Below are 121,896 nucleotides of genomic sequence, written 5' to 3' on the forward strand. Positions count from 1 at the left end.
GCACCTGAGATGACGCTCACATGATTAGTAAGGAGAGGCACCGAAGTCACAGGCGTCATGAGACCCTCTTCCCAGCCACAAGGATGCCCGAGTACGGAAGCCAGAGGATGCCTCGTGTTGGCAAGGTGGCGGAAGGGTGGGTCGCCAGCCGCCGCTGGTGGGAACGCAGCCTGGGCAGCTCCTTTGGGAAAGGTTGGCCTCAAGGAGGAAACAAGGACCCGGCCGTTCAGCCCCGGGATGTGTCCCCGAGAGCGCTGAGGACAGGCCCACACGGACACCTGTCCACGGTGTTCAGAGCAGCACTGTCCATGATCGCCAGAGACTGACGAGTGCACGAGTCAGATGTGGTCTGTCCATACCCTGGAATGTCACTCGACTATAAAAGGGATGAGACACTGACCCATCCGACACAGTAAGTGGAAGGGGCCAGGCACAGCGGGGGCCGGACTGCTGGCCCTGCCGGGCGGCCTCAGCTCTGCCGCGTGGCCCTTGCTCAGACCCCCCAGGCTGCTTGTGGTCCTGCTGCCTCGGAGACTTTCGAGGACTTCTCACCTGGACGGTCGAAGCGGGAGGTGTTAACAAGGGTCTGCACTCCCAGCGAGCCTCCCAGGGCCGCCGAGGGAAGAACGCGGGGAGCACACAGCAGGGGAGGCCGGGAGGGCAGGGGCCAGGTGCTCCAGTCTGCGCAGACCTCGGGCTCGTCACCGAGCCGTCAGGGACTTGCCCGCTCACCTGGCCGCCGAGACCCAGCTACCTGCAGACGGAGACGGTCTTGTACAGGAGGCGACTCGGACTGCGGTCTCTCGCCTCCCAAAGCAGCTGTTCGCGTGAGAAGGGGTCCCAGACGCGCCTGACCCTCCCCGGTGGGTGGTATCAGAGGAGAACAGGAAGGAGCGGCCGAGGGATGGGCTGGCCGCTGCTCTGTGAGCCAGGGCTTAGAGACCGAGGGGGCACTGAGTGTTTTGTGACCCGTGTGTCTGTGCCCCCCTCTTCCCCAGCTCCACTCTGCGATCAGAGGCCGAGGGGAGTTGTAGACCCTCTGCTGTGTTCCAGGGACATCAAGAAAGGGAGGAATGTGAACACTGGCCATCTGATTTTGTCAACACGTTCTGTTAGAAATTTTTAAATCTTCATCGTCCCCTTGGCCAGTTTGGCTCAGCAGTTAGAACGTTGGCCCGCAGACCAGAGAGTTTCGGGTTCGATTCTGGTCCAGGGCACGGACCTCGGTTGCGGTTCGTCCCCGCCCTGGTCGGGCTCGTACAGAAGGCAGCCAGTCGATGTGTCTCATTCACATCGATGTCGTCATCCTGGTTCACAGCGGCTTTTTCAGAGACAGACTCGCACACTTGAGAATCCAGCTGCTCATCCTCCTACACGGTGGTTGGATCGTGCTCACCAGGGCTGGACACCGTGTATAACCCACGTGCAAACAGGAGCCAGTGTGCTATTCTCTGTGCGGGTGGAAGGCCTGCAGGGCCCCAGCCGGCACCCCTGTGTGGCAGGGGCAGGTGCAGGTGCGGCCCCACCTGGACAACAGGAAAGACCGAGGGCCCTGGGTAGAGAGAGAACGAAGAAGAAAGCCGACGGCCTCACCATGGCTCAACACAAAAGAAGACACCGGAGTAGGCGCGAGGCACCAGGAATGACGTCACAAGGTCCTGGGGCGAGTGCCGCTGGGCCTGGTCCCCGCTGGAGGCACAGGCTGCGCAGGGCGGGCACAGGCGGGCACAGGGATGATTCGAGCAAGAAATAATGAACAAATACTACAAGAATCACCTCCTTTGTGTACTCACAACTGTAAACCTGCAGAAGTCTATTCTCCCCTGACGTCACCCCCCGCTCCTCAGCGTCACCACACCCTGATTTTTGTTCATCCACATACTTCCCTTTATAATTTGCCTCCTGTCACGGTGCATCCGTAATCATGTATTGCTGAGTCCTGCATATTTTTGAAGTCTTGTAAGTGGCGTACATTCACGCACCCCCTGTTCGTACAGGTGTATGTGTGGAATGTGATCCACGGAGGCTGATGTGCGGAGCTCCGTGCCACTCCTCTTCGAACGCACCCTGATTTATTCACCCACGGAGGATATTATTTTGCTCTTTTTGTGGCTCTATTATATTTAAACACTTTTCATATAGTGCACACATAACAGTCCCGATCCATTATTATTCATTGGCTGTGAGCATTCCCTGAATATCGGTTCTGATAAAAGACTGCACTGTGAGTTGGTTAATTTCCTACACGGTTTCTTTGGAAACCAAAGATTTGACAGCCGGAGTTATTGCCCGTCTCCTTCGTGATCCTCTCCGGGCTCCCCTTAAACACAGTCACCTGGTTCCCCAACCAGTATTTCCTCCCGACTGAGGCACCCACTTGGGTCAAAGGCCCAGCGACATCCAACGATGTCCTTTGACGTCAGAACATCAATTTGTGTCAAACGTGATTTGACCAAAGCCGACCTCCTCCGCGACAACAACGTCATTCATCACGCGCCTTTCTTCACCTCCCAGATTTTCATTATTAGAACGACACCCCATGTCGTGCTCGTTTGTCACACGGCAGAGCCGCTCCTCGGGTGGGTCTGTGCCGGGCGGACACTTTATAAACGGGTATTGGAAATAATCAAGACATTCATGGTCCATGTAGGCCGCAGGAATGCCATAGCAACAAATGAACAGTAATTGCGGCGTGGCAGGCTGGCTGGCTCCTCAGCTACGCTCCCCTGCCATCAGCACACACACCGTGTCCTGGGCGGGGCCCAGGGCGTCTGGCTGCCTCCGCCCAGGAGACCAGGGGACGGTGCAGACCCAGACCAGTGGGCTTGGTGCCTCCGCCCAGGAGACCAGGGGACGGGTGCAGACCCAGACCAGCGGGCTTGGTGCCTCCGCCCAGGAGACCAGGGGACGGGTGCAGACCCAGACCAGCGGGCTTGGTGCCTCCGCCCAGGAGACCGGGGGACGGGTGCAGACCCAGACCAGCGGGCTTGGTGCCTCCGCCCAGGAGACCGGGGGACGGGTGCAGACCCAGACCAGTGGGCTTGCCTGCCTCCGCCCAGGAGACCAGGGGACGGGTGCAGACCCAGACCAGCGGGCTTGGTGCCTCCGCCCAGGAGACCAGGGGACGGGTGCAGACCCAGACCAGCGGGCTTGGCGTCCACTCTCAATTCCTTCCTGTCTGCTTCCCCCTCTTACTCCCGGACCCCTCAGCACCAACAGAGATGTTGCGGTTCTGGGCACCTCACAGCCCGAACCAGTTCAGCCGAGTCTCCCGGTGAGAATGTGCTGTGGAGAGACCACCTGTGGCCCCGGAGCCCTCACCTGGCTGAACACACAGCCGAGGCCGGTGCACGGGAGGCTGTGAGCAGACAGGACAGGGTCGGTCTCTGCAGGCCCAGGCCGAGCGCAGCAGTGAGGGCCACGGCTCCCCTGGCCTTGGGGTGTCCGAAAAAGCTCAAACAAAATGGGCTGCATTGTCGGCTGTTTTTGGAAGTGGACACAGCCCCATGCCCCTCTGGCAGAGGTGAGAAAGGACGCACAGGGTTTGTGGGGTCCCATCGTGAGGGGAGGCATCACTCTCAACAATCGTCTCAGGAAGGTGCCAACATGAGAAGGGGAAACCCCGTTTTCTAAGAAATCTGTAGAGATGCCCAGGGTGGGGGCATCAGTGCTGGGAGGCCGTGAGGATGGGGGTTCTTTCCCACGGACTGTCGAGTGGTGTGTCCCTTCTGGGAAGAGAGACAGATGAAAGCGAGGGGTGGGGGGCCCAAGCAGGCGAGCCCCTCCCTGCTGCCCCGGCTCCCTGAGGGTGTCCCGAAGCCCCATGTCTGGGAGCACGGCCCTGCACCCCGCCAGCCAGCACCGTCCCTCCTTGGCGTCTTCGAAGGGGGATCTGGAGGCTGAAGCTTGACTGTCAGTCATCTCAAACTCACTTTGTCTCCATGGTTACAGAACACGGTGCTCCCCCTGACCCACAATGCACCAGGGGCACGCCGGCTGCCTGGTGATAACGAGACGGTTTTCGGATGTGCAGACCTCCTGACCCACCCGAGCCTGGGACAGCCGGGCCTCCTGGCGTGGTGCTCACTGGCAATCCTGGTTTCGAGTTGAGAATTTTGCAGGGAGCAATGTAGAGGATGTCCGCACTATAAGTTACTAATACTGAGGCGCCCTCCCCCAGGAAGTGGGGTGTCAAGGGAAAAGGTTGGCATGGGGCCAGTGTCAGCCACTGCCCTGGGCCCGGGTGCTCCCTGCTGCCCGGCTGTCACCTGGAGGGAGGAAACCCTAGGGACGCCCTTGCTGTGCCCTTGGTCACAGATCGGGTGGCTCTGGGTGCAAGCGTGTTCCTTGCAGGCCGTGGATGACTGACTTCCTCTAGCTGCCGTTCCCGTGTCTGTGCAGGAAGTAACTTGCATGGGTTTGTCCAGAGGGTTCAGTGAGACCCGTGGTGGGTTTGGGGCAGTGCGTGTCCTGCTCTTGGCACAGCGATGCCGAGGCGGCGGCGTTCCCGGGATGCGAGTGTGGGCGTGCTGGAATCCAGCGTGTGTCTGGTGGGTTAGGGTTCGTGACGACTGTGGCAGGGGCCGCGATGGTGGTGACATGGCTCGGGTGTGGACCACGGAGACCCTTTCCTGTAGCTTTGCCCGCACCTGCTCCGCACGAGGAAGGCTCTGCTGACGAGTGGTGGCCCCGGGGCAGGGTGAGCGCCTCCACCCTGGACGGTGCCTCATCACCGCCGCGAGGCCCGGTGGCTGAGCCTTCCCGTGTCTGGTGAGGAGGAGATGAAGGAACCCCCTGCTGAGAGCTCCCAGTGCACCGATACTGTGCCGGGCGCAGCCTGGTGCCTGGTCTCTGAGAACCTGTAGAGCACACACAGGGTAGGGTGCCCAGGGCACAGCAGAAAATGCCCGCGTTCTCTGCCTACCCCCTCCGCCCACCCCCTCCCTCCCCCTCCCGCCTCCTCACCTGCCTGTGAGTCGATACTTCCTGCCACCTTGCAGGAGACTGAGCTCCGGCCCTCAGAACGTCCCCAGTCACTCGTGAGTCAATCGCTTCGTGAAGTGATAACAGCCTATTGCAGAAGCTCCAGCGCCCAGTGCCGCCTGATGACGTACCAGCCTCACTGAAGGCGAAAGCGTCTCTCTTCCCCCTTTATTCTCAGTGCGTGTGTGGTTTGCTGCTGTACCCTGCGCAGCCTCCCTTTTAATTAAGCGTTTGACTCCGAGTCACTGTCGATTCGGATGCAGTCATGGGAAATACAGACTCCAGGCCCTCTTTACGCAGGCTCTCCCGTGGTCACGTCTCGCAAAGCCATCGCAGCCTCAGTGCCAGGACACTGACCTTGGTGAGGGCACCAGCACCATCCTGATTCACCCAGTTTGGCTGCACCGACACCTCGTAGAAACTGAACAGATAGTTGTTGAGCGAACGAGTGAATGGCCAGCCTCACCCACGGCTCGTCACAACCACCTGTGACCCTGCACGAGTACTGACTCGGTGGGCCCTTGAGGTGGGGGCGGCGCTCCAGGGCGGGGCTCATTAAACTCGAGATGTGCTGCTTTAGTGAGCGAGCAAATGAATGGGCAGAGCGCCCTCCACATCCCAAACGTTTCCTTTCCGAAACGACCCTAAGGGAGGTGTTCCTTTCATGTGTGTCCTTACTCAAGGGGGTCCTCCCACATTCTGCTCATATCGATGTTGTTATATCTTATTTAATTGTCCCGAAAGGCAGTGACCTTGTCTGCCAGGGTCAAGTCGCTCTTTGTTGAGTCCCGTGGCAGTGTCCGGGAAATTCCCGATGGGTGGAGAGGTGCAGAGAGCAGAACGGGCCTCGTCCCTTCCATGAGGAGCTTGTGGTCAAGAAGACGGCCTCTGGTCTCCCAGGGCCCACTCACTGCGACCTCAGGCAAGTCACTCGCCTCTTGGTTCCTCATGTTCTTGTCTATGACACGGAGGACGATGACCACCTGGAGCCAAAGTCAGGCGTGAGAGACGTCAGTCCGTGCCTGCTCAGAGACAGTGTCCAGCCAATGACCGTCACTGTTTCTGTTCTGCTTGTCGGCATCTCCCCGGACGGGTCAGCTTCTCCTCTCGGTCCACTTGATCTCTGGTGAGTCAGGCTACACAGTCTCGTAATTTGCCGGTTGTCCACGAACTACAAGTTGGTGGGATGAAGCTGGCAGAGGAAGAGGAGCGGTTGGCGTCTGGGTGGACACTGTCTCCAAGGGCGCGTGTGTGGCTGGAGCTCTCTCCCTGGGGCCATTTCTTCCGGGACCCAGGTTCTCCCTCCGTCCTCTCTCACGTTGTTGTGAAGGACGCAGGTCTGGGCTGCTGGGAGCCGCCCAGTTAGTGGAGAAGGTTGGACTCTACTCAACACTAAATCTACTTTGTAACTTTTTGATGTCTTTCATCTGGTGTCTCAAACTTTTTTTTTTTATTCTCACCCAAGGACATTTTTCCATTTTTTTGTTCAGATAGAGCGGGAGGGAGAGAGAGGAAGAGAGAGAGAGAGAAACATCGAAGTGAAAGGGACACATCGAGTGGCTGCTACCCGCACGACCAACCAGGGCCGGGGACAAACTGCAACCAAGGTACATGCCCTTAGCGGGAACCGAACCCGGGTCTCTCTGTACTGCAGGCCGACGCTCCAGCCGCTGAGCCAAACCGGCCAGGGCATCAAACTTCTTTAAAAGGAAAAGAATGTCCGCCCTGACCAATGGCATCAGTAACTTCCAAAGACTGTTCCTTGAGGAGACACAATCCCTTCCTTTCCATAAATTACTTGTCCCAAGACCCCTGCCCGTAGTCCACTCTGCCAGTTGCAAAATCTCTTGAGGACAAACGATTCACAACAGGGAGCGAAGGGATTTTAGACACCCCTGCACCTGCTTCTGTTCCAGATGATGGCAGAGGTGTCTTTACTTTTTGAAACAAAGGAGCTACAGCCGTCGGGCCCCACCCAACAGGAAGGACCCCACCGTCGTGACTGGATGAGCAGATGAGCAGGTCAGTGCTTCCCCTTAAGTAGGAATGACAGCCGGTTGCCGTTGTAACTGAGCTTACCCACGGTCACTCGCCGAATCCTCAGCCACCCATCGGGGAGGGACGATGCTGACCTGCGTCTAGGATTAAACTTCAAGACAGAACCTGTGTCATGGGCCCCGGTGACGTGACCACAGGAAGGTGGGGGAGGGTTCGCACTGAGGGACCTTGTGGGAGTCCGCTCTGTCCTTGTGACATTCTGCCTGGGGTCAGTCCCAGGCTGGTCCGGAGGAAGTCTCAGTGAGAAATGAGCGGTGCCGTCTGGAGTAAAAGTTGGGGTAAGTTGAACATTCAGTATTCCCTTGTCAACAAGACAACTACCTATGTTTCAAAACAGAAGAGGAAAGTTTGGATACGGAAAAGGTCTTGCTTTTACTTGAATAGATCTATACCCAGCAGTACAGGAGGAAACATCCCCAGTATGACAGCAGTTCCTCCAGGAAAGTCGCCGTCATCACGGTGGACGGACGTCCCTCCCAAACGCAGTCGGTCCTGTTACAGCCCTTTGGAGAAAAGAAACACCCCTCATCTGCTTACTTACGATGCATTTTCAGAAGCAAATGATTCTGTCTGAGGCCCGAAAGTGAAATATTTACTAAATCTGACTGTGACTGCTCCCCAAACAAGGGGAAGTTGGGGGGGCAGTTGGGAGGGTATTTTTAGGATGGCTGTTTTGTAAGCACCTTAGGCTCCGATTGGATTTCCTGACTGTGTAACATTCCGGATGAGCTAAGAAGCGGGGGTCTGCTAATGTTACGGATTAGTCGGCCTGTCCCACATGGGCAGGGCCGGAGCCTGTCCCCAGCCCCCGACAGTGGGTGAGGCTGGCACAGGGAGCCCGTGCCCTTCGGCGGCCTTCTTCTCACTTCTCCTCTTGCTCCTCCGAAAAGCACTCGGTTCTCACTTTTCAAATCAAGCGTGTGGTGGTCTAACAATGTTAGGATTGGATGGAGCACCAATAAATATAACAGGATCGTACAAATCACTGGGCTTGTCCGCTGCTCTTTTGCATACATTCCAAATTTCAGCAATAGAGGGAATGTTTACTTTTTGGTTCCAAACGATGAAAAGCCTTTCTCTTATTGCGCCTGTCTTTCCAGAGCTCTGGGATTATTTATAGTTTTTTTTTTTTTTTGGTCCCCAAAATTTAGCTGCCATTTACTGTCATCGGGGTCAGGCGGAACGCTCTGTTCCACGTCGTCACTTCGCCACAGCCTTCACGGGTGCTCACAGGAGCGGCTGTGCCAGAGGCTTGGAGAAGACGGGGCTGAAGTATGGTGACCAAAGCCTCCGAGGAGCCCTTCGCGAACAGGAGGGCTCGTGACCCTGCGCAGGCCTCGCGAGGCTGCAGCCTGCGAGAACACCTAACACCCGGACCACAGCTCAACGTATGGCGAGCCCTCGGGGCGGACAGCAGCCCCCGTTGGTTCGCAGCGCTGCGTGGTACTGACACTTCAGCTTTTATATCAAAGAAAGAAATGGTGAGATAGTCCCCATTTCAGAGAGAAGGGCTTTCTATCGCATATCGAAAGAGCAACTGACATCAACTAACCACATCAAGTGTGTGGCACATGATGGCCGATAAAAGTGTAATTGTTATAAAACCGAGTCAGTTGGTTTTTAAAGAACAAAATGCAAAGGTTCCCACTAGACCGTGATGTGCCTTTGGCCCTTTTCTGAACTTATAGCATGACGCTGAGTGCCGTCCACGCCCAGCAGCAAACTGTCCTGTTTCAAAGTGTATCTGCCGGCAATTATGCCTAGATCGCCGGATTGTGTAAAATGCGTTCAGTGGAGACACCGCTGTGTCTGTCAATGGGGGCAGTCGAAACGTGTCTTTGTATAGATCACGAAAGTGATCAGATTTTGTGCTCAAATGAATGCTAGTGCAATCTTTAATGGCATACCGGTCAAAAGATATCTTTTGAACTTGAAATTGGTTCTCCATTTTACTTTTACAAGCATTTTTGAACCAATTTTTTAGAGAGAGAAGAAGGGGGAGGAAGAGAGAGAGAAACATCGATGAGAGAGAGAAGCATGAACATCTATGAGCTGCCTCCTGCAAGCTCCTTCCAGGGGATCGGGCCCACCCCCTGGGCAGGTGCCCTGACTGGGAATCGAACTGGTGACCTCTTGGTGCATAGGTTGACGCTCAACCACGGAGCCACACCAGCCGGGCTGGTTCTCCATTTAAAACTGGTTGTCAGAATAAAAGGATCTCCCAGGGTTCTTGAGATGAGAGGTCACCGATGAGCTTTAGGTGGAGCGGGGCTGGGCCCTGAGCTGGCCTGTGGGTGGCGGGCCCTTTTCCCAACCACCAGTGTGCTTCCGCTCATTCCGCTGTGCGGCGGAGGGAGGCTGCTCGCCCAGAAAGCTCTCTAAGTGAATGAAATGTTCTCTTTGGATTCCAGCCCAACTCCCTTTGTAGCCCGGTTTTCGTACAATTTGAGGAAACACACTTTCACCCCAGCCTGGTGAGGATGAGCGACAGGGTTGGGGCAGAGGCAGTGAGGAGGGTGACGGCGCACCGGTGGGGGTCCCCCCCACGGTACCAGCTTCGCCTGAGGAAGTAAACTTCGCTCGAATTTAGAGAAACATGGACGTATCCAGGCCAAACATTTGTACAAACCCAGACGGGGGTCGATGCGGGCCCAGAAGGTCCTGGCCGCACCAGGGTGGCCTGAGGTCCTGGGGCTGCTGACCGCTGCAGGTTCACACCTGGCTGGTGTCCCGCTGTGCCACCCTGCATCGGCACAGGTGTTTCGTTCCAGTGCCCATCCACTCGGGGAGGGCAGAGCAGAGTGGAGCAGACTTGCCGTCATCTGGTCCACTTCCTGGCAGTGGTCCTGGAACACCCGCATTTCCTGTCTGAGCCCCGGTTCCTCGCCTGCGCGGGGGCAGGACCAGCGCTCACCTTTGTCATAGAGCAGAACTGCGTTCGTAGCTGTGAAGTACTGAGTGGTGCTGTCACATGTCACCCGGTGCAGAGTGTCCATCACACAATGTAAACATACCACACAGACCCCGTCATCTCCTGCAGCACCAGGCTCGTCAGGGGCAGGGAATCGGGCCCGTGTGCTCCTCCAAAGGGTTTCCTGGAGACGTAGGCTTGTCCTGCTCCACCTCGGACCTCCGTTACCCTCCCTGGGGCAGCCTGAGTCAGCACTGCAAGCTGCGTCCACCTCGGACCTCCGTTACCCTCCCTGGGGCAGCCTGAGTCAGCACTGCGAGCTGAGTGTCCTGGGGAAAGGAACCGATCCAGAGGCAAAGCAGCCCCCGACTGGGGTGCACGCTCGGAAAGGCACTTGGATGTGGTCTGGTTACAGGCTGCTGGGAAACACAGGCAACCCCCTGGCTCGGGGGATGGGCCTCCAGGGTCTCCTGCCTGCCTGACAGGTGGGGGAGCCCACGACGCCGTCTGTCCACCGGGTGGATGGAATGACTGACAACCCTGGCCCTAACAACCCCCTTCCTTCCTCAGCCTCTCTCCTCTCCAGACCAAACCATCTTCCTCTGTGTTTTCTCAGCCACTCTTCTCTAAGCTCGGATAAAACAGGAACACAACAGCCCCTCACGGGCCTCTCGTGCCCCGCTCGAAGTTTCAGCTTCAGAACTTCTGTTCATCATCAGAATTTCCGATGACCGAAAGGGCGATGCTAGAAGCAGGGTGGGGTGGGAACGGGGCCCCGCCCTCTGCAGAAACCTTTCCACTGGCATCGCGGGAATTCCCGTGATGCTGGGGCCGCTTCCGGGGACTTGGAAGGACTCCGGCGCTGAAACGGGTTTCCAGTTTTCCACCCCGTCCCCCGGGCATCCGTGGCCTTGGAACTGCGTGTTTGTGCAGCTGAGCTCTACACCGAAATGTAAAATCTGTTTATTAACTTTGAAAAATATGCTCCTTACATTTTTGAAACATATCGCAGTAATCCAAGTTGAAAGGAAAGCCCTCATCCCGCGGACGGCAGCAATAGAACCGTGCCCACCGCGTCTCCAGCACGTTCTGCCTCCCGTTTGAACCTGCAGTGGAACAGAAGTTCAGCTAGCCCTGGGGCACGTGCCCGTGGGAGGGATACATGCCCATGTGCAGGACGTGCACCCGTATGCGGGACACACGCCCGTTTGCCAGATGCGCGCCCGTGTGCAGGATACACGCCCGTGTGCGGGATACACGCCCGTGTGCCACATGCGCGCCCATGTGCGGGTACGCGGCCAAGCTGGGAGCTGCGGGTCTTCCGCACAGCTGGCCCTCCCGCGGGGGTGGGTCCATCAAAAGCCCGGGCACACTTGGTGACTGCCCAGAGAGAGTGAAGGCTAAAGAGCCTCTGTTTTTACTGTTACAGGTGAACACACTCCTGGTGCTGTGTGGCCCCCTCCGTGGCCCGCTGCCCATGACGTGTGGCTTTGCGAATCTCCGTGTGCAGAGAACCTTCGTGCGCTGCCCATGCCTCACCTTCCACCCGGGGAGGCTGACGCAGCCGCCCCTGGTCGTCTGCGGCAGGGAAGAGCCGGGCCTGGAGAAGACCTGATGCACACGGTTGGCGAGGAGCGCCCAGGCGGGCAGACAGCTCTGGGCGGTTCCTTCTCCCCCAAAGCCTCACGTGGTTGCTGGTTTCCTTGCTGTTAAGAGAGTTATTCCCTCAGATCCTGTTTGACTTGAAGCCAAGCTGCGCCTCCATGTATCTAGAGAGGGCACATCTCCCAGACCTCTGTAGCACGGTGCCCTCTGTGCCCGCGTCAGGGCGGGCACTGCGTTTTCACAGGTGAGCCTTCACCCACGTTCGACTGACTTTCTGAGGAGCAACTGCTTTTCTCTTCAAACAGGATCCGTGATGATGGAGAAACATTTACTTTTCATAAAAAAAACAAATAGCACACAAGCCTGCAAACCCAGGAGTGTTTTGTTACCGTTTTGTGTTTTATCTTTTAATCCTGGGCAGCGACTTACTTCGCTTTCTCTCGTGGTCACCTGTCAAAGCCGCCTGTCCCCTCCTCGCAGCCGGCAGAGTGAGGCCATGAACGGCAGGGGACAAGGACGGGCCGCCTCTGGCCAGGACCGGGGCCAGACGTTCAAGGTGCAGGTGCAGCAGGAAGGGTCGGCCTGGGCTCTTCCGGCTGCTCGGGTGGCTGGCAGCCCTGCTCACCCTCGGCTCCCGTCTCGCCTCTGTGGCCACGTGGCATTTGCTCCGTGTCTTTGTCCACATTTCCCTTCTGAACTCTGCCCCCGGTCCCTGGCCCCCACCCTCTACCTCCTGTCTCTATGCATCTGGCTGTCTGGATCCCTCGTGTAGGTGGGCTCAGGCAGTGTCTGTCGGGTTGTGACTGGCTCACTACACGGAGCATCGTGTCCTCACGGCCCATCCTTGCTGTCGGAACGTCCTCCCTTTGAGGCTGGGTGATGCTCTGCTGTCCAAGCGACAATCAGACACCAGGCTCTGCATGTCACCGGTGCTGCTGCAGAGCTGTGTCTGCGGCCCTGGGTGGGCGGCCGGGCTCCGGGCTGCAGGTGGACAAGGGCACCGTTCGCTTTCCATCCTCACGATTCCTCCTGAGGGGCCCGCTGGTCTGCGTCGGCATCTGACGAGAGAGGAGACACACTGGAAAGGTCCCGTGGTTTCCCCACAGTGAGGTAGGTGGTCAGTGTCTATCTGAGTGCCCTGCTGCATGGGGGCCCTGGAGGGCAGACCCAGCCCCCAGCTCCACCTCAAGGTGCCCGCGATGAGCCACTTGGGAGAGGTTCCAGAAGGTGTACGGACCACAGGCTGTGGGTCATCCAGATAGAGGTGCAAACCTGCCCAGCTGTCACCTGGCCTGGCACCTGGATCAGGATGGCGTCTTCATCTCTAGTATTGGTAAAACAATAGTATGCATTCCATAGAATGATGTGAGAATTAAAATCAGATCACCTATATGTGCAGTGAAACACAGTGTCTAGACATAGAAAGGGCTCAGCAAGGAGGAGCCAGTATTAATAGTACTAGAATCCTAATTTATGAGGGAAAACCGAAGTGGGGTCCATCCATCCATTGCAGTTTTATGCAGCCATTAACAACTGGGTTCACATTTGGTGTTCACAGACTTGTTTAATGCACGTGGACATTTTTATGCTACTTGACATTTTTTAAGCTTCCAAAATTATATACACTGTATGATTTCAATTATGCTTTTTAATTTTTTATTAAAATTTTTTATTAAAATTTTTTTATTGCTTTTACAGAGAAAGGAAGGAGAGGGAGAGAGAGAGAAACACTGATGAAAGAGAACATTGATTGGCCGCCTCCTGCATGCCCTCCACCGGGGGTCAGGCCTACAACCTGGGCACGTGTCCTGACTGGAACTTGAACAGGGGACCTCTTGGTGCAGGGTTGATGCTCAACCACTGAGCCACACCGGCCAGGCCAATTATGTTTACTTTTTTTAAAAAAAAGCAATAAAGACCTGGGAGGAAATAGGACCAAATGCTAATCGCGGTGTATCTGGGTTGCGGTGTAATGGGATCGTGCAGAACTATTTTTCTGCTTTGATACTATTTCCTGTGATGCAGCAACTATCTTTACAATTATAGTAAATAAAAGACGTAAGGGAAGTGAGTACGCACCAGTCCATCTCCTCCCCATCTCACAGGGTGCCCAGTGCGGGCTGCAGCGGCAGCACCAGGGTCGCCACCAGGGTCCGGGCCACGTGCCTGTCCAGTTCGTCTCCGTGGCGGCCAAGGCTGCAACCCCGCCCTGGTTCTGACAGTAAATACAACTGTGGCTTTTTATCAGGAACTTCAAGTGGCTCCCTGGTGTTGTCTGCGGGCCAAGACTGTCACTCTTATTTTAAGTCCCAAGCACAGATTAAGCTCCAGGATTAGAGTTTATTGGTTGAGCCCTTTGTTGATATGAATAGCAGGACCCGGGTACATGGGAGGCGTCTGCATAATCATGTATCTCAGTGCTGGTCACTCCTGCATCCAGTTGTAACCTGTCTCGTCATTTCTCATCACTGCCACATCCTGGCTCTTTCTCACAAGCAGGGGAGGGTAAGGAAGAGCCCGGAGGAGATGGAGGGCCCGAGGGAGCTCTCTGCCTGGAGGGCTTGGGGACTGGCTCTGGGTGCCCGAGGAGCAGTCGGGCCTCCTGACCCACAGGGAGGGAGCCAGCCTTCCAGAGATGGTCTCGCTGTAAACCTGCCACTGTCCGTGAGCCTGGTCAGGATCTCCAAGGCTGCCCCAGGGGAAGGCCCGATGGGATGATGCGTGTGTGTCCCCTGCCAGCAGGACGGTGCTCCCGAGGGTGGTGGGGTCCCATCCTCTCCTTTTCCTGCCCTCCCCCTACAGCTGCTCTCCTGACTGGAACCTCATGAGAAACGACTATAACTGGTGACTGCGGAGAACTGGTCGACGTTACTGCTTTCCTGGGAAAGTCCCTAAAACACTTCTGTGTGACTCTTCACTGAAGGGTGTGCAGGTGCTTCTCCTGGCCATGCTCTGTCCATCCCGGCTCCGATCTGTCCAGCTGCATCCTGAGGGTGATGGCGGGCCTGCCAGGGGGCTCCATGCCAGTGGGTCTGCTAGGAAGGGGAGCCCAGCAGAGCCCCGAGGACCCACGTCGAGGATGAGTCCCCGGATCCTGAGACCTCAGGCATACGCACCTCGTCCCCACCCTGCAGGCCCAACCCTTGGCCTCCCCACTCCCAGCGGGCACCGAGCTCCCAAGGAGGGTGCGGGGTGTGCAGGATGGGCTCGGGGGTCGAGGCAGGACTGGCAGGTGTTTCAGGCTTTGGTGGTATCAGACGCCCTGCTCCCCCTTTCTCTCCTGTTTCGTCCAGACCATCCTCCATCCAGGACAGGAGACCAAGGACAGGGCGAACTTTCCTGGAGTCTGTCTCTTCTAAGCCGTCCACTTGGAGGCTGGTAATTGCTTGTCGGTCGGTTGGCTAAGTGCAGTGATCTTCACTACTCCCCTCGAGTTCTGGGGGCCACGGAGCTCTGCTTCCCTCCTGGGGACACAGGAGGGCTTTCCAGGGTTTCACACCCACCCTCCCTGCACCCCACAAGGTAAGTGAGGTGCGTCCAAGTGGCGGCAACTCCGTTGTTCAGCAGGGCCCGCCAGACGTGGGGTCCCCAAGCCTCTTCTCTCTGCCTAGTGATGGGGCACCCTCCCACGGCCCTCGCGCACCCCCACGGAGGTCTGAGAAGGGAACGAGACGGCCTCTGTGCTTGCAGGCAGACGGAAACCTCCGTTTTTAAGCTCTGGAGGCCAAGTCAGGGCGTTAGCTGGTCACTGCACTGAGGGGGAGCATTTGCCCTGTGTCAACTCAACGGCAATTTGCAGAGTAGCTGGAACTCCTTCTAATGTTGTTCTTCTAAAAATAATTTACCCAGGAGTAAATTACGGAATTGTGCTGAATTGGCAGGCTTTCGTTTTTCTAAGTCAGTGGTTTTTGCCAAAGCTGTCCCCAACCACTCAGAATAAATGAACATTAGCTGTACTGCCCGTGCACGCCCGTGAGGCCACGCCATGGGCCCTGCCACACTGGGCTCCGTGGCCCCTTCACTCTGCACCCCCCGGCCCCGTGCGACCACCAGACGAAGGGCACAGTGGCTTTGCACTACTGTGCGACCCACCTGGAACCACACTGACCAGGATGCCCCGGGGGGGTGAGCAAGGCCTTCGAAGGGCAGCCCAGCCTGGGTTCGGGGTCAGGCCAGGCTATGGTTCTGAGACCCCAACAGTTGCTGACTTGACATTCAATAGTGGGTGGTGGTCTCTATTTGAAATAAAACTGGGGAAAGTGGGGACTCGAACTCCTTATGACTTCGCTAATTTCCCCAAAGGTTTGGTTGGGAAAGCAGATGCCGGGCCATGGAGACGAGAGCCGCCACTTCAAGGACAGACACAGGCGACCCGAGGAGGTGCTCTGAGCACGGCTGGGGGCCAGCGCCCACACGGGGGCCACACCCTGCATTAACCTGGGACCCTCGCAGCCCACGGTGAAACGGGGGACACCTTCCACACAGTCTTCATGACGTCGACTGAGCACGGGGACGTGTGTGGGCCTGTGAGCACCCGGCCCGTGGACCTGCGCCCTCACCACCTCCCAGGCTGGCTCGGTGCACAGCCGCTTCACAAACTGCCAGGCACCGGACCCCTGCGGCCACTTTCTTTTGGCCTGTGTTTCTGAAGCCTGGTCCTTTGGGTGGTTGGCTTTGTGTTGCTCTTGAGATGCGAGGGTGAGGTGGTGTTTCAGGTTCAGATGGGGCTCCCAAGGGCTTGATCTCACGCAGCGTGGGGGGCCCCACACAGCACAGGGTAATCTGTGACGCGCACGGTTCTCGGCCAGCCTGCTGCCCTGCCCGGGCCATCACACCTCGGGGGCCCTGAGCCCCAGGCTGCTTCCCTGAAAGGAGCAAGGTGAACCCGCACATTTCCGACTCTGCACTTCCTGCTTCCCACAGGTTGCTCTGTGCAGAGGAGGCTGGAGCAGCCTGGGGACTGTTTTCCGAAAAGTGGCCGCCACCTGCTGGGAGCCTGTGGAACTGCATGACAGGAGCTGACCCTGCGTCACCGCGGTTTCTTCCTGTTCCCAAAGGGCAGGTAATTCCGGGGCCTCCAGTCAGCTGGAAGGTCAGACTGACCCAGACTCCAGACTCTCAGAACAATAACGCAGGTGCGGGTCCCCTCTTGCCAACAAATAAGAGTAATAAAAGGGATTGACGTCAACAGATCTCTGCCCGATAAGCCATTGTTCAGGGATGTCCACTTCACCCGCCACAGACTGTTGCCGTGGCTCTGGGTGCTGCAACTGTGAGTTCATTGTCCCGAAGAAAAGGAAGTCCCGGAAAAGATACTTCTAAAAGCTTTAGGTCAAGTTCATTAAAATACAGCTTTTTGTGCAAGGCCCCACGCAGGTGGGGCTCCTACCACACTTGACACTCTGGTTGACCTCTCCCTTCCCCCACCCCCCACATACCATGTAGGAAAGGGGCAGGAATGGGTGGGGGTGGCTCACTGCTCATCCGAACAGACCCTTTTCAGAAATGTGGGTCCTGTTTGGAGAGTAAGTCCCTGGAATGAAAGTAGACAGCAGGCTTCCCTTCTAAACACCCGGGATTCCCGGAAGCAGTGACTTCAGTGGGAGAGTAGTTAACAGGGGCCAGAGAAGGCAAAGTGGGGGAGGGGGCCAGGGACCTGCTTCTGAATTCCAGAGGCGAACCATGACCACCAGCACACATGCACACAAGCACACACATATGCACACACAGGCAAAGCACTGATGGCATCACGGCCTTTGCAATCCACCAGAACAGGGGCCTGTTACTTCCATCACAGTGTGCCCTTACCTGAGGGACGAAGGTCCAGGGACTGTTCAGTTCCTGACTCCTCAATGAGGAAGAAGACAGCAGCCAACTTCCTGAGGATACCTGGGGAAACATCCGGTCCCAGAGGAAACTCAGCCGGGTCGTGTCCCTGAACTGGCAGGCATGCAGGGAAGGAGCTGTGGGGACCAGGAGTGACTCGGCTGGACCTCGTTGCGCGGTGTCAGGTGGAAGTGCTTGGTCCAGGCAGGGAGCTGGGGCTCTGCAGTTTGGAGAGCAGGGAACCCCTCGCTGTGCCGGGCGGCACTGCGCCCAGCTCACCTGCCCAAGTTCCTGGAGTCCCACAGCGAATCCCCAGAAAGCAGGGGGGTTCTCACTGACAATGTGGCACAGAGCCTGTCACTGGCCTCGCCTCCCGTTCTCTCAGCACCAACGTGCCCGTCCCAGTTTGTCCACGTGGAGTCATGGTGCCCAGCGGGCAGTGCAGAGCACCTGGGAAGTGGGCTCAGGCATGTCCTCCCTGTGTCCACCTGGACCAGGGCCCATGGGGAGAAGTGTGAGCCAGGAACCTCAGGTCTCAGACTCAGCCCTCCTGCCCATGCCCCAAGGAGGGTCTACTGGGGGAGGTGGCGGGATGGCATCAGTGTCTGGGAGGACTGCTTTGGCCAAATATGCGTGCGGGTCACAGGCCTCGGGAGAGAGGACGAAGACGGGAGGTAGCAGCCTTTGGAGGTCGGTAACCCCAGGAGCTGCTGGCTCTGAGGTCCCATCACCACCTGCTTCCTTCCTGCCTGCTCCAGCTCCAAGCGGGTGTGTGCGCCCACAGTGTGGGCCCCAGGCCTGGGCCTGCCTGGTGCTGATGCACTGGGGTGGTGTGTTTGTGGCTGTGGGGGTGCAGCAAGTTGTCCTCAGCTCCCCACCTCTCCAACGTCCCCCTCATGGTTCTCCCACGGAGCCCAGCCCACCTGGGACAGGCTGGAAAAGGCCTTCCCACTGCCGTTTTCAGGAAGCCCGTCCCAGCCCTCCCTGCTTGGGGGCTCCTGCTCCCACTCGGAGCGCCTTCTCTGAGCCATGTCTCGGGGGACACCACCTGCACTTCTGACATCTCTGAAGACCTGGTTGAGGACAGGAGCACTGCTGCTTTGCACCCACGCGATGAGCTGGCCTGCGTTACACTCACCAAGAACGTGCCACGGAGCAAAGGGAGGAGACGAGTGTGTGCGACCTGGGGGGGGCGCTGTTGTTTGCAGATGTGCGTGTTGTCACCACAGGCCTCTGCTGGTGTGCTGAAACCTCCTCAGGCCTCTGGAGTAGACAGGACACCCGTGGAGAGCTGGGAGAAGCCGTGCAGTCACACCTGACATGCTGTAAAGAGCTCACTGAGGTGTTGGACTTCCGCATCTCTCGTGGGTCACACTTCAGTGACGCAAAGGTGCTGATTCGGTGGAAGAGGGGCCGCCTGCCCAGCCTAGGGTCCTGGGGGCTCTGGACGCGAGGTAAAGGCTGCATCAGCACTCGCCCATCGTGGGCGCCCCCTGCTGCCTCCACCTGGGAGCACCTGGGAGTGGGAAGCCTGGTGGAAACACAGGTTGGAGGAAAAAAATAAAACTGGAAGGGCAGAGGGACAGGGCTCTGGGTGCCACTTCTGGAGTCCCAGCGCGAGCTCCCCAGTGCCAGGAACTCTGGGTTGAGCGGGCTGCTTTGGGAGGCTCCTGGGTGCCTGCCAGGGGCCCGTGGCAGATGCTGTCTGTAAACGGGCTCTGTGCAGGCGGAGTCCAAGGCAGCCGGATGCCGTGTCCCCTGCCAGTAGTGCCGCCAGCAGGCCTGTGACACAGGAAAATGCAAACGGGACCCCCATGTCTCAGTTCGCCTGGAATTACACCTGGCCGGCCCGCGGGCAATACTCCACAGGAAACTGAGCACAAGCGGCGGATGGACCGAACGTCGCCTCCAACAAGGAGGGTGGACGGACAGGGCGAGTCCGTGTGGGCAAGGGGTCCCACGACAATGGCATGTCTCTGCTCATGTCACTGACCAGAGGGCCCCAAGGACTCGGTCCCTTTTTCACAGCGCCCCCGCTTCCCCGCCCGCACCCAGCACACATTCCCAGAGCGGAGTCTGATGGTCCACACCGGAGACATCCACCTCCCCCCTGGCTGCCCGGCTCCCGGAGGCCGAATGTGGTCCGGCGTCCCCTCACTGTCCACACAACACGGCACGCGGGGCTCCCCCCGAGACCCTCCTGGGTGATGGGCTCAGGCCGCGTCGGACAAGCCACGCTGTGTCCTTCCGCCCTACTTCCCAGCCCTGATGACGGTATTCTGACCTTCAGATTGAAACGTTTGCTCAGCAAGTTTCTTTTAGTACTTTACCTCAAAATAGGCTGTTTCTTCTGCTTCTAACCTGACCTTGGCTTTGTATGTCTGAGTCACGGGTTGGCCGCAGGCAGCTGTGTCCCGGCAGCTGTCACAGCCTCTGGGCACAGAGTTTCCATGAGTGATGTGGACAGTAATTTCCTCACTTGTGCTGAGACTCTGACTTCTTCAAAAGTGTCCTTTTTGCTCACACTGCTCGTATCAAAACATGACACAGCGCATTCCACGAGGTCATTGCTCTCACTCGGTAGCTGCTTTTTGCAGATGGCGACCCTAGCGGCTTGGAGACCTGCCCGTTCTCCAGCTTGCCTCCCTGCAGGGGCTGTGCCCCCGGATACGGAACGGCCTCTGACGACGTGCAGGGCCGGCACTGGTGTCTCCTGCGACCAGACTTACACGCAGAAAAGCCCTCGTGAGATCAGGGCAGCACTTCTCAGCCCGGATGGTTCCCATGCTTCTGGAACGTGATTTCTGGGGGAGATGTTTAATCCTGGCCGCAAACCGCCCCCCGAACCACCTCGGTTTTTAGGGAGTGCGGTTTTAATAAGAAAGTTTGGGGGCATTATCCTCAGGGCAGGGCCGTTCCTCTCTGCAGACGGCCGCGCTGCCCCACGCTCCCATCCATGAGACCTGCGTGTACACTGGGAAAGTGAGAGCCGGGCCAAGGACTCCAGGGGACCGAGCAGCGAGTTCCACATGGGGACACAGGCAGCAGCTCACGCCAAGGAGGGAAGGTGCTGCCGCTGCCGAGAAAGGCACGTGGGTGACCCTTGAGGAGTTGCAGGGTGGGTCACTGTTTCAGCCAGGGCATCGAGGAAGGGAGTCCTCAGACTCGATCCAAGGGCTGTGTGTCCTGAGATGACCGGTTTGCAGTCGGAATGTTTTCAATGTGCTAAGACTCGTGATGAGTTCTAAGTGGAAGAAATGATGGCTTTTTCTTTTCCCAGAATGAAATGCAGTGACGGCAGGGCACTGAGCTAGACTGGTGCGTACAGGCCCTGCACTGACCCAACCTTCCAGGGTCCACCAGGGCTGCGGACGGCTGAGATGTCGCACAGGGAAGGCCACATGGGTCTCCCCAGCAGTGCTCGTGGGGCAGTGGACTCCAGCCGAGCGCCACGCTCTGGAGGAGGGCCTGGCAGTGGGACAGGACACCGGTGAGTTGGAGCCCTGGTGGACACAGCGCATGCCCTGTCCGTCCACCCCTGCACATCGACCTCAGCCACTTCCATTCTCGACCTGTGTGGATGTCTTACCCTTCGGTACAGATGCCTCCGGTGTCGGGGTCTCTTCAATGTGGGAAAGAGAGTTGATGCAAGGCTGGTGTTGGTGAAAAGCATCGATTCAAATACAAACGTAATCTCAGAAGTAAAAACATGGAGTTGTTTCAGTTAGAATGCTGACAGTGAAGAGGGATGTAACGTCTTTCCCTGACCAAGGTTTTCTTGTTTGAAGAAGCAAAGACCACACTTAGTCGCTGGGAGAGAAGCTTGTCGAGGGGGCACACAAAGAGGTTGCTTGGGGTCCACCCGAGAGAAGACTGAGGACTGAGCTAAGACACCATCATCTCATACAACAGCTTCTTCTGCAGGATATTAAAGTACTTTATAAATATTAATGACCTCATTCCTTCTCCTCACCTTGTATGAACCAAAGACATTCTAGGTGGCTCGTCACCCACCTCCCTGGGCTATAACTAGTCAAGACGCCTGCTTTTCATGACCGTCATTTCTGATTGAAAACGCTCTCCCCTCCCTGTCGCTCAGAAATGGTACTGAGATCATGAATGATCTAGCCCCTTTGGTGCGGTGTTTTACTCACTACCTCGGAATTGCTGAACATTTCTGCTGCTGCCCAACCTCCTCCCCTTTTATACGTCAATTTAGCAAAATTAGGAAACACAGTTACATTAAAGAAAAGGGTAAGCCCCTCATAAGTTCATGATCATTACAAATTAGTGTGGATCTTTGACGTGTATTCACCCTGAAGATTTTCTAAATGCATGGACCATGCATTTCTATTTCCTTCAATACTGTTTCCTGTTCGTTAATATCATTCTTTTTAATATATTATATGTAATTATCTTCAGGTATTATATATCTTTATTTTTGACAGCTGAATATTACTTCGCCATTTGAATATATCATAATTAAAGTTACCAAACCCTCGTCCCTAAGCACAGAGGTGGATTCCAGTTTTTGCTGTTATAAACCTTTGCCTCCACCCAGCAATCAGCCAGGTCTGTGTCTTCCTGAACCATTCTTGGTGGCCAAACAATTATATAAAAAACTCTCTTCTCGTCTAAGTGTTTTATTTCTTTTACCAAAAAATGGCATCATTCCCTAAAATCCACTTCTGTCACTTAAAAAATGTTATGCAAGTTCTTCTAGAGAATTTTTTAAATAGCTGTGTGCTATTTCATAGTTTGAAGACACCACTCATTGTCCAACCATTTGCCTTGATGGGCGTTGAGGCCATCGCTTGGAGTTTGCCGTGACAACCCTGCTCCTGACATCCCAAACACAACGTGTTTTCTTCCACAGCGTCAGCGCAAAGCAGGGGTTTGCCGAGTCCAACGGCAAATCTGCAGTGTGAATAGATTCCTTAGACGCACCTCTTAGCATTCGAGCTGCTCGGTTTCTGTCATGCCCACCTCTTGCAATAAATATCTTGTGTTAAACATGTACCAAAGGAAGCTGACACTCAGAAAAGTAATGGGACTTGTTCAAAGCTACACCGCTAAATATTTCAGCGTCAGGCCTAGGGCCTAGGTCTCCTGGTTCTTTGTCCAGAACAGTTTGCATAAAAATGAGCTTTGGGAGGAGGTGCAAGGGAGTGTTAAAGTGAGAAAGAAAAGATGTATCTGTTAGCTACTGGTGTGTAACAAACGACCACAAGGCTTAGTAACTTAGAGACAAGAGCCATGTATTTAGTTATGATTCTATGGGTCAGCACTTAGGCTGGCTCTGCTAGGATGATCTTCTGAGTTGGGTCCCCATGTCTGTGTGGTCAGCTGTGTGTCAGCCGGGATGGCACAGTCCTTCTCTTCCTCCAGCATGCTACTGCAGGCTGCTGTCCAGGCAGTGGCCCAGAGAGAGTGTGAGTGTGCAAGACCTCCCAAAGCTCAGGCTCAGAGCTGGGCATTTCCACTGCTGCTCCACCGGATGGTCAGAGAGTGACGGTCCAGCCTAGATTTGAAGGGTGATGACATGGCCTCACCTCTTAGCAGGAGAAGCTGTGACGTCCCACAGCAGAGGGCATGCAGATAGGCAGACTGGCAGGGCGGGAGCCACGCTGTCAAACCCACCACATCGTAAGGCTCGTTACATTTTCTCTACTTTCCAAACAGTCACTTTTGTATCTTGACATGCCGTTTGGAAAATCACGGCTCTGTAAGACAATAATGTAAGTAACATTTGTAGTGAAGTGTTATAAAAGTTCTCCCCAGAAACCTGAGGCACATTTGGGACACCACATTAGGCCAGACTTCTCTCCGATTTTAAAAGTAGAGTTGTCAGACACACGTTCATCTCCACAGTCACTTCACTCTGGTCACAGTAGTGCGTTCTATGTAGAGTCACCTCCTGTGGATCGGTCTGTGGCCCTGAAGAGCGTTGTTTGGGGTTGTGTCTTACTGTGTGTGGAGGCCTTTAAAAAATACATCTCTGTAATCCTCCATCTCACACAACAAGCAAGGCTGTGGGCTTTACTGGTCTAAATGAAAGGCAGTACGTGCCGTTAAGTACAGTAAGCTTCCTTCTGGTATTTCAGCAGGAGTGTGTCCTGGGAGATGAGGGAGGGACATGGGACAGGCCAACGGGCCACCTTGGCTGTGACACAGGGCTCAGGTGAAGGCAGCGCATGGGTGCACAGGCAGCCCCGCAGGGTGACTGTGAGAGCCCGGGAGAGTACAACCTCTACCTTTAGAAACTTCTGGCTCCAACCAGATACAAAGTGGACTTAGGATGTGGGCTGAGGACAAGGGAGGGAGCACGCATCTTAGATTCCTTCTGTCCTTCCTGCATGGGCAGCTCCGTGTGGAAAACATCCTTGTCACATTCCTGTTTGTTGGTGATTACAGATCAGCGTGAAACTCTGCTGACTTTTTACACTGGGCGCCTTGTGACGTGTTGGAGCACTGGGCAGCCCGGCCTCTGTGTGGGGCCACCTGGTCCTGCAGCTCTGAGCAGGGCCAGTGACGCCTGCTGAAAGCCTGGGTTCTGGGGTGGAGCGGAGTGCTCAGCACCCTTCACGGTGGGATCGGTGAGGCCGGGAGGGTTAGGGCACCTAAAATAAGCATGTCAGCAAGAACTACAGGTTTCAATAAAAAGTGCTTTTGAGATGTTCTGTACCAGAAAATCCTGTCCAGAGGAAACAGGAGACGCGGAAAAGTGAAGACCCTGTTGTTTACTTGGAGGTATGAAAAGAAATAGGTCAGCAATGTGTTTCCATAGCAACTCATTGAAATCAGACAAACTGACACCAATACTGATTGATTCTCCTATTCATGCCCTTTAAAAAATCTCTTTAATCTGAGTTGGTTCTTGAATATAAACGAGTTGTCTTTCTCAATAGTTATATTCTGCCACTTGCAAATGAGACTCTTTTAAAAATAACAGAATTAGCCCTGGCCAGTTTGACTCAGCGGTTAGAGCATCAGCCTGTGGTCCAGAGAGGCCTGGGTTCGGTTCCCGCTAAGGGCACGTACCTTGGTTGCAGTTTGTCCCCGGCCCTGGTTGGTCGTGCGGGTGGCAGCCACTCGATATGTCTCTTTCACGTCGATGTTTCTCTCCCTCTCTTCCTCTTCCTCCCACTCTATCTGAACAAAAAATGGAAAAATGTCCTCGGGTGAGGATAAAAACAATAAAAATAAAAAATAAAAAAAAATAAAAATAACAGAATTAAAATGATCCAGATTTATGCCATACCAGTTTGTGGGGTAAAGATAACGTGTGGATGCCCAGGGATCATGTTCTGGGCATTTCCAACTCTAGTTCTTAAGGTCATATTTGTTCTTGCTTTACCCCAAACTACAGGATAGGTATCGGCTGCTGACCTCTGTGGCCACATGATTAGGGTTTGGGTTACAAATGTGGGCACATCAGATGCACTCCTGGGTGGCCTGTTTGAATTTGATCTTTACATCCAAGAGCAGGACAAGGTGGGGGTGAGGGGTGTGGAACGCAGCTGTACACCAGGGAGTCCATTCCTTTTGTCCATTTTAGCCATCATGATGAATCACAGCTGAACTGTCCCAATCCCCCTCGGACGGCCGGGGTCAGTGGGCACGTGTGGACCCAGCTCCCCAGCTGAGGTGGAATGAAGGAACAGCCCACCGCGGGCCCGGCTGCCTCGGAATGTGGGTCAGCAAGATCCCGTTCCGTGCGGTCGCTTTCTCCTGTCTGGGCCATTTCCTTGGCTCAGCTCTTGACCTTTGCAAAACAGAGTAAGTGGGTCAGTTCTGAACCGTGGACGTGGAGATCGAGTCTTATTTGTTCTAGACTCGTGTGACAGAGCTAGAGCAGGCTGCGCTGTGTGTGGGAGTGTGCACGTGTGTACGAGTGTGAGTGCACATGTGTGAGAATGTGTGTGTACAGAAATGTGGCTGTGTCTGAGTGAGTGTGAGGACTGTGCCCATGCTCTCAGAATGCAGCAGGGAAGGGGCACAGTACAAATGGGCACCGGGATGATTCCCTCATTCCGGGTTAACCCGTGGTTACCTGGGTCTTGACCTCCCCAGTGAGCAAGGTGCCCCAGGGCCGTTCTTCCCCTGCTTTACTAGCCTTGCAGCAAGTCTCTATCTTCACAGGTACGTTAATGGGAGGAAAAGGGGGAAATAACTTCTGGAGTAAGGAGGAGGGGGTGGGAGCTGAACCTTTTGGCTAAAATTAGGTGAGGAGATTATCATGGATCAGCACAAAAGTAAGGAGCTTAAGTGACTGGCCTCCCTTCTGCACTGGGTCAAGGATCCTTTGTGTCTCGTTTCTCCAGCACAAATATTTGTCAAATAAACGTATTTCCGTGTATTTAAGCAATTCTTTTCTCGCACACGGACAAAGCCAGTCCAGAGCTGGGGGCGATGAGATGGAAGTAATGCAACAGCAGCGACAAGGCGGGACCTGGGCCTGCTGCCCAGAAGGCTGCTCTTCTGTTTTCAAAAACATGAACTGTCCACTCACGGGCAGAGGAGCTCAGCCCCCTCGCCCGCCCCGATGTGTCCTGGCCTTGCTCAGTCTCCTGGGCAGGGTCCAGCCCCCTCCAACCTGTACATGGTTAGGAAACTGGAGACACAGTTCGGATTATGGAAAAATTGCAAGGCACTGCACTTCATCTGTTTTCTCAAACTGCTGATCCTGAAAAAAGGAAATCAAACATAACCCAGTAGAGCCATAGGGGAGATTCTTTTTACCTGCTGTCTTCTAGGAGCACCTGCCAAGGTAGAAATCTACATAAGTGAAATTTAAATTACCAGTCACTTCAAGTGCTAGACAAATCCAAAAAGTAACGCTGAGTGAGAAAATGACAGCTGTGCTGTCTCCACATTATCTCTAAGTTCTGTTTTAAAGCCTCCTGTTAAAAAAAAAAAAGGAAAAGGAAGGGCAGGCTTTCTCTGAGAATGTGAATTCATGAACTGGTGAGAGCGTCTCATTTCTACTCACAGAAGAACCTGTGGTGTTCCTGCCCAGCACAGGTCTTGTTGATAAACACAAAGCTAAAATCTAAAAGCCAAAGACCAGATGGGAAAACTATGTACTAAAACTGTCAGTATTAATATCAAATTTTAAGAATTCCTTGCAAATGAAGAATGATAAACATTCTAACAGAAAAACAAATAACACAACAGTATATAGAAGAAAAAGTCAATACATGAGAAGTTTTGAATTCTCCGATAAAAGAAATGCATGTTAAGATAATGAGACTCCAGCCCGGCTGGTGTGGCTCTGGTTGAACATCGACCCATGCACCAAGAAGTTGCCGGTTTGATTCCTGGTCAGGGCACATGCCCAGGTTGTGGGCCAAATCCCCAGTGGGGGTCATGCAAGAGGCAGCTAGTTGATGTTCTCTCTCACTGATGTTTTTCTCTCTTTCTCCCTCTCTCTAAAATCAATAAAGAAAAAAATACTAATAATGAGACCCCGGTAGCAATGAAGCAGCCCACCCAGCACCCAGATCTCAGGTTCTGATGTCCATCTCCAGGGAAAGGGACCAAGGCTCCTGGAACGTGGGACTTTTTAGTGCAAACAAACCAAACAAATCTAGGTGGTCCCAAAGAAGAAGGAAGAAAAAGTGTGCTGCACGTTTAAAACAGCATCCGGAGGAGGAATACACGACCAAATGTGACACAGACGACACTTCTCTGTGTACTGCTCAAGTTACGTGAGATGGCAAATTTAAAAAATAATCACACCTAAATAAACAGGACACTTGAAGCAACAGACCAGGGCTTGGGCCCTATTTTAAAGTCAGGGCGTCTATTTTCAAAGGGCTGATGTATTCGGGAGGGTGGACCCAAGCAGCCTCACAAGGAACCCAGCTGAGAGCCAGGGCTGATGCTGAGGTGATCCCACCGCAGGGAGGGCCGCGGCTCAGCTGACCTCTTCTACAGCGATTGAAAAGCTCCATTTCCTTTTAGGTGCAGCAACTTATAAAACAGCCCTGGCTTAAAGGGCCGACTGTGGATAAATCTGTCTTTTAGTCCAAAGTCTTTAAATATGGGCAACCTAAAAACCTGGGGAAACTAAAAGGTTTTATGTTCCTGCTTCTCAGGAAAGAATGGGGATCAGATTTTCTTACAATGAGATTCTCCAACACACATATACAGGCCTGTGTACCCTAAGCTGCTTTTTAGGGCCAGGACTATATGCAATTAGGTCACGATTTGGGCCAAAGAGCGGGAGAGGTAGAGTTACTCTGTGCTAACGTGTGTGTGGCACATGGGGCAACCGTCTGCATGTGGGTTATCTCGACTAACACGTAGTATAATCTTGACACAGGGGCCTTCAGAGAAACTCCGAAGACCCGGGGCAGGGGGGCAGCAGGATGACGTGGGAACGGCAATCACAGCCACGCCCCAGGCCGGCCCTTCCTCCCTGCAGTCTTTCTGACCCACTCTCCAAGCCCATTCCAGGAACGCTTGTGCCTTCACCAACTGCCTCTCTGGCTCCAGCATCTGCAGCTCTCTGATTCGGGATCAGTCATCAGAAGCTCCAACACTCCCACTTGAAGAGCGGTCCTATTTCCAAACTTCCCGAGTGTTCATCCACCTCGAGGAGGAAGCCCAAGAACGGACATTTCCAGGGCACTTTGCTTATGGAGAGAACTGAACAACATTATACAATGGACTCCCAGGTCGTCTGGGGTGCAGGGTGGGTGGGTGAGTACAGCATGGGCGTCAAGGAAAGTTAGGAAGAGACCTGGTCTTTAGAGCTCACTCGCCATCATCTCCGTCTTCGATTCTTTTCTCCTGTGGCACCACGCACATCTCCCTTGAGGCCAGCATCCGCCACACTGTCAGATCAAGTCCCCACCGTCCAAAATTAGTATCTTTTGGTTCCTTTTCTTTCACTCCTCTCAATTTCATTTCTGTAGTGCCTGACTGCTGCTGGCAGACAAGGTGATTGGAATAACTTACACTAAGGTGTGAATGTTCTACCGGGGGCCCATTTATTCGGTGATCCCTGTCTCAGGCCACTTTGCATTCCAAGGAGCAGCCGGGAGATCCAAAGGGAACGTGCAGGTCTGAGTTACGTTCACGTCAGTAATTATATTACTGAAGCACGGCTATGGGCAAGGTGGACGCCCACAGTCCCCGGCTTCTGCATGGAGGCGATATTGCTAATATTACACTTTTGAAGCTATGATTTCCAAACTTTGGACGGTGTACCGGCGCTCAGATAAAAGAAAAATGAGCACCTACCCAAATGATCGCTTGATTTAAAATATATAAAGATATAGATATATATATGCACAATCACTGAGCTAAAATGCCTTGTTTACTTAAGCATGCATGTTTTAAAGACTGTGAGAAAAATACAGTATTTTAAAACTAATTTAAAGCTATTTTATCTTAATTTTAAAAAGATATTTTTTTCCTCTTTCTACCACTTGTGTTTGAGACAAACTGTTAGAATGAAATGCTTCTCACGTGAAAACACCCGCCCCCAAGGCTGAAAGAGAACCAGCAAGTGCCTCCTGCCTCTGTTCAGGGCCCCATCCCTAGGACAGGCACATGGAGGAAGGGGGAAGGGATCAGTCTGTACAGTGTAAGTAATATGATTTTTTTATTTGATTAACAAAAGAAAGATAAAGTTCTAGTGTCTTCCTCCTAGCCCGTTCATGACCTCCAGGGTTCGTTCCCGGAGCTGTGTGACTTACTTAAAACACAGGCGGGCTTGGATCCAGGTTTTGTGGACCTTGGGACTGTTATAGTTTCTGAGGAAAGGAAACTCTTTAAAGAAAAACAACACACACACAAAAAAACCTTACTTTTGCAACTTTTACAAACTCTGTGACCCTAGGAACACGTGACTAGGCCCCTCTCCAGGCAATGGTAGGGGCCCCCCTGGGGCTCTCCTGGCTGGGAGACGGCCATGAGCAGATGTGGGGAGGCTGCCCCTGAAAACGAGCAAGCTGGGAGAGCGCTCGGTGCCAAAGGCTGCTGAGTGGGCTGAAATCTAGATTTCCTGCCCTGGCCGGGCCCTCTTCAACGCGCTTCCCTCTTAGAAAATCCTGCTTCAGTGCTAAATGTTCAAGCGCAGCGAACTCTGAGGTCTGGTGCTGATAAGAGCGGGCGCAAATGTTTAGACAGCATCACAGCCGTTCCCCCTGGCTGTCTGCCGCCCCCCAAACAAAACACAACACACAACTACTTTGAGCTGCGGTCTCAGGGTCGCCGTGCTCCTGGCTGGAGGAGGAGGGTGCTCAGCCTTCTGCCCAGAACCGCCTGGACTTCCTGAAGTCAGTCCCACTGTCAGCTCCTGCCCATTCAGGGGGCCCCATTTCCCCCTACTGCTTCCTCGCGGGCGAGAAATTTGAGATGAAACTGGTCTTGCAGACATCGCCGCGGCCTCCCTTTTAAGGCATTGTGTTCCAATGCAAGATGGCAAAGGAAAGTCGGAGGACAGGCCGGGCTCGTGGAGGACGCTCACAGCCCCCGCACAGCGAAGCACAGGAGGGGTGGGGCCGTGCACCGGAAGCCCCGGCCGGTAAAGGGTTCGAGAAAGGGTTCGCGCACCGACTTCAACGTGGAAGAAGCTGGCCGCGCCCACGGGGAAGTGAATCTTTGGAAATGACAAATCCATGCCTTCCCTCCACTCCTTACTCCATCTTGCCCGCCCGTGGGGAGTGTGGGCCTCCACGGCCCTTTCCTTAGGCTCCGACGTTTCCTCCGGCGCCTGCGTTCCGAGTGCTGGAGCCGGGCCTGGAGACGCAGCGCGGGGGCGGCCGGCCGGCTGCCGGGGCCGCAGTGCGCGCCTGCGCTCTGAGGCCGGAGCGCTGGCCCCAGGAGCCCGCGTGCGCGAAGGGACCGGACCCGGCTCCCGGGCCACCCGAGACGTACTGTGTCTGGACCGGCAGGCGCACCCTGGACGCCCCGACTACCCGGCTTACCCTTCCTCTGCCGGGGCCTGTCCTGCGCCCGTCCCCGGGGGCTGCGGGTGCTGCCCCAGGCGGTGTTCCGGCCCAGGGCCTTCTGGCCGCCGAGGCCCATCGCCGGCCCGCAGGCAGCTGCCGACTCCGCCGCCCTGCGCCCGCACCGTGGCTCGACCCCGGCTCCTCCCGCACCGGTTTCTGGGCGGTCCGCGGGAGCCTCCCCGCCCGAGCAGGACTGGCACCCAGCGCGCCCCAGGGCAGCAGCCCCGCGTCCTCCGCGCGCGCGTGCGCACGAGCGCTGCCCAGCTCCGAGGCGGGGCGACTATTACCCGTCGTGCTCTGGGCAGCCACGTGCTGGCGACGTGCGTCCGCGTGCCAGAGACGTGCAGCCCTGTGATTGGTCTCTTCCATGGCACCAGTGACGTACAAGCAGGGCACTGGCTGGCTCACGTCACATGACTGTCTACGCCCTCCAATCAGGAGGCTCACCGGGAGGGGGCCCGCAGCGAGAAACCGCAGGTGTGCACACGGCCTTGTTGCGCCGGGGAGGCGCCGCGGGGGTAGGAGCGCAGCCTCGTGCGGGGCGGGCAGCCACGCAGACCCCGGCCCCCGCCCCCGCCCCCGACGCGGAGCCACGGCCGGGCCCTCCCGCCCGAGCCTCGGCGGCCTCCGAGGCAGCCCGAGGGTGAGTACCGCCCGTGTTGGAAGGCCCGGATGTGGCGGGCCGCGTGCCGGGGAGCGTCGGTGCGCCCCCTGCTGGAGTGGGGGTGTAAGAGGCGCCCCGAGCGGGTTCATCCATTAATGATCCGTCCGGACCCCGGGACTGTGCCTGGGGCTTGATCGAACGTAAAACCGCCCCGAGGAAGGAGCGCCTCGCCCGAAACCTGCGCCTGGGCATCGCCGCGGGTCAGGCGGCTGGGCAGGAGCCGGTTTCCGCAGACGGGTCCCCGCATGTTGACCAGTCCGGGAGAGCGCCGTGGGGTGCGCGGCGGGGCGGCGGGGCGGCTGTGCGCCTGCGGCCCAGCCCCGTGCCCGCCGCGGGACGTTTCCACAGAGACTCGCGTGAAGTCTGCGCGTCTGCGGGTGAGCTCAGGCTGCCTGCAGCTGGGCCTGTGGTTTAGGCTGCACCCCCACCTGGTGGCCGCTCGCCCGAATGACAGCTCCAGGCCTTGCTTTTCTGCGTGTTTCTTTTTCTTTCCTTCTTTTCTTTTTTTTTTTTTGAAGCGTGAAGGAAATGCCCTCTACACGTTGAAAATGTAAGCTTGCGGTTACGAAGCTTTTCCAAAACACGTGCCAGGGGAATGGAAGCCGTGTGTGTCTGGGCAGGATGGGGAACCTGGACAGCTTCCAGGGCCGCCCGGTTCTGGGCTTCCCAGGACTGCATTCACGTTGAAATGTATTGCATTCCTGCAACGTCAGATGTCCCCCGAAATGAAAGAGCCGCAACACGTGACAGAGACGAGATAGCGGTTATCTGCATGGCCGCTCATTTGGGGTTGTCTGTGGACTTTCTGTCCATACGGCTGGCATGTTGCATTCAGTGAGTCCATTTATGAGGTCTGCACCAGATGCAGACAGGCTGACCTGATCCCACGCTTCCCCCCTTGAACTCTGGCTCTGGCCTCGCACAGGTCTGTAGAGAGCCCGACTCCAGTCAGAAAGAACTCAGAAGAGTAAAATACTTTCTCTTCCTCCAGAAAACAATAGGCTTCCACACAGGCCCATCTGTGCTTCTTAAACCAGGTCAGACAGCAAAGCTGAAGAGCACAGGTATCTCTAAAGAAGTGTCTCCTTGCTCTTCTGAGCCCTGCACTCCCCCCATTTATACTTATTTATTTAATGTTTGTTAACCCTTACCCAAAGAGATTTTCCCATTGATTTTTAGATAGAGTGGAAGGAAGGAGGGAGGGAGGGAGAGAGAGAGAGAAAGAAAGACAACATTAACATGAGAGAGAGAGACATTGATGGGTTGCCTCCTGCACGACCCCAACCAGGGCCAGGGATCAAACCTGCACCCCAAGTACCTGCCCTTGATGGGGAATTGAACCTGGGACCCTTTGGTCCTTGGGCCGACACTCTAACTGCTGAGCCAAACTGGTCAGGGCTCCCAGGTTATACTTTTTAACTTTAGGTCCCTCCAGGCTCTTGGCCTTACACTTTGCTAAGCTAGTTTAGGGGGAGGGCAGAGGTGAGGAGGGAGGGACCCAGTCTGTGTTAGGTTTGGCCGGTGCTCTGCAGTTGCCCAGACCTCTTTCATTCAGTGCTGGGTAGTGAGAAACAGAGGCGGAGAGATGCTAGAGGGGCCCACACTGCACAGTAAGTAGATGGTAAGGAAGAAACATGACCCTGACTAGGTCCCCCGCATGAGTGCAAGGGGCAGGCTCTTGTCAGCGTGCCGCAGCCTGGCGTGGCGCTGGCTGCTGACAGGAGGCCTGACCTCTTCCCTGCTCCTTGGCAGGCGGTTGCATGATAGCTTCCCAGGGAGCTGGAACGTCCACTTCACCTCAGGAGTTAAGGATGAGAAAGGTTCTCAGATGAGAAGGCGTTCGGTTCATTCTGTCCTTTCTTTCCACATTGTGCATAGTGAGCTTGGTGCAGAAGGAAAGCTGAGCCAGGCCACAGGAGTTAGGGACGTTCAGCCTGGACTCAGGAAGCAGATGCCTTGATTTTCAGAGCTGCTCTGTCATGCACGTTGCAGCTTCCTCTCCTGACTGCTAAGTGCTGTAAATCTCCAGAGCCCCTGGTGGTCTTCAGACTCACAGGTAAAGGGTCCTGCACACCAGCAGTGAGTCGCTGCCAGAACAAAGCTGGGGAGTGAGTGGCATCCATAAATAAAGAGCACATCCAGGCCTCAGCTGTTGAAGTCCACTGTCCATATACATGCAGGAGTGGCCCTGGGCAGTCAAGCCAGCTGGTGTGCTCTCTGGTTGTGGTGATCTGGGCAGAAAGGGACCCCAGAGGGACAGCACCGCATAGTGCTTCGGGCCTGCCCTCCATCTGGATGCTCCACAGTGCAGGTGGCCTGACACCATGTCATCTGAGGGTGGCTGGGGTGAGGTCAGGGTAGCTGGGCAGCAGCACTGTGGGCAGTTGAAGACTGCTGTGCCAGGCACTGGCTCGTTGGGAAGGTGATTAAACTACGAGGTGAAGGCTGGTGCAACAGCCACTGTTAGAGGGTGCACCACAGACTTTTCTGGGAATCCTATTGGATGGAACAAGGCGATTGGAGGAGAAGCTCGGCAGCAGGAACAGCTTGTACTATAGAAGACAGGGGCTGCACTTTCTCTCTTCCTGAAAAGGGCTAGATAAACAGGCTAAAGCCTGTCTCCACTACTCAACTCCCGCATGGACAGAGCGGCCATGCCATGCCTGAGTGGGTGGGCCTGGCTGTGTGCCAGGAAAACTTTATTCACTGAAGAGGTGGTGGCTGAGATCTGGCCCTTGGGCCTTGTTTGCCAGCCCCTGGGAGGAGGGAAGGAGCAGAGATTTTGTCATAAGACCCCAGATCCGGTTCCTGTGCACCAGGCTCGTGGCCGGGCAGGCTTTCTGCGAGCCTGTCTCCCACCGTGAGTGGGAAGGGCTGTGACAGCTGCTGCCCAGAGCTGCAGGGATGAGCATGGAGCTCTGGCACACCACACAGCGCAGCGTGGACATGCAGTTGAGTGAGGCTTCCCACGGAAATGCCTAGTTCTTGGGTGGGTGAGCTGCGGGGTGCCCTAACCTGCTGCCCTCGCAGTCTCTGCTCTTTGCTGGGCCGACTCTGAGTGAGTGCAGTGTCTTCCGTTCCATTTGTGTTCTGAATGTAGGTTCTTCCAAACTTCCTGGCACGTATCTCAAACTGTCTGGCACAATTCAGAGCTGTGTGGGATCCCCGGCAATTTCACACCAGACACGGCCTGCCCTAAAATGTAAAATCATAGCAGAGTCCAAAACAGATGAGCCAGATCCAGGGAGGGCTGCGCAGCAACGGCCGGTTTTGCGGGGACGCTCTTTGTGAGCACATTTTCAGGCTGGCGTCTTTGATACAAGCCAGGCAGTAAAAGATCCCAGGGTGTTCTAAACACTGCGGTTTTGGCAGTTTGTGTCAGAGAAAATGTGCAAGGCATGGATGACAGAAACAGAGCGGACTAAATTTATGGCTCAACCTTTCACAAAAATATCTGTGTTTGGAAGATGTCACTGACCAGAGAAATGAGGATTTGGATGGAAAAAAATTAGACCTTATTCAGATCGGTGGTACTCTTAAGTATGACACTGATTAGTACTTAGCTATTTAGAACATGGGCTGGGCCAAGTTGCTGCTGGAGTCTGTCAGGGCAAGTTCCTGATGTGAGGAGTAGGAGCTGGGTGAGGCCTGCTGCCTGGAGTGCTGAGGCTCCGGGAGTAGAGAGGACGGCCGTGAGCATCACTTATGAACATTTAAAACTGGAATAAGAAGATGACAACAATGTTATTTTTATATCAAAACCCGTGTCCTTGCAGAGTGAAAAAGCTGTTACAGGGATAGTTAAAGCTGCATAGAACTGGTTTCAAAGATCTCATGAAAGTTGTACAAAGGAAAAAGAAGAGTAAGATTTTAAAAAATGTAGCTAAGAAGACGGAAAGATTTGCCCCTAAGACAAGGAATGAGACAAGGATGCCGCTTTCACTTCTGCTGTTTACCATGGGATTGGAAGTTCTGGCCAGAGCAGTTAGGCAAAGAATAAGAAATAAAAGACATCCAATTTGGAAAGGAAGAGGTAAAATTACTTGCTGCAAATTACATGATCCTACATAAAAATTCTGAAAAGCCCACAAAAATAAACGCTTCAAGAGCTAATAAACAAATTCATCAGAGTTACAGGTATATGATCATATGCAAAAACCAGTTGCATTTCTATATACCACCAGTGAACAAATTGAAGAGGAATTTAAGGAAACAACTCCATTTACAATAGCATAAAAACACAAAGGAATAATTTTAATGAAGAAGGTAATGGACGTGTGTACTGAAAACTATAAAACATTGCTGGAAGAAATCTAAGAAGACCTAAGTAAATGGCAAGACACCATGGTTTTATTGAATGAAAGACTTCATGTTGTTACGATGACAAAAAAAATCTGCAAATTCAAATGCAGTCTCTAATGAAATTCTAGCAGCATTACAGGGGACTTTGAATAGCCAAAACAATCCTGAAAATGAAGAATAAAGTTGGAGGACTCACACTTTCTGATTTGAAAACTTAGTAAAAGGCTACAGTAATCAAACAACGTGGTCCTATTATAGGGTAGACATATAGATAAAAAGAATAGGCTTGGAAATCCAGAAATAAACCTGTATCTATGACCAAGTGATTTTTCAATAAGGATGCCAAGATCATTCAATGGAGAAAGAATGATCTCTTCAATAAATGGTGCTGGGACAACTGGATAGCCACAAAAGAAATGAATGAATCTGCAAAGGAATGAATTTGGACCCCTACCTCACACTATATACAAACAGTGCAAGAGTCAATTATCTAAATTTAAAAGATTCAAACTTTTAGAGGAAATTATGAGAGTAAGTTTTCATAACCTTGGATTCGTCAATGGATTCTTAGAAAAAAAAAGATAAAGTGGAGTTGATCACCTGATAAATATTGAATGAATGAATGAAGAAGAGTCAGCCAGTGAAGCGGCAGTCACAGAGCTCACCCAATGGAACACCCCCTTTTTCGTGTTAAATCACCTCCCTGAGCAGAGAGCAGACATTCTTCGCAGCGCATCACAAGTTTCAACCTATAAAAGAAAGTGCTAAAGTCAAGGTGACTCATATACAGGGTAGTATGTTTAAGTATATTGAGTTTCAAATTCAGAGAAAAGAACACAGTATAGTTAAATAGTGCATTGGAGTAATACTTGGTGTAAATACCATCAAGATATTGGCTGGAGGATTAGTCTGACTCCGCATGGTAAACAATAGTACGTTACATCCTTGTTAATCATATGATCCATAAAAGGACTGTTTGTGGCACAAGGAGCAAAAATTACTTCTCTTGGCAAATCTGAAATTCCATATCCCCCAGGATGTGCTTATAATCCTTTTCCCTGTAAGAAACTAATCTGACTGAAATCTTTCTTGACCCTGTGGAGTTGTAACCTCCTGGGTAAAGCTGACCTACTTGTTACCTGATCCTGCACTGCTACTTCTCTGGAAAACGATCTTTCCCAGACAAGAAACATGTCTGTGCTGTGTGGTTTATAGAGTTGTGGTTACACAGACACATTTGAAATGTATTACACTCAAGAAATTTTCAAAATGGAAAGTACAGGTTATTTTGCAAACACTGCACAAAATGTCTGTTTCAGCCCATTTCTGCTGGAGACAGTGTGCTGTGTGCAACATGAGAATTGCTTCAAGAACACTGTCACACCAGAGCTGCCCCTCAGGAATGGGGGCACTTGAATTAAAGAACACTGTCACACCAGAGCTGTCTTTTAGAAAAGGGGTGCTTGAAGAGTCCTGCTTTTGCTGTGGTGGACATCACTTCGAGGATGGGCATAGGAGAAGTGGCTGGCTTTGCCTCCTGTTTTCCCAGGTGACTCCTCTGCAGGGGTGGTGTTGAGTCTGTCACCCAGGCTTCTTCCACATTACTCTCCCTTACACCACCATTGGCAAGGCAAAGCACTTTGGGATTTCTGCTCTCCCACTTCACACACCACTGAGGTTGAAAGTGGGTCCTTTCTCATTCCTTTCCAGACTGAGCTTTGTGTTAATTTAAACCTGACTCTGCTGCATGGGCTAATAATAATTAATGTTAATACTAATTAACATTTACACCGCCTACCTACATAAAGATGATCTTTGTTGATTCTTAACAAAGTGAGATTACTCAAAGTGATCGTATGTCCCTAGTTTATAAATTAATAAATTGAGAATTACTGACTTTTCCTTGAGGTAAGAAAGAGACTTGACTAGAACCCAAGGCCAGTTCTTGTGACTTTGTGCTCTGTTATAATAGGCTGTGATTAAAGCAGTGGGGACAGGATCATTGAAAACAGCGAGACACCTTCACATGTCCATGGAAGGACTTCAGCTAGTACCAACCAGCTTTGAAAGTTTCAAAATTAGTTACTAATTATGCCCAGAGACAAGCCTGTAACAATTATTTTAGGAATCAAATTCTCAAGTAAGTATCCTTGCCAATTTAAAGAGATTTTTAAACGAAGGAATTTTTTTCTATTGATCACATATTTACCAGTTCTGATGCTCCTCCTCGCTTCGTGTAGGTCCATGTTTCCACCTGCTGGTTTAGTGGTGGTTAATTCAGCTTTTCTTTACATGAAAAATCTCTGTTTTGCTTTCATTTTTAAAAGACAGTTCTGCTGGCTACAGAATTCTAGGTTGGCAAATTCCTTCAATGCAGTTGGCCCTCCTTATGCATGGGTTTTGCATCTGCAAATTCAACCAACTGTGGAGAGAACAGATTGGGAAAAAATGTTACATTGTTGCTGACATATACAATGTAGTTAAGCCTAGGATGGTTGCGTCTGTACTGAACATGTACAAATTATTTTTTTCTTATTTCCTAAACAGTCCAGTGTAACATTTATTGCATAGCATTTTCATTGCATTCGGTATTATAAGTAATCTAGAGATTATTTAAAATGACCTGTTGGGGTCACCTGTGGGCAGAGCTCTCAGTGACATCTATGCCACTCTCTCCCAGGACCACATTTATGGGATTGTGTTCCATGATAAGTTCATTCACAACATAGGATTTCATGGATATTCTCTCCGTTTGAAAATGTTATGGACAAAAACAAAACAAAACAAAAACACCTTGAAATGTTTATTGCAACGTATCATTATATATTTTGCTGTAAATTTTACAAGTTCTTTAAACAGGTGTTCCTCTTCTGTATTTAGAAAGGGTTTAACTTTGTAGGAAAGCGAATTCCTAAACAAATATGAAATACTGCATACTAACATGTATCGCTGCATTAGTTCAGCCTGTGGGGAGACCGGCATCAGGAGATGGTTATGGTTCTACCAGGGCTGCTGTTGACTAGGGTACTACAGTCGTCCCTCGCCACTTCGCGCTTCCACGTTCGCGGCCTCACTCTATCGCGGTTTGTTCAAATATAGTGTAGTTTTTGGAAAGACTGTGGTAAGTGGCTGTGGAAGTGCGAAGTAGCAGGAACGACTGTATGTAGTATAGAACCCTGTTTCGCAGAAATCCGTTTACCGCGGTACAGTCTGGAACTGATCAACTGCGATAAACGAGGGCCACCTGTAGCGGTTCGGCTGTGTAGGAACTGCCTACATGGGGTAGTTTGCTGTGTCACCCAACTACCTGCCTGGAAACTTCTTTCTCAGTGGATTAGTCACTGCACAGCGGCCTTCAGAAACCAGATCCTTCCGTGTTTGAAGCCCAGCTTCCCGGTGCAGAGCCACAGTGGTTTGCTCCGGCTCAGCTAATCATGGTTCCAGCCCCGCCCATGTGTAGCAGAGCAGGGACTGGTGATGTCCCTGATGTGGCAGCACCAAGGACTAAGCAACTTAGAACAGCTTAACTGGATTCATAGTCTTCTCAGATGGTATTAACAGAGAGGGAGGTTGGGCAAAGTTAGTTAAGGGAAAAAGATTCCAACAGAATCACAAGCAGTTACAATCTTTTCATTAGGTGGTTTTTTTTCCCAGGTTACTATGTGAACATAAGTAACAATCTTACAAAAAATTTTCCAGCATGACTGGTGTGGCTCAGTGGTTGAGCGTCAACCCCTTACCAAGAGGTCGCTGGTTCAGTTCCTGGTCAGGGCCCATGCCCAGGTTGTGGGCCTGATCCCCAGTGGGGGGCATGCAGGAGGCAGTCAGTCGATGTTCTCTCTCATCGATGTTTCTATCTCTCTCTTCCTCTCTCTCTAAAATCAATAAATTAAAAAAAAAATTTTCCCCTTCTTTTCTAATTTTAAATTAAGATAGAAAACATTTTTAGGATGTAGGACTTGCTTAGCGGGAGGTTCTTAAGCAGCTCGTTCTACCTTAGGCTGCTTGTGTGGTGATGCTCAAGTGACTCAGGAATGGCCAATTGTGTTGGGAAGAAACACCTCCCTCATGAGGCTCAGAGCCCCTCAATGGTCCCTTCCTTTGGAGAATGGTCCCAGGCATCCTTTGAAAAATGAAGTTGACTTTCAAAGGGCAGATCACTTTGTCATCTACATCATTGCTGCCTTGGATGATTTAGCAAATTGCTTTTCAGTTTGTCACTTCTCTGGAACATCATGGAAGGTGAGCTTGCAGTTTTGTCGGGTGTTAGACACCAGGGAATCTTGGTCCCAAGGGAGGGGAGGTGGGACAGAGCCTCCCAGGATCCAGGAGGGAACTTTGGAGACCTGGGGGACAGCACCTTTGATCCTTACTACAAAGACTGAGAAGACAGAGGGGCCAGTGATCATCCCACACTCCGGTCACTTGGAGCAGGACACCTGAGGAGGCGGGTGATAGCACAGACTGGCTGGCTGCCTCCTCCTGCTGCCTCATTTGCTTCCTGCTTCATTGACTTTTTCCTGATTAACAGTCAGACGCTTCTCATTGCAGAACATTTGGGAAACACAGAGAAGCCCAAGAATAAAATCAAAACTGGGTGAATGATGGTTCCCCAACAGAGACAAGCAATACAGAGATGACTTTCAGAGCTGCAGAACAATGGATGGGAGGGCCCTGGCCCCCAAGACCCTCAGCTCACCCTGCCTTCTGACCTCCATGACCTGGTTGGGGGTGCCAGGCATCACTCTCTGGTTTTCTCCACGTTCATGGACAGAAGATAAGTGGGTGTGTCCTTGCTTCCATCCTGCAAATGCCAGGTCACTTCTCTGTTCCTGGCCAGGAATGTCCAGCCCACCAACCTAGGAGAATCCTTTTGGTCCACCACCACTCCCAGTTATCATTACTCTGTTTGTTTTGGAATCCTGGCAAAAGCTTCCTTAATTTCAGAAGATGACCTGTGATGTCCTGGTTGAGGGGAGGCCGTGAGGGTGCAGACATGATGGAGACGGGAAAAGCGCAGCTCAGCTTCGGCAGGCGCCATGGGGACAGCCCCATCTCCTGGGCGGCCTTGCAGTCTGCGGGCGGCCGTGCCAGTGCTGTGAGTTCCATTGCGATGGCAGGCTGGTGGAGCGTTATCACAGCAGGGCATCAGGACATGCCAGGGCACCCTCCACCTCCTTCCCATCCACGTCCCCGCAGTGCCCCCCCCCCCTGTCCTGCTGCCCGGGGGCCAGGGCACTTCACTGGTGCAGCAGTGTGAGCCGGGTCTCTGGCTCTGTTTTCCAGGCCGGTTCCCACTGCACACCCCCCAGGATGAAGCTGCCAGTCTCATTGCAGTGCCAGTTCCACCTGGACTCCACAGAGCCCCGCCACCCGCACTTCTAAATTCTGGTGAGATCTCCTCTTTTCTTTCTTTGTGCAGTTGAATTAGATTTTAGCCGTTCCTATGGGAAGAAATGCTTTTAATCGTCAATCACCCCATTTAGTGATAATTGTTGACTGTTACATCAGAGAGTGTCTTGATGTGAAAGAGATATGTCTACCTTTCCAAACAAGCCAATCAAAAAACTTGGGGTGCATTCTGTGATGGCAGGGGAGGAGCAAACCTCTGTTTTCTTTATCAGAGATGCCAGATCATGTCTGTCCAGCAGATGAGATTGGGGAGTGAAGGTCAGAGGTGTGGGATCCATGAGATCTTTTTATCATCCCCAGCTGCTCCTTTAACCATCCTTTGCCTCTCTGGGGGGGCTGCTCCTTCACAGGCCCCTCGGCTCACCTGCAGCTGAAAGTCTTCCCAGGGAGGAGGAGGCTGCAAGGTGCTGTCTGCACCCTCTCAAGTGCCTAAGGTCAGTGTGTGGCTTTTGGCACATAGGGGACCTGGAGCACTGGCCAGAAACCAAGGCAGCCTTGGCGTCCAGTGTCTGGGAAACAGGGATCAGGGCAGCTTGCAGCTTGGCGCTGGTAGGGGCCTGGGAGGAGCTGCAGGCTGGCCTGACGCTGGGCTGATGTAAAACAGCTTCTAGAAACTGCTCCAGAGACCATTCCCAAGAGGGCAGGTGCTCCAGGGCTGCTGTCTTGGTGAAGGCCCCTGATCATGAGCCAGCTGGACAGCGAGTCGATGGGCCTGACAGCGCACCAGCTGGAGCAACCTGGAGGGCTGCCAGTGCAGCGGGCACCCCGCTGCCGGGGCCGGATGGGTGTCTTCCACGCGGCGCCCTCTTCCTGCCTGCGCTCTCATTCTGCTTCTTGAGAGGTTTCTTTAATGGTATCTGCCAGTATTTCTGCTGAATTATTTTGTTTCTACTTTTATATTTTAATTTCCAAGAACTCATGTTTTTATTCTTTTGTGTTCCTTTTATATAGCATCTTGTTCATATCACATGGATAAAATACATTCTCCTCTCTCTGCAAGGACAGTAGTGATAGAGGTGTCTGTGGCCCCTGTGCTCTCTCCTGTGCTCTGAGCTCCTGGCTCTGCCTTCCGGGTGGACTGTCTGTGCCCCTGCGCTGTCTTCTCTGCTCCGGGCTCCTGGCTCTGCCTTCTGGGTGGACTGTCTGTGCCCCTGCGCTGTCTTCTCTGCTCTGGGCTCCTGACTCTGCCTTCTGGGTGGACTGTCCCTCACACATCTGGAAGCTCCAGTTGTCTGTGTCTAAGAAGCGTCGTTGTGACTGAAGGAGGGAGTCAGAGCTAATGGGGAGTTCCTGGCTCCCTGGCGAGTCTCCCTGGAAGGTGGGCGGCAGAATGTCTGCAGGACACCATGGAGCACACATTCTGGGCTCGGAGGGCCTGTGGTTTCTGTTGCAGTGGCTCCCCCTGCTGGACTAGTGCCTCATGACTGACAGACGCCATGAGAATGAACGCTTGTGGCTGTGCTCAGTGAGATGTCATTTACAGAGGGGCAGTGGGCCAGGTGTGCCAGCCTCTGGCATGGTGCCTCGACCGTGCCCTCAGCTGTACCCAGAGTCCCTGAGAGCAGAACCTCCCCCAGCAATTGCTCAGAGAAGCTCTCCCATCTTTTGGGGCTGTGGGGGTCTGGGTGGAGGGTGTGTCTGGGTTTGCAGTTACTGGTACACAAGGATGGAGGGAATGGGATGGGAAGTGGTGTGAACACCAAGCCTGTGTCCAGCTTTATTCTCTAACTTTTCTCCCAGAGTACATGGTGCCTTCAGGTCCTGAGGGTTCACACGGGCTGGCGTCCTGCTGACTGACCTCCCGTGCTGCCAACTCTGTCCCCAGCCTTCTCTGGACTGAACCAGGCCTCTCGCCATCTCCCCACCTCCCAGACTGTGTTGGCAGTTCATGGTTTCCATTGTCTTTGTTCTCATGAGTTAATAAGTCTTTCCCTTTCAAGTCACTTTGGTGGGATCTCAGAAGGCTGCCAGTCTCCTGTGCTCAGTCTGCTGGTTTAACCAGGATCCTCCTGGGAAACTTAAAAATATGTACAAAGATTATTGGGAGAACGAGATCAAGAGAAGGAAAAAATAAAAAAGAAAAGAAAAGAAGATGGGAAAGAGAAGAGGACAGAGGTCAGGAGGTAAAAACATTTAAGTTTGGGGTGTTTTCCTCCAAGCATGAAGCCATGAAATGTTAGAATGTCTTTTACTTTAGACTTCACTGTATCAACATAAAACCCAGTGAGAAATAAAATAAGTACAGAGGGAGGGTCATCCTGCCTGGGAGACCGGAGGACAACAGGGCTCTCTGACCCATGTTCTCCTGTGCAGGCTCAGGAGAAGCAACCACAGGGCCTGCTTCCTGCTGCGGTGGGTCCTGACAGCTCTGCGCTCTGGGGGCGCTGGGCAGGAGCCGCACCGAGGGGTGTGGGGCACTGCTGCCCGGAGGCCTGCACTCTCCGCCGCAGCCTCGGCCAGGGCCGTCCTACCCCAGCCACTCGGGGGCAAGGCTTTTGGGGGGTTCTGAGTCAGGGTTTCCTGTCATTGTGCTCATTTTATACAGTTAAGACGTCATGGGGCTCTTTCAAAATTAAATAATTGATTGTTTAAGTGCTGCTCTTCAGAAAAAAAAGTGTTCCCAAAACAAAAGCATTGCAGCGCATCACATGACCCCGCCTCTGCCTGCCATGCCCACCACACGCATGCACCCCCAACCTCTGCCTGCCATGCCCACCACACACATGCACCCCCAACCTCTGTCTGCCATGCCCACCACACACATGCACCCCCAACCTCTGCCTGCCATGCCCATCACACACATGTGCCCCAACCTCCGTCTGCCATGCCCATCACACACATGCACCCCAACCTCTGCCTGCCATGCCCACCACACACATGCACCCCCAACCTCTGCCTGCCATGCCCATCACACACATGTGCCCCAACCTCCGTCTGCCATGCCCACCACACACATGCACCCCAACCTCTCTCTGCCTGCCATGCCCATCACACACATGTGCCCCAACCTCCGTCTGCCATGCCCATCACACACATGCACCCCCAACCTCTGTCTGCCATGCCCACCACACACATGCACCCCAACCTCTGCCTGCCATGCCCACCACACACATGCACCCCCAACCTCTGCCTGCCATGCCCATCACACACATGTGCCCCAACCTCCGTCTGCCATGCCCACCACACACATGCACCCCAACCTCTCTCTGCCTGCCATGCCCATCACACACATGTGCCCCAACCTCCGTCTGCCATGCCCATCACACACATGCACCCCCAACCTCTGCCTGCCATGCCCATCACACACATGCACCCCCAACCTCCGTCTGCCATGCCCACCACACACATGCACCCCAACCTCTGCCTGCCATGCCCATCACACACATGCACCCCCAACCTCCGTCTGCCATGCCCACCACACACATGCACCCCAACCTCTCTCTGCCTGCCATGCCCATCACACACATGTGCCCCAACCTCCGTCTGCCATGCCCACCACACACATGCACCCCAACCTCTCTCTGCCTGCCATGCCCATCACACACATGTGCCCCAACCTCCGTCTGCCATGCCCACCACACACATGCACCCCAACCTCTCTCTGCCTGCCATGCCCATCACACACATGTGCCCCAACCTCCGTCTGCCATGCCCATCACACACATGCACCCCAACCTCTGCCTGCCATGCCCATCACACACATGCACCCCAACCTCTCTCTGCCATGCCCACCACACACATGCACCCCAACCTCCGTCTGCCATGCCCACCACACACATGCACCCCAACCTCTCTCTGCCTGCCATGCCCATCACACACATGCACCCCCAACCTCCGTCTGCCATGCCCACCACACACATGCACCCCAACCTCTCTCTGCCTGCCATGCCCATCACACACATGCACCCCCAACCTCCGTCTGCCATGCCCACCACACATAGGCATCCCAACCTCTCTCTGCCTGCCATGCCCATCACACACATGCACCCCCAACCTCCGTCTGCCATGCCCACCACACACATGCACCCCCAACCTCTGTCTGCCATGCCCACCACACACATGCACCCCCAACCTCTGCCTGCCATGCCCACCACACACATGCACCCCAACCTCTGTCTGCCATGCCCATCACACACATGCACCCCCAACCTCTGTCTGCCATGCCCACCACACACATGCACCCCCAACCTCTGTCTGCCATGCCCACCACACACACGCACTCCCCCAACTCGCGCTTTCCCTGGGACAAGTTCTGCTGCTTGATCTGTAGTTGGGCTAACGCACGGTTCCAGCGCACCCGCTAAGGGACCACAGAGGGAGGTGGGAGGGGTGCTGAGGAGCTGCGACCTTCACAGTGCTGGGTAACCGATGGGAGAGACAGGAGCTGAGGGGCTGGGAGGGTCTGCCGGCTGTGGGGCTGCTTCTGTGTCCTTAGGTCACCGGCGTTCCTGGGGAATGAGTGAAGGTTCAGCTTGACCGTGGGGTTTACTGGCTGTTGTCAGAAGGACAAGGGGAAGGCAGGGACAGGCTCACTTAATCTTCAGTTACTCCCTTCCTGCTTATTAGATGAGCTCTCCGGAAACAGAGAAGTTTACTAACTTGCTCAGGATCACCCTGGAACGCGATGAAGCTGGAATCTGAGCCCCGGCAGTGGGGCTTCTGGCAGTGGGGCTCCGGAGCCCAGTCGTCTCGGGGGGACCACCTTGCAGGCTCCGTGCTGTCGGAGGCAGGGACCCAGACGCCTCGGCTCCTTTCACGCTGAGAAGGGAAGGCGGGGGGAGTCGGGTACGGAGTCGGGGCCCCTCACAGCTGAAGGCCTGCGTGGACCGCAGAGCTCTGCCGTTCCTGGTCTCAGCGGTGCTGTGCCCTGGCCGCCTGCCCCTGCAGCTGTGGCCTCTGCCCATCGGGAGGCCCAGCCGGGTGACTGCAGCCCCTCACAGCTCTGCCGCCCCACGCTCGTGGCGGTGGACTTCGCTGCTATCTGCTGTTCTTCAGTAGTTTTCTGTGGGAAAGAACCCAGACCTTTTTTACAGAAAGAAAACTCTGTCAGAGACCAGTTATGTAACTCACAAGAACATTTCACTTTGTTTTGTTAATATACTTCCTGTTATATGAGACTTCCACACTGGTGATCAAATTGCTATTTTTTTTGTCCCAGCCCTGTATTTGCTCCATTGCCAAGTCCTATAAACCCTGCCAGCCCTCACCCCTGCTTCTGTCCCTTCTCACAACGGCCACTAATGCACCAGCCACCTTCGGGTCCCTGTGTCCACTCCTGCCTCCGTCAAACCACACGGCCAGGGAGCCGTGGTGGCCCGACTCCCAGTCAGCAGGCTGCGGTCCTGCCACCCTCTCAGGAGCCTCCCTGGGCTCTGTGCGACCCTCCCCTCAACTTGACAAGCGCATAGCACTGGGCTCTCTCTCCGCCTCTGGTTTCGAGAAGTATGCTTTAGCCCCAGGGATGTTCTCCGTTCTCAAATGCAGCCCAGGGTTCCTACCTTCTGAGCTTCGCCCAGTTATCTTTTCATTGAAGTAAAATTCACCTAAGTGAAATGAACCGCCTCAGACTGGACAGTTCAGTGGCATTGAGTAGGCCCAACCGTCTTCGCTTCCCAGTCCCAGAACCTCAGCAGCACCCTGCTAGAAACCCAGACCTGTTCAGCAGCCACGCCCCAACCCTCCTCCCTCCTCCCCTGCCGAGCTAGTCTGCTTTCTGCACGTAGGGAGCCGCTCTTCTGGGCATTTTGGACAAAGAGATCACATGCTATGTATCCTTTGGTGTCTAGCTGCTTTCACTTGGCACAGTGCTTTTGTGGCTCATTCAACACCTTCTTTTTGGCTGACTGATACTCCCTTGTATGACTGGCTGCATTCTGTCTGTCCATCATCCGGTTTGCATCTGTTTCCACTTGTCAGCCATTGTAAGCAGTGATGCTGTGAACATGTGTACAAGTTGTTGTTTGAGTCCCTGATTTCAGTGTTTTGGGCACATACCTAGGAATGGAATTGCTGGCTCTTAAGACTTTCTGAAGAGCCACACTGTTTGTCCAGCAGCTACAGCAGCGCATTCCACCAGCAGGCACGGTGTGCCGGTCTCTCCGCATGCTCGCCAGCGCTTGCTACTGTCCGCTTGTGGCGGTAGCCGTCTGAGGCAGTGCAAGTGACAGCTCATTCCACCAGCAGGCACGGTGTGCCGGTTTCTCCACACGCTCGCCAGCGCTTGCTACTGTCCGCTTGCGGTGGTAGCCGTCTGAGGCAGTGCAAGTGACAGCTCATTCCCACCAGCAGGCACGGTGTGCCGGTTTCTCCGCATGCTCGCCAGCGCTTGCTACTGTCCACTTGTGGTGGTAGCCGTCTGAGGCAGTGCAAGTGACAGCTCATTCCCACCAGCAGGCACGGTGTGCCGGTTTCTCCACACGCTCGCCAGCGCTTGCTGCTGTCCGCTGTGGCGGTAGCCGTCTGAGGCAGTGCAAGTGACAGCTCATTCCCACCAGCAGGCACAGTGTGCCGGTTTCTCCGCATGCTCGCCAGCGCTTGCTGCTGTCCGCTGTGGTGGTAGCCGTCTGAGGCAGTGCAAGTGACAGCTCATTCCCACCAGCAGGCACGGTGTGCCGGTCTCTCCGCATGCTCGCCAGCACTTGCTACTGTCCGCTTGTGGCGGTAGCCGTCTGAGGCAGTGCGAGTGACAGCTCATTCCCACCAGCAGGCACGGTGTGCCGGTTTCTCCACACGCTCGCCAGCGCTTGCTGCTGTCCGCTGTGGCGGTAGCCGTCTGAGGCAGTGTAAGTGACAGCTCATCCCCACCAGCAGGCACGGTGTGCCGGTTTCTCCGCATGCTCGCCAGCGCTTGCTACTGTCCGCTTGCGGTGGTAGCCGTCTGAGGCAGTGCAAGTGACAGCTCATTGCAGTTTTGATTTTATTTCCTTATTGCCTTAGGAAGTTAAGCATTTCTTCATGTGCTTCGAAGCCGTTTGTGTATCTTCTTTGGAGAAATGTCTGTTCAAATTCTTCACCCATTTTTTAGTTGGGTCATTTGTCTTTTGTTGTTGAGTTTTAATAATTCTTTACATATACTAGATACTGGATTTTTTTCAGTTTATAATTTGCAAATATTTTTCCCCATTCTGTAGGTCGACTTCATTTTCTTGGTACTGTCTTTTGATGCACAAAACTTTTGATTTTGATCATCTAATTTATTTTTTTCTCTCATTGCTTATGCTTCGGTTTCATATGTAAGAATTTATTGACATTTTGACAGGACCTGCACTGAGTCTTCTATCACACTGGTGATACGACTATCATAACAATATCCCCACAATGTTAAGTCCTCCAATTCCCCCTGATTTTCACACACTGTCTCCTCCTCCTCACTCAGATCTCAGCTTCACTGTTCTCTTCTCTTTTCATTCCTTGCCTGGCACTCACCACCACGCCACGCTGCAGCCCACACTCACCACCACGCCACGCTGCAGCCCACACTCACCACCACGCCACACTGCAGCCCTCACTCACCGCCATGCCACGCTGCCGATTCACTTGTCGTCTGGTTGCTTCTGCTCATCTCTGTCCACTAGAGTGTCAGCTGCTGGCTCACAGGGTCCTGCTGCTTGTCCTGCTCTGTCAGTATCTGGAGTCGTGCCAGCACCTGGCACATCCTTGGTGACCGTGTGGGATGATGAGTGGACGAGGGAGTGGGGACTGGCTGGGGAGCAGAGCAGGGAGTGCGCTCCTCGGATTGGATGTGATGGCTGTGGGTGGAGTCCCGATGTGCAGACCAGCCCATGCTGTCTCCGAGCTCTGGGCTCGAGGAACGTGGCTGTGCCTTCTTGAACTCTGAGAAAGGTGAGTGGGGTTGATTCTCACGGCTGAGAGTTTGTAGCAGTAACAACCTGCTCTCACATGCTTGCCCCTCTCTCCACTCTGCTGGGTTGTGCCATGTCCATCAGCCCACGGATGCCAGTGACGCCAAGGGAGGTGACAGTGTGCTGTGCGCCTGTGTCTAGTCTGCAGCCCTGTAGGAAGGTGAGCTGTTGGAATCCAGAGGCTGTACCCGAAGCTTGCCTGTCCCCCAGGGACAGTGCACCACTGGTGGGCTCCCACACAGTGCCTGGCCGGCCTCCACCCTCCTGCTGTTCAGAGAACAGACACCCACTCACCAGGGGACCGTCTCTTCTCGCTTAGTGACTCCTGGCCAGCATAGGGACAGAGGGCTGCAGACTCGGCCCAGCGTCCAGTAGGAGGCATGCCATATGGTGTGTGGGCAACAACAGAACAGCCACCAGAGGGGCTGCATCGGGGCCTGAGTAAGCATGATGTGGCTGAGACCTCAATTCACGTGAGGACAAAACCAGACTTAAATCTGCTGCAACAAAGCAGGAGATCCCAGTAGCATACTTGTGAGCAGCGAATCAGAGGCCAGACACTGGGAGTCAGACGATGGCTGGAGAAGAGGTGTTTCTTCTGAACCCAAGGTGAAGCTGCTTCCAAGACCCAGGGACCTTGCAGAAGAGGAAGCACTGGGATAGCGCCCTGGGCTGACTGCTGACCTTCTGCTCCGATTTCATGTTGCTCAGAAGATAAGGTGAAACACACATACACACGGAGCCAGGAAGATGCCTAAGCCCGTGGGTGCCACCAAGTCTGCTTGTGCAGTGGCCACAGCACCTGCCTCCTGAGAGGATGCACAAGTTCCCCTGCGTCTGCGAGGACAGTGGTGCTCTCCTCGAGTCCTGTCAGAGTCTAGTTCTGGCCGTGTGCCCAGGAGGGCAGCCCCCCATCAGTCTGCCCGGCTTGACTGTTACTCTGTGAAGTTTGGGCGGGAGCCCTGGAGAGCGGCCCTCGCTCGCACCACTGTCTCCTGTGCGCCCTCACTCAGGCCCCCTTCCTCTGCTTCGCTGTGTCCCTGCAGCACCTCACCTGCCTGCCAGCCGCGCAGCTGTCTTCTGCAGAGCCTGTGCCACCCAGGGCCAGGCTCGCGTGCTTGGAAAAAACGGTTTTGTTTTCTCTTTTGTCCACTGAACTGGTGAATGCGAGAAGAAAGAGTGAGATGGAGAGTGTCTTCTGACACAAAGGGGACAGGAGCAGCCTGCCCGAGAGGAGTTCCATCCTTGCAACCTGCCCCCAGGGGGCAGCGCAGAGCGCACAGCAGGGGTGAGCCTGACACCCTCACCGCTAGAGGTGGGGAGTACCTCCGCTCTTCATCTGCATTCCTTGGTTTTACTAGAAAAGGAACAAATGGTTTTTTTGGTACGTGCCCCTAGCGGGAACTGAACCCGGGACTTTCTGCTCTGCAGGCCAGTGCTCCAACAGCTGAGCCAAACCGACCAGGGCAAAAAAGAACAAATCATCTTTTTAAGAAGATATTATGAAATGATTCGGGGAGAAAGGAAAATGTATGGCTTTCTCTTTTAAAAGGGTCACCTGTTGGCCTCCAATGAGGGTAGGATATTTTTACCCGCACTTCCAGGTTCCCCCCTCTCTTGATCTGCGTGCCCTGTGCCTCCTCTCGTCTGCGCTGGACCTCCTGGCTCGTTGGCACCGGAGACTCAGTTAGTACTGTAGCGGAGGGAAACCCTGCCGAATCTTCCCTCAGGAGCCGAGTGCCAGGTCAGGAAGGTTAATGATGCGCTGGCTCGATTACCAAGCACAGACTGTCCTTGCAGGGGTGGATGACTGAAACGTTGTTTGCAGGCTCCAAGAGGAGACTGCTTGTGATACAGAGATGCAAATGAAACCAGCCTCTACCAGGGCGCGGAGGCTCATGATGGCTTTGACTCTGGGCACAATAGAACCTTCTCACACTGCAGGGCAACTGAAATGTCACATATTTCTACAGCATAAAGTGTGGCTTGTTAGTCCCTGCAAACGTCTTCATGCTCTTTGTGCGGTGAAGGAGATGGAATTAGAGCAGGGTGGGGTGAGAAGGGCTCATGTGTCCAGAACCCCTCTTGCCTCCCATGTGTGCCCTGCGGCACCAGGAGCACACTGGGGCCCCACAGCCTCTGGTGCAGGCCTGTCTGGAGTTGCGGTGAGTGGGCCCAGCATCCTCAAGGGGTGGGAAGTATTCTACCAAGTTGATAATTGGAGACAATGAAGTGGTTTGAATGGGTCACTAATCATGATAGCACTGTTTCTAATGATTAATATATAAAATACTCTTACAGAACAATAAGGAAAAGGTAATTCAGTGATTCCACTCCAATAGAAAAATGGTTGCTCTGGCCAGCTTGGCTCAGGGGTAGGGCGTCAGCCTGTGGACCAGAAAGTCACAGGTTCCATTCCATCCAAGGGCAGGTGCCTCGGTTGCAGTTCTCCCTGGCCCTGGTTGGGGTCGTCCAGGAGGCAGCCAGTCGATGTGCCTGTCCCTCTCACGTCGATGTTTCTCTCCTTCTCCTTTTCTTTCCCTCTCTCTCCCTCCCACTCTATCTGAAGATAAATTTTAAAAAAATATCCTCAGGTGAAGATTAAAAATCAATCAATCAATCAATCAATCAATCAATCTTCACCAAAGGATATGTTAAAAAAATGGTCAAAGATCTGCCCTGGATGGTTTGGCTCAGCGGTTAGAGCGTTGGCCTGCGGTCCAGAGAGACCCGGATTTGGTGTCTGCTAAGGGGCGCGTACCTCGGTTGCACTTTGTCCCTGGCCCTGGTTGAGCCCTGTGGGAGGCAGCCACTCGATGTGTCCCTTTCACGTCGATGTTTCTCTCTCTCTCTTCCTCTCTCTCCTTCCCACTCTATCTGAACAAAAAATGGAAAAATGTCCTTGGTGAGGATAAAAAAAAAAAAAAGGATCTAAACACGTATTTATAAAAGAAAAAGAAGCTAGATGCAGGAAATGCGTAGAAACGTCTAGCCTCACACGTTGCTGAAGCAGTGCAGACAGACATGGTCACAGATACCCCTGGGGCTGCACACGATGGCAGGCACCTCCCAATGTTCGTGTTTGGTACTGGTGACGACTTGAGCAGGTCCCTTGTGTTCTGCTGGTGACATGAGTGGGCATCACTTTCTAAAGTGACTCACGCTCATCTCTACGAACAGAGACTTAGCTCCAGCAAGATCGTAACAGTGACCTATTTACTAGGAGGACTCATGGGCCTGTGTAGGGCTGACTCTACCACCACGCTTCCCATGAGGGAAACAGAAGCGCCTGGGTGCCGGAGAACAAGGACACTGTTTTGTGATTGGTGATTTATTAGCACACGTTCCTGTCAGGAGTATGAGAACAGAGCTGTGCTGGAGAACATGCACCACATTCCTGGGGCGTCATGACCCAGAGACACAGACAAGGGGTGGGGTTGTGTGCAAAACAATAGACATGGGTTTAGCCAGTAGGCCCTGCACAGGGGAGCTCCTTCCTTGTGGCTCCCAGGGACCTTGGGTCCATTCTCTGCCTTTCTGAGGACAGTCCCAGATGTGGAGGGCAGGTTGCTGGCCGGCAGGGGTTAGAGAGGGGTGGGGAAGGTGGAAGCTGAAAGGGGTCTCTGTGGTGTAGGGGCATCCAGCGTTCTTGGAGGACACAAAAACTGGACTGTGACAAAGCTGCACAGAGTGCAGTACACACACAGGCAAGTATGTGGAGTCTGAGTCGGATCGTGCGCCGAGTGGTCTGGCTGTGGTTCTGTGCTCAGTTCACAAGAGGTTAGCACTGGGGATTACAGAACAGATGTGTTCACAGTCGTCCCTCACCACTTCGCGTTTGACTTCTGCGGCTCCACTCTATCCCGGTTTTTCAAATACTATGCCATACTCTATACTATATTTGAAAAAACTGCAAGAGTGAAGCCGCGAAAGTCAAAGTGCGAAGTGGCAGGGACGACTATATAAATAAAGAATCCTGCTTTGCGGAAATTCATTTATCATGGTAGGGTCTGGAACTGATGAACTGCGATAAACGAGGGCCGCCCGTACCCCCATGTTTGTGGCCGTGTCTGGGAGCACCGTGAGCACTCATGCTGAGTGAGCGAGGAGGACTATGCAGATCTTGTCCCTCCCGCCCGGGAAGGCAGCTGGAGCAGAGCATCGTACTTGGCATGTGGCCCACTGCTCTTCGGACTTTTCATCAGGACTGCCTCTCCAACACCCTGCTTGGTTCCTCTGCCCGCCGCCTGCCAGTGTGTGTGTCTCTCCAGATGAACAGTGGCAGGCCTGGCACCATCGTTTGGGATCGGCTGCTGAGAAGGACAAGTGCCCATCTAGATGAGGACCCCCAGGGATCCCCAGTGTTCAGTCAGGTGCCATGGAGCCAAATATTCCCACCCAGGTTGAGGACAAACCGTCGCATGTTTTTTCCAGTGGCGTCATAAACAGACATGCTCACTTAAGTTCGTTTTCTCCTGGAGTGTGGAGGCGATGCCCTCCTGCCCGTCTTCCACGTGCTCGCTGCGCTGTCAGGGTGGACGTGCAGGGGACGCTGAGTGGAGGAGTCTGCTCTGAGGCCTCCAGTCTGCACTGGAGATCAGATGCCCCCAGGGTCTTGACCTGCCCCCTCACCTTCCGAATTGTACCTGTGTCAGTATCCAGAGTCCCTGGGCAGGTCAAAGCCCTGAGCAGGGAGGCCACTGAGGAGGACAGGGTTCTTCAGGCTCACCTGAGCCCAGCACGGTGGTGTAGGGGTGATGATCCCCCCCACGGGCTTTCTTTCCATTTGCCTGGAAGATGCTTCTGGATTGTATTCCTTTTTTTTGTAATTCTTACCTGAGGATTTTTTTTCCCGTTTATCTTTAGATAGAGTGGAGGGGGGGGGGGGAGAGGGAGAGAGAGAGAAAGAGAGAAAGAGAAAGAAAGAAACATCGATGTGAGAGAGACACGTCAATTGGTTGCCTCCCGCACGACCTCGACCAGGGCTGGGGATGAACTGCAACTGAGGTACATGCCCTTGGCCAGAATTGAACCCACGACCCTTTGGTCCATGGGCCGATGCTCTAACCGTTGAGCAACACCGGCCAGGGCTGGATTGTATTTCATGAGGCTCCTCAGACGGTCCCCACAATGGTCATGGTGGCTCCAGCTGGAGAATACATCCTCGCCGTGGTCTTTCTCCTGTTCCGGCTCCCTGAGGTCCCCTCCCCAAGCATACCACCTGCACACAAGCCATCGTGCTCACGCAGAGCCTCGCTGGGGCACTGCTGCTCCCAGAGGCTGTGTGCAGAACCGGGAACTAACAGAAGTCTCTGGAGCCTCTCTGGTTGAGAAATCAAATCTCTACCATTTCCAGGTCTTACTTGATTTTTTCAAAGGCACATAAAATACATGCATCAACTAATTTTTGACATTCCCCCTTTGCCTCCAGAGAATTGTCAGTCTCTAAATGGATGCGGTCCTCTGGAGAGCTGAGAAGCATGAGCCTCTGAAGAGGGGTGGGAATGAGGAGGATGCAAGGCTGAAAGGCCAAGCAGGGGCATTAAGAGCTGGGGAGGGTGAGCAGGGCCAGTCTGGACTCCACACAGCAGCCTGCATGGCGCCACGCAGCGCCCATGCCGCGGGAGTGCGCCTGCTGGACACAGTGGCTGCCTTGACTGACGGCTGTGGGTGCCGAGGACCAGGGCCCCTTGCACACAGGCTAGAAACCAGGCAGGAGTGGTCCTGCAGCCCCTGCTTTCCCGGGGCCCGAGCTGGCAGCCAGCTCCAGAGGCTGGCTCTCCACTGGCCTCGGCGTGTGGGTGCTCACTAACCTACAGTGGTGACACTGTCTTACTTGAGACCGACGTGGTCGCTGCAGATGTTTCACTGTGTTCTGTTCATATTCATTTCTGCTGCTGAGTTTAGCCCAACACCCAGCATGCAATGTGTCAGTCGCCTCGCTGCCACAATCTCAGGTGGACTTGGGATTTTCACCAACAACTCCATTGTCTGGTTGTTTCAGATCTCGGCTGAGGATAAAGTGAAGGCTTCAATTTCCCTCCTCTTGTGGTTAAATGTCAGACATATCCTGCTTTTGCAGTTTGTTATGTAGCCACTACCCGGGTCTTAAAGGTAAGCTTTAAAAATCATTGAATCATAAAAGTGTCAGAACTAGAACATGAGCAGTTGCGTACTTCAGGTTAATAGACGGAGCTCAGGGAAGTTAGGTAACTTCATGAAGCAAGGAGATAACAGGTCACTGTCAGACTGTCTTCTGTCCTCTCTCTTGTGTCACTACACAGAGTGCTTCTCGGAAGGATCTGGACTGCAGTAGAAATTACATAGTTTTTGCAAAACATCACTTGAACCTGAAACTCAATTGGCATAGGCAGCATGTCCAAAACGATGCTATTACTAAGATCTGCCTCTGGGAGCAGAGGGTATACTCAGGTGCACAGACCGAAGGTTTGCACCTCCAAGTTTACATGTTGAAACCTACCCCCAAGATGATGGTATTAGGAGGTGGGGGCCTCTGGGAGGTGATAGGGTATGTGGGCGGAGCCCCCATGAACGGGATTAGTGTCCTTATGAAAGAGACCCCAGAGGGGCCCCTGCGCCCCTTGTACCATGTGAGGACACAGCCAGAAGATGGCATCCACAGCTCAGAGGAGAGTCCTCACCAAGCCTGACCACGTCGGCACCCTGACCTTGGACTTCACCTCCAGAACTGTGAGGAGAACATTTCTGTTGTTGATAAGCCACCCAGTCTGTGGCACTTTGGCAGAGCAGCCCAAATGGACGAGGACAGGTATCACGAAAACTGTGAAACAAATATAATGTAAATGTGCACGTGAGTGTGTGCCCGAGTGCACGTGCTGAACGGTGCGGTGTGCGCAGCCGCCTGCTTCGGGGGCCAAGAGTCTGCCGTTCTCGAGCAGAGATGTGCAGTCAAGGGTGCCGCCTGCGGGACGTAAGCCTTCATGCATGTTGTTCAGGTTAGTTTGCTTTGAATACACATCCACAGAAATGAATCTGCTATTGCTGCTATTTCACTTTAATTGGGAGATTTAAATAATATTCCCCCAAATTTATACACATACCACAGATGGTATAGGAAATTATTTTAGGTGACACCTCAACAAATGTTTTATTTAAATATCTGTGTGCTTATTTAATATATATTAAAATATACTGTAAAACATATATTTGACAAGTAACTAGTAACCAAAATATACGAAGTTAAAGCTCAACAAGAAAACAATGCAACTTAAAAAATGGGCAGAGGTCCGAGTATTCTCCTTACCACAGAAGATGTACGAATGGCAAATAAGCACATGAAAAGACATTCTGAATCATATGTCGCCAGGGAAATGCAAAATAAAATAATGACATGTCACTTCACCTACTAGAATGGCTAAAATTCGGAACACTGACAACAGCAAGTGCTGGCGAGGACGTGGAGTGGCAGGAGCTCTCCTTTCCTGCTGGTGGGATGCTGACAGGGCAGCCACTTTGGAGGCAGTTTGCAGTTTCTTGCAAAAATGAACAATCTGGCAACCTTAGTCAGAGGAGCTGAAAACAGGCTCACACAGAAACCTGCAGACAGATGTTTATAGCAGTGATTGCCAACAACTGGAAGCAACCAAAATGTCCTTCAGTATGTAATAGATAGATAAACTATGGTACATTTAGGCAATGGAATGTCATTCGGGGCTAAAAAATGAGCTACCAAGGCACAAAAAACATGGAGCAATCTTAAATGCATATTGTTTAGTCAAAGAAGCCAATCTGAAAAGGCTACTTACTATATGATTCCAACTCTATGACCTTCTGGAAAAGGCAGAACTGTGGATATGGTCAAAAGATGAGTGGTTGCTGGAGGCTGGGGGTAGGGAGGGATAAACAAGTGGAGCAGAGAAATTTGGAGGCAGTGAAATTGTCCTCTTGATACCATAAAGTGGACGCCTGACATGCATCTGTCACATCTCTTAGAACATACAGCTCCAAGAGTGAGCCTAAAAGTGTGGAGTTTAATACTGATGTATCAACATTGATTCATTACATGTAACAAATGTACCACACTAATGCAAGATGCTATTAATAGAAACTGTATTTAGGGGGGAGGGTACATGGGAACTGTATCAGCCGCTCCATCTTTCTCTCAAAGTTACAAACAATCTATCAATTAAAAAAGACCTCCAGAGTCGTTGCTCACTAAACAGATGTTACTATTATTAGAAGCAGTCGCAGTTGGCACGTGCCAATCACTGTTTCAGCACGAGTCAGGCTGTGTAACAAATGGCAGGAGTCTGGGATGCTCCTGAGACTGTGCTGGTGGCATGACTTGCTACCAGTGGTGTGTGTCTCTGCCCCCTCTTCCTCCCCTCTCTCCTCTCCCCTCTCTTTTCCTCTCTCCTCCCTCTCTCCTCTGTCCCCTCTCTCTGAAACACATCCCTGGGTCTAGTAAGCTGAAGAGGGAGCCAGCGGGCCAGGTCATAGCAGCTTGGGTGCACTCAACTCTGGAGCAACCCTGAGCAGCCTTCTCAGCCTTTTGGGGCCTTGGCACCGGCAGAGAACAGTGGTGATGACTGCTGGTGCACGGGTGCAGCTGCTCTGCACAGGGTGGGGAGGGGGTACCCTGACCTCTCTTAAATGGGGTGCCTCTGTGCACCACACCTCAGAGAGCTGGCGTCAATGACCTGTACAAATGACGCTGGGGTGGGCTTGCTAGTGAATCATCAGTGAACTTTTATTTTTATTACAGCAAAGAGGGCAGGAAGGCCAGCCCTGGGAGAGCTCAAGGGCCTCTGGCCCCAACTCTCACCCACAGTACTCTTCCAGGAAGCGAAGCACCAAGTGCCTGGTTTCAGGGCTGAAGCGGAAAGCCTAGAATATGGAGACTGCCTGGGGACCTCATGGAGCTGCCAGCCCAACCTTCTCATGGTAGGGTTGGAGAACTAGAAAGGTAAAGGGACTTTCCTGGGGTCACACGGCCTGGCACCTGTATTTTCTGTGAAATCTCTGGGAGAAAATGTGTTGGAGGTTTTTAAGCTTCACAGGCAACTGTCATCCCTGTGTCTAGAAGGGTGTATGTAGTTTGAGGTGCACCTGGGCAGGTACAAAGGGGTTACTTGAGGTTAACTGGGTGGCAGATAGGCTCAATTTACATAAGAACCTCTTTGTTTTAAGGAGGAATAGAACAAGTGAGGGCTTCCTGCCTCCAAGTCCATTTCTGGGTTTTACCTGCTCAAGAGAAAAATGATCGGACTGTTGTCCCCCCCCCCCCCAAATGAAAACAGCTTCTCTAATTTCCTGGAAGGATGAACTGCAGCTATTAGCCTAGGCTGGAGACCTCGGGCCTGGGAAAGGCTGCAGGGTAACTAACATTCCCTCAGAACACCAGCACCTGTCTTGGGTTTTCATTTGTTTAAGTGGAATGACACACAGGTCACACTTTGGGGATGGAAGTTCATGCCGCTCAGATTCATACTGCCCACCGCCCTGCAGCACCTTCTGGGGATGGAAACTGAACAGGCTTATTGAGTGCAGCACGAGTGTCATCTCACCTCACTGAATGGGGTAGATGGCTGCAGTAGGGACGAGTCCATGCAACTGTGTCAGAAGGGACATACTTAACTGTCCCTTTCAAGGTTTATTGCCTTTTCCCAGGAAATCAGCTGTTGATGAGTCTGCGGCCACAGGAGGCAGGTGCCGGGCAGTGCCTTCCATGACCTGACACGAGGTAGTACAGTGTGCAAAGAGCATCTCTGAGCTGCTGGGCCCAGTGACTGCCCTTGTGAGGTGTGAGCGCATTCTATCTGCTACCACCTTCTAGAGTAGGAAGTGGAGCTGCAGTAGAAACTGGTGACTGCTTAAATGCTTGGTGCAGGGAATAAGGAGAAGAGACAGTCAGACTCCAGAGGGCTAGAGGTGTGGGATCTGGGTAGAAACACAGACAATGGAATGGAGCTGGTTTGGGTGAAGACCCCATGGAAAAAGCTCTGGGCTGCAGACAAGTAATAGGATACAAATAGCGTGCTCCTAAAAACAAGCAAGAAACAACTCCAAAAGTCCATCAACAAAGGACTGAATCAATCAGGCACAGCATAGTCCCACAGACGACAGTGAAAACAAGTGAGCTACAGCTATATGCATCAGCATCAGGGAATCTCACAAGCACAGTGCTGAGTGAAGATGCAAGACACAAGAATTTGGAGGAACTTTTAGGAAAATTTTCAAAAATTGGACCAATTGACCAATACTGCATTTATTTAAAGACGTCTAAATAAACTGTACAACTGTAAAGTCAAGGGAATGATGATGCAGCACCAGGAGAGCAGACACTTTTGGGGGAGGATGTCCTCAGGGAGGCACAGGTATGGCTTCCAGGGTGTCGGCCCTGTTCTCTAGCTGTGCCCTGTGTGGTTCTGGGGAGCATATGTTTTATGTCCTCTTTTTATGTTCAGTATCATTATCAATTTTAAAACAAAAAGCCAAGAGCAGCCCTCTATGGAACTCAGAGAAATCTAGGAGGGTAAGTCGGGGAAACCAACATACATACACTGTACCAAGACTGAATCATGAAGAAACAGAAAATTTGAATGGACCATTAACGAGTAAAGAGATTGAAACAATAATAAAAAATCCCACCAAAGAAAAGCCCAGGACCAGATGGTTAAAAAATCCCACCAAAGAAAAGCCCAGGACCAGATGGTTTCACCAGAGAATTCTATCAAACATTTAAAGAAGAATTAACACTTTTTTCAAAGTCTTCCAAAAATACTGAAGAGAGGGGAACACTTGCAAACTCATTTTGGGAGACCAGAATTACCCTGATACCAAAACCAGATAAGGACACTAAAAGAAACTATAGGTCAATATCCCTGGCGGCAGGGAGACAAAAAAATATATTATTTTACGCTCCAAAAAATAGTAACAGAATGAATTCAACAGCGCACTGAAAGGCTCATACACTATGACCAAGTGCAGTTTACTCCTGGAAAGCAATGCAAATCAGTAAATGTGATATGCCACATTAACAGAATGCAAGATAGGAATCATGCTTTCATTTTGATAGATGCAGGAAAAGCATTTGATAAAATTTAATATCGTTTCAAAATAAAAACTCTCAAGCAATTGGGTGTGGAAAAATGTCTCAACACAATCAAGGCCACTTATGACAAACCCACAGCTAACTCACACTGAATGGTGAAATGTTCAAAGCTGTGCTGCCAACATCAGGAACAAGGGTCCCCACTTTCTCCACTCCTAGTCAACATGCACTAGAAGTCCTAGCCAGAGCAATTAAGCAAGAAAAGGAAATAAAAGCATCTATATCAGAAGGGAAGTAAAATTGTCTGTCTGCAGATTATGCCTTTATATTTGCCATGTGTATATATAGTAGACAAAACAAAACAATAGGGATATAGTGATAGGGACACAGATGTCTTTTATGGGTGAGAATCTGGTAACTGATCGTATCTACCTCTTTACTTGCGCTGAGAAATCTGGAGTTGTTTTCTATTCACCTTTTATAACTACATAGGACTTTAGGTACTTACTTCCTTTGATTCTGTACTGTTTTTTCCTTTATCCACATGCATTTATACAGCTCTAATATAAACTGCTTTAAATCCTTTTCAGAATGAAACAGAATGTACAATTATACACATATCATCATTATCCAAACTGACTGGTAAATGGCCAAGGATTCTTATATGCCTCCAACCTGTTTTCTTAGCCTTATATTCTAATTCAGCCCTAATATGTATATGGAAATACAGTCACATTGTGTCTAAACTTATGTATATTTGCTGCAACTAAGTATAGGATTGAGTTAAGATTTGGTTTGAGGCTTGGATTTGCATAGTCTATGCAGCCTGAACCAAATTACTGAATTCTTTTGAACCTCTCAGAATTATCTGTAAAATGGTACAAAATTCTTGTAGGATTAGAAGTACTTTATGTGAAATTATTTAAAAACAGCAGATGTTATTAAACCCCACTGGCCATTCACTGGCTGGCTGGTGCTGGTTAGCCAAGTTCTCCGGGTTTGTTTCTTTTAAAATATGATTATCTGCGTAATTTTTAAAGGAATTGGATGAATACATGAAAACATAAGAGAGATATATACAGCACCTAACATGAAAGATTCTTAGTTAATTTTAGTTTTTCCCTCTTTACCTGTTGCCTCCACCTGGAAGGTCCTTGCTGCTTTTTAAAATCCTCACAGGAGGATATTCCCATAGATTTTCAGACAGAGTGGGTGGGATGGAGGGAGAGAGAAGATGATGTGAGAGAGACACTAATTGGTTGCCTCCAGCACGACCCAACCAGGGCCAGGGATCCGGCAGAGGTGCGTGCCCGGGGTAGAACCAGGACTCTCGGGTCTGCAGGCGGATGGGCGGCGCGTCCTTTCCCCACCGGGTAGGACGCTGCATGAAGTGAGGTGGAGTCCAAGGGGGTCTTTCCTAGGTTTTGAACGGTCCTTGCTGGTCTCAAGGTTCTCCGTGGGTATTTTTAAACCTCCATTATATTTTGACTAGTTTTGTGCCTTTCTTGCCCCACGGCTCCAAGTTTTGGAACACTTTACCTTTGTATTCCCTCATAATACTTTGATGTAGGTGGTGATGGTTACTTATTGCCTCGAGTTCGTGCTTCCAAGGGCACCAAGGGTGTCGGACTCCTTTCCTGGGCTTGCTCGAGCCGTTGACCGTTCCTCCTCGACAGCGCAGCTTAGCCTACGGACACTTGCCGTCCGGTCGCCGCGAGGATGTGGGAATCAGAAGGGACAGTACGCGAGAGAGACCACACTTGAAGCCGTGGAGTTCGTGGGTGCCGTGGACGACCGCACAGGGGCCCGGGTGCGTCTCCCTCGTGAGACCCGGTCTGGGCGCAGGGCGCTGCCCGAGGCCCTGCGCACCCGGCGCGGCCCCGGCGCCCAAAGGGAGGCGGTGGGTTGTCCGCGGTGCGCCGAGCGCCCCTGGGAGCCGTCTCAGCACCCCGTTAGAGGGCTCCTGTCCTCCTCGGTGCCCGACGGCCGGCCTGCGGGGGGAGTGGCCGGCACCCGCCGGGAGGCTCCTCCAGGTGAGGCGGCCCTCGGGGTCCGGGCCCAGGTGACGCCGCTCGCCCTCCGTGCGCACCAGGCCAGACCGCGGAGCGCGCATGCGCACGGCGCCCTCCCCGCCCCCACCGCGCGCCCGCCGCCCCCAACGCGGCCCGCCGGGCCATGGAACCCGCCGCGGTGGGCGCGGTCCCAGCGCTGCCGTGCGCCCCCTCGGGCGCCTTCCCCACGTGAGGCCCGCGGGCGCTCGGCCGGGGCTCGGCGGAACTCCGGGCCGCTCCGCCCGCCTCCGCGCTCGGCCGGGCGCGCGCCGCGTCCCCGCGGCCTGTCCCCGCGCGTGCGCGCTCCGCCGGGCGTATGTGTGTGAGTGTGTGTGCGGCCGAGGGGTGGGCCGCCGCCGCCGCCGACGATGCCGCGGGGCCGCCCCCCGAAGCCCAAGGAGAGCAAGGCGCGCGGCGACACCGGTAAGCGGCCCGGCCCGCCGCCGCTGTGCCGCTCCGCGCGAATGTAGTCCCCGGATGCGGCGCGGAGGGCGCCGGGAGCGGCCGGGCCGGGCGGGGCGGCCAGGGGTCGGGCGGGCCGGGGCCGGGGCCGGGGCCAGGAGGGCCGAGGACCGCGCCGCGCCGACCGCCTCCCGCTGCCGCCGCCGCTGCCGCCCGACTGCCGGCCGCAGGCGCGGGCGGAATGATACGGCGCGGCCCTCCGCCGGCTGGGCCTACTTTCCTGGGCCGGCGGCGGCGGGCCGGGGGCGAGGTGCGCGCCGCCCTCCTCCCCCTCCCCCTCCCCCTCCTCCCTCCACTCTCCTGCGGCCGCCCCCCTTCCACCCTCCACCCTCCTCCCTCCTTCCACCCTCCACCCTCCTTCCACCCTCCACCCTCCTTCCACCCTCCACCCTCCACCCTCCATCTTCCATCTTCCTCCACCCTCCATCTCCCTCCGCTCTCCACGCTCCTCCCTCCGCGCTCCTCCCTCCACCCTGCACCCTCCTTCCACCCTCCACCACCTCCTCCCTCCTCCACCTCCTCGCGCGTCCTGCGTCCTCCGCCCGCCCGCGGGTATCGCGCCCCGCCAGGCCCGCCGCCCGGCTCGGGAGGCCTGTGGACGCAGGTGCCGGGCGCAGCAGAGCCGCTGGCTGGCTGGCTGGCTGGCTGGCTGGCTGGCTGGCTGGCTGGCTGGCTGGCTGGCGGGGAGCCGGGGTGACAGCCGCGGTCCTCCGTGTCCCTGGCCCTCAGGGCCGCACCAGGCTCTTGCTTCCGGGACAGAGTGCAGCCCTGAGAGGGATGCATCCCGCGCAGGACCCAGCCAGTGACTCAGTGCCCCTGCCCTGCGGGAGGGACGCTCAGATTCAGCGAGTACAGGTGCAGGTGCGCAGCCACCGTCGGTCGGCAGGCATCTTGAGGACGCCCTTCCTGGGGCCCTCTGTGAAGGGGGTGCAGTGGAGAGGGAAGTTAGGGACGTGCTGTGATCGGACTGAGGGCACGCACTCCAGTCTGGACTGACCCCTCGTGCGGCCTGCAGCCTGGGCCTCGCTGGGCCGCCGTCCACGTGCGCAGCTGTCCCTGGGTCATCGCCCAGCGCCCCCCAAGTTCTCATTAGTGGCTGGTGGTGGCTGGTAGGAAGTTGTGAAGGTCCCTCGTCGTGGTGGCCTTGTTCTGTATGTCGTTAATATGCTTCCCGCCAGAAACCGCATCAGGCACACTGTCTGGGTCACTTGGAAGAAGGTGCAAGACACTGAAGGGCCACTTCTCTCACGTCCAGTCCTCGCACTTGTCCTTGTCGATCACCTCGTGTTTGACAACTAGGTCTTGTAGCTTCTCTGCAAAGGTGTATTTTCCCCTGGCCCTCGGTTTCCCGCGTGGCCATCGTGTGTCAGGTGCACTTCTGCAGGAGCCTTCGGAGTGGTCGCTGCTCATCCGTCCTGTCATCTGTGGCCTGTCAGCCTCAAGGGTCCCTGTAAAATAGCAATCAGGTGGTCCACTGCCTGGTTAAAACTCTGGAGTGCATTCCTCTCTCCCTTGACTAGAGACCCAGGCCTCCGGGGTTCCAACTGCTCTTGTCCAGGCCCAGCTCTCCTTTCTCGGTCCTGCTCCAGCATGGAGCCCCCTGTAGTCTGAGGCCAGTGTTTGTGTGTCTGGTCTTACTGTCCCCATGCCCAGGGCTCACCTCCTCCCCTGCTGTGTGGGGCTCAGTGTCCCAGCTCTCTGAGCATTCCCACTTCTCAGTCATTCCTCGTCTGCCACAGTGGTTCCCAAAGCAGGCTTTGGGGGCCCTTGGGAGTCCCCCACACTTTTGGGGCTCCGCAAGGCCCTTCCACAGCCATGCTAAGGCAGTTTGGCTGTGTTACTTGGTTCCTAAGTGAACTAATACGACAGCACGAGGCCTTGCATGGATCAAGGTGGTGGTGGCACCGAGCTGGGAGGCTGCACTGTGGACACGGTTTCACTCCAGCCTCAGGCACAGCGGGCGAGTGCAGAAGCAGCATCGACGTTTTTTGTGAAAGTCAAAACTTACTGTTTTGGCTCTTCGGGACAGTGTCCCATGGTGAGAGCACCCTGTGGCGTCGGGGAAGCCTGGGCTGCCCAGAGAAAGGGTGTGGGGCAGAACCTCGCTGAACATTTAGGCATGGGCCTGCTCAAAAACGCTTCGAAGTACCAATGCGCTTGGCACTCGGGCACAGAAGTAAGCCTCCTTTCTAGGGTGACCGGGAACATTTGTTCAGCGCCGGCTCTGTGCCTGCCATGACCCTGGCCATGTAGAGGTGAGTGAGGGAGGCCCTTTTTTCTGTATCTTAGTTATTTTAGTTTACATAGCAGCAGCGTGACCTTGACGGAAACCACATGCAGGTCTGTGTGGCTTCCCTTTGGTTTTCCAGTGGAACGGCATGAGTCTGCTCCCGGCCTGGCACCTTCAGCGGGCTGCCCGCTCAGTTGCTTTCCGATGGAGGGATGTTTGTCCTGTTTCATGTCTAGAGAGCTGGGGTGGGCAGACCTCGAGCCAGACGGGTAAACAAGCCCTTTCTCGCTCAGCTTGCCTGGTCAGGCCACGGCAGGTTTCCTTGGTTGCATTCGGACACTCGACCCTTCCTTGCCTGGGAGGAGTGGGGACCGCAGAGCAGGTGGACTTTACGAGGCAGGTGCAGATGAGGGGCCTTCAGCAGCAAAACCAGGCACTGTTGGTGGGAACAGGTCAGGGGAGATGGATTCTGCTTAAAACCCCAACTTTGTAACCACGTCGGGCACCCGGGGATGAACAGATCTCTTCACGAAGGCGCACCCTCACTCTGTGACTGAGCGTTCTAGGCAGGAGCTTGGAGCATTTGGGATTCTGGGGAAGGTGTGATTACGTAGCACTTCACATGTGAAGACTTTATTATTCTTTTAGTGGTAAGTTAGCAGTTGCTTTGTCCACGGGCAGGCTCCTCCTCTGCTCCACTTCCCGATTGCCATAGCTTGGGGCATCCCAAGGGAAGCCGGAAATGTGTTCCAGTAATTACTTTGATTGGATAGAACATCTACACAGAAAAGTGTGCAGATTTTAAGTGGAGAGCTTCATGGGCTTTCATAGGTAACCAGCACCTAGAACATCAGCAGGACCTTAAAGGCTCCTGTGACCTCCCAGGCAGTACTGGTGCCTCCCCCTTGTCTTCTCCGGCTCATGCTGGAACCGTAGACTGGCTTGGCCTGCTTTTGAACTCAGTCGAACGTGTACTATGTACACTTTTGTTCCTGGCTTCCTTTACTCAATATTTGTTTTTGTGAGATTATCCCTATTGTTATATAGCAGAGATGTGTTCATTTTCACGGTTGTATAGTATTCCACTCTGTGACCACAACTGTCATTTAGTTTATCCTTTGGACTATAGATACATTAGTTGTTTCCAGTTGGGGGCTGTTAAAAGTAGGTGCTGCTGCCAACTTTTATTTATTTCTGGGTCAAAGTGCATAGTGCCAGTCTTCCTTTGATAATACAAAAAACTTTATATATATGTACACATATATATATACATATATATGTAGATATAAATATATAGTGAATACTTTCTTGTTGATCTGCCCTTCTCTCTATGTTATATTTCAATAAAAGTTTTACCTGAAACTAAAGAGCTATAACATACAACTTTCTTTTGCATTCCCGTCTTTTTCTTTAGATTAGGGCCAACCACCTATAGCCCAGCCTGTCTGGGCAACAGAGTTCATTGGAACAGGTCACACTCATCACTGGTAGCTTTCGGGCTGCAGTAGCCAACTGGAGTAGTTATGCAGAGGCCCTCTGACCCAGAGTCTGAAACATTTGCCACGTGACCGTTTACAGAGACAGCTCGCCAGCTCCCTCTCTGAGAAGTAGACGGTGCTTCCAGCCCAGCTGTAAGCCAGGAAGTCCCATCGCCTTCCTGCTCCTGGCACCGAGGAGGCCTGGGGCGATCAGAGCATCTTCCTAGGAGAGGGCCTTCCTGTTTACTGGAGCCTGATCTCTGTGACCTGTGAGGACCTTGTGTCAGTTATGGGTGGAAGGTGGATGTTCTCCTGAGTCATCTTCAGAGGATGAATGGAGACCGTAACAGCAGTTGTGCGTCTGTATTTCACGGCTCTCCCCAGACCTGTGCACCCCAGGTCTTCTCACCCCACTCACTAAGTGTTCTCTGCCCCGCGTGTTGAGGGTGATCTCGCCACGTGTTTCCCGAGAGCGTGCAGAGGTGGTGTTGACTGAGACAGCCGTACGGGGATGTGAGGCAGCACCAGGGCAGCTTACCGTCTCAGTGGCCATGTGTATGTTTTAAAGTGTCTCAGTATAAAGTATACGTGCCGCTCACTCTAAAGTTTAACATCGAAACAGTGAGGTGCTGGCGTGTGGACAGACACACAAACACAAATTCTCAGAGCACACCGGGCACAGAGATCGCGTTCCTGGGCAGCGGTTGCTGTAAGAGTATGAGCAACCCAACCCTTTAACGAGGATCTGCCTGAGTATTTGTCTTAACCCTGTGACAGGTGTATTCCCTCTCATTTATCCTGACCCCAGTACCAGTGTTTGTGAATTCCCACAGCCAGAACTTTCTCCCACAACAGCATCAGATGATATAGTTAAAATAACAGTCCACGCAAATACATATGCAATTTTTTATATTGGGAAATGGGACGTTAACAGCACCCCAGAAGTCCCCATTGTGCTCCATCCAGTCAGTACTCTGATGAGACTAACCGTTGTCCTCAGGTCTGACGACCTAGATCAGTTCTGCCCCCTCCGACTGTTTCCCTCCGTAGTGAAAGTTTCCCAAAGTGGTAAGAGCATATCAGTGTATGTGATTCCAGTCAGCCTTTAATTTGGGCCTTGGGAGTCTAAACATTTCATTATTAGTTTAGTGCAGGAATTTGAATAGAATATAGATATAGTTAAGAGCAAATAAAATAAAAGTTAGGTATATCTTCTCCTTAGGAGACCCGTCTCATTTATGAATGAAGTTGCAGCCTTGAATTCCATCAGTGTTTCCGAATCAGCCAGGAGAACTTTTGCAACTGTTGCCAGCTCTCCAGCCCCTGCTGCGCCTCCTGCCCACCGTCCTCAGGCTGCTGTCTGTGGGCTGCAGCTCCCGCTGCAGGGCGAGGGCGGAGGCGGAGGCGGAGGCGGAGGCTCCTCAGGCGGGGGGCTGCTGGCTCAGGTGTGGGTACCTGTCAGCACAGGTGTAGGGGAATTCGAGCAACCTGAGCATTCTCGTCTTCAGCTTAACCCTACCCTGCTTCTGAATTTCTAAATTCTGGTCTTTCTGGGTCAAGTTTGTTACAGTCATATGTGACCTATTTCCAGTCTATCTTTGGTTAATATGTATTATATACTTAAGCTCAAATGATGAGACTCGGAGTATATTTTACTTATTTTCAAGAATTGGAGAGATTTAGGACCTCTTTATTCTATGACACTGTTGACAACTGTCGATGATTATTCCATAGTTGTTCATATTTGAAAACAGTGTGAAGTTAACAGCCGCTTGTAAACCTAAGTGGGTTTAGAGAAACACGCTGTGAACCCGAGGATGGTCCAAAGCGTGGCGGCCCTTCACCTCCCGAGACCGCAACTGTCTGAGCGCAGTTTCCGCTCTTGTTGCCTCAGGCTCGCTTCTCCGCGGCTGTCAGAGGCGGACGAGTTCGTGAAGCAGCGTTTGCATTTCCACTGGAATGGTTTAGAATGACCGAGAGGTGCGGTGCCTCCGGGATCGGTATGACTCAGAGACCACAGAAGCAGCAGGCAGTTGGGAGCACTCTGCTCCCCATGTTTGCACTGGGGGTCCAGCCTCAGGAGCGGAGCTCGCCCCGGAAGTCTTAGGCAGAGGTCAGGTGCTGCTGTGCTGCGTCCCGGTCACCTCACACTTCTTGTAACCTAGAAGCATGTCCATTGAAAAACTCAAGATGTCATGAATTTTATGTAAAATCTCTCAAAGTTCTGACATGATTTGGTTTCTAAACGATAACCAAGTAATTTTATTTATGTGATAAGAATAACTGGTATTTATTGTCTGTACTTACACAATTTTATAGATGGAGTTTTAACATTGAATGCGGAGAACACTAATTATGCCTATCAAGTTCCAAGTTTCCATAAATGTGAAATCTGTCTGCTGTCATTTCCAAAAGAGTCCCAGTTCCACCGCCACATGAGGGACCACGAGCGCAATGACAAGGTGTGTGTTTCAGGGCAGACATGTGGGCGCTGAAACGGGGGGTTGTGAGCACCCTCCTGTGCACTGAAATTGTTTCCTATCATTCAGAGCCCTAAAGTGTGGGCACTGTACGTTCTGGGAGTAGCGCGTGCTTGTGTAGCTGTGGCTGTGTTCCTGGTTGTTAGGAGATGGAGAGGGAGAGAGCTGGCCTGGAGAGTCTGTTGCAGTTGCTGGCTGGTGGGAAGACAGTCGCCAAACATACCCTCTGCAGCACTTTCTGTTCCCTCCACGGACACAGAACTGGGCCGTGGTGCTGCGTCCCCGGCAGGGCGGTTACCATGAGTGTCTTCAGTTTAAAACGGTGCTCAGATGTGTTAGGTCGCACTTCAGCGGGGAGCAGGGCTCTCACACAGGTGTGGACCCTCGTAGGGCCCCTGTGGGAAGATATGAGGGTGTCAGTGTCTCAGTGGGATGGTTGCCTGACAGACGAGAGGTGGCCGTTAAGGCTGCAGTGAGAAAGGTGGTTGCGGCTCCCTCCAGGTAGGAGAACTGAGCCAGCCCACCCTTTGAGGCCAGGGCAGCCCGAGCTCTTTCCCAGGGCCCGGGCCCAGGGCGGCTCCGCTCCACGGTCAGGTGAGGGGGCTGCTGTGCTGAGAGCCTGGTGTGGACACTCGTGCCCACGGGCCTCTTCCCACGAGAAAACCCGGAGGACGCCCGCGTCCTCGCTAAGGCCTTGCCGCCGCAGACACAGATGCCAGAGGTGACGCTCCCTCTGCCGTGAGCGGCGGAGCACCTTCCTCTGCGGAAGCTCTCAGGCTGAGATAAGCAGCTCTGTGGAAACCTAGTAACGTTTTCACGATTGCTTATTTTACTTGTTTTACTATCTGCTTGATTCTGTCCATAGCTGTGGGGTTGGCTGCAAAGGGAGGGAAAATCGGCCCAGTGCGAAGTCCCTCCCAGCTGCTGTCAGAGAGCCCGCCCGGCACTGGGCGCAGCCTTCCTGCGGGACGCTTCTGCAGGACGTGTCGGTCGGTCATCGACTGCTCCGCAGAGGCGTCGGAGTGTCTTGGGAAGAGTGGATCGCGGTGCTTGTCAGCGTTTGGACGGCACTTGCTGTGGGAGGTTGTGCTCCAGCGGCTGCTCGACTTTTCTCCCCACAGCCACATCGCTGTGACCAGTGCCCCCAGACGTTCAACGTGGAGTTCAACCTGACGCTGCACAGATGCACCCACAATGGGGAGGACCCGACCTGCCCTGTGTGCAACAAGAAGTTCTCCCGCGTGGCCAGCCTCAAAGCGCACGTCATGCTGCATGAGAAGGAGGAGGTAGCTGCCCCGCCCCTCGCGAGTCCTGGCCCCGTCCCTGGGCCGGACACACCCCTGCAGAGCCTCGCAAGGTGCTGGGGCCCGAGCTCTCACGTTGGCCTCTGCTGATTCCAGTTCGCGGATGGGACGTTTTACTTTCTGCCAGGTCACTTGCTGTTCAGACACTTGATGTGTAGTATATTTGGAGGATCAAAATATGTCTGCGTTGGCTGGAAGAGACGCCTACCTGCTTCTTTTTGTATCCTCACCTGAGGATATTTTTACATTTATCATCAGATAGAGTGGGAGGGAGGGAGGGAGCGGGGAGGGAGAGAGAGAGAGAAAGAAAGAGAGAGAGAGAGAGAGAGAGAGACATTGATGTGAGAGAGACACATCAAATGGTTGCCTCCCGCACAACCTGACCAGGGTCAGGGACGAACTGCAACTGAGGTACGTGCCCTTGATCAGAATCACACCCTCAACTCATTGGTCCACAGGCCGATCGATGCTCTAACCACTGGAAAACCCAGCCAAGCCCTGCTTTTTTTTTTTTTAACAGAAATTAACTTTAGTAGAAAACTGGAGTGTCCAAAAGTAAATTTTCTGCCTGTGCGTGCTCCTGGATCCCCTGACCTGTGGACATTTGGGAGGAGAGAGGTGTTCATGACGATGGGAAGCAGGTGACATAGCGAGGGAGCGTCCTGAGCTTGAGGGTGACAGGCCATATTGCTGTTGCGGGCGTGGGGCCTCGTTCCAAGTATAAGTGGCTGTGGCTTCACGAATATCACCCCACCCCCATTATCACTGCAGAAAACGCGAAACGCGGAAAGCGGAGGCGCTGCAAAGCCACCTGCCGTTCTGCCGCCCAGGCCGACTGCCGGCGATCACTGGGTGAACTTTTCTCCTGAGGCGGAGAACACATACAGTCTTCAAATGACATGTATAAAACGTGCATCCTAAAAATTGAGTTTCTACTTTCTGTGTAGGTTTGTTTATTTTATTTATATTTTTATCCTCACCCGAGGACTTTTTCCATTTTTTGTTCTGATAGAGCGGGAGGGAGAGAGAGGAAGAGAGGGAGAGAGAAACATCGACGTGAAAGGGACACATCGAGTGGCTGCCACCCGCACGACCAACAGCTGGGGACAAACTGAAATCTAAGTACGTGCCCTTAGCGGGAACCAAACCCGGGTCTCTCTGGACCACAGGCTGATGCTCTGACCGCTGAGCCAAACCGGCCAGGTCTAGGTTTGTTTATTTTTAAGATGGTTTTAATTTTTACATAAAATAAATAATTTTTTATCTCTTAAAGTTACTGCATAAGTGAGGCATGTGTAATGTGTGAACAGTGGCGTCTCCATCACCCGCGACTCCAGTTCTCGCGGGCGGTGTGGGTGTGCCCAGGCTCCTCTGCTGCTCTGTGCCTCTTCTCTCCGTTCAGCTGTCGCACGCGTGGTCACGCACACCTGCTCGCCATAGATTCGCAGCCACGCGGTGTGACGTGGGCGCAGGCCACTGTGGTGGGATGGAGGTTGCTTCCTGGGTGTCGGCACGTGGGTCGCGCAGCAGTTCTCCGGGCAGGCGGCCTTGCATCCAGAGGGCGCTGTGTCGGCGCTGCGGCGGGGGGGGGAGGGGAGGGGGGGGTGTGTGTGCTGCCGGAACCTCGTGACACAGCTCTCCCTGCACACATGTGTGAGTCCGGAGTTGGGACAGATACCGTCAGAGGTTCTCTGAAGCTGTCTTGCCCGTCTGCACCCGGCCGGCCGTGTGCGAGATGCCCTTCTTCACGCCACTCCGGCATCCGTGCTACATGCCTGTTTTCCCAATCTGCTCGTTTAAGATGGTGCATTGTGTCGTTTGGATTTTTTTGGTTATGAGTGAAGTTAGCATCTTTTCATGTTTGTTAGCCATTAGCGTTTTTTCTTTCAATTTTTTTAGTTTGGGGAGGTGGTGGGGATTACCGGTCTATTTTTGTAGCTTTGTACCAGCTGTTTTCATACCTAGGAAATTAGTTTTTTGCCCTTTCTCAGTTTCTAACTTTTTCCCCCTTGGCAAAAAATTTTAAATGGTCAAATAGTAAAATTTCCAGTCTATTCACTTATGGGCTCTGGCTCTGTGAGGTGCTTAGCAGTGCTGCCTGCAGCCTCAGCTGTCTGTCTGACCCACGTGTCTTCCGGGGCAGGCACAGCGCCCGCGCCGTGCCAGAGCCTGTGGGTTCACGCTGACCCGGTCCTGCCACCCTCCCAGGCTGCTAGCTCTCCCAGGTCCACGTGTGGCCCGTGCCGTGGCTGCCACGTGGCAGCACAGTGCGTGCCGGCTGCAGTGGTGCTGCGGGAGCCCGGTGGCTCCACGGCTGTGCACCACTCCGCGCACTGCACTGCTGCCGGGGGGGGGGGGGTGAGCGCAGGGTCGTTGAGGTCAGCTTGCTTTCTGCTGCAGGGCCCCGGCCCCGCTTCTGAGCCACAGCCCTCGATGGACGGCCCTCCTTTCGGGTTCGGTCAGCGTGACCGCAAAGACAGCCCGGGGCTGAGGGCTGGGGATCAGGTGATGAGCATTTGATTTCAACCTCCCTTCTTAGAAGACAGAGGGACACAAGCCAAGAGCCCTCTGTCCCCGTCCCTCTGCTGGGCCTCACCCCAGGAGGGCACCCGGATCTTCTGGTTTGCTGGCGGGTTTCTGCCTGGAGTGATGAGCACATGTCTGTGTGCCGCTTACTCTCCTTTCTGGCTTGTCCTTGACGTGAGCTTTAGAGTTTTGCCTACTTAGAAATGAGTTGGTGTTTTTATTTTGGCTGCATTAAATTTTTAGGTTGTTCTAGGGGAGAATTGAACATGTTTGCAAAATTGAATCTTTATCTCATTAAAACATCACTCAGTAATGTCTGTTCATGTGGATTCAGTGCATTATCTAAACTTATTCTTAAATGTTTTAAGGTTTTTATTTATATCCTTTGGGGGGTCTTTCAGTTACATGTTCATGGAATCTGACTCGAGTTTTGTGCATTTTCTCCTTGATGTCGGCTCGCCGCGTGGCGATCCCTGAAATCGCCCAAACAGTTTGTTTCCGGGGAGAACGAGGTCCTGCGTCCAGCCTGGGGCCTGGCCCCTCTGGCTCCGGGAAGGCGATGGCGTGGAGCCTCTTGCTGCCCCGGCCCAAGCTGTCCTTGGGGCATGTGATCCCGGCTCCGTGGCCTGCTGGACACAAAGCACGGGAGGGGCTTTCTCTTACGTGGCCTGTTTTGGTTGTGGCCCAGGGCACATATACTTAACGTGGCTTTCACTGTATGAGCAAACTGTTCACAAAGCAGGGTTTCACTCAGATCCTGACAGATCTCTGAGTCGTCATGCTGGCATCTCCTGAAATGCACTGATCTGGTCGTTAGGTAAAGTAGTAGAGAGCGGATGGGTCTGAGCTGGAGAAGAAGCGGGAGGTGCAGAGCCTCCGCTCACAGCCCGGCGGGGTCTGGGGCAGCCTGTGGAGAGGAACAGTTCGCCATAAAAATTCAGGAGCTCAGAGGTCACTTTTTAAAAAAAGCGGCAGCAAATTCTAAGGTATTTTTTCTTTTTGATTGTTTCCGAGAAAGAACTCTCTTTATTTTCAACAAGATACTGACAATGTAGAAATCTGGTATTTCCTTACGTTCTTATGTAACAATACTAATGAAGAGGTACGTAGTTGCAGTCGTTACCGGCTTGCTCGCCACGCTTCTCCTTCGTGCGCGTCCTTTTCTGCAAGGATGCTGAGCGGAGCTGGTGAACGGGCACGTACATCTCTGAGTCAGTGCAGCAGTCAGGACACGCGGGGGGAAGGAGGGCTTTGTGCTGCGTGAGGTCTGTGGGAAGAGCTTATCCGCTGCAGGCCCCTCAGCCCTTGTTCACCGTGGACAGCTCGTTTCGAGACTTGTCCAAGCAGCAGCTGTGCTGTGGGATTCCCACGAGCAGCCCTCCGGTCAGCCATCCCTGAGGGCTGCTCCGTGCACACCTGGCTGTCGCTCAGGTGCTGGGTGGGTGCAGGCGCCCACGCCCTGTCTGCAGACTTGCAGGGGTCGGGGGTCAGCCGCCAGGCCGTGAGGCTCCTCACCCAGCTCTGAGCCGCGGGGCCGTGCGTCCCATTGCGGTGCGAGGAATTCACGGCTCCTAGCAGCATGTCACAAAAGTATAAAAGGCAGAGGAGGTAAATTTTATTTTACTATATTTATGAAAATATACCCAACATGTTAGAACTCAAACATTGAAAGTGTTTGAGCTCTTTTCTTTTTTTAATTCTCGCCCAAGGGTGTTTTTTTTTTATCTGCAGAGAGAGCCCGAGAGAAACATCAGCGTGAGAGAGACACGTCGACTGGCTGCCTCCCACAAAGCCCCCACCAGGGCTGGGGATGAACTGCAACCAAGGTCCGTGCCCTTGACCGGAATCAAACCCATGACTCCTTGGTCCACCGGCCGATGTTCTGACCACTGAGCCAAACTGGCCAAAGCTGAGCTCTTTATGTTCTTTCTTTTCGCAGTAGGTCTTTGGGGTGGTGTGTGCATTTCACACTCACTCCGCAGGCCTGCTCAGACCCGTCTCAGGTGCTCGGCGGCCATGCCTGGACGGTGCCGGACTTCTCTGTGATCGACTGCCATAAACGAGACGAAAGAGTGGTAGATGTTTCCATTGCACATGGACCAGCTGCCATTTTCTCGTGGCGCGGTTTATCGGCTGACAGCCGAGTCCCCTCCTGAGCCTTTCGCGTGAAGCCTTCTGCTTCTCGGAAGCTTTCGCGGCACAGACGGACAAAATGCCAGGCGCCTGTAGCTGACCTGAACACCGCACTTTGCTCAAACATTGTGTAGTTCTCATCCTCTTCCCCACATTTCTGTCTTTTTCTACCAACCGAGGAGTGGTTGTGCCTTCATATTTAGACAGGACGATGCACTGCTTGCGAGGCGGGAACGGGGTGTCCGAGGGAAGTGTCGTCTGCGCTGACGGGAGCAGCAGTGGCTCTGGGTGCCGGCTGTGCTCACACACCGTGTCCTCCGCAGAACCTCATCTGCTCCGAGTGTGGGGACGAGTTCACTCTGCAGAGCCAGCTGGCCCTGCACATGGAGGAGCACCGCCAGGAGCTGGCCGGCGGCCGCGCCCACACCTGCAAGGCCTGCAGGAGGGAGCTGGAGACGGCCGCGCAGCTGAAGGAGCACATGAAGCACCACTACAAGATCAGGTGCGGCCTCCACGGCCCGGGGGGTCGGGGCTGCGCGTCAGACGGCAGATGCTGCTCGATGGGTCAAAGTGTTGGTGATCTGGGGTGGCATCAGGACCTCTTTATAAGGTGCAGCTCATGTCTGCAGCAGGGAAGATGAGCTTAGAAATTAAAAGTAGGTGCCAGCTATGTGGGTAGAAAGTTTAACTTGTGTTTTAATGTTAGAACTGTAGTACACGGTGCTGTGATGTTGTTACGGGCAGGTGACGGTGTGTGAAGTGGATCCGCGGGGGTCAGAGGAGCCCTCTTATTTTTATTATTTATTTATTTATTTATTTATTTATTTTTTAATCCTCACCCGAGGACATTTTTCCATTTTTTGCCCATTTTTTGTTCAGATAGAGCGGAAGGGAGAGAGAGGAAGAGAGAGAGAGAAACATCGATGTGAAGGGACACATCGAGTGGCTGCCACCCGCACGACCAACCAGGGCTGGGGACAAACTGCAACCGAGGTACGTGCCCTTAGCGGGAACCAAACCTGGGTCTCTCTGTACCGCAGGCCGACGCTCCAACCGCTGAGCCAAACCGGCCAGGGCCAGAGGAGCCCTTTTAAAGCACTGGTTTATTTCATCCTCCATCACTGTTCACAAGCTAATGAGCCTGATACGGTACTTGGCGCAAATAGAAATGTACAAAGAAGTCCGCCCGATCAGCCAGTGTACTTGTAGGTCCCTGATTGCAGATGAGAAGAAATAAATTAAAAAGCGAGAACAAGTACCTTTCCCAAGGTTTTACAGCATCAGGGGTTTAAACACAGACAGTTTGGTTTTAGTCTCAGAATGTTATCAACCATGCCCATATATACGTACATTTATTCCCGATAAAACAATAAGTCTTTCAGAATTTCACAGTGAGCCTCTTCCTGACCACACATGTTACTGACATGGAACTCCGTGTTACTGCTGTGTCCTGCCCTCTGTGCTCCCGTGAGCCCAGGTCACGTGCAGCTCACGCTCGCCCAGCTTGCTGTCCCGGGCTGGGCGCCAGCACGTGGTCTCCCCTGCGCCTCGAACCGCCACAGCGACAGCCCCGACCCCGCCTTCCAGTGCAACTCCAAAGGCTGCTGGCTGCCCCCAGAACACCTGCAGAGAGGCCTTCACTGCGTCGCTGTCGACGCCGTGCAGCCCCCACACTCTCCCTGTTTCCGGGAGTTGTCTCCCGGTGGGATGCGTGCACTCCACACACCTGGTTTCACTTTGATAAAGTTAACACAGGCACGTCTGATGTGTCTCAGGTTTTGGAGAGGTGGTGGATGATATTTAGGGGCTCATCATGCACTAGCACACACTGGCCCTGGGCCTACTGGGATTGAGGGACGAGCAAACGCACAGCCTCATCCTCACAGGGCTGTCATTTACTGGAAGACGACAGGGACCAAGTGGAGGGTCCGACGGTGCAACAATCTCAGTGTGGTGTTGAGGGGGAAGTAAAACCGCACTGGTCTGAGCGATGAGAGCCCACCAGGACAGGCAGGGCCGGGCTGTGGGGCCTGAGACCACCCAGGGAGTGAGAGCCTATCCCGGGCGGTGGAGCCTGCGGGGGTCTTACCACAGAAGGGCCTGCCTGACTCGGGCACGGCTGCTGTGTCGGCGAAGCAGGCGGACCACCGAGTCAGAGGAGCGGAGACCCACCCTCTGTGCTAGAGACGGACCGAGGGCCCTCGGAGGGTCAGGGAGGCCGGCCCCCTCGGAGCTGCCCTGGGAGTCGGGGTCGGGGAGGGCAGCAGGGGCCCGAGTCCTGCGGCTCAGACTGGCCGGGGAGCGGGCGGGCCAGCTGAGAGCTGTGCTTGCCACTGCGGGTGAGCTGCCCCCAGGAGGTCGGGCGAGGGACAGGTCAGTGCAGGTGTCGCAGTGGTTGGAGGTGGGATTTGGGGCGTCGCCAGCGGGGGCGGTGTTGACACGAAGGCACGGAGGAAGGAGGTGGCAGAGGCGCGGGTGTCTGACTTCACAGGCGAAGCTTGTCTGCGAGAGGCGTTCTGCGCCAACACGCTCTGTACGTGTGGACAAGGTGAATGTTTATGACGTTGGGTACGCAAGGCTACTACATGTCTGTGTGCACGCATGTGTGGGCAGGGTCACACACCTCAGGTGGGACCGCGTTTCGCTGAAGCGTGTCCTGGTGACCAGCCCCTACCCTCCCGGGGCTCTCACTGCCCGCTGGCGAGAGGAGACAGCCTCATGAGCCCTTCACCGCAGGGCGGCAAGCGCACGGTCCTACAACCGGAACGTGGACAGGAGTGGATTCACGTACTCGTGCCCGCACTGTGGGAAGACCTTCCAGAAGCCCAGCCAGCTCACTCGGCACGTCCGGATCCACACAGGTGCGGGCTCCCCTGGTGGCCTCAGCGCCAACGGCCGCGGGCCGGCCTGGCTTTCCGGCGTGCTGCGTGGTCTGGGTGCTCGTTGTGAGATTGGGGGTAGGCGGCTGATGTGTGAGTCTACAGGCACGGGGGGCGTTCTGGCTGGACGGATGGCTCGGGGTCCTGAGTGTGGGTGACGAGCGTGGGTGGGAATCCGTCAGAGGCTCACCGTGGAATTCTGTGTCCCTTTCCCCTCTAGGCGAAAGGCCCTTCAAGTGCAGTGAGTGCGGAAAGGCCTTTAACCAGAAGGGGGCGCTACAGACGCACATGATCAAGCACACAGGAGAGAAGCCCCACGCCTGTGCCTTTTGTCCTGCTGCCTTTTCTCAGAAGGGGAACCTGCAGTCCCACGTGCAGAGGGTGCACTCAGAGGTGAGCCGCCCTGGGCTGCGGAGGGGGCTCTCGGCACAGCCCTGCGACATCTGGGGGCCTGTGTGGGGCAGACTGAGATGCTCCAGAAACACCTCTGGAGAGTAGTGACTGAGCATCGCTCAGTCCCGTGACAGATCTAGCGTTGACGCTAGCTCTGCACAAGGAGTCGGGGTAGACGGGACGTCTGCAGGTGAGCCCAGGCAGCCCGTACGTGATGACTGAGGCGCGGTGACGGCGAGCCAGCAGGTGCCTTCTCCGCGCCTGGGCCTGCCCCGCCCACTGCCCTCTGCTGCACTGCGGGCTGGCACCGCGCCACACGAGAGCCGGAGCTGGGACTGGCGATGACAGGTTCACCCGCCGTGTAACTGTCCTTCCTCGCCCGTGTGCTTCCGGCGAGTGCTCAGTTACGTCTGTCTCTGTGTAGCCTTCACTCTGGGCCGTGTACTCCACCCTCTAGGACACTGAGGACATACGTCAGACACCTTCTTTTTATTAAGTTATAATAACTGAAAACACGTGTTTCCACTCCCAAACCAGTTCCGATGTAGAAGAGACCGATACGTTAGTCATCTCATACTGCAGCATTGGTCAAAGAGCTGGACACTGATTCTAGAGCTAATTTACAGGAAAAAGTAACGTTAAGGGTTACACTGGTTCTGTCATTCTGAATGGAATGGTTACTTATGATGTGTCCTAATTCAAACGTTTTCATCTGGTAATTAAGTGTAGAAAACCATTTTTTGTCTTCCACTCTTTCAGGTCAAGAATGGCCCTACCTATAACTGCACAGAATGCAGCTGTGTGTTCAAGAGCCTCGGGAGCTTGAACACACACATCAGCAAGATGCACGTGGGGGGGCCCCAGAGCGCCGCCAGCTCCGCGGAGGCCGCCCACGTGTTAACGGTGAGTCCGGCGAGCCGGTGACGGGCGTGCTCTCCCCGCAGCCTGTCATTGTGCTCGTGCCCTTCAGGTCGGTGTCGCTGAGAACGTGGCTTCGTCCACGCACTGCTGTGCACGCTTTTCTACGTGCCGTGAGGTTCTGCTGCTCTGGTTAGCGGGAGAAAAGCATCTGGTGAAACTTAGGGGGTGTTAGACGGTCCTGTCACCGGAACCAGTAACAGTAACACAGGCGGAATCATCAGTTTATGAAATTGTAATTCCCGCAATGTTTCTGGGGATTATCAGTGAATATTTTTATCATTATAATTTAGAAATCAAGTATCCTTTTAAGATATATTTCTCCCTGTTGAAGATGACAGTGGTAATTTTCCTCAGACTTTGGATGTTGGGAAACAAAATTGTATTATTTCTCAGTACGTATATTTAAAATGATACGATTTCAAGCGCTACTTTTATTCTCTTTGGTAGGATTCTGTAGCTCAGCCTCCATCTATCACTTCCACCTTTCAGTAAATGGCAGAATCTAAGCCCCGCTGTGGCACCGCGTGGCACTGTGTGGCACTGTGTGGCACCGCGTGGGGGTGGTGCAGCAGACCTGGGCCAGAAGCGGGAGCTTGCGGGTGTGTGTTCCGAGAGCCTGGCTGGCGGCCTGGGCGGCGTCCACAGCCGCGCCTGCCCCGGGAACACAGCCTCCTGGTGTTTGCTCCTGAGCTGCAGACTCATCGCTGCTGTCTGTCTCCCTTCCTTCCCCTGTTCGTCAGGGAGGGCGTGTGAATAGTCCTAAAACTGGGAGCAGTCAGGGTGTGAAATCAGGTCTTAAAATTCCGTTTTGGACTGGGTATTTTTTAATGAAATTTTTAGTGTGTAAATCAACCAAATATTACGAGTTTGCACCATTTCCTTTGGTAAAATGCACATGAAGTATGTATAGTGACTAACCTGGAATGATAATCCAGATAATTTAAAAAATTTATATTCCTTTTCTTTTTCTTTTGAAACTTATCTTTATTGTTGAATGTATTACAGATGTCCTTCCTATTTTTCCCTGTTGACCCCTCCTCCTCACTCCCGCCCCTCCTGCCTTCCCCACACTATCGTCTGTGTCCATTGGTTGTGCACATGTGCGTACAAGTTCTTTGGTTTCTCTCTTCCCACCCCCTCCCCCCTTCCCTTTGAGCTTTTTCAGTCTAACAACCAGTTTGTACTTCTTAATTCCTTCATCGTTTTCACCCATTCCCCCTAATTCCCCTCCCACCTGGCAACCAGTAAAATGTTCTCTGTATCTATGAGTCTGTTTCTGTTCTGCTTGCTCATTTTGTTTGTAGATTCAATTGTTGATGGATATGTATTAATTGCCATTTTATTGTTCATCTTTTATTATTTTTTCTTTTTCAAGAAGACCCTTCAACATTTCATATAATTCTGGTTTGATGGTGATGAGCTCCTTTAGCTTTTTCTTATCTGGGAAACTATATGTCCATCGATTCTAAATGATAGCTTTGCAGGATAGAGTAATCTTGGTTGTAGGTCCTTGCTTTTCATCACCTTGAATATTTCTTGCCACACCCTTCTGGCCTGCAAAGTTGCATTTTGAGAAATCGGCTGACAGCTCCTTTGTAGGTTATGAACTGCTTTTCTCTTGCTGCTTTTAAGATTCTCTCTGTGTCTTTAACCTTTGGCATTTTGATGATGATGTGTCTTGGTGTGGGCCTCTTAGGGTTCATCTTGTTTGGGACTCTCTGTGCTTCCTGGACTTGTATGTCTGTTTCCTTCACCAAATTAGGGAAGTTTTCTGTCATTATTTTTTCAAATAGGTTTTCCGTTTCTTGCTTTGTCTTGTCTCCTTCTGGCACCCCCAAGATGCAAATGTTGATACGCTTGATGTTGTCCCAGAGGCTCCTTATGCTGTCCTTATGTTTTTGGATTTTTTTTTCTTTTTTGCTGTTCTGATTGAGTGTTTTTTGCTTCCTTATATTACAAATCAATGGTTTGCATCTTGGCTTCACCTACTCTATCGATTCCCTGTAAGTTATTCTTTATTTCAGTTAGTGCCTCCTTCACTTCTGACTGGTCTTTTATTATGCTCTTGAGGCCCTCACGGAGTTCCTTGAAATTCTCACTAAGTTCATTGAGTGTCCTTATAAGCAGTGTTTTGAACTCCCTTTCCCACGGGCCTCCTGCCGTCTCCTGCAGGTGTCCTGCACTCCGCCTTCAGGCTCTCGCTGGGGCGTCAGCGAGCACAGTGCGAGCCTCTGGCGCTCTCCCAGTCGGGTGGCTTCTTTTTCAAGACATGCTTCTCCGCTTGTTGCACTTTTCTTGGGAACCTAATTAGCTTTTCCCTTCTGAAAGTTCCCTTCCTTCTGAGCTGCCCGCCTGGAGCCCTCTGCCAGGCCCTGGCTGTTTCAGAGGTAGTTCTTGGGCTCCTGCGCTCTTGGTGTTCGGGAACGAGGCAGAGCGATCCCGTGTGTGACCTTTCCGTGCAGGATGGAGCTGGCTCAGCCCCAGGGTCACTTCACCTCTGACGGGCCAGGGACCCAGCTCTCCAACCTGGGCTTGCCGGAGGCAGAACAGAGAGGACTTTGTGTTAATTTGGGGACCTAAGTGCCACAGAAGGCACCAAGCTTTCCCCAGTAGTTTATTTATTTATTTTTATAGCGCCCCCCCCCTTTTGCCTGAAGGTTTGTACCTCCCTGCTGTCTGGCTGTGAAGGAAGATGAAGGGTTAATTGTCAGTCCAGTGTGTGTCTCCCAGTCTTCACTTTCTTTGTTAACAGACTATAGAAAGCAACTTCCAGAGCAGTTCTAGGTCACAGAGAAAGTGAGCAGGAAGGGCAGGTACGTCCATACTGTCCCCGCCACTAACACCTTCCTGGGCACGGGGCCTTTGCACACCAGGGACCGGATGCTGGGTGTCGCCGGCAGCAGAGTCCACTCTGTGCTGTGTGTGGGCTGGACTGGCGTGGGAGGCCCCGCTTCCACCGTCAGAGCACGCGGGGCGGTTCTCGCCTGCGCCGCGCTGGCTCCGGCGTGGCGTTTCCAGCCCAGGTCTCTGCGGACACCCAGCAGCCTCGTGGATGTTCTCACTGTGGCTTTACAGAGCGTTCCGTTCTCCTGCGCCCGTTTCCAGGAGAGCTGATTGTTTTGCCCAAGTGGTCTCTTATTCCCTTATTTCGTAGCTCTTTCTGTGCTTCATTCTGCTGGGCACCGGAGTCTGGTTTGCTCAGGTCCCACCTTGAATTGCTGGTACCTCCTAACACTGCAAACCTTCCGCGTTGTAGTTGAAACTTCACCGAGTATGTTCTTTTAAGAGCCAGTATTGTGCCAAACATAAACATTAGTGAGGGATTATATTTAAAATCTGTTTGGAATATGGTTAGATTTTAAAGCGTACAGGGAAGGTATGCTTGTATTTTTCCTCATTCTAAAAAAACGAAGTACAAACTAATGTGGTTGTTTGTGTTTGAATGAGAATGTCGCTGTGTTGCAGGCCACGCTGTTTCAGACTCTGCCTCTGCAGCAGGCGGAGGCCCAGGCCCCAGCCGCGAGCCAGCCGGGCTCACAGGCCGTGACCGACGTCATCCAGCAGCTGCTGGGGCTCTCGGAGCCCGTGCAGGCCCCGGCCCCCCCGCCCGGCCAGCCGCTCAGCATCACCGTGGGCATCAGCCAGGACATCCTGCAGGTGAGCACACTGCCGCGCGGGTCTGGGCGCGGGAGACGTGGGGCTGGTCAGAGGAAAGGGGTCTTCACTGAAAACACGTCCCATTTGAGTAGTTACAGTGAAATAAGAGGCTTATTTAATTACTTGTGGACAGTGCAGAACTAAATGATTTATTAATCTATATACTTTTTAAAAGTTTAAAGCCCTAATTTTTTCTCTGTAAGTGAATGTACTTGAAAAGAAGGCTTTTCAGAACTTCCTTGTGTCTGTCCCTATTGACAGAAGAAATGTTTCATTGTTTCTTGAGGCTGTGCTGTAACTGTTTGGAGTCAGCACTGTGCTTGTGTCTGTGTGCCTGTCCCATACATGGAGGGTGGGGTAGAGAGGGAGCCCTGTCCTGGTCTATGTGAGGGGGGAGCTGGGGAAGGGAGCCCTGTCCTGGTCTGACCACCAGCGTCACGTTCAGCCTTCATCTCCAAGCAGGCGGCCTCGCTCCTCCCCTCTAGTTACTACTTAGTGTCAGAACGAACCTCTCCCTGCCTTTGTGGGGACAGGCTGGCAGGTGCAGGACAGCAGTGTCCTCAGGGTGAAACCAGTGCAGCTTAGACAGTGATTTCCACGTCTGTTCAGAGACGGCCACAGCCGCCTGCGGTCACACCAGTCACATCAACTCCCAGGTTCCCTTTAACGTAGAAGGGTAGTGCCAGCCACGCGTGTTTGGGTGGAGGTGAGGTGTCAGTTCTCAGAGGAGCCTGGTCGGCCTCCGGGCGGCGGCCCCGCGGCTGACAGACGGCGGCTTGCACGCAGATGTTTCTGGTTCTGGGTGGCGGCGCTGCGTGCGCGAGGCGAGGCTGGCGGGCAGCAGGTGCGGGCCGTCGGATCTCCTAACCTCTGAGTTTTCTCTGTCTCAGCAAGCCTTAGAAAACAGTGGGCTGTCTTCAATTCCAGCTGCAGCACCCCCCAGCGACCCCAGCCACGCCAAGACCTCCGCCGCGCAAGGCCCCGACCCAGAGCTTCCCCACGGCGGCGAGCCAGCTGACCCTGCGGAGGCCGAGCCGGAGAAGGAGCAGGAGAGCCCCGAGAAGCTGGACAAGAGGGAGAAGAAGCTGCTGAAGAAGAAGTCGCCGCTTCTGCCCGGTAATTTCAGTACTGCTTCCGCCTGTAGGCATTCGGACGGCGCGTTGCTTGTTCTGAAGAAATACGCTTTTTTCTTCTGAAGGTGACGGATTGTTTAACGTTCTCATAGTATCTACCTCATAGTATCTGATATTTAAAATTAAAAACTACAAGATAACAATGTGTGAGCCCTGGCCAGTTTGGCTCAGCGGTTAGAGCGTCAGCCTGCGGTCCGGAGAGACCTGGGGTCGGTTCCCGCTAAGGGCACGTACTTCGGTTGCAGTTTGTCCCCGGCCCTGGTTGGTCGAGCGGGTGGCAGCCACTCGATGTGTCCCTTCACGTCGATGTTTCTCTCTCTCTCTCTCCCTTCCTCTCTCTCTCTCCCACTCTATCTCTACAAAAAATGGAAAAATATCCTCGGGTGAGGATAAAAAAAAAAAAAAAAAAAAAAAAAGAACAATGTGTTGAACTACCTCCCTTCTGTGGCCTGCCACCTTCCCATGATTCAAGTCCCCTGACATCCTGGGGGCGTGGACGTGGCTGTCAGGGCCTCCTCCGCCCCCGCCTGGCCTTCCTTTCTCCGGGTGATGGCGCCGCCACCCCGACTGTGAAGTGTGGCCCTCTGCTCTGAGCCCTCAGCGGCCCTTCCGCCCGCCTCTGCCTCTCGGTCTGGGAGCCTCCATGCCCCTGCTCTCCGGGTGCGGAGTTACCCTGATGTCTTCACCTTTGTTCTTTAAAACTTTAACTCGAGTCCTTTATAAAGACCATCGCTGAGGAAACCTGTGTGTGTCTTGAAGTTGCTCAATATAAAATGTTTGAAAATTTTAATTTTTTTTATGTGCGCAGACACAGAGTATGCGGGAAATACAAAACCAATTTTAAGTAGGCTTAAGTTTTGCTCCCTGACACCAGCAAGATCACCACAAACTAAATGCCCTTTTCTTATTTTGAAACCATTTCCCTGGTTCCCTGTTCTTTTTTCTCCCCCTGGTTTGTGTTCTTTGTTTCCGTGGTTTCACTGTTTTTTCAATGTTACTTTCAATGTTACTTTCCACCCTTTCTCCTGAGCTGTGTTAACTGGTCGCCGAGCAGTGGCGGCCGCGCTGTCCCCTTCCTGCGGGCGGGCGTGCGGGTGGAGGGGGGCGCTGTCCTCTCCCTGCGGCAGCTGTGTGCGCAGCACAGAGGATGCTCCTCACGCGGAGGAGGAGGCATAAGTGGATCCCCGCTGGGTCCCGTCGCTTGCAGGCTCCCCAAGTCTGCCAGGGGTTCCGCCAGAGCCCTTTCCCCGCACCTTCCAAAGCTGTGCACCTGACATCCCTGCCGGGCATGTCTCCACTGCGCTCTGCGCGAGTGGGGGGTGGGGCGGCCCTGAGCGGGCCTGGCGCCAGGCTTGACCAGTCCCGGCGCCTGTCCAGCAGCCCCTGTCCGTCTCAGCGATGGTTTGCCTTCGTGGGACTGTCAGGATTTCCCGCGAGATTAAAGCACAGCTCCCACTCGACCGTGATCATGGACACTCCCACCTTCCCCGCAACTGATCACACATCTGCTGTAGCGAAGAGTGTGTCGCTTCTTACAGTGTCGGGCGCTGTGTCCACCCTACCCCGACGGACACTAGGCGCCCAATACCTGGCCTCTCACCTTGTGTGTCCCCCACGCTGCAGGGTCGGTCCGCGAGGAGAACGGGGTGCGGTGGCACGTGTGTCCCTACTGCACCAAGGAGTTCCGGAAGCCCAGCGACCTGGTGCGCCACATCCGCATCCACACGCACGAGAAGCCCTTCAAGTGCCCGCAGTGCTTCCGGGCCTTCGCGGTGAAGAGCACCCTGACCGCGCACATCAAGACGCACACGGGCATCAAGGCCTTCAAGTGCCAGCACTGCCTGAAGAGCTTCTCCACGGCCGGGAGCCTCAAAGTGCACATCCGCCTGCACACAGGTGCGGGGGCGGCCGCCGGCGGCGCCGGACTCGTTTCCTTCCGTGCCGGGCCGCGGGGGCTGCTGCAGGCTGGACAGGAGCCCCGTGGTCCGCCCTGCACACAGTCTGCGCGGCCGTGCCTCCTGCGGCTGCCGGCAGCACCGGGTCCGGCGCTGGGCAGAGCGGGGCGGAGGGCGAGTCTGTGCGCAGGCCCCTGCGGGTGGCACCGGGTCCCGCGCTGGGCAGAGCGGAGGGCGAGTCTGTGCACAGGCCCCTGCGGGTGGCACCGGGTCCCGCGCTGGGCAGAGCGGAGGGCGAGTCTGTGCACAGGCCCCTGCGGGTGGCACCGGGTCCCGCGCTGGGCAGAGCGGAGGGCGAGTCTGTGCACAGGCCGGCGCTCCACCCTGCGGGCAGCACCGGGTCCGGCGCTGGGCAGAGCGGGGCGGAGGGCGAGTCTGTGCGCAGGCCCCTGCGGGTGGCACCGGGTCCCGCGCTGGGCAGAGCGGAGGGCGAGTCTGTGCACAGGCCCCTGCGGGCGGCACCGGGTCCCGCGCTGGGCAGAGCGGAGGGCGAGTCTGTGCACAGGCCGGCGCTCCACCCTGCGGGCGGCACCGGGTCCCGCGCTGGGCAGAGCGGGGCGGAGGGCGAGTCTGTGCGCAGGCCCCTGCGGGTGGCACCGGGTCCCGCGCTGGGCAGAGCGGAGGGCGAGTCTGTGCACAGGCCCCTGCGGGCGCACCGGGTCCCGCGCTGGGCAGAGCGGAGGGCGAGTCTGTGCGCAGGCCCCTGCGGGCGGCACCGGGTCCCGCGCTGGGCAGAGTGGAGGGCGAGTCTGTGCACAGGCCCCTGCGGGCGGCACCGGGTCCCTTGCTGGGCAGAGCGGAGGCCGAGCCCTGTGCGCAGGCCCCTGCGGGCGGCCCCGGGTCCCGCGCTGGGCAGAGCGGGGCGGAGGGCGAGTCTCTGCACAGGCCCGCGCTCCACCCTACGGGCGGCAGTGCCTCCTCCAGTCAGCTCGTTTGTGACCGGTAGCAAGGCACGGAGACCTCTTTCAGGCTCCAGTTGTATTTATAATAGCCTTATTGAGATGTAACACCGATCATAACACTTAGGATTTTAAAGTGCTCAGTTAAGAATTGTGAGACCCACACCCTGTCCAATTTTACACATTTTTATCACCCCCAAAAGGAATCTGGGACCCTTATCGGTAAATTGCCTGACCTGCCCGGGGTTCCTGGCTGAGCTGACCACGTGAATGAGTGTTTGAAAAAGCTAAAATCAGTTAATTTTGTTATATGTCCTTCTTTGGAATCTGCATTTTCATGTATCAACAAAAATGCAAAAGAAGGAAACTTCCCTCAGGAAAGGGAAGGGGTAGCCAGGGCTGTGAAGCGTCTTCCTCGCAGCAGCGGCGGCGGCCGTGTTGCCGGAGTGGCAGCTGGTGTCCTGGGCGCGGAGCGCTGCGGGGCTCCCTGAACCCGTGCGCACAGCCCAGCAGCCCCGCAGGCTGAGGGGGCGGGTCACAGACCTCAGCACCCGGAACAGCCCCAGTCCTTTGAATAGCCGTATTTTACTCTGTTCTGAAAATAGCCCATTTTTTTCTTATGCCTTTATTACATGCCCTAACGTGTATAGTATGAACTGTGCGCAGACTAGGGGAAATAACTGATTTATTAGCCAGAAAACTATAAACACGAAATGACAAATTGAATAGTCAAATCGACAAATACTAGAATATTATGGTGGCATGAATTTTTAAGATGTATTTCTTTGCAAGAACTCTGTGGTGTACTTTCGTTTTTATTAGGGGTCAGACCTTTTGCTTGTCCTCACTGTGACAAAAAGTTCCGAACCTCAGGCCATAGGAAGACACATGTGGCTTCCCACTTCAAACACTCGGAGCTGAGGAAGACGAGGCACCAGCGGAAGCCCACCAAGGTGCGCCTGGGCAAGGCCAGTGCCCCCGCCCCTGACGTTCCGCTGCAGGAGCCGATCCTCATAACCGACGTGGGTAAGGGTCTCGTCCCTCCGGCCCCCTGAGGGCGTGCGAGCCGCTGGTCACACGGGCAGTTCAGGCTGCCGCAGTGAGGTTCTTGCAAAGCGTTGCTGTGTCTTATGGGCTGGAAGGTACACAGTTACAATGTAAATCCTGCTCCTGTCTGAACTGCTGCTCAGTCGTGTTCTTGGTTAAAAGAGAAATGTGTGTGTGCGAAGATGTTAGTAAGTAAGTTCTCACGGAAGAAGAATTTCCTCCCGAGTGGAGCTGTCCGAGGTGTGCAGGTGTCACGGTGCGATGCACTCAGTGTGCTGGAAGGTGTGTATCTTAGAACTCCTACCGGGTGTGCAGTGGATCACCACTTGGGCTGCTTTGATCTCTGAGCTTCCGAGGAACTAGACTTCTTAGGAGATTTGATTGGCAGGGGTGGGGAACCGTTTTCCTGCCCAGGGCCATTGAATTACTTACAACATCGCTCATGGGCCAAACAAAACTATGCACTTGAACACTAGCCTGTGCTATTTGGTCAGGCTGATCCGGTCAGGCGTGTGATGTTTGCTGGCACTGACTTCAAGGTCCTGGTGTGGCCCCAGGATGACATTCCCCACCCCTGGTTTAGAGCACAGAAATGGGTCTGCACTCCCGTGGTGGTTAGAACAATTTGATGTCCTTGCCTGGTTTCGGTAGCTCACAAACAGAATGGGCCAATTCTACTGAATTCTGTGTTCAGTCCTCACCACAGCCTACAGGTTCTCAGTGGTTTGTGGTGTTCTGGAAAAGTCCGGGCAGCTTAAATATCTGTTCAGTGGCCCTAAATTATCCTTCATGCTTGGAGCTTACCCTCAAATTATCAGATTTTTAGGTTGCCATGAAGCAAGTTAAAACCTGTGGGTTTCTTGACTTCAAGTTTAGAAATCCTTAGTTGAGTGAAGCTAGTGTCCGATTCTCTAGGCTTTTCCCAAGGCTGAAATGGGCATGTTTCACTTGTTGGCTTCACAGACGCCTGCAGCTTAGGACCGATTAGTGGAGTGGAGCTCACGAGGGAGATGGTTTATACAGGTGGCTTCCCGCTCTGAACTGTAACACGTCGTAAATACTTAATTCTATGCTTAATTTCACTGTCATGTATGTGCATGTCTTTCTCTTCTCTCAGACTCAGCTCCTTGGGGGCTGTATTGAATAGATTGACTGAGCTAACCTTTGGGGGAACTTGATAAAAACATGACAGACGGTTTTAGCAGGTTTGTTAGTTATTTGAATACATTGGGAGATGAATTGTTCCTTTTCAGTCTAGTTACTCAAAACTGTGTTTTATGCTAAGATTGTCCCTCTGGAAAGTATTAAAATGTATTAAAAATAACTTTCACAGCTGCAAGGGAACTTAACGATTCCAGTACAGCTGCTGATACAAACCCGGGTCCTGGAGAGGGTCCTCGTGTTGCTGGTGGCTTTGCAGCCCGTGTGCAGGGCAGAGCCGGCGCCCAGGCTGGGTCTAGGCCTCGTCAAGGGGGCTCCCCCTCCCCACGCCCATGACCCCTGCCGCTGGCACCGAGGTGTGGGGAGCTTGCCCAGGTTTCACCGCCTCCTGCCTCCCTGTCGAATGTCACTGCTTTGCTGCAGTGTGGGGCTCTAGACATGTTATCCATTTCACTGTGGACATCCTTTCTCCCAGTTTGAGAACCAAATTTTAAATAAAATACATGCAGGCTGAGGACATATCGGAGTCAGGTGATCATAGTATTCTGATCTGTAGCTGCTTATGGATTTTCAGATTACATACACTTAGCCAGTGTCTATTTTTTAAATCGCCATTTTTCTCTGTATGTGATTGTGTGTGTGTGTGTGTGTGTGTGTGTAAATATCATTTTTGCTTTTCATAGACGTTTGAAATAGCTTTCCTTAGAAGTGAACCAGGCTTTGGTTATCTATTATTTTAAACCTTGATCCTCCTAGTTTATATTTACGTTTCAATCATGTTGATATTAGCACATCAATTTTGCATTTCTTTGACACATTTGTCTAACCTAGTCTATCAAATTTATGTTATATATCATATTTTTGTTTGTCATTTTGCAATATTTACATTCTCACTTTTTCAGTATATGAACACTCCCATAAGACTAAGCTGTATTTTCCCCAAACAATGAAGCTGTTTCTTCTGTTATAGAAGGATTATAGGATGTTTTAAGGATACTTTTAGTTTGCATTTGAAGCTTATTAACTGAAACTTATTCATACTTTTCCTTGAGATTAATAATTGCCTTTAGCCCTGGCCAGTTTGGCTCAGCGGTTAGAGCGTCGGCCTGCGGTCCGGAGAGACCCAGGTTCGGTCCCCGCTAAGGGCATGTACCTCGGTTGCAGTTTGTCCCCGGCCTTGGTTGGTCGTGCGGGTGGCAGCCACTCGATGTGTCCCTTCACGTCGATGTTTCTCTCTCTCTCTCCCTTCCTCTCTCTCCCTCCCGCTCTATCTGTACAAAAAATGGAAAAATATCCTCGGGTGAGGATTAAAAAAAAATAATAATAATAATAATTGCCTTTAAAAAACCCCTATTAAAGGTCTAGTAGGCAGTCTAGTGAAATGACAAACTGTAATCAGTACCCTAGGGCCTTTATGTATGCTGAATTCACCCTTATTTTTTTCTTCAAAGACTGAGACCTTGTGATCAGCCTGACTTTCAAACAGAACGTGGCGCTTGTAACATTGTTAGAGGAGAGACAGTGTCTGAAACAGACAGTTCAAGGCAGGGAGACCCCGCCCCTTGCAGAGGGCTCAGAATCGTCTGGGGTCTGTGTCAAAATACTTATGCTGTGGTGCTACCCCAGAGAGTCATGCCTAGGGGAACCTGAAGGTTACAGGTCAGCGTAGGAGGTTTGGATCACCAGGTGTGACAGCCCCAGTCAGACCAGGGCTGTCCGTCGGCAGTGTCTGCAGTGTCCTGAGCACACGGCTGCAGTGGGCTCCTCGCAGACACCTTCTGTGTGTGTGTGATCTTGTGGGTATTTACGGAGCGCCCCGGGCCGTGCAGTTCCATCAGAGTGGCCGGGCCAGGGCTCGGGTGAAGGGATCAGCTCATGGAGTGTGGGTGGGTGGGGAAGACGTGGAGACACCTGGGAGGCAGAGACGCCACCCTGGGGCCGGACTCCTCAGCCTCCGAGAAGTGGTCTTTCGGAGACTGACAAGCCCTGGCTCCAGGGCTAGGGAGCTACCCGGGCCGACCTAGGTGTTCTTTGTGTTGAAAACTGCCTGCTTCATATTAACTTTGTAAGAACTTCTCGACAGGTGTTTAAGTAGCCAGTTTCTAACACAGTTAAAGTAGCATTGAGTTGCCACATTGGAATTTAACTCTAACCCTCGGAGTTCCCTCTTCTCGGTGAAACAGATGCCTTGTGACGTTTGCCTTGTTGAGCAGCGCTGACAGTGAATTATTCCTGATTTTCTTTTGGTTTGTAGGTCTTATCCAGCCCATTCCAAGAAACCAGTTTTTTCAAAGTTATTTTAATAATAACTTTGTAAATGACGCAGACAGACCATACAAGTGTTTCCACTGTCACCGCGCGTATAAGAAATCTTGTCACCTGAAGCAGCACGTCAGGTGGGTGCACCCAGGCGGGAATCCGGGGCGCTGACAGCGAGCTGGCGGGGGCGCGGAGGGTGCCGTGGTAGCTCGTGGGATTGCAGACGTCATAGTTGATCCCCGAGTGCTCACTGGTGATTTATGTCTTTGTTCCTTACTGTCGCGACTAGAATATGTAGCCAGGAATTGCCACTGAATTTTTTTCACATTGCTGTTACATTTGAGTGTTTGCAGCTTCTAGGACACAGTGAGAAAGTATTTGGTTTGTTTCATCAGAGTTATGTTCTTTAACAGTTTTCGGGTGTATTTATCAGAGTTGAGGTCAATCTTGATGTAGCAACAGTGAAAAGAAAGTAGAACCTGGGTCTCGGGAGACAGAGGCCCTGAGGAAAGCGCAGCGCGAGGAGCCGGGGCTTGGTTTGGCCCCTTGCACCCCGGCCTGGTGACTCTCGCAGCCCCGGGGGTGCTGGTCTCCGCTGGTGGCGCAGGGCTGCTGCTGGGGCAGTCGGCGAGGGAGAGCGGTGCGGGCGAGTGCGCTGATCACAGCGTCTGGAGCCGGCGGCTCGGCTCACGACCTGCTTCTCTCCAGGTCGCACACGGGGGAGAAGCCCTTCAAGTGCTCTCAGTGCGGGAGAGGCTTCGTCTCCGCGGGCGTGCTCAAGGCGCACGTGCGCACGCACACGGGGCTGAAGTCCTTCAAGTGCCTGGTGTGCAACGGGGCCTTCAGCACGGGCGGCAGCCTGCGGCGCCACATGGGCATCCACAACGACCTGCGGCCCTACATGTGCCCCTACTGCCAGAAGACCTTCAAGACCTCCCTGAACTGCAAGAAGCACATGAAGACGCACCGGTAGGCCCGCTCGCCGGCCCTGCAGCCGCCCTTCCCCGGGGGCTGGGGGTGTTCTGAGAAAGAGTTGTCTTTGGCTCCTGGTTACTTCTGGGAGAGGTGTGTGGGGAAGAGACTGATGTCAGTGTCTGAGGACCTGTGGAGAACCACAGGCCTCTCCAGTTTCAGTTTCAACCTCTAATAGAATGCCGAGTTCGTCTGTATTGGGCTAAACGCTCTGTAAGCTCTGCTAAAACCGGTGGTCAGTGACAGGTGACATGCTAGACTGTGGCTGGTGTACTTAGGTCTTGGTTTCAGAAGGGACTTCGTCAGCCCTCAGTGCGGGCCCGTCATCAGCGTACGTGAAAGTCTGAGATCCAGCCGCCACAAGAACCCATCGTTGACGCGGGTGTGCGCTTCTCGCACCCAGGGCTCCTCTGGGCGCAGGGACCCAGCAGCCCTGCGGTGGCGTCTCCGGCGCGTCTGTAGTCTGTTCAGTGTGTTTCTGAGAAGCCGGAGCTCTGGGTCCGGGGAAGCCTGGGCAGGAGCCGTCCTGGGAGACAGACTCTGGAAGTGAGAAGACAACCCTTCTGCCCTAGAACAGTTGCTTTCAGTGGTGTTTTAAGCCGGGTCTCTGCCCAGATCTCGCCTACGGCACAGGCCCGGCAGCGCGGTGAGCTAGCTGTGAGAAGCGGGGGCGGCGTCCTGGTGCCCGCCCGGCTGCCTCCGTGCACCCGGCAGCATCGCGGTTCCCTGTCAAGGCGCTTCCCTCGCCCGACGCGTAACTGCTGCTCCAGGCTGTCGGGACTGGGGTGTGCGGGTGTCAGCCTGGAGGGCGCTTGTGACCACACGTGCGGTCACACTGCACTGCGAGTGGGAGCTGTGTGCTCCCCGCGTTCAGGGACTGGGGTTCCGGGGGCAGGCGCTCAGGGCGGACTGGGGTTCCGGGGGCAGGCGCTCAGGGCGGACTGGGGTTCCGGGGGAAGGCGCTCAGGGCGGACTGGGGTTCTGGGGAAAGGCGCTCAGGGCGCTGTGCTCCGCTCACCGCAGCCGGATGCCGTGCCCGCGCACAGTACACGCTCTGCGGCGGTGGAGCAGGGGGAAGGCCCTGTGTGTGGCTCAGTGGCCAGTGGCACCGTTTCTGGGAAGCAGGTCAGCTGTTTTAGCGGGTGCCCTCTGTTTGGTGGAGTGTCACGTTGGCCACTGTTTGCCATGGGTTCTGCCTGGGGACTGGTGCCACAGTGACGTCAGGAGATGGGTATGTGGCTGAGGTGACAGTCTGGAGACGGGTCGGTCTGTCCTTGCAGGGCTGGAGTTTCTTCAGAGAACCTCTGCGGGAGGGGCGCCAGGTGCTGCGGCCCTCACCCTGAGCCAGGTCCGAGGGGGCCTGTGGTGGAGGCCGTGCGGCCTCTGCGGGAGGGGCGCCGGGTGCGCGGCCTCTGCGGGAGGGGCGCCGGGTGCTGCGGCCCTCACCCTGAGCCAGGTCCGAGGGGGCCTGTGGTGGAGGCCGTGCGGCCTCTGCGGGAGGGGCGCCGGGTGCTGCGGCCCTCACCCTGAGCCAGGTCCGAGGGGGCCTGTGGTGGAGGCCGTGCGGCCTCTGCGGGAGGGGTGCCAGGTGCTGCGGCCCTCACCCTGAGCCAGGTCCGAGGGGGCCTGTGGTGAAGGCTGTGCACAAACCAGAGCAGACCGACAAGGAGCAGGTTGGCACAAGGGCCTTGTCGCCGAGGGCCCGGGGAGAAGACGCCACGTCCGTGTGCAGCCAGGCCCATGTCCTTGCTGCTTCTTACTGCGTCCTTGTTCCCTCTCCTCGGTGACAGTTACTGAGACGTGACTGCTTTTCATATCAAGACAGTAAGGAGAAGACATTTTGTTGGAAGCAGGAGTGGACTTCTGAATGGGCAGAGTCCTGAGATTCTGGGGTCGAGTGGGCAGGCGGTGGGCCTGACGGTGCACGGCCGAGTCCCGTGCGCTCCCAGCAGGTGGCGTTTCAGCTGCCCTTTGAGTCCTTGATTTCGTCACCGGATCACTGCTCACGTTCCTCCTCGAGAGAAAGTGTTGACCTCGGTGAGAACGGACTTGACGTGTTCTGTGCAGTGAAGACGCAGCACTAACCTGAAGGGCCGTCTTACAGAAAAGCAGAGTGGCCACGTGCCTCCCGCTCTGTTCTGTGAGCAGCGGGCATTGGTCCCAGGACCTCGGGCCGGGAGGCAGCAGGTGGCTGGACCTGGCCGCCCTGCACGGGTCCGTGGACTGAGTCAGCGGAGGGAGCTGCCTCACCCCATGCAGCGCTCTCGGAAGCTTCAGCCCAGGGTGTGAGTTGGGAGAGTTTTACTTGGGAACATGTGCCAGCTTTTCAATTATTTCCCTTAAAATTCCGTCCTGTCGTCCTTCGGCTGCCCCCGCTGCCTCTGCGCCCCTCCTCTTCGGGGGTGAGGTGGTGCGCTGTCCTTCAGACGTGTCAGCAGCGTTTCTCTTCGCCTGGGTGGCCCCGTGACTCCACGATAAAGCGTTAAAGTAAAAATGTTTGACGGCTTAATCAGATAACGTTACTTAGGGCGACGCTTCCCGACTGAAAGAGTAGAGTCCCGCTCGCGCCGCGGCCTGTGCCTGGCCCTGCGGGCAGCATCTAACCTGTGTGTCCCGGTTGGTCTCTCGAAGCTATGAGCTTGCCCAGCAGCTCCAGCAGCACCAGCAGGCGGCCTCCCTCGACAGCAGCTCCGTGGACCAGCAGGGTGTGCACGTGTCCACGCAGATGCAGGTGGAGGTCCAGAGCGACGAGCTGCAGCCGCCTGCGGACGCCGTGGCCACGAGCCCTGAGGCCATGCTCACGCTGGAGCCGCAGCACGTCGTGGGCACGGAAGACGCGGGGCTGGGCCAGCAGCTGGCAGGGCCGCCTCTGGAAGCTGACGAAGGTACACGTGGCCGGTCGACCTGCAGAGCCATCTGCCGGTGCCCAGCCTCGTTCGCTCGGGCTCCAGGCCTCCCGGCCTCCAGCCCCGAGTCACAGAGCAGGCTGTGTGTGCACAGGGCTCCCAGTGCCTGCCTCCTCTAGTCTGCTTGTCCCCTCCGCGTGCTGAGGGACGTTCCATTTCCAGCAAGCGTCCTCTGTGAGGTCACTGGTGCTCTGCACAGCGCGCTGAGTCCTGTCCCGGGCTGCTGCGGTCCCGCACGGTCTGTCACTGGCCTGCAAGGACCTCGCCACCTCAGCCGCGTGCTGCTTCCCCCATGGACGGGTCTTGCTCTAAAAACGTGCAACCCCAGACAGCGAGCTCAGTGCACAGTCAACTGCGTCTGGCACAGGCGTCACCTCGTGCCGGCCACTCCCCTGGCCAGCGCACTGTTTCGTGGGTGTCCCAAAATACGTAGTCCCCGAGCAGGGTTCTGTAGGTTTATCCTTTCTGTTGCCTGGGACAGTGCACGGCCAAAAGGTCTTTAGTAGCTGTTGCTGTGGCTGCACTTAGCACGTCTCAGGAGAATGTGTCCGGGCCAGTGTGACGTGCTCCGAACACAGGGCGCCCAGGCTCACCTGCAGATGCGGACGCCGCTCCGCTGCCCTTCTGCACAGGTGGCTGCCTGTTGAAGACTGACCGCAGCACGCAGGTCGGTAGGTCGGAAGTAACTTGCGCTCGTATCTGTGTTCTTGTCCTCAGACAGGTTTGTGGCTCCACAGCACACGCTGCCGGGGCACATGGACCAGTTTGCAGAGCAGCCTCCTCCGCAGCAGGCCTTCGACCCGGCTGGCTTGTCGCAGGGTTCGTGCTGTCCCCACCACCTGGGGTTTGTGTGCTTGTGTGTGTGTACGCGTGTGCACATGTGCTTGTGTGCATGTGTGTGTGTGCGCGTGCGCACACGCTGTTTGGTGGTGCGCTCACATTTTCTGGAAAGCGACTGTAACCGTTTTATGTGCAGTCTGTAGCCAGGAAAAGGGGGTTGAGGAGAACGGGGATGTAGGCGTGACCAGGGGTGGCGGCTGCCCACAGGCCTGTGCCCTGCAAGGCTTGTGCTGAGCATGGCCTCCCGCCTGCGCACAGAGAGTCTGGGCCTGCTGGTGAGAGCAGCTCCCGACTCCAGCTCAGAGCAGCATCTCTTTAGACGTCTTTATTCATAAAACTAACTTTTTGGCTTAACGAATAGCGTGTGCAGAACACTTTCCCTAACTTATTTCAGATTTCACCGTTACCGACACGTACAGCCGGCAGGCGCAGTTCCCGCCTGTGCAGCAGCTGCAGGACTCGAGCACGCTGGAGTCTCAGGCTCTGTCCGCGAGCTTCCACCAGCAGAGCCTACTGCCGGCGCCCAGCTCCGCCGCCGGGAGCGCGGTGAGTGCCTGCGCGGGAGGGCAGCCCGCCGTCTGTGACTGCGGCGATCGTGTCCCGTGGAAGCTCGAATGTGCAGTGTACAGGGCTCTCTTTTTTCCCTTGAAACTTTTTAATTGTCCTAAAAGGTTTCATTAGCGTGGCGTGACTTTCCTCTGTGGGGAAGCGGCAGGACGGCCAGGAGCGCGGTGTCAGAGCCCAGAGACGTGGTCGCGCTGGTCCCGAACCAGGCGTCCCGCGTGCGCCGCCGTGCACGTGCCGATGCGACTACAGAGAACGCTGGCCTAGTAAAGATGAATATTTAAATGCATACTCTTAAAAGTTTACTTCTTAGCTTGAAGACATTTGCATTTTGGTTTTGATTTTTCCATTTTTGGAAGATATTCATTAGTTTTGAAAATGATTAGCCAAACAGGTAGGTGTTCTTCCTTTAAAAGCTGCTGCTGCCCTGGCCAGTTTGGCTCAGCGGTTAGAGCGTCCGCCTGTGGTCCGGAGAGACCCAGGTTCGGTTCCCGCTAAGGGCATGTACCTCGGTTGCAGTTTGTCCCCGGCCCTGGTTGGTCGTGCGAGTGGCAGCCACTCAATGTGTCCCTTTCACATCGATGTTTCCCTCTCCCTCTCTTCCTCTCTCTCCCTCCCACTCTGTCTGTACAAAAAATGGAAAAATGTCCTCGGATGAGGATACAAAAAATAAATAAATAAATAAATAAAAGCTGCTGCTGACAGCCTTGCCAACGTGGGCCTTGGGCGGTGGGCATGTTCTCCCGGGCACCTGGCTGCCCGACGGACCGCGCCGTTTTCCTGTGGTTGTGGGACGAGCCAGGAAACAGTATTTTCGAAAGTGGGCCTTTGAGTTGCTGTCATTGAGAGTCGAGTAGGTAAAGAGTAATCTCTTGTTAGGATCACTTTCATGCCTGAGTGAACTGCATCGAGGTGAGTTAACGGGAGATGAGTGAAATACGTGTTTGATAAAAGCAGCGGAAACGACCATCATCGCTAATCTGGCCGCATGACAGCGACGACCTGCTGGGAGCCCCTCCCTCTGCCTCCGCACTTGCGAGCTGTCCCCTTCCTTCCAGCTGTCTGTGCTCACGAGTGTTCACGAGTTTGCTTCTGTTACGTCTCAGACAGCTCCCTTGATGGAGGAGCCGTCCCAAGAGGAGCTGGGCCTGCCGCCGCCCCGCCGCCAGTTCCTGGAGGACAGCGAGGACCAGAGCCGGCGCGCCTACAGGTAGGCACACCTGTGCACGTCGGGCTGGCACGGCTGCCGCCACCTGTGAGCACGCCTCGCGTTCGGGGCTCTGCGTCTGACTCTCCCGAAACCTCTGGAAGAGGTTCATTACCATCTCCATTCTACAAGTGAAGGGCCCGAGACACACATTTATTTGCTAAGGTGTCTGCAGCTGGAAGGTGACAGGGCCAAGTCGGCAGGTGGCAGCCCCTCCCGCTGTGTTCGGCTGCTGGGCCGGGCCCCCTGCAGCACTGCAGGCCGTTGCCGTGGTTGCAGGGACAGCGCACATGTACAGTGAGGCTCTTTGTCCGAGGCTCCTCTGCGGCCCGCGCGCCAGGCGCAGCGTGGCCACTGTACCTGTCCTGTGAGTGTGGCAGAGGTGGGTGGTGGTGCAGTCCCTGGACATGTGACTGGGCATGTGACTGGACATGTGACTGGGCATGTGACGGGACATGTGACGGGACATGTGACTGGGCATGTGACGGGACATGTGACGGGACGTGTGACTGGGCATGTGACGGGACATGTGACGGGACATGTGACTGGGCATGTGACGGGACATGTGACGGGACGTGTGACGGACATGTGACGGGGCGTGTGACGGGGTGTGTGACGGGACATGTGACGGGACATGTGACTGGGCATGTGACTGGCATGTGACGGGGCGTGTGACGGGACGTGTGACGGACATGTGACTGGGCATGTGACGGGGCATGTGACGGGACATGTGACGGGACATGTGACTGGGCATGTGACGGGGCATGTGACGGGACATGTGACTGGCATGTGACTGGCATGTGACGGGGCATGTGACGGGGCATGTGACGGGGCATGTGACGGGGCATGTGACTGGGCATGTGACTGGGCATTTGACGGGGCACGTGACGGGACATGTGACTGGACACGTGACGGGGCATGTGACGGGACACGTGACTGGGCATGTGACGGGCATGTGACGGGACATGTGACTGGACACGTGACGGGCAAACTCTCCCTTCACAAGGACCACTTCTCTGGGTCCTGCCCCGGGGCCCGGCAGGCTCCTGATCGCTGTGAGCGCTGGCCTCATGGCCTCACGGTCCGGGCGCCTGTGGGCACCTCCCTGTCAGCAGAGCAGGTGCAGCCCTGGGGGAGGGGGTGCTCAGCCCAGGGGGCCCGTCGGTGTGGGCGAGGGCGGAGGCGAAGGCCCTGACCCGCCTGTCTCTGACCAGGCCGGTTCCTCTCAGCGCTGCCGGGTCACTCTGCCGGGGGTTGGTTTCAGTTAAGGGGTGTTCCTCATCGGAGAGTCGTCCTCAGCGAATGCCACCTGGTTCAGTGCAGCTCAGTTCTCAACAGAGTGTTTCCTGCTCACACGTGGGCCGGTTCCACCTCCATCTCGACGGCAGAGCTCACTTTCTGATGTCAGCCTGGTGCTGTCACTCGCTTTTCTAGGCAGAGTTTCCTAGGGAGCCGCTGAGCCGCACCCGCAGAGTAGGGTGCATTTTACATGTGCTCCAGGCAGTCATCCTCAGACCGGGCGACACCGGGGGAAGGTACGGGCTGTCCGCGTGGGTTCCTGGTCTCAGAGGGCTCACTGAGTTCTCCGTAGACTGGAACTTGGGAACAGGAAGAGTGGGGAGTGTACTGGAATACTCTCTCTAAATCTTGTAGTTTTAATAGCATGTGAAAAGAAATTTTGAAATGTGTAAGTATTTTTATTCTTAAAGTAATTTTAATATATTCCAGACCAACTAAGGGCAAACATAATATGTCAGATTCAAAGTAGCCGCAGTAAAATCTGTTTTGCAAAGGGTTTTATGAATCGACTTTTCCACGTGTCGGACTCAGGAGTGATTCTGACTCAAGCAGAGGAAGCTCTGTGTCTCCTCGGTCACTTGGTGAAGAAAGTGACACCTGGTAGTTTCTCACTGTGTCTAAAAACCGTAGTCAGTCAGATACTGTGCCTGCTGGGGAACCCGTCGGACTTGCTGGTCCCGAGAATTGTTCCTGCCCAGTTCCCGTGGGCGACGGGGGGACCGCGCACTGTCCTGCGTCCCAGAGGTCGCAGCCCTGAGCCTGCCTCTCGTTGCAGGTGCGACTACTGCCACAAGGGCTTCAAGAAGTCCAGCCACCTGAAGCAGCACGTGCGCTCCCACACGGGCGAGAGGCCCTACAGGTGCGCGCTCTGTGGGCGCGGCTTCGTCTCCTCCGGCGTGCTCAAGTCCCACGAGAAGACGCACACAGGTCCTGTCTGCCCTGCCCCGGGTGCCGCTCGGGGCGTGCCCACCTGCCCACAGAAACCCCTGCCCCGTGCTGCAGCCCCGGCAGCCGCAGGCCTGCGTCTGTCTCGAGTTTGTCTCTGGACGTTTCATGGGGATGAGTCCTGCGGCCGGCGCCTCTGCCCTGCTCCTGTCGCCCTCGTGCTCGGTCTTGTCCTCGCAGTGGGGTCAGGTGCCTTCCCGCTGGCCCGGCAGCGCTGCAGTGTGTGGGGCCCACTCTCTGCTCTTCACTCAGCATCGCTGGACGGGGAGAGGTTCCATCTGTGTGGCGCAGGGTCACTGGGTCCTGTGGCAGCCCTGTGGGCACCTTGAGTTCATCTCACTGCAGTGGCTCCTCATTCACTGTCCCCGGCTCTGCGTGGGGGTTCGGTTTCCTGTTCTCAGCAGGGGCTGTCATCTGTCTTTCATTAGGACCATCCTGAGGGAGCTGGGGACTGGTTGTGGATTAGAATCGTTTTTCTCTGATGGCTCACGACGTCGAGATTCTACGTATTCACTTGTGCATTCTAGTCCTATACCACTTTAAAATCAGATTATTTATGCTCTTACTCAGATGTGATAGTTCTAAATGTACTGTTTATCAGGTATATGATTTGTAGTTAAATGCACGTTAAATGTATCCCTTTCACCTGTTCAGCACATTTAAAGTAGTAACAGTGTAGCTGTCTGGATTCCACGTGCTCTGGGTGAGGCTGCATTGGCACCAGAGGTGCAGTGCTGAGAACACCCCGGGGCGAGGAGTGGGTGCAGGCCAGTCGGGGGCGGGGGCCGTGACTCTCACGGGCGAGGACAGGTCACCTGGAGCCCCACAGGCCTCCCAGGGCCCCCGCTGCCCCAGAGGCCTGTGTCGTTCACGACTTACAGGGGCAGGGCCTCTGGGGAGGCCCCTGTGCGAAGAGCAGGTGGAGGTCGGAGGAGAGCGCCCCCTCGCCTGCTCGGAGTGTGCTCGGTGCCCAGACGTGGCTGCAGGGGACGCTGAGCGGAGGACGCAGGCCCCCTAGGGCCTCCCTGTCGTGTGCTCTAGGGGTGCGGGAAGGGCCCTGGAGACACTTCGGGAGCAGATCCCGCAGACACGTTGCCAGTTTAGACGTAAAAGAGTGAAAGACCGCGGGGCAGAGAGGCGGACGCTGTCCAGAGAGATGCTCTGGGCTTCGACTTCGTGCGCGTCTAGGAAGACGCTGTCCGTGGCCATGCGCTGGGTCCAGTCCCTGCATTCAGGTGGCCAGGGCTCAGGAGCAGACTGGACAGGTGGCTCGTGGGCTGTGCTCCTCTGGGCCTCGGGACGGCGGGATGGTGAGGTGACGGAGCGTGTCTCTGCTCTGTTCCCCAGGAGTGAAGGCCTTCCGCTGCAGCGTCTGCAGCGCTTCCTTCACCACCAACGGCAGCCTCACCCGGCACATGGCGACACACCTGAGCCTGAAGCCTTGCAAGTGTCCCTTCTGCGAGCAGGTCTTCCGGACGGCTGTCCACTGCAGGAAGCACATGAGGAGGCACCAGGCAGGCCCCTCCGCCGCATCAGCACCTGGAGAGGCCGAGGGAGCTGGAGGTACTGTCCCTTTGCTGATTCCAGGCTTATCAGCCAGATGCTCATGTGATAGGTGAATGCACCAATCACCTCTAAAATCTATGCACCAATCACCTCTGCACCAATCACCTCTAAAATCCCCTCTGCACCAATCACCTCTGCACCAATCACCTCTAAAATCCCCTCTGCACCAATCACCTCTAAAATCCCCTCTGCACCAATCACCTCTAAAATCTCCTCTGCCCCAATCACCTCTAAAGTCCCCTCTGCACCAATCACCTCTAAAATCCCCTCTGCCCCAATCACCTCTAAAATCCCCTCTGCCCCAATCACCTCTAAAATCCCCTCTGCCCCAATCACCTCTAAAATCCCCTCTGCCCCAATCACCTCTAAAATCTCTGCACCAATCACCTCTAAAATCCCCTCTGCCCCAATCACCTCTAAAATCTCTGCCCCAATCACCTCTAAAATCTCTGCACCAATCACCTCTAAAATCCCCTCTGCCCCAATCACCTCTAAAATCTCTGCCCCAATCACCTCTAAAATCTGCCCCAATCACCTCTAAAATCTCTGCACCAATCACCTCTAAAATTTCTGCACCAATCACCTCTAAAATACCCTCTGCCCTAATCACCTCTAAAATCTCTGCCCCAATCACCTCTAAAATCTCTGCCCCAATCACCTCTAAAATCTCTGCACCAATCACCTCTAAAATCTCTGCACCAATCACCTCTAAAATCTCTGCACCAATCACCTCTAAAATCTCTGCACCAATCGCCTACAAAGTGCAATGTTCTTTTCTGATCACAAACACGTCTGTGCGCTGTGAAGCACGGATTCAGAGAGGCACAAAGAGAGCCTCATCGCCCTGACCACCACAGACCTGCAGCTGGCCTCCAGGGCCTGCGGTCCCCTTCCAGGCAGGCGCTCACAGCTGCCAGTGAATTGAAAACAATCCATATGTCAGTTCCAGAACCATCTAGTTTGCAGCCTGCTGACTGGTCAGCCAGTGAAGCCACCTGAGTCCAGTGTGTGTCCCTGCCCGTCCGTGACCAAGGCGGGAGGTGGGCGCCGTGCCGTGGTGGGCCTGGTCAGGCTGCGCCCCGAGCCGTGGTGGGCCTGGTCAGGCTGCGCCCCGTGCCGTGGTGGGCCTCGTCAGGCTGCGCCCCGTGCCGTGGTGGGCCTCGGTCAGGCTGCGCCCCATGCCTGCAGCTCCAGTGCTCCTCTGGGCCCTCGGCGTTCCCGCGGGGTCCCTGGGAAAGGAGCCCAGAGCGCCCTTGTCCGCAGAGACGTCACCCTTCATGTCGGCCGCAGTGAGCTCCGGGCCTGACCCTGCCGCCCTGTCTGTCCACTTCCTCAGCTCGAACTCGCTGTCCTGTGTTCCTTCCCGACGTGTGCTGTATTGATAGTGTTCTGGGTCACTTTCAGTGTTTATTACAATTAGCTCCACATTTCTTTATCAGTGTCGGGGCGGGGGGCTCCATCTAGAACCTGCTGCCCCCAAATCTTTCCAAGTTTTACTGACAGTGGATTGGAGTTCACTGTATTTACTTTTTCTGGAATTCCTGCTGAAGGGCGAGTCTCCCCAGGACTTCCTTTCTCTCCTCGCTCCCTCCACGACCCTTTCCTTACCCCCCTCCCCGTTCTCCTGTGGTCTGTCCTTTCCCTGTGTTCTGAGAGGAGCCCCCCGTTCTGTGTCCGTCCTTTCCCTGCATTCTGAGAGGAGCCCCCCGTTCTCCTGTGTCCGTCCTTTCCCTGTGTTCTGAGAGGAGCCCCCCGTTCTCTTGTGTCTGTCCTTTCCCTGTATTCTGAGAGGAGCCCCCCGTTCTCCTGTGGTCTGTCCTTTCCCTGTGTTCTGAGAGGAGCCCCAGGATTGCTGGGGTGCACTCAGCGGCCAGCATGCCTTCCTCTGCATCTCCATAGCAGCAGGTTCTCGTTTCTCATCGGGCACGTGTGTCCTCACAGCTCAGGGAGCGAGTATATACACAGACGTGTTTAAAAATAGTATTTTCTTTCAGCGGTTGGGGGCTGTTGTCCAGTATGTTGATTTGGCCTCTTTCGGGCTGATTTTCTTTATCCGGTAACAGTTCACTTCCTACTCCTGTCAGCAAGCGGATGCTTGTGCTGACCAGCGGCCGTGTGGGCAGTGGCGAGCTCGGAGCTCGGGGCTCGGCGGCAGCGGTGGGCAGGCCGACCTCTAGTCAGTGTCCCCTGCCGCCTCCGATCCTCCCCTCAGGGCGTCTCCACAGGCTTTCTTTCCGGGGACCCTGCTTAGTTCTCGGTGTGACAGCGGTGAGCACAGTCTCTTTAAGCCTCAGGTGTAGCTCCTTTGAGCTGCAGGTTTAACCACGTGAACTCGCCCAGTCCAGTCTCCTGGGTCTGTGGAAATTGTCGTCAGGGTCTGACGCTCCCCTGCGCTTGTCTAGATGTGGGTGTGGAGGACGAGGAGGACGGCGCGGAGAGAAACAGCTCGAGAAAGGTGCGCCCCGAGGTGATCACCTTCACCGAGGAGGAGACGGCGCAGCTAGCCAGGATCCAGCCCCAGGAGAGCGCTACCGTGTCGGAGCAGGTGCTGGCGCAGTCGGCCGCGGAGAAGGACCGCGTCAGCGAGCTGCGCGACCGGCAGGCCGAGCTGGAGGCCGAGCCCAGGTTCGCCAACTGCTGCTCCTACTGCCCCAAGAGCTTTAAGAAGCCCAGCGACCTGGTCAGGTAGGCACGGCCCGGCCAGGGCACGCGCTCTGCGTCCCCAGTCGACACGCGTTCGGGGCGGCGCTCAGCCTGGTGCCACCGCAGGGACAGCGGCGACCCCGATCCCAGCTGCAGCTCCTGTAGTTCTTACCGCTGCCGCTCGGCTCACACACGTGTCACTAGAACGGTCTGCTCTGTAGATCGCTCGTGCTCCTGTCTGTGGGGCTGTGGTGCCACTGGACGTAACTGGACGTAACTGGACGTAACTGGACGTAACTGGAGCTTCGTGTTCGCTAGAGGACCCGGTGCCCGCCTTGTAGGGGTGCAGGCCGGGGTGGGGGCCGCCACATTGCTGGTCTGCGGGAGGAACAAGTCCGAGTGAGGGATGTCTCAGGGCAGGTCGGCCAGATCACAGGCATTACATGGGGTGCAGTTAGCGGGAGGGGACCCGGTGGCCACCAGGACACGTGGCAAACGGGTGGGCTCCAGAATGCTCAGGCTGTAGAAAGACGAAGCGTCACCTTAAGATGTTCCAGGTGCGTGCACAGTGGGGGCACAGGCTTTGCTTTGGGAGGTGGAGCGGGGTGCAAGGCGGAAGACACCTTCGCACCAGGAAGACACAGGTTTTCAGGCGGGATCGAGGGGCTGCCTCCCATTCCTCTGTCAGCCGAACACCCCACAAAGGCAGAGCTGGGCGGTGGTAGTGGCTGGGCAGCTCCTGGGTTGGACACGCTCACCCAGTGAGCGGAGGTGACTGTGGCCGGCTCATCCCCCCGGGAAAGGGAGTGTGCCAGGGCGTGGCAGTGAGGCGGGTGAGTGGGGTCCGAGCGCGGCTCAGAGGTCAGGAGGGGCTCTGAGAAGTCGCGGTGACCTCAGGGCCGGGGAATGAAACGAGAGGACGTCCGGCTGAGGAGGGCCAGCCGGTGTGCGGAAAGGGCTTGGGCGCTTTGTCCTCAGGAGTCCACCTGGTGAGCAGTTGAGGTGCGAGCCGCTGAGGGCCAGGGTCCCTCGTGGGAGGCGGTGGTGCCGGGCAGGGTGCCCGTCTGCAGGCGATGGAGACGCCCTGCAGGTGCCCACCGGCCCTCCCAACACCTGCAGGCTCCGGGCCTGCAGGCGGGGCCGCTGAGCAGCCAGTGGGGACGGAAGGAGGGTGACCCACGACGGAAGGGCAGGTGGCGGCCACACCTGGGACCTGGCGAGGCCCAGCCCAGCAGCTGGCTCACCTCCTTTCGTTCTTCCTTCAGTGGCGCTGACAGCAGGCCACGGTCAAGGTGAAGCAGAGCAAGACGGAGACTCAGCCCGGTGCTGTCCCCAGAGGTGACCACTGGCCAGCAGTGTCCATCACGGCCACGCCGCGCTCTGAGCCTCTGCTCTTGTTCAGCTTGCGTGGCGTCGAGGCAGCTCTGGGCTCCCTGCAGACCCCGTTGCCGCCGTGGTTGCGAGCGTCCCTCCAGGCCTGCCCGCCCCAGCACAGTGCGCACGCCAGGCTGGCTTTCAGGGGCTCTTCTCAAATTCTGAGGGGGTGGGCGAGCCCCTCTTTTTGTGGCTCCAGCTGTGTGCACCCCTTCTTCGAGCCGCCCGGCTCTGCCCTCGTCGCTCCTGGAAACGTGGCCTTGCAGACCTCACGCCGTCTGGACGTGTGCAGGTGTTTTTCTGTGGAGAGTGAAGCTCCAGGGCTCTGTGTGGCCGATGCGCCCAGCACACAGCTCCCGCGACGCTGGTCTGGGGAGCTGTGAACGGGGAACCGCCGCGCTCCCGGGCGCGTGCGGTGAGCAGGCACTGAGCGGACGCTTCCCGGCAGGCACGTGCGGATCCACACCGGAGAGAAGCCCTACAAGTGTGAGGAGTGCGGGAAGAGCTTCACGGTGAAGTCCACCCTGGACTGCCACGTGAAGACGCACACGGGTAAGTGTGGCCCCTCCCTGGCGCGGGCCCGGCGCCGTCCGTCCGCTGCTTTGCATTTCGCACGCTCAGCTACTTCCACAGTTACGGAACCGTGAGAAGTGGATCTAAAAGCGTTTCCATTCCTGTCGTGGAGAGAGTGACCCACAGGACGCTGAGGGCCGGCAGGTCCCAGGGCCCAGCGCTCAGCTGTTCTCACTCAGACGGCCGCTGTCGGAGGCCTGCTGGTGCGTGTCAGCGCGCAGCTCAGCCCGAGGCCTGGGGTCCGGGGTGGTTCCGGGCGGGGCACGTGCCTGGGCTTTGGGGCCCATTCCCTCCCGGTCGGGGTCGCGCAGGAGGGAGCGATTGGAGTGTCTCCGTCGGTCCACTCTCTAAACGTCCATGGAGAAATGTCCTTGGTTGAGGGCTAAAAAAAACACCTTTTAGTCTCACTGAGGTAAAAAAATGTGGTTGGTCTGGGTTATGTGAACACTGAGTTCAGCGAATCTGAGTGTAGCTACAGGGCAGGAACTCTGGACGAGAAAGTTGTGAAGGAGAAGTGAGTGCGGTTTCCAGGGCTGTTCCCCTTCTCCCTGTGACCTGAGGGCTTCGCTGACCTGCCCCATGGAACTGCTGAGCCGCTGCGTCCTGGCTCTGGGTGTGTCCAGGGGCTGGGAGGGCAGCGCCCCCACCTGGCTCGAGCCCTGAACTCCACTCCCAAGCCACACGGGAAAATGGGGCTCGAGCGACTCGGTAAACGGTACGGTGGTGGTTACGATTCGTAGGGTGAGGACTTATCAAGCTAATTTATAGTCGTACTTTTTGTTCATAAACAATCGACTAGAAGAGCACCATGGAGTTCCACACATTTCTGTAAGGTCCTCGACCCTCTCCTGACGGGTTTATGTCAGGAGCTAAGTTAGCAGATACTTGAACTTACTCAAAGTGCTCGTCTGTGCAGCTTTTCTGTTGTGTCCTTAGGTGACGAGGGTCAGGGGGACCAGCTCCCTTGTCCTGCATCCCCAGGTCTGGCTGCACGGGCAGGCAGGTGTGGTGACTCCTGGTGACCGCGCACACCGGGGTCTCTGTCGGCCCCGGGCACTGGGGAGCGAAAGCCAGGTCTGAGCACCTGTCAGGCCTCCCTGGTCCGGGCCTGCGTCTGCCGCCCGTCTCTCGGGAGGCCAGGCCAGGACGCTTCTGCCCCAGGACTCCCGGGCAGCGTGGTTCCCGTGACAGCCCTCAGCTGTGTGCCCGCTCGGTCTCCTGACACCCTGGGCACGTGGAGAGGGCTGGTGCCCGGCGCTGGGCACGCACGTGGTGCTGGCCTGGGCTCTGCCAGCCCAGAGCTCCCAGGTGCTTCTGCCTGTGCTGGCTCCGGGGGCCCCTTGCAGAGTGGGAGATGCGAGCTCTGCACCCTCAGGAGGAGGGGCGCGCCTCCCTGTCCAGCCCTGGGGCACGCTGGCACCCCCGCCCGCCCGCCCCGGCGTGACGCTGCCTGGCCCTTCGCAGGTCAGAAGCTCTTCAGCTGCCACGTCTGCAGCAACGCCTTCTCCACCAAGGGCAGCCTGAAGGTGCACATGCGGCTGCACACGGGCGCCAAGCCCTTCAAGTGCCCGCACTGCGAGCTGCGCTTCCGCACGTCCGGCCGGAGGAAGACACACATGCGGCTGCACTGCGACCCCAAGAAAGCCAGGAAGTCCGCGCCCCGCAGTGCGCCCGAGGTGCTGCAGCCCGCCAGCCTGCTGAGCCCGACCCCCGCCGACCCCAGCGTGCTGGTCGTGAACAACTCGCTTCTGACCAGCCAGTTCGATCCGAACCTGCTGCAGCCGGGACTGGTGAGCCAGGCCATCCTCCCTGGCGCTGTGTCAGGTACGGCTGCGGCGGGCCCGTGGGGACTGAGCGGGAGTGAGGCGGGCTGTGCCTGCGCCGTGCCCGGTGTGGTCGCGTGTGGTCGGCGCCCAGGGGTGGGCAGCGGCTGCCCTACATCTCGGCGGGCGGTGCTCTGCCCGAGCCGGTCTGCCTGAGTCACGGTGCTGCCCGTCTCTCAGGGCTGTTTGTGGTGACCGAGCGGGACGAGGTCTGCGCAGGTGCGGGTGTCAGTGTTCGTTAGCCAGATCCCACTGACCACGTGAAAGGGCCGTGTGCCGAGTCCCTGTGTGAAAGTGAGGCTTCCTGTTGAAGAGCCTTTCCTGGTACCGTCCCCCCGTTCTCGTTCCGTGCAGGTGGCAGCGACTGGACAGTGTCCCTGGCGGACGGGAGCCTGGCCGCCCTGGAAAGCATCCAGTTACAGCTGGCGGCCAACTTGGTCGGGCCGAACGTCCAGATCTCTGGGATCGACGCCTCGGGCATCAACAACATCACGCTGCAGGTGCGGCGCCTGGCCTGGGGTTCGGGGCTTGAATGCACGAGGCGCCGTGTGAGGCTGCATCACCCATGTCTGTGTTTTCAGATCGACCCAAGTGTCTTGCAGCAAAGCTTACAGCCCAGCAACCTGCTCGCTCAGCAGCTGACGGGGGAGCCGGGCTCGGCGCCGCACAGCAGCTCCCTGCAGACGGCAGGCAGTCCGGCCCCCGCCGGTGTGGTCATCCAGCCCATCTCAGGCCTGACCATCAGCCCAATGCCGGAGCAGGACTCTGTGCTGACCAGCGGCGGCGGCGGTAAGAGCCGTTCGGGCCTGATCCGCGCTTGCTGTCGCCGGTTTGGGTTTGGGGTGCGACCATGCCGTTTCTTCCCCGCAAGGCTCGAGGGACGGGTGTCCTGCCGATGGCGTGGTGCTCAGCCAGCATGTGGTGTGGGTGACCACGCTCGCAGAGTCACTTGTGTCCCTTGGCTCCCAGGCGCTCGCGTCCTTCCAGATGAAGGACCAGGAGGGACTGATTTTATCCCAAACTTTCCTTCCGAAGTGATGCTTCCCTGAGGGTTTGTGATGCAAAAGGGAAGCTCCACGTTCTAAGACCACCTTTGTCTTGTTTGTAACAAAACCAGGGACTCAAGACCTCGCTCAGGTGGTGCCGGCGCAGGGCCTGGTGTCCAGCTCCAGTGGCCCCCACGAGATCACCTTGACCATCAACAACTCCAGTCTCAGCCAGGTCCTGGCGCAGGCCGCTGGGCCCACCTCGTCGTCCTCGGGGCCCCCGCAGGAGATCACCCTGACCATCTCGGGTCAGTCGCCTCCCGGGACGCGTCCCCTCACCGCGGTCTAGTCTGCCCGTGTCGCTCTGCACTTGCTCTGCGTGCGCCACATCGGGCTTCAGGGCTGATGGAGTCATGACTGGTGGTTCCTCCCGACACTTCCAGTTGAGTCTGTGACCTTCTTCGCCTGCTGTTTGCTCAGCAAAGAGCAGACACCTGTGGCTTCGCAGGTCTTACCCGTGGGCCACTGACCTGCTGGGCACGATCCGTGCAGACCGGTGCTGACTACGTGGGGGCTCCCCCTCCTGGTCCGTCCTGAGTTCTGCCGGGTCGCGTGAGGACGGGGACTGCGTTAGCCTTGAGAGGGGACGACACGGGTGTAGGCCCCTCGACATCGCAGACGCTCCTCCCGTCCTCACCGGTCGCGCAGTCACGGTCGGTCGGTGTCCGTGCCCCGCGGGTCTGACCTGCCAGCTCTGAGTGCCTGCTGCAGGCTCCGCCCAGGCGCCCAGCTGTCCGCAGGCTCCACTGCCCTCAGGTCTCAGGCCCCAGCCGCTCACCAGTCCTGAGACGCACAGCAGCCCGCCTGCTGTCCTTGTACCTCGCTGCGGGCTCTGCGGCCTGTGGGAAGTTGTGTGAGACGGATCAGAAAAGTGAATCCTAGATGTTTTGCAAACGGGCCCTCTGCCCAGGGGCTGTGCATGTCTGTGCCGTGCTCAGCCCGAGAGTGCCGGCGACCACGGCGCAGACGCAGCGGCCCTCGTCCACGGGCCTTTCCCTCCGGCTCTGTGCCGCTGCCTCGCCAAGCCTAACCGGACAGCAGGAGGCTGAAGCCCTGTCCTGGCCCAGTCTTCCCAGACGTCCCGTTTGGCCGTCGCTGAGATGCGGCAGGGCTAGCGCTTGTGTCCCTCTGCCTGCGCACTGCGAGGCTGGCAGGGGCCGTGTGGGACACGGGAGGGCAGGGTGGTCACGCTAGAGCGCTTGGGCGCCTCCCCCGGGCCTCGTGGCCGTGAGCCCCTCTGCGGGGTGACTGAGGTGCCCTCAGCGGCTACCTGGGGCCCAGCCGCAGGAGGCGCTGGCATCGCCGTGTGTTGCCCTGGGCTTCACTCTAAGCTGCAGTCTGCCTCCTTGTGAAGACTCAGTTCCGTGTGAGTTCGATTCAACAGAGCGCACGACTTAAGTGTCTGAGCGCTGAGCTGCAACCGGGTTTTTAGAAGTGATTGAAAATACAGCATGAGAAGTGTGACTAGAGACTTTCGGTTAGAGGAACGCGTCTCGTGCTTTACCGTCATCCTCTCCTGTAAATGTGCTGTTCGTGTTCAACGCACCTGTCGGGCCTGGTCGCCTGCTGCTTCCAGACGTCACATCGTCCGTTTCCGTTCAGGTCAGGACCTCATCCAGCACAGCTCCAGTGGCAGCGGTGAGCTGCACGGCGCCATCAGGCTGTCCGGGCCCGCGGTCAGCGCTCCGTCCGCAGGCACCACCCTGACCATCAGCAACGACCAGCTCCTCACGCAGAGCGCGGCGCTCGGCTCCTCAGGTACGCGGCGGGCGGCTCGGCGGGGAGACCTGGCCGTCACTCACGGGGCGGCGCTGGGGCAGCTCTTCCTCTCGAGGAGGAAAGTAAGGGGTCACCCAGACGCCAGGGCTTGGGGTCTGGCACCGCGCTGCCGAGCCGCCCTCCCGGGGCTGCGGCTCCAGCCATACTCCTGTCCGCGTGCGGGCGTCGCAGCCTCAGGGACAGCGGCGCTGAAGGGCACCCTTCGGAGGTTCTGAGGAGCAGACTGTGCAGAGTGACCAGTGAGCACGAGGAGGAGGAAACGAGCTGTCCTGAGCCCGCTGGGGGGGCCGCGGGCGCCCTGCCGCCTCGTCCTCGTCCCGGGCAGAGGGCTCCTGGGAGCCGCAGACCTCTCACCGCAGCGCCACCTGCCGGTGTCCTGACAGACAGCCGGGCCTGCCGGCACCTGTACCCAGCTGGACGGGGCAGGCACCTGCTGGGGGGGCCGCGGCGGCTGCGTGCACTGAGTGTCTGACGACGGGCCGAGCAGGGCGCGTGGGCCGCGTTCCGGGTCCTGGGAATGAACGGGGCACAGTCACTGAAGAACTCGCCTGTCAGCGTCAACCACACACGACTGCACAGGAGACCGGGTGGGGCCAGCGGGCAGGGCCCGGGGGCTTGACTCAGGCCACTGCTCGGGACAACGGGCCTGTGGGGCTCTCCCGAGTGAGTGACATCATGTCATGGGCCAGGTGACTTGTTGGGCTGAGGTGAGGTGTGGGTAAGAGTGGGCAGGAACCCACGGAGGCCGGGGGCCACTCAGGACCTGAGAGAACTTGCTGAAGGGTGAACTGAGGCTGAGTGCTGAGGCCTGGGGGTGCCCGAAGCAGACCCCGTGCCCCAGCCCCTGCCCGGTGGTGGCCCCCTCGCCTCTTCCCTGTCCCTCACCACCTTTCCTGCCACGTGTTTGCTGATGTCACGGAAAACTGACCTCCCACACTTCTTAGGAAGTGTCCAAAGTCGTTGCTGAGTCTTCCAGGGACTATGGAAGCCTTCCCAGCACGGACCTGAGCAGGGCCGTCCGCCGAGCTCCCAGGATGTGCGGATCCTGTGAAGTGCCGGGGCGGGCTGACGGGAGGGCTGACGGCGAGGAGGGCTGACGGGAGGGCTGACGGGAGGGCTGACGGGAGGGCTGACGGGAGGGGAGGGCTGACGGGAGGGCTGGCGGGCGGGCTGACGGGAGGGCTGACGGGCAGGCTGACGGCGAGGAGGGCTGACGGCGAGGAGGGCTGACGGCGAGGAAGGCTGACGGGAGGGCTGACGGGCGGGCTGACGGGGAGGTGGGGCGGGGACTGCCCAGGGCGCCCTGAGGAGCAGGGTCAGGGCCGCGGGACCGGAAGTGGGCTTGCAGGCTCCGTGTGCGCCCTGAGTCCTGGTCGTGCCTGAAGAGTATTTCATTTGAGTTTATCGTTGTAGCTTCTAGAGCTTTAGACAGATGTCTCCGTGCAATCAGGAGCTAAGTGTGGAACAGACACGCTCATAGCTTGTAGTTGGCTATGTGATTGGTGCTGGAGGAAGTTCGTTTTCCCACTTCAGTCCTGTTCTTTCAGGCCACCTGAGGGCGGCTCTGCTTGGACTGGTGTCGCTCTCCTTTGGGACCTCGTGGGCGAAGCCTTGCCGAGGGCCCGTCGCGCGGGGGCCGAGGAGGACCGTGGCGTCCCTCAGAGTGGTCGGCTGCCGCTGTGCCGGCTCCCTGAGCTCAGGGCCTCGGGCTGTGCTGTGGTGTCCGTGCGGCCTCCTGGGCCCCGCCTGCCAGTCCTCACGCAGGGCGGTCTCGGGGCCTCAGTGCTGCTTGTGTCAGCTGGTGGGGGGAGGCTCGGACCCCGTTAGCTCTGGGTTTGCTCTTTGTGAATACAGCCCGGCGAGCCTCACACTACTGTGTGTCTCAGCTGGGCACTCGGTGGCCCTGGCCCCGTCGCGAGCTGGCCCCTGTGCCACACCGTTCTGCTCAGTCATTGTCCACCCGTCAGCCGTGCTGTGTGCTCGCTTGCGGAGCAGGGCGTGTGGGGGAGCTAGGAGGGGACACGGGGCCGGCCGAGCACCCCCACCCAGCCCCACTCCTGTCCTGCGTGTGCCCCGAGGCAAGGTGGGGTTGCAGGGTCTGCGGGGTACATTCCCTCTCCTTCCGCCGTTTGCTCCGTCGGACCTGAGAAGCGGAGTGTGTTTACGTGCAGAGACACTTGGAAACCACACAGCGGGAACCAGAGGGTCTGGGGCCCCGGCGCGGTCCGGCCGCTCGGACAGGGTGGGGGTGCTGGCGAGCACGGCGTGGTCCTCCCGCTGACCTGCGGTCTGACTTGCAGAGCTCAGCGCTGCAGCGGGCGGCCTGCCCTCCACGGCGCCCACGCAGCGGGAACCAGAGGGTCTGGGACCCCGGCGCGGTCCAGCCGCTCGGACAGGGTGGGGTGCTGGCGAGCACGGCGTGGTCCTCCCGCTGACCTGCGGTCTGACTTGCAGAGCTCAGCGCTGCAGCGGGCGGCCTGCCCTCCACGGCGCCCACGCAGCGGGAACCAGAGGGTCTGGGGCCCCGGCGCGGTCCAGCCGCTCGGGCAGGGTGGGGCGCTGGCGAGCACGGCGTGGTCCTCCCGCTGACCTGCGGTCTGACTTGCAGAGCTCAGCGCTGCAGCGGGCGGCCTGCCTTCCACGGCGCCCACGCAGCGGGAACCAGAGGGTCTGGGACCCCGGCGCGGTCCAGCCGCTCGGACAGGGTGGGGTGCTGGCGAGCACGGCGTGGTCCTCCCGCTGACCTGCGGTCTGACTTGCAGAGCTCAGCGCTGCAGCGGGCGGCCTGCCCTCCACGGCGCCCACGCAGCGGGAACCAGAGGGTCTGGGACCCCGGCGCGGTCCAGCCGCTCGGGCAGGGTGGGGGTGCTGGCGAGCACGGCGTGGTCCTCCCGCTGACCTGCGGTCTGACTTGCAGAGCTCAGCGCTGCAGCGGGCGGCCTGCCCTCCACGGCGCCCACGTCCCCGTCGGCCGTCTCCGCGCAGAACCTCGTCATGTCTTCGTCCGCGATGGGAGGCGAGGCCAGCGTCACCCTGACTCTGGCGGACACTCAGGGCTTGCTCTCAGGGGGCCTGGACACGGTCACACTCAACATCGCCTCCCAGGTAGGTGCGCGCCTGCCCGCCGCCATGCGGTGTGGCGCCCTCCAAGGGGTGAGCCGAACTCTTCACCAACTGCTTCTCAGAGCGGGTGCTCTGAACATTTCCTTCAGCGTCGAAGTGGGTTTTTTTCTGATATATAAAAAAGTAGTATGTTAAGTACAATAATGGACAAACAGAAAATATAAACAAACAAAATTATTTCCTAAAAGACTGACCTCCCGATGGGAACCATGGTCAACAGCTGTGCCTGCTGCTCCCACGCGGTCATGTGCACAGGTGCCGACTGGACTTGCGCCGCCACAGAGAGAGCTCATTGTGTTTTGCCCTGAGTGTCTTCACCGGGGACCTCCTCAACCTGGGGGACCTCCTCAACCAGGGCGACCTCTTGGTGCAGGGTCGACGCTCAGCCACGGAGCCACACTGGCCGGGCTCCTCGCCAAGGTCGTGAGGGCTGCGCAGCGCTCAGCTCCCCGGATGGGTCAGCAGGGGGCAGCCTCTGAACAAGCACCAGTCCCCCGCGTTCCCAGACGAGTCCCTGCACTCGGGTCCCTTCCTGTGCTGCGTGGACGGGAGGTGCCCCGAGCCTGGCTCAGGGAGGGGACCGTACCTGTTCACTGGGCTCCCTGTGACCTCAGCGAGCGGGTGAGCTGTGCTCAGCGTTTGCACGGGTGCCGCCCGCACCCGTGCCCAGCTCACAGCTGGCGCGGAGCCCTGCCCTGGGCACTGCCCTGCGGGCTCAGGGCCCCGGGCCCCGGGGAGGGAGCCCACGGTCCTCTCCACCGCTGCTAAGGAGTGAGTGGGTCAGGTCGCGCTGCAAAGCAGAAATGACATTCACGGTTCCTTCCGGGGTGCAGCTCGCCACGTCCAGCTGCTGGTTGGGCATTTATCAGACCGGACATTTGCATTTTGAATCGGGGCATTTGCGTTAAGAATATTTCCTGTCAGCAATTGAAACAGCAGTAATACACTGGTAATCACGTTGTGTTCAGATTTTTAATCAAACTAAATTTAGAGACAATTGTAGACTCAGGCATTGTGAGAAGGACTCAGATCCTGTGGGTGTCACCCGCGCCCCTCAGGTGGCACCTCAGACCTGCAGTCCACGGAGACCTCGCGTCCTCCGGGCAGCTCGTCTGTCCTTCTGTAATGTCCACAATGAGAAGGGTTGTCTTCTTCCTTGGGCAAACTCACATGAGCTGAGTCTCCAACACCGTGGCTTTGGTCGGCAGTATGTTGATCTGTGAGCCCACACAAGCTCTTGGGTGTATCTGAATGTCTGACTCTCTGACCAATAGTTGTATTTGCCTTTGATTGTTAAAGTAGCAAATGTGAATTTATTAATTCTGACTGACACCGTTTTTCTAAATCGATGATATACTGAGAGGGGGCGGAAACCAGCGACAGACGGCAGCTCAGCGGGGGGCCCGGGCATTGGCACTGAGCAGATCAGCAGCCTTCCCATGTCGGGTCGTCCCATGAAGCCTTCTTCCTGTGGGTGCGCCTTTCCATCTGCCCACTTCTGGGCAAAACAGTGGGATGTGTGGACGTACCTGAAGTACCGTCATCTCACCTTTTCTGAAGGTGCACTGGGGAACTGGGGTCCCAGTCGATTTAAGAAGCTCTGCTTGTCCAGAGCCTTAGCAGGGACTGTAGTGCCTGCCCCACCTGCTGCTTCCTGCCCACTCCCTGCCCCGCCCACTCCCTGCCCCGCCCCGCCCACTCCCGCCCCGCCCACTCCCTGCAGCTCTTCCCCACAGGAGGTGGCCCAGCTTTCTGGGAGGGGGGCATCTTTAAAGCCGTCTCAGTCCCCCCCCCAGGAAACCCCCCTTGTTCTGTGCTCCTGGGGACACTGAGAAACAGCCTCACCGCAGCCACAGGGCACTGACACTTGTCTCTGGCCAGTGATCTGCTCCTGTCTCTAGATCTGCCTGCGGGACATTTTCTGTGAATGGGCCGTGCAGCGTGGTCACTGTGACTGGCCTCCAGGCTCACCCACCTTGTGGCCTGTGCTGTGCTTCATTCCTTTTCACTGTCGACGACCTTTCGTTTCCCAGTCACCGCACTGTTTGTCCGTTCGTGGGCTTTTCCCCTTTCTGGCTGCCGTCCACCGGGCTGCTGTGAGCCTTCACGCGGTTCGTGTGGACCTAGGCTTTCGCTCTGGGGGTGCATACCTCCGCGCACTTGCGCCAAGTCACATGGTGATTCTGCGATTAGCTCCTGAGGACCTGCCAACTGGTTTTCCAAAGTGACTGCACCACAACGTGTCTTTTAAATTGTTGCTGAGTTCGGTCGCGGTGCGAAGTCTGAAGTAGTGGTTTCTTCACTTGCAGGGTCAGCAGTTCCCAGCCTTGCTCACCGACCCCTCTCTCTCGGGCCACGGAGGAGCAGGCTCGCCACAGGTCATCTTGGTGAGCCACACCCCACAGCCGGCGTCCGCTGCTTGTGAAGAGATCACCTACCAGGTACAGGCACAGTGTCTCAGCACTCGTGCTTCTCAGAGTGCGGACGCAGAAGAGACGGAGCGGGAGCTGGGTCAGCAGACCCTGAGTGGGCGGTGGGGTGAGTCGGGCAGCAGGCGTCCGGCTGCCACTGGGCATCGACCCTCCCGTGGCTCCTGCCCTACTGCCTCCTTGTGTTTGCCCTCCGATCACTCCGCCTGTGGCCGTTTGCTTGCATTTGGTTCTTTTTGTAGGTTTCCTAGAAACACTATTCTGATTTTTTAAAGAATCGTTATCCTTTTCATATACACGCACATGTGGATGTACATGGCCTGTCTGTCGTTTGGCTAGTCTTGTTCCTTAGAGTGCAATGTTTCTTAAAATGAGTGATGGTTCCGGGTATAGAGTCTGAACGCCCTGTTCCGAGCGCTTTGCAGGGCTACATGCACGGTGATGACCCTGGACGGGGGTGAAGACCCTGGATGGGGGTGTACTCGGAGCCTCGGCGGCCCCAGCAAACGAGTTTGAGACCCGGGCTCACTTTTTCTTGGGCGAGGACTTTTCTGTGAAGCAGCAGACAGGACCGGCGTGGGGAGCTTCCCTCCCCTCGCTGAATTTCAGTGTGAGATGGTTGCACAGTGGTCTTGGGGTCCCCAAGACCCCCCCAAGACCACGCGCACTTCACAGGTGCACTAGGAGGGTGCCCGGGACCCAGAGGCGCCCGTGGTGGTCACGGTGAGGGAGCAGGCATGAGGAACGCTCACCTCTCACGGCGAGGTGCTGGGTTCAGGAGCCGTCGCCTGCCGGTGCCGCCCGGGCGCTGCTGGGGGCGTCGGCTCGCGCTCCAGGCCCGCCCAGCTGGTGCTCCCTCCGCTCGTTCAACAGGTTTTCATCCGAGTCTCAGCACCTGCGTGTCCTGTGCTCGGGCGTCTTCAGACTCCCTTTGAGTCACCAGAAATAGTGTCCTGAACACATTTTTGTTGTTTTGTGTTTTACACAGACACGTGGACACGTGCATGCCTGCCACGGTGCCACAAGTCACCCTGGCACGTGGCACGTGCTGTCCTTGCTCTCCTGGTCTCTGCCTTTCTCCCTCACGCAGTGCTGACTGACGTTAGCGCCCCCGTGGCAGCCGTGTGCCCGTGCTCCCCTCATTGTCCGAGTGTCTACCCTGCGCTCTGAAGAGGGTCTGAGAAACCGGACATGTGGAGACGCAGACACGTTCCAGCAGTTTTCTCTAGACTTGTTTGTAGTTTTCTTGCACTAAGTCGTCATATAAGTTTTCGTTTGCAGAGCTGACTCTTACTTGGCAAAGCTGAGCAAGGAAGTCCCCCGCCGTGTTGGCTTGTCAGTGTTTAGGATGCTGATGGCACCCATTAGAGCGATCAGAAAGCCTGCGTGGGGTCCTTCAGTCCAGTCCGAGCTGAGCGTTGTGGCCCAGTCTGTAACAGACCCGCCGCCGTGCTCAGAGCCCGAGCTCGCGCCAGCAGCGCGTCTGGTCTGCCTGCCAGGGCCTGCCCCTCACCCAGCGGCCGCTGACCCTCCACAGGCAGCTGCTGTGACGAGTCACTGATTCTCAGGGGGCGCAGCCCAGGCGAGGGGGTGACGAGCTCTGGCGCGAACCCGCTCAGTAGGGCCCTTGGGCATCACCGAGGGGCGGGTGCCATCTTGGTCCAACTGGGTGCGAGGCCCCGCTGACCTCGTCCACGAGGACACACAGGGCGCTGTGGCTGGCGCCTGTGGAGCGTGTGGTCATGTGGGCTTTCTGCCTGCGCCGGAGTCAAGTCTGGGTTTTCTGACCCGCTCTAGGTGACCGACGTCTCCTCCCACCTGGGCCCGGGCGGCGCGCTGGAGAAGGAGGGCCGGCAGCACCCCTGCCGGGAGTGCGGGCGCAGCTTCTCCTCGTCCGCCCTGCTGCTGCACCACAGCAAGGACGCGCACGGCCGCGAGCGCATCCACGTGTGCCCGTCCTGCAGCAAGGCCTTCAAGCGAGCCACGCACCTCAAGGTAGGCCCCGCCTCCGCCGCAGGGCCGCCCTGAGCACGCCGCGCCTGCAGGTGTCAGGGCAGCTCTTCCCACTCTGCGAGGGGCAGTGGAGAGCCGGGTGTTCCTTCTCAAGAGGCCTGCTGGTCACACAGGTCGGCCGATGGCGTGTTTGCGTGTGACATGCGTGAGGGGAGCGCTGAGGGGCTGGGCCCGGCTCCGTGGCCAGCCCCCGGCTGTGGGGAGCTGGAGGGCCCTGCTTGCTGCTGAGACCCTGGGCTTGCCTTGTGGGGGGACAGGGGGGCCCCGACCAGCGCTGCCACACCAGCTCGGGAGTCGGCTCGAGATGCCCAAGGTCAGCCGTCCAGGCGCCGTGTGGCCACAAAGAAGCAGACTGACCCGAGCGCCTGCAGGAGGCGGAGTGCCCGCAGTCTGGTGACCGCGGTGTCCCTCCGCCCAGTCGGTGACCGCGGTGTCCCTCCGCCCTGCTGCAGGAGCACATGCAGACGCACCAGGCGGGCCCTTCCCTGAGCTCCCGGAAGCCCCGGGTCTTCCAGTGCGGCGCCTGCGAGAAGGCCTTCGCCAAGCCCAGCCAGCTGGAGCGCCACAGCCGCATCCACACAGGTGAGGCCCCGCGGCCCGGCTCCCCCATGTCCCTGGGAGCCCTCTGTCTCGTCCTCGCACGTTCTCCACTTGCTTTTCCTGTCGCGCCTGCGTCGCCCGTCTTCCCAGAAAACGTGAGGGGCCACAGCCCTCTGGGCCTCACCCCTCTGGCCGCCTCACACAGAGCCCGCCCCCTGCACCCGCCCCCCCCCCACCTGAGCGCCTTCCACTCGGGACCTGGGACCACACAGCCTGCCAGGCCCCGCAGGTCACACGGCAGCTTCTTCCATCGCCGGGTGTCTGAGTTAACTTGAGAGCAATTAAATAACGTTTTCTTTTTTATACTCCGAGGACATTTTTCCATTTTTTGTTCAGGTAGAGCGGGAGGGAGAGAGAGAGAGAGAGAGAGACAGACATCGACGTGAAGGGACACATCGAGTGGCTGCCACCCACACGACCAACCAGGGCTGGGGACAAACTGCCACCGAGGTACATGCCCTTAGCGGGAACCGAACCCGGATCTCTCTGTACCGCAGGCCGACGCTCCAACCGCTGAGCCAAAGCGGCCAGGGCAACATTTTAAAAGTATCGCATAAATCCCACTTTGGTCGTGTGGTTGGACAGTCTCCCGCCCGGGGGCTTCCTGCTTCTCTGCCCTGGTGGGTTAGCCAGACGCGCGAGCCCGTGTCCGTGTTTCTGAAGTGCCCACTGCCAGCGGCCGCTGCGCAGCTGCTCGGGGGCTGCCCTGGGGGCACTTGCTGGCCTGGGGGCAGGAAGGGTCACGCGACCTCTTGAACCTGCCACACCTGCCACTCATTCCCTGTGTGCACCCCTCCCCCGCACGCGCCCCTCCCCCACGTGCCCCTCTCCCCCGTGCGCCCCTCCCCCGCACGCGCCCCTCTCCCCCGTGCGCCCCTTCCGCATGCGCCCTTCCGGGCAGCCTGGGCCCTGACGCTGCCGCGCCCGCAGGGGAGCGGCCCTTCCGCTGCGCGCTGTGCGAGAAGGCCTTCAACCAGAAGAGCGCGCTGCAGGTGCACATGAAGAAGCACACGGGCGAGCGGCCCTACAAGTGCGACTACTGCGTCATGGGCTTCACGCAGAAGAGCAACATGAAGCTGCACGTGAAGCGGGCGCACAGCTACGCCGGTGAGGACCCTGCGCCCCGCGTGCGTCCTGCCTGCGGGCACTAGGGTGCCCTTCCCAGAGTGCAGTGTGGGGCACGCGCGAGGTGCAGGGAGAACTGCTGGGTCCGAGCCAGTCCGCTCTGCCCAGTGCTGTGTGCGGTGCCCGCAGGGCAGAGTCGCCGTCCCGTCCCCAGCCGGCCTCTGTCTGCGCGCTGAGGAGCTGGCGCCGGGCCTGCACAGCCTTGGTGGGGGGCCGCTGGTGGGTTTGAGGGAGGGATGCATGGGCGCTTGTCCCTGCTCTGCTCCCTCCGGGAAGAGGTGTGTGGAGTGAATGTCACTGTTTGCCCTCGTCGCTGACCATGGGAACAGCCCTCAGGTGTTTGTGTGGCCTCTGCTGTGTCCACAGCCAGTAGCCATGGTCACCACCTGGATCGTCCAGACCACAGCTCAGATGACTGTCGGTGGGGTGGGAGCACAGTGGTCTAGAAGGCCCTCGTCCCTGTCACCGTGGCCGCCCTGTGACTGGGCACTTGTGCCGTAGCGTCTGACCGTCTGTGCTCTGTCTGCCCTGCAGGAGCCTTGCAGGGACCCGCCGTCCCCCAGGAGCAGGGCGCGGAGGAGCTGAGCCAGACTCTGCACCTGGAGGAGGTGGTGCCCGAGACCGCTGGCGAGTGGCAGGCGCTGGCCAATGTCTTCTGACAGCCCGCGCCCTCCAGCGTCCCGAGCTCCGCGCTGTGCAGAGCGAAGCACTTGGCATTTCTGCTCAGAAGCTTCAAGTGTTGAACATGTTACCACAGTAGGTTTTTAGCTATAAAATTATCTAAAGAATCATTGTCTGCAGAGACTTAGGAACAGACGGGGGAACGTCACCGCCTTCCCATTCGTCTGAAACCCCGCGCTCAGGTCGCGCAGGCAGGGCCTCTGCCTGTGGCCCTCGCGTCGGTCACAGCAGGTCGGCTGGTCTCCATCATTGTCGTTGATTTCCTTGTGCTGCGTTACGGAGACGCTCACGTGGAGAGGCCGTGTTCCCGCGCTGTCCTGAGCGGCTCTGCCCACAGAGCGAGCGAGCGCGCGCGTCAGGTGGTGCACGCAGCTCGGAAGCGGCAGGGCCCGGGAGGTCTTCCGTGTCTTCCCTGTGCGTTTGGAAGGTAGAGAACTGACTCGTTTTCATCTGCGATAAGTTCACAGAACTAAATACCTGGAGAGATGGCTGGACCAGTGCTCTCCGCGTTACCGTGCTAACCACTCGTTCCAAGGGGGCAGCCTTTGGGCGTGAGCCTCGGGAGTGGAGCGGCCGGCGTGGTCAGGAGGGCCCGGTCCGCAGGCCCGCCGCTGCCTCGCCGCCGCACGCAGGTCCTCAGCGCTCGCTCCCCACAGAAGTGACGAAGGAGCTTGGCCCTGCTCACCGACCCCGACTGTCTCTGTGGTCGGAGGGCAGAGCCCGGCCCCCCGCTTCCTCTCGCATCGGCAGGTGTTCATTCCAGGGAATTCTGGTCTCATCGGTGGCGCCACTCACCGCGCCCATGCTGGGGCTCCCGCAGCGTTCCAAAGACGGGACTTCTCCCCGCGGATTTCCCTCCAGTATTTATATGTTCTATATATAAGTGCACATGTACATAGAGATATATGAGCCTCTGTGTGGCTGAGCAGTATATTTTGTAAATACGAGCCCTCGTCCCCGCCAGAGCGCGGCAGCGTCGTCACTGTGAGCACCTCAGACGGTGTCGTGTTCATTCTCTTCGTCGGTGGGTCTTTCGTTGTGACGTGAAGCTGGGCTGTTCTCGTTTTCCTGAAAAACAGTTGCGTCTGTTCTCGCATCGCCGCCGTCTCAGAAGAGGTGGTTCTGTTATAAATAGTGTGCGGACTTGCACAGCGAGGGGCCTTCAGGCCCCCGGAGAAGAGACATTTCACTCTTATTTTTTGAAAGGGCCTCTCTTGATTCTCATTCGTCCCCTTGGATCTGTACATAGTGATGCTGATGCAACATGGAACTTTTGTTATGTGAAAATATTTAAGTCAGAAAACTGTTAAATAATATTACTTTTTTTTCAAACTGCTTTGTGTATTGTATATTTTTTTAAGGGAAAAAAGCCTTATTTGACTCACTGTTGTGATCCTGGACTCCTGAGTCCCGCGGTCGTTCTCGGACGTCGGTGCGTCCTGGCCGTAGCAGTGTCCAGATGGTGTCAACGGTTCTGCTTTTAATGCACTTTCTTTTATAATTTTGTATTAAAATATTTTAGAAATGCTGATTAATTTTGGTGAACAAATATCCCCAAAGTTGGAATTATTGGAACTTAAAAGGTTTTGTTCTTGCTGGTTTATTTATTTTGTTTTTAGCATTAAGCGTCATCTCAGGACAGTCTCTGCGGGGTTTGCTGAATCCCTGGGTGCACAGAAGACACCGTGCCCCCCGTGCCCCCCGTGCCCCCGTGCCCCGCACCGCCCACCCTCTCGCCTCACCAGGGATTGAAACCCACTTTCATTTTGGTTAAAGAAAAAGAAAAGAAAATCTATC

General features: G+C 55.7%; 1 protein-coding gene and 1 long non-coding RNA gene across 3 annotated transcripts; both read left to right on the forward strand.

Moving 5' to 3' along the window:
- The first annotated feature begins 13,974 nt into the window (after positions 1–13,974).
- LOC118618096 lies at positions 13,975–15,083 on the forward strand. Its single transcript, XR_004957000.1, has 3 exons — positions 13,975–14,062; positions 14,360–14,489; positions 14,851–15,083. It is a non-coding gene; the product is annotated as an uncharacterized LOC118618096 (long non-coding RNA).
- A 46,959-nt stretch (positions 15,084–62,042) lies between these two features.
- Positions 62,043–121,364, forward strand: ZNF236 (zinc finger protein 236). 2 transcript variants are annotated; one of them, XM_036245117.1, is made up of 32 exons: positions 62,043–62,097; positions 68,164–68,306; positions 69,446–69,610; positions 74,611–74,789; positions 77,024–77,148; positions 77,387–77,559; positions 78,319–78,462; positions 81,946–82,137; positions 83,028–83,253; positions 84,894–85,166; positions 86,947–87,150; positions 90,587–90,728; positions 91,300–91,560; positions 94,195–94,448; positions 95,187–95,288; positions 95,704–95,855; positions 96,980–97,083; positions 99,155–99,306; positions 100,672–100,887; positions 103,293–103,575; positions 105,356–105,459; positions 106,945–107,304; positions 107,658–107,803; positions 107,885–108,092; positions 108,421–108,597; positions 109,952–110,107; positions 113,046–113,233; positions 115,561–115,692; positions 117,478–117,675; positions 118,146–118,275; positions 119,224–119,400; positions 119,953–121,364. In XM_036245117.1, the coding sequence occupies exons 1-32, from the start codon at positions 62,043–62,045 to the stop codon at positions 120,075–120,077; spliced, it is 5,646 nt and encodes a 1,881-aa protein (XP_036101010.1). In that variant the 3' UTR covers positions 120,078–121,364. The 2 variants fall into 2 exon arrangements, with proteins under 2 accessions (XP_036101010.1, XP_036101008.1); XM_036245115.1 differs by lacking the exon at positions 109,952–110,107.
- Positions 121,365–121,896: the final 532 nt, after the last annotated feature.

Source organism: Molossus molossus, unplaced genomic scaffold (genome assembly GCF_014108415.1).
Source record: "Molossus molossus isolate mMolMol1 unplaced genomic scaffold, mMolMol1.p scaffold_m16_p_6, whole genome shotgun sequence".
Classification (NCBI taxonomy): domain Eukaryota; kingdom Metazoa; phylum Chordata; class Mammalia; order Chiroptera; family Molossidae; genus Molossus; species Molossus molossus.

Excerpts from the sequence above, each read along its gene's own strand:
- ZNF236 (XM_036245117.1), top strand. The coding sequence starts at position 62,043 with ATGCCGCGGGGCCGCCCCCCGAAGCCCAAGGAGAGCAAGGCGCGCGGC. Across the intron at positions 69,611-74,610 it reads TGCTGCATGAGAAGGAGGAG|AACCTCATCTGCTCCGAGTG; the intron begins GTAGCTGCCCCG and ends TGTCCTCCGCAG. Across the intron at positions 103,576-105,355 it reads AAGCCCAGCGACCTGGTCAG|GCACGTGCGGATCCACACCG; the intron begins GTAGGCACGGCC and ends GCTTCCCGGCAG.